The sequence below is a fragment of the Lithobates pipiens genome, unplaced genomic scaffold, assembly GCF_037356315.1.
Source record: "Lithobates pipiens isolate NorthernLeopardFrog02 unplaced genomic scaffold, aLitPip1_a1.2 Scaffold_3, whole genome shotgun sequence".
NCBI lineage: Eukaryota > Metazoa > Chordata > Amphibia > Anura > Ranidae > Lithobates > Lithobates pipiens.
Genome location: NW_027507790.1, coordinates 43,549,108 through 43,693,286, shown reverse-complemented (window position 1 = coordinate 43,693,286; position 144,179 = coordinate 43,549,108). Strand labels below are relative to the sequence as shown.

At 44.6% G+C, this 144,179-nt stretch overlaps 2 protein-coding genes across 2 annotated transcripts; both read left to right on the top strand.

The window, feature by feature from the left end:
- Window positions 1-36,113: 36,113 nt before the first annotated feature.
- Window positions 36,114-105,104, top strand: LOC143940333 (solute carrier family 2, facilitated glucose transporter member 11-like). Its single transcript, XM_077461581.1, has 12 exons — window positions 36,114-36,209; window positions 40,896-40,994; window positions 42,491-42,651; window positions 42,731-42,855; window positions 43,546-43,675; window positions 43,844-43,992; window positions 48,150-48,337; window positions 84,715-84,825; window positions 87,284-87,385; window positions 91,910-91,985; window positions 94,707-94,834; window positions 103,014-105,104. Exons 1-12 carry the CDS (start codon window positions 36,186-36,188, stop codon window positions 103,209-103,211), a joined length of 1,491 nt encoding a protein of 496 aa, XP_077317707.1. The 5' UTR covers window positions 36,114-36,185; the 3' UTR covers window positions 103,212-105,104.
- An 18,401-nt stretch (window positions 105,105-123,505) lies between these two features.
- LOC143940332 (macrophage migration inhibitory factor-like) lies at window positions 123,506-140,043 on the top strand. The gene is made up of 3 exons (XM_077461580.1): window positions 123,506-123,690; window positions 135,641-135,813; window positions 139,868-140,043. The coding sequence occupies exons 1-3, from the start codon at window positions 123,583-123,585 to the stop codon at window positions 139,932-139,934; spliced, it is 348 nt and encodes a 115-aa protein (XP_077317706.1). The 5' UTR covers window positions 123,506-123,582; the 3' UTR covers window positions 139,935-140,043.
- Window positions 140,044-144,179: the final 4,136 nt, after the last annotated feature.

Here is a 144,179-nt window from a genome sequence, read left to right as displayed (position 1 = left end):
AATTTCTGCTTGCGGCGATTGCTTCGTCGAATCTTCATGTCGAATCTTTTCTCTCTATGTCGAATAATCTTGGACTAATAGAGTTAAGTTAGGCACATTCAACCTTTTTTGCTATTGTCTCTATAATGTCGAATCTTTTCTCTCTATGTCAAATCTTTTCTCTCAATATAGAATCTTTTCTCTCTTTGTAGAATAATCTTGAACTAATAGAGCTAAGGTTAGGCACATTCGACCACAGCTTCGATGGACACAGATCGCTATTGTCAGTGCCATGTCAAATCTCCTATCTATATTGAACTGTTCCAACAAAAACGAAAATAAAGCATTTATTTACGTCGGATCTTTCAGTTTTCGGATTCTGCATGTTCGTTATCGTTTGATAACGAAAATACCCAAAATTTGGATGAAAATGCATTCAGACAAAAACAAATGCACATGTCTATTACTTTGTCCATCCAAAAACATAGGAGATGTATGTGACAAAAAATCTGACATCCTTATATGTGTGTTCAGCTTTGCAGCGTCCTATGTCATCTCTTTATCTCTAGCCTGCTCATTGGGCAATTCATCACTGTCTATCCAATTAGCAGGGGGATGATCCAGGAAGAGGTAGAGCTGAAGAAAGAAATAGCAGAGAGATCTTCCCAACTGTAGAGTGTGACAGAAGCATGTGAATCGGAGACAGCGGTATAGAATCAGATGGCAGGTAAACAAATATGTATTTTAAGTTTGCTTGGCGTTTAACTTTAATACATAATTAATGCCGGCAAAGCACAATCTTTAAATAAGCCATAAAACAAGATTCTTCTTTGCTGGAAATAATAAGCATGTTCATTTTTTATAATGGCAGTTACAGGAAGTGATACGCCAAACAAAAAACATAGTTTGTTATTTTCAACAGAAACAGAACATAAGTATTTATTAATGTTGAAATTTGCAGCAGTACTGCATGTTTTCAGCAGAGCTAATGTTTTTATACCATGTTCCCAGCGGCTACATTAACCACTTCAGCCTCGGACCAATAAATACCTTAAGGACCAGAGGTCTTTTTCCAATTTTGCACTGCGCTGCTTTAACTGGTAATTGCGCGGTCATGCAATATTGCACCCAAACGAAATTTGCGTCCTTTTCTTCCCACAAATAGAGCTTTCTTTTGATGGTATTTGATTGCCTCTGCGATTTTTATTTTTTGCGATATAAATGGAAAAAGAGCGAAAATTTTGAAAAAAAATGATATTTTCTTCTTTTTGTTATAAGAAAAATCGAATAAACTAAATTTTAGTCATACATTGAGGGCAAAATTTATTCAGGCACATGTCTTTAGTAAAAAAAATGTCAATAAGCGTATATTTTTTGGTTTGCGCAAAAGTTATAGCGTCTACAAACTAGAGTACATTTTCTGGAATTTACACAGCTTTTAATTTATGACTGCCTATCTCATTTCTTGAGGTGCTAAAATGGCAGGGCAGTACAAACCCCCCCCAAATGACCCCATTTTGGAAAGTAGACACCCCAAGGAAACTGCTGATGGGTATGTTGAGCCCATTGAATATTTATTTTTTTTGTCCTAAGGGATTGAATAATGACAAAAAAAAAAAAAAAAAGTACAAAAAGTTGTCACTAAATGATATATTGCTCACACATGCCATGGTTATATGTGGAATTGCACCCCAAAATATATTCCGCTACTTCTCCCGAGTACGGGGATACCACATGTGTGGGACTTTTTGGGAGTCTAGTCGCGCACGGCATCCCGAAAACCAATCACCACCTTCAGGATTTCTAAGGGTGCAAATTTTTGATTTCACCCCTCACTACCTATCACAGTTTCGAAGGCCATAAAAAGCCAAAATAGCACAAAACCCCCCAAAATGACCCCATTTTGGAAAGTAGACACCCCAAGCTATTTACTGAGAGGCATGTTGAGTCCATGGAATATTTTATATTTTGCCACAAGTTGCGGGAATATTACAAACTTTTTTTTTTTGCACAAAGTTGTCACTAAATGATATATTGCTCACACATGCTATGGGCATATGTGAAATGACACCCCAAAATACATTCTGCTGCTTCTCCTGAGTACAGGGATACCACATGTGTGGGACTTTTTGGGAGCCTAGCCGCGTACGGGACCCCGAAATCCAAGCACCGCCTTCAGGATTTCTAAGGGCATAATTTTTTTATTTTACTCCTCACTACCTATCACTACCTATCACAGTTTTGACGGCCATAAAATGCCAAGATGGCACAAAACCCCCCCAAATGACCCCATTTTGGAAAGTAGACACCCCAAGGAAACTGCTGATGGGTATGTTGAGCCCATTGAATATTTATTTTTTTTGTCCTAAGGGATTGAATAATGACTAAAAAAAATAAAAAATAAAAAATGTACAAAAAGTTGTCACTAAATGATATATTGCTCACACATGCCATGGTTATATGTGGAATTGCACCCCAAAATATATTCCGCTACTTCTCCCGAGTACGGGGATACCACATGTGTGGGACTTTTTGGGAGTCTAGTCGCGCACGGCATCCCGAAAACCAATCACCACCTTCAGGATTTCTAAGGGTGCAAATTTTTGATTTCACCCCTCACTACCTATCACAGTTTCGAAGGCCATAAAAAGCCAAAATAGCACAAAACCCCCCAAAATGACCCCATTTTGGAAAGTAGACACCCCAAGCTATTTACTGAGAGGCATGTTGAGTCCATGGAATATTTTATATTTTGCCACAAGTTGCGGGAATATTACAAACTTTTTTTTTTTTGCACAAAGTTGTCACTAAATGATATATTGCTCACACATGCTATGGGCATATGTGAAATGACACCCCAAAATACATTCTGCTGCTTCTCCTGAGTACAGGGATACCACATGTGTGGGACTTTTTGGGAGCCTAGCCGCGTACGGGACCCCGAAATCCAAGCACCGCCTTCAGGATTTCTAAGGGCATAATTTTTTTATTTTACTCCTCACTACCTATCACTACCTATCACAGTTTTGACGGCCATAAAATGCCAAGATGGCACAAAACCCCCCCAAATGACCCCATTTTGGAAAGTAGACACCCCAAGGAAACTGCTGATGGGTATGTTGAGCCCATTGAATATTTATTTTTTTTATCCTAAGGGATTGAATAATGACTAAAAAAAAAAAAAAAAAAAAAATGTACAAAAAGTTGTCACTAAATGATATATTGCTCACACATGCCATGGTTATATGTGGAATTGCACCCCAAAATATATTCCGCTACTTCTCCCGAGTACGGGGATACCACATGTGTGGGACTTTTTGGGAGTATAGTCGCGCACGGCATCCCGAAAACCAATCACCACCTTCAGGATTTCTAAGGGTGCAAATTTTTGATTTTACCCCTCACTACCTATCACAGTTTCGAAGGCCATAAAAAGCCAAAATAGCACAAAACCCCCCAAAATGACCCCATTTTGGAAAGTAGACACCCCAAGCTATTTACTGAGAGGCATGTTGAGTCCATGGAATATTTTATATTTTGCCACAAGTTGCGGGAATATTACAAACTTTTTTTTTTTTGCACAAAGTTGTCACTAAATGATATATTGCTCACACATGCTATGGGCATATGTGAAATGACACCCCAAAATACATTCTGCTGCTTCTCCTGAGTACAGGGATACCACATGTGTGGGACTTTTTGGGAGCCTAGCCGCGTACGGGACCCCGAAATCCAAGCACCGCCTTCAGGATTTCTAAGGGCATAATTTTTTTATTTTACTCCTCACTACCTATCACTACCTATCACAGTTTTGACGGCCATAAAATGCCAAGATGGCACAAAACCCCCCCAAATGACCCCATTTTGGAAAGTAGACACCCCAAGGAAACTGCTGATGGGTATGTTGAGCCCATTGAATATTTATTTTTTTTGTCCTAAGGGATTGAATAATGACTAAAAAAAAAAAAAAAAAAAAAATGTACAAAAAGTTGTCACTAAATGATATATTGCTCACACATGCCATGGTTATATGTGGAATTGCACCCCAAAATATATTCAGCTACTTCTCCCGAGTATGGGGATACCACATGTGTGGGACTTTTTGGGAGTCTAGTCGCGTACGGCACCCCGAAAACCAATCACCACCTTCAGGATTTCTAAGGGTGCAAAGGCCATAAAATGCCAAAATAGCACAAAACCCCCCCAAATTACCCCATTTTGGAAAGTAGACACCCCAAGCTATTTACTGAGAGTCATGTTGTCTGAACGAAAAAAAAGAGATTGATCGGTGGGTATGCCCACCATTAGATACCTCCCTTCATCCACCCACTTCTAATGATGGACATACATGCACCATTTATATATGCCGAAGCATGGGGGCATCCTCCCGCAAAAAAGTTATGCCGCGTACATACGTTCAAACTTTTCCATGGGCAAGCCCCCTGTCGGAATTTTGACCGTATGTATGCGGCATTAGGAGCAAAATCACTCCTCCACCCCTTATGCCCCCATGCTTCGGCATATATGCTCTTTTTTAACTGTGGTGGTGAAATCACCGCCTACAGCACTGGAGTCACGGCTTTATGTATCGTGGGAGCAAACGCTGTTGCTGTCAAGATAAATAAATCCGCGCTGCAGCTGAATGGCGTACCTGCTAAGCAAATTATGGTTAACGTTAAAACAAAGTAACATCCCAGTAAAACCTTACCATACCATACCTGCAAAGCAATTGCCAAAAAAAACAGTAAAAAATAAAACATTTTTTAACACAACCTGTGCCTAAAATATATATATGCCGAAGCATGGGGGCATCCTCCCGCAAAAAAGTTATGCCGCGTACATACGTTCAAACTTTTCCATGGGCAAGCCCCCTGTCGGAATTTTGACCGTATGTACGCGGCATTAGGAGCAAAATCACTCCTCCACCCCTTATGCCCCCATGCTTCGGCATATATGCTCTTTTTTAACTGTGGTGGTGAAATCACCGCCTACAGCACTGGAGTCACGGCTTTATGTATCGTGGGAGCAAACGCTGTTGCTGTCAAGATAAATAAATCCGCGCTGCAGCTGAATGGCGTACCTGCTAAGCAAATTATGGTTAACGTTAAAACAAAGTAACATCCCAGTAAAACCTTACCATACCATACCTGCAAAGCAATTGCCAAAAAAAACAGTAAAAAATAAAACATTTTTTAACACAACCTGTGCCTAAAATATATATATGCCGAAGCATGGGGGCATCCTCCCGCAAAAAAGTTATGCTGCGTACATACGTTCAAACTTTTCCACGGGCAAGCCCTCCGTCGGAATTTTGACCGTATGTACGCGGCATTAGGAGCAAAATCGCTCCTCCACCCCTTATGCCCCCATGCTTCGGCATATATGCTCTTTTTTAACTGTGGTGGTGAAATCACCTCCTACAGCACTGGAGTCGCGGCTTTATGTATCGTGGGAGCAAACGCTGTTGCTGTCAAGATAAATAAATCCACGCTGCAGCTGAATGGCGTACCTGAAAACATGAAAAATGGTTAACAATAACACAGTAAACAGTAAAGTATAAAAAATTTGAGAGAAGAGAGAGAGAGAGAGAGAGAACAATAAAACGACAACTATTTTTGGTTTTTATATTTTATATTTTTTTTGGTTTTTTTATTTTACTTTTTTTTTTTTTTTTTTATACACTTTTTTTTGAACTGTAAACTGTAACTGTAACGGTTCGGGTCTCTCAAAATGCGATGGCATCTTGGGAGACCCTGTGTAAGTGTGCCTAGCCTGTGAAATGCTGTACCCTACGCTAATACTTCACTAGTGAATGGTAGCGTTCAAAACACTCACCCTGACAAAGACCAGGATTGCCAGGACAGCGTGGACAATAAGAACGGGTGTCACGCCTATATCCGCGCTTGCTACAGACACAACATCTTTTTTGGGGGGCTCGTTGGGTAGGGGTACTCGGGAGGACATAAGAATAATGCCTCTCATACAGCCGGCTTACTGCATTTGGTTGGGAATGGTGAGGTACAGAACCGTCTGGAAACAGAAGCTCTGTGACAACCTCTCTTTGGAAGAAAAGAAAGGTTAATGTTCCGCCTGAAGCTTTGTATAGCACAAAAGCATTCAGCAAAGCCAATTGAAATAAGTAAGCAGACACTTTTTTGTACCAGCGTCTGGTCTTACGGGAAGTTAGATACGGCGCTAACATCTGGTCATTGAGGTCCACCCCTCCCATATTTTTGTTATATTCGTGGACACAGAGGGGTTTCTCCACAATACCAGTTGCCGTAGAAATTTGGACCGTCGTGTCTGCATGAAGGGAGGTAAGAACGAAAACATTCTTATTATGCCTCCACTTCATAGCGAGCAAATTATTACACCGATAGCAGGCTCTCTCCCCCAGCCTAAGACGGGAATCTACAAGCCGCTGGGGAAAGCCCCGGCGATTAGGTCGCACGGTGCCACATGCTCCAATCTGATTATCAAATAAATGACTAAACAGTGGCACGCTGGTGTAATAGTTGTCCACGTACAAGTGGTACCCCTTTCCGAATAAGGGTGACACCAATTTCCACACTATCTTGCCAGCGCTTCCTATGTAATCAGGGCAGTTCTCCGGCTCTACGTAACTATCTTTACCCTCATAAACCATAAAGCTCCATGCATAGCCTGTGGCCCTGTCACAGCACTTATAGAGCTTGACCCCGTATCTGGTACGCTTGTTGGGAATGTACTGTTTGAATGACAAGCGACCAGTAAACTTAACCAGGGACTCATCAACGCAGACAACTTTTTGGGGAGTAAACAAGTCTGCAAAACGTTGGTTGAAGTGGTTTATGAGGGGCCGAATTTTGTAGAGCCGATCGTATTCAGGGTCTCCACGTGGACGACAAAGTTCATTGTCACTGAAGTGCAAGAACCGCAAGATCTGCTCGTATCGTGCCCTGGGCATGGAGTTAGAGAACACGGGCATGTGGTCAGCCGGATGCGTGGACCAATAAGCCCGCATCCGCATAAATTTATGTGTGCCCATGTTGAGGGAAAGGCCCAGAAACGACTTAAATTCGGAAACCGTAACTGGTTTCCAATCTCTGGCAAGAGACGGCAACTGGGGATTAGCGGCGATGCGTTGACCAGCATATAAATTGGTTTGGTCCACAATAGATCTATAGAGATCTTCCGTGAGATACAGAGAATAAAAATCGAGTGGCGTAAAATCATCTGTATCCACCTGAATACCGGGTTGGGCAGTGAATGGGGGAAGTACGGGTTCTGCAGAAGTGGTGGGCACCCAATTGGGATAGGCGAATTCTGCAGGAAGGGCACTATGGGTACGACGGGCCTGTCTTTGTCTTCTTCTTCTTGGTGGCAGCGGGACACTACTTGTGCTTGCCACCTCGCCAGCTTGAACTGCACTTATGGGACTCGCCACGTCACCACGTGATACTGCAGTGCTGGATGTACGTCCAGGGTGTACTAGGCCGCTGGTGCTTGCCAGTTCACCAAAAGGATGAGCGGCGCTAGTACTGGCTCTATACTCCATACGAGGGACTTGCGGTTCCTGCACCTCAACAACATCAGAAAATCGGGGTCGGGTACGCCTGACAATAGCAGGGACCTCTTCTTCATCGTCAGAGCTATCTGACATGGAGGCGCTGTCCTCTACAGGTTCGTATTCTGAGCCTGATTCTGACAGATCAGTGTCTTCCTCTTCACTATCTGTCATGCTCAGAAACGTGTAGGCCTCTTCACTAGTGTACCTTCGCTTTGCCATTTTGGGCTCTAAATTTAGGGGTACAGTAGTGAGACTCACAGGTAAAAAAGCACCTAGCCTGTCAGCGACTGTATAAAACGCTACCAAAAAAAACTGTTAGCGATCGCAGGGATCAGGCCTGACTCTGCGAACGCTGCAGTTATGTGTGTTGTGTTTTGTAAGTGACAGTGATCGATCGATACTGCACTTGGGTGGGCTGGGCTGGGCTGGGCTGGGCAGAGGGGCAAAACGCAGGTGCTAGCAGGTATCTGGGCTGATCCTGCTAACAATGCGTTTTTTTAGAACCCTAAATTGCTGGGCACGCTAGTATAGATCTGATCAGATCAGATATTGATCTGTTCGGATACTATACCACTAAGGGAGGTGTATGCTTTGCGCGTGGGTGTTAGCGGTGCTGGCACTAACCTAGCACTGCCTGGGGCAACGCAGACCCTTTCTGACCCTAAAACCAAATTTATATCACCCGCCGGGTGATCAGGGGGTTAAACCTTTATTAGGTAATAAATGGCGGGTGCCCTGATGCTATAAAAAGCGAACTACCAAACCAGCGTCACCCGTAACACTTATACGGTGATCACTGGTGAAAGGGTTAACTAAGGACAATCAGGGGTTAAAACCTTTATTAGGTATTTATATGGGGGTACCTGAAGCTTTATAAAAAGCTGACGGGGAACCTAAATAACTAAATAACTAACTGGCTAACCAGCGTCACCAGTGACACTTATGCAGCGATCGCTGGTGAAAGGGTTAACTCTAGGGGCAATCAAAGGGTTAAAACCTTTATTAGGTTATATATCGGGGTACCTAACGGTATAAAAACCTGGCGTTGAACCTAAAAAAAAACTAGCTTCCTAGCGGGACCAGTGACACTATTGCAGCGATCAGAAAAACGATCGCTTAGTGACACTGGTAAAAGAGGGTGAAAGGGTTAACTGGGAGGGCAATCAAGGGGTTAAACCTTTATTAGGGGGGGGTAGGGGGCTACCCTGGACCTAAAGGGGCCTAACACTAGCTGCCCTGACACTTTTTACAGTCACAACTGACACTAAATGTAGTGATCAATAAATAAATGAACACTGCATTAGTGACACTGTGACTGGGGGGGGGCGGGGGGCCGATCGGGGGGGTGATCGGGGGGTGACTGGGGTGAAATGTGTGCCTGTGTGTACCTATGTGTCAGTGGACTGTTGGTGCACTTACTTGCGTCTTCACTCCTCGCTGTCCGGTTCAAAAAGACCGCCACGAGGAGTGTGACATCACTTCCTCCTCCTGTGTTTACATTTTCACAGGGGAGGAAGTTCGTCACTGGCCAGGAGCGATCGAGAGGCGATGGGCGGAAACCAGCGGCCATCCCCTCATCGCCGATCGCTCCGGCACCGAAAGGGACCGCCGTATCTAGCGGGAGGGGGTCCGATCGGACCCCCCACCCGCTAGAAGGCATTCACGTACATTTACGTGATTATGCCTGCCTGTGCCATTGTGTTGACGTACATTGGCAATACGGCGGTCCTGAAGTGGTTAAAGATTTACATCATAGGCACATGCTCTTTTTGGCATGAAAGTAATATTGGAGCTGAGCTTATGACTGTTGCAGTTAATTATGTTTAGTAAGGGTTATGTCTAGAGTGAATGCAATTATTACATATTGTACATTGTAAAACACTAACACTGAAATGAAATTATACCAGCACTGAATTTAATTCATATTATTTTTCTGTAAGATCAGGGCTTTTTTTCTCAGAGAATAGGTGCAGGAACCCATCCTTCCCAATCAATTCCCCGCCCCCACCTCCCCACCCCTGCCCCCAACCTGGCCCCCAACCCCACCCCCTCCCGCCATTCTTTGGAGAAGAGAAGTAAAGTGATGCAAAATAATGGGTGTGGTCAAGGCTCAGAACTGAGTTTCGCACACAATGCAAGGTTCAGGAAAGTGTAACACACAGATTACTGGACTCAGAAGTACATAACATACAGGAGTGCGTATTGTGCAGTGCCGAGGAGTGTGTATAACACAGTGTGCAGAAAAAAATCAGCAGCTGCCTCCCCAGCTCACCCTCTCCTCCCTGTGCACAGCTCAACCTCTCCCCCCTGTCCACAGCTTACCTTCTCTCCCTCTCGCTTTCAGCTCACCTCCCCCCCTCCACAGATCAACCTCTTTCCCCCATCCACAGCTCACCTTCCCTCCCCATCAACAGCTCACCTTCCCTCTCCATCCACAGTTCACCCTATCCCCCCACCCACAGCTCTCACTTTTCACAATCTACTAACCCCCACCCATCTTTTGCCTCTGCAGAACCCCCCAAATCTTCTCCACAGCTGTCTCTTTACACAGCCACCCCCCCCCCCCCATGCTTCCCCCTTTTCCCTCCACAGCTCTCTCACCTCTTAACAGTTGCAATAGAACAGTGCAGTTCGATCCGTTCTATTGGGTGGAGATTTTTTTTTTATCTCAGCCTACTCTGCAGTCTCATCCCAAACAGGTCATTCTTTAGGGGGCATGTATCTCTTCAGTGCTCCTGTCAATTGTTTGGACCAAAATCCAATAGGTATTGCTCTCAGTCCTTTCTTTTCATTTGGCTGCCACAGGCTCCAAGATATGGTACCATCCTGCTCCACCTACATCCAGCAGAAATGGTACTTCTTGTCTCACAGGTCCTAATCCCTGATGCTGCAAAATGGCTTCTTTAGCAGCAAAGAATGCGGTCTGCTGCTCTGAACCCCATAAGAACTCAGTCTTTTTCCTGGTGACATTGTATATAGGCCTCAGAATCAGTCCAAGATGTGGGATGAATGATCTCCAGGATCCCACAACTCCAATGAACTTCTGTGCCTCCTTTTTGGTAGTAGGGGGCGACAGTGACTCGATAGTTTTCACAACTTTCTCTGGAATTTTCCTCTGCGGCCCAGTCTACATCATTCCCAAGAATTTCAGTTCTGTGGCGGGTCCTTGAACTTTGTCTCTGTTGATAACCCACCCTCTGTTCTCCTTATGCTGTATTAACAGGTGCAGTGTTTCAGTTACATCTTCTTTTGTCCCAGAGATCATGATGTCATCAACGTTGTGAAACACAGCAACTTTCAAATTCAGGGTACTTAAATCCATGACAAATCATTGGATAATGATGATAGCCTTGCGGAAAGGACAGTCAAAGTGTACTGGCGGCTGTCCCACACAAAGGAAAACTGGTCCTGACACTTTGGGTCTATCAAAATCTAAAAGAAAGCATTAGCTAGGTCTTTCACAGCATTATATTCTCCTGCCTCTTTAGCAGTTTCCTCAACAATTGAGATCATAACAGGTACTGCTGACTTCAACGGAGGTGCCACTTTGTCTAGACCTCTGTAATCCAGTTCCTTCAGGTTTCTTTATTGGGAACACCGGAGACAAGAAACGACTTACAGCATGTCTAAGGATCCCTACTCTCAACAGTTTTTGAATTGTCTCCCCAATTTCTTTGAGGCCTCATTGAAGTCTGTACTGCTTGAAACAGACTGGCTTCTCTAGGAATGTAGACAGGGGTCCATTTTGCATGACCTCTGACCACAGCCTTAAGCTCCCTAACCAGATCAGTTTTGGGAATTGGTTTGGGGCTAACAGGAGGGGTCTGTTCTGTTTTCTCTAAATCTAGGCTGATGTTATCTTCAGTAGGAGTGGTGTTCCTAACCCGGACAGTTTTCCCCACTAAATTTTACCTCTTCAGCATTTGTGCAGTAGAAATCCCATCTATAGGTACTCCTGCCTTTAATAGGTCCACCCACATTTCTTTCCTCCACCTCTTCATCTCACAAACGTAGGAGCCAACTCAATAGGGGTTCCCAGGACCCCTGTTTGTATTGTTTTGCCAGCTCATGGAGTTTAGTTCGTGCAAACTCCTGTACTTGTTCAAATTCAACATATCTGGTGTTGCAATAATGCACCTCCCCATCTGCCATATCCTTTCTATCATGTTGCATTTTCCTATGCTTAGTAATGAGAGGTACACTTATTCTTTCCCATTGGATGATCATTATCAGAAAATCTAATTCTATCTCCTCATCCTCACTATCATGTAAGGAGAGCACATCCTCACAATCCCAGTTTTGGGATGTGACAATGGCACCTACCCTGGTTTTATGGCCCTTCCTTTTCCTTAAGACATTCATTGATTTGGTCATGAGGGCTGCACAAGGCTCTTGCAAATCATCAGCCTACAAAGGAAAAAATTTGTGTAGCGCTTCAATATTAATAAGTGTAATCAACATAGATTATAGAATAATTAATGTGTAATCAACATAGATTATAGAATAATTAAATACAGAAATTCATATAATTAATAATTTGAGAAAAGAGTCCATAGGATGGGCACCAATTTCACAATGGAGCTGGTATAGAAATGACTGGACCGTCATAAAGCAAAAACAGGTCACTGGGCAGATATATTCATGCAGGCCAGCTTGTCTGTAAACGTCAAAAGAAGGTAGATAAATACTTCTTACCAGCTCTGTTGGACTCACAAAGTCATATGACAGTTGAGTCTGAAAAGGCTTGAGGTCTCACTCTGGGACCAGAGAGTATATGGAAGGAGGTCCGTTAGACTGGTGGAGGAACTTCAAACAGCTGTGTACTCAATGGCGTGTTTCACAAATGGAACATCGAGGTAGTTTGGAATCCAGCTCAGACACGGTCCATTACACCAATACTCCAATCACCCCAAGTGGGGAGGGAAATGTTTGGGGGTTTAAACCACACAGAAGGGAAAAAAGAAAAAAGAGCTCCACATGGTGCGGGTCAAATGATATAAAATGCGGATTTATTGAAGTCAAAAAGTTATTAATGACTTAGTGATCACAAAAATAAAGTAAAATAAAGTTAAAAGCAATGTAGGGTGCCAACAGCTAGCCCAACGCGTTTCGACATAAAAGTCTTCGACAGGGGCATGTTGGAGCCCACCACATTGCTGACAAATATATAAGGGGTCAGAGACAGTTCCGCCTACAAAGGGGCGGAGACTCCTGTCACGGACCGCCTTTCACAAATACAATGAACAATTAGATCAGGTCAAGATAAATATGTTCAAACGCAATAATCAAGTACACATATCATCTAATATAACCCTTCTGTTCACGTAAGTAGTTAATTTAGATTTAGTGATGGTGAAGGATAGATCAAATAACCTATATACCAAGTAAATCAGTTGCATATGTTGATCTAAGCCTCTTCCAAAGGTGTCTGATATAACCACAGGGCATGTGCAGAAATACATCTAACACTAATATGAAGTTATTAGCCATACAACATTACCTCAATATAGATTATGTTATACCATCGTCTGGGAGGACTGATTCACATTTGTATTGTATCACAGATGTAACTGAGGGAATCAAGGAAGGGGTATCTCATGGTGATCGGTCGTTATATAAGTTAGATGTTTCTTGCTTGTTTGTTGGCGGTGTGCAGACGAGAATTGTATATTCGTAACTATGGTAACTGGTATTGCGTATTATTTCATAGGCCAGAGATTCCGATCAGGTGACCGGAAAGCGTCATGGCGTGCAGTGTGGCGGAGAAACCTCCACCAATCACTCGATGTACATATCACATGACAGGATGTGGGAGTGATTGTGGAGGGCGGCCGTCCGCAAAATAGGGGCGTATACTTGTAAACGTCAGCTGGTCCATCGCCATGTAGGCATGTGAGAGCGGGGAGGGGCGTCCAAAATTGGCGCCATTTCCCCTAGTGTACGTCACACGCCGCGGGGCATGGCGAGCGGCGCCGGAACGAATCTCGGCGTTCAAATGTGTGACGACATTACGCATGCGTCATGGCTTGTGACGCAACTACGTCACTTTATGCGCCGTGATGTGCAAAGAGTCCCAAACATCCGGGACAAGTGAAAAAATATTTATACAAAGGGCGCAGTTACGTCAGGCCGAACCAAATGACAGGTCACGGCGTAACCATAGCGACCAAAAAAGCGTCCTGCATTTTAAAAGGCAAAGTATAATAGAGTTTAAAGAAAAACAAAAGGGGACTCAAACTTCTTACCAAGATTAGCATGGAGCACTAATGATGGATAAATATAAAAGGTTTAAAAAATATTATGGGTCAGATATTATGCGTTTGAAATACGCACCACTTAGTAAGACAGACCCTGGGGCATCTCAGTCCCTAGGTTAGACTTGGAATGTAATAAGTGTAGTATGTACACAGATCATACAAAATAAACAGTTAAGAGAACCAGATGTGAATATATGTTTCACAGAGGATGTATACCCCAAATCGCATAAGGTTAAAAAGATGCAATATAATCCCACGTGATTATGATAAAGAGTGGGGAAAAGATGGGGAACATGTGGAAAGAAAAGTGAATCGAAATGTAAAGAAATACAATTATATCTATAAGATGGAGTGACGTGCAAGAAGGACACAGACCAAAGATTATGGAATGTGTAACATGGAGGTAAAATGTTACATGAATTAATATATAAACATACTAAAAATCCATGGAAGAGGTGGGCAGATAAATCATAAAAAATAAGCAAAAATATGTAGTGCAATATGAAAACTGTGACTGAATTAAGCCTGGTTAATGAAACTATTGATGTCCCAATCTGTGTTCATGCCAAAGGGGGAGTAGCACCTCAATTCATAAATCCAAAATGTCTCGAGGCGCGACACCCCCCTCAGGCATGAATCTCCCCTCCAGTTCGGGACAAATTTATCAATAATTTGAAAGCGTGTACCCGTAGGGTCTCTATTGTGTTTCTCGAGATAGTGTCTCGGGACCGTGTGTTTATCACAGCCTTTTTTAATTTTGCTGAGGTGTTCGTTGACTCTGATGGAAAAGTTACGAATGGTACGGCCAACATATTGTTGATTGCAAGGACATGTGATCAAGTAGACAATATACCTGGTAGTGCAAGTGGTAAAGTGTTTCATAAGGTACCTGCGTGAAGTGGCTGTGGATGTAAAAGAATCACTTTTCCTTTTACCCAACGTGTTGTGTATGCAGACGTTGCATTTTTTACAGGGAAAGTATCCTTTACTCTGTGGGAAAAATTGTATCGATTTAGGAATATCTATTACGTTGGGGGAGATGTCATTTTGTATTGATCGAGCTCCTCTGTAAATAGTTCCAGCTTTCTCTGGAATTATTCCCCCTAGGACTTTGTCACTACTTAATACCTTCCAGTGCCTATTAATGATTCTCTTTATATCATTATGTTGTGTAGAGAAAGTTGTAAAAAACGACCATTTAAATTTGTCGTTTGTTCCTGTTTTGACTTTCTTTTGTATAAGGGAGGCCCTATCGGTGTGTAAAGCTGCTTTGATATCAGCATCAAGGGCGCATGGATCATAGCCCTTATCCAGGAACCTCTTGCGGATGGTATAAGATTGTGAAATAAAGTCACTAGTATTCGTGCAGTTACGCCTAAGCCTGAGAAATTGGCCACGTGGAATGGAACTAAGCCATTGGCGGTGGTGGCAACTATCAACAGGAATATATCCATTCCGATCCGTTGGTTTGAAAAAAGTTCTCAAGGCCAGGCGTTTCTGCACTACTGTAACCTCTAAATCAAGAAAGTGAATGCTAGTTGTACTGGCCTCAAAGGTCAGCTGTATGCCACGATCATTTCTGTTGAGGGTTGCCATGAAGGTATTAAGAGATGACCTACTGCCTTTCCACAGGAGGAGGATGTCGTCTATATACCTCGCCCAAAGCACCAATTCTGGCCTATCAAGGGCATAGACGACATCCTCCTCCCACTGGGCCATGAACAAGTTGGCCAGGCTGGGTGCGTACTTAGCCCCCATTGCAACCCCTCTGGTCTGGGTATAAAAATTGCCCTGGAACCAGAAATAATTGTGGGACATGGCGAATTCCAATATTTGCATAAGAAAATTCCTATGTATCACAGGGAGTGTAGAATCTCTGGAAAGGAATAGTTCAACAGCTCCTAAGCCTAAGTTCTGTGGAATGCTAGTATACAACGCAGAAACATCTGCTGTGACTAGAATGAGATCATCGTGATACTGTACACTCTCAAGTAGTCGAATTGTATCACCTGTGTCCTGTAAATAGGATGGTATATTCCTTACTAAGGGCTGGAGGTAAGAATCTATATATTTGCCTATTCGCGAGGTAATGGAATCTATACCGCTAACAATTGGGCGGCCTGGTGGGTTCACTGAATCCTTATGTATCTTAGGGAGTTGATACACAGTCGGAATCCGTGGAGCCAGTGGGATCATAAATTCTCTCTCTTTCTTATTTAAAATGCTCAGAGAGAAACCTTCATCTATGATCTGTGTAAGTTCTTTTTTATATTTAAGGGTAGGATCCCCTGGTAGGGGGCTGTAAGTAGTAACGTCACTCAATAGTCTGTTCATTTCATCAATGTAACGTGTTTTGTCTAATACCACTAAGCCACCCCCCTTATCAGCAGGGCGAATGATAAGGTTTTTCTTTTCACATAAAGATTTGAGGCCCTGTGCTATGGAGGGGTCTTGATGTACCCTTTTAATAGGTAACTTATCCAAATCATTTAAAACGAGATTTTTAAAAACATTAATAGATGGGGGTAGAATACCTGGGTTGAACAAAGAGGGATTGCTCAATCCAGAATGTCTGACTGTTGTAGAGTCAGGAATCTTGTTGGTTATACTAGGAGAGGACAAAAAATGTCTCTGAATGTGTAACTTGCGAATGAACTTCTGCACGTCAATGAATGTATTAAATTTGTTGAGTTTTCTTGGTGGGACAAATTTAAGGCCCTTATCTAAAATACGTTTTTCACTCACTGATAATGTTGCTGTACTAAGGTTAAAAATGCCCGCGCCTACTGTGTCCGTTTTCTTTTTGTGCTGGATGCGCCTCCCCCCTCTGGTGCCTCGTTTGGTTTTAGGTTTGCCCCACGAATGGGGGTATCCCTGTGAAAATCCTGATGGTAAGGAGGCCCTGGTGGATAATTACGATTATATGGAGGTCTGGAGGGGGGTTCATCATTATATGTCATGTAGGGAGGAGGGTCACGTTGAAAATCATAATGGTCCTCGTCCCTAAGGGGTAGATAGCGATTATAGGTGCGAATCGGAGTGCTATGTGGATAGTCATCCCTCCTATGACTATATTTGTCATCTCGCCGAGTTCCGTTATGTTCACGGGGAGTGTGTTGATAGCCCCCATTAGTATCACCATGGTGTCTATCTTGACCGTGACTCTACAGCAACATTATCAGTGAGTGAAAAACGTATTTTAGATAAGGGCCTTAAATTTGTCCCACCAAGAAAACTCAACAAATTTAATACATTCATTGACGTGCAGAAGTTCATTCGCAAGTTACACATTCAGAGACATTTTTTGTCCTCTCCTAGTATAACCAACAAGATTCCTGACTCTACAACAGTCAGACATTCTGGATTGAGCAATCCCTCTTTGTTCAACCCAGGTATTCTACCCCCATCTATTAATGTTTTTAAAAATCTCGTTTTAAATGATTTGGATAAGTTACCTATTAAAAGGGTACATCAAGACCCCTCCATAGCACAGGGCCTCAAATCTTTATGTGAAAAGAAAAACCTTATCATTCGCCCTGCTGATAAGGGGGGTGGCTTAGTGGTATTAGACAAAACACGTTACATTGATGAAATGAACAGACTATTGAGTGACGTTACTACTTACAGCCCCCTACCAGGGGATCCTACCCTTAAATATAAAAAAGAACTTACACAGATCATAGATGAAGGTTTCTCTCTGAGCATTTTAAATAAGAAAGAGAGAGAATTTATGATCCCACTGGCTCCACGGATTCCGACTGTGTATCAACTCCCTAAGATACATAAGGATTCAGTGAACCCACCAGGCCGCCCAATTGTTAGCGGTATAGATTCCATTACCTCGCGAATAGGCAAATATATAGATTCTTACCTCCAGCCCTTAGTAAGGAATATACCATCCTATTTACAGGACACAGGTGATACAATTCGACTACTTGAGAGTGTACAGTATCACGATGATCTCATTCTAGTCACAGCAGATGTTTCTGCGTTGTATACTAGCATTCCACAGAACTTAGGCTTAGGAGCTGTTGAACTATTCCTTTCCAGAGATTCTACACTCCCTGTGATACATAGGAATTTTCTTATGCAAATATTGGAATTCGCCATGTCCCACAATTATTTCTGGTTCCAGGGCAATTTTTATACCCAGACCAGAGGGGTTGCAATGGGGGCTAAGTACGCACCCAGCCTGGCCAACTTGTTCATGGCCCAGTGGGAGGAGGATGTCGTCTATGCCCTTGATAGGCCAGAATTGGTGCTTTGGGCGAGGTATATAGACGACATCCTCCTCCTGTGGAAAGGCAGTAGGTCATCTCTTAATACCTTCATGGCAACCCTCAACAGAAATGATCGTGGCATACAGCTGACCTTTGAGGCCAGTACAACTAGCATTCACTTTCTTGATTTAGAGGTTACAGTAGTGCAGAAACGCCTGGCCTTGAGAACTTTTTTCAAACCAACGGATCGGAATGGATATATTCCTGTTGATAGTTGCCACCACCGCCAATGGCTTAGTTCCATTCCACGTGGCCAATTTCTCAGGCTTAGGCGTAACTGCACGAATACTAGTGACTTTATTTCACAATCTTATACCATCCGCAAGAGGTTCCTGGATAAGGGCTATGATCCATGCGCCCTTGATGCTGATATCAAAGCAGCTTTACACACCGATAGGGCCTCCCTTATACAAAAGAAAGTCAAAACAGGAACAAACGACAAATTTAAATGGTCGTTTTTTACAACTTTCTCTACACAACATAATGATATAAAGAGAATCATTAATAGGCACTGGAAGGTATTAAGTAGTGACAAAGTCCTAGGGGGAATAATTCCAGAGAAAGCTGGAACTATTTACAGAGGAGCTCGATCAATACAAAATGACATCTCCCCCAACGTAATAGATATTCCTAAATCGATACAATTTTTCCCACAGAGTAAAGGATACTTTCCCTGTAAAAAATGCAACGTCTGCATACACAACACGTTGGGTAAAAGGAAAAGTGATTCTTTTACATCCACAGCCACTTCACGCAGGTACCTTATGAAACACTTTACCACTTGCACTACCAGGTATATTGTCTACTTGATCACATGTCCTTGCAATCAACAATATGTTGGCCGTACCATTCGTAACTTTTCCATCAGAGTCAACGAACACCTCAGCAAAATTAAAAAAGGCTGTGATAAACACACGGTCCCGAGACACTATCTCGAGAAACACAATAGAGACCCTACGGGTACACGCTTTCAAATTATTGATAAATTTGTCCCGAACTGGAGGGGAGATTCATGCCTGAGGGGGGTGTCGCGCCTCGAGACATTTTGGATTTATGAATTGAGGTGCTACTCCCCCTTTGGCATGAACACAGATTGGGACATCAATAGTTTCATTAACCAGGCTTAATTCAGTCACAGTTTTCATATTGCACTACATATTTTTGCTTATTTTTTATGATTTATCTGCCCACCTCTTCCATGGATTTTTAGTATGTTTATATATTAATTCATGTAACATTTTACCTCCATGTTACACATTCCATAATCTTTGGTCTGTGTCCTTCTTGCACGTCACTCCATCTTATAGATATAATTGTATTTCTTTACATTTCGATTCACTTTTCTTTCCACATGTTCCCCATCTTTTCCCCACTCTTTATCATAATCACGTGGGATTATATTGCATCTTTTTAACCTTATGCGATTTGGGGTATACATCCTCTGTGAAACATATATTCACATCTGGTTCTCTTAACTGTTTATTTTGTATGATCTGTGTACATACTACACTTATTACATTCCAAGTCTAACCTAGGGACTGAGATGCCCCAGGGTCTGTCTTACTAAGTGGTGCGTATTTCAAACGCATAATATCTGACCCATAATATTTTTTAAACCTTTTATATTTATCCATCATTAGTGCTCCATGCTAATCTTGGTAAGAAGTTTGAGTCCCCTTTTGTTTTTCTTTAAACTCTATTATACTTTGCCTTTTAAAATGCAGGACGCTTTTTTGGTCGCTATGGTTACGCCGTGACCTGTCATTTGGTTCGGCCTGACGTAACTGCGCCCTTTGTATAAATATTTTTTCGCTTGTCCCGGATGTTTGGGACTCTTTGCACATCACGGCGCATAAAGTGACGTAGTTGCGTCACAAGCCATGACGCATGCGTAATGTCGTCACACATTTGAACGCCGAGATTCGTTCCGGCGCCGCTCGCCATGCCCCGCGGCGTGTGACGTACACTAGGGGAAATGGCGCCAATTTTGGATGCCCCTCCCCGCTCTCACATGCCTACATGGCGATGGACCAGCTGACGTTTACAAGTATACGCCCCTATTTTGCGGACGGCCGCCCTCCACAATCACTCCCACATCCTGTCATGTGATATGTACATCGAGTGATTGGTGGAGGTTTCTCCGCCACACTGCACGCCATGACGCTTTCCGGTCACCTGATCGGAATCTCTGGCCTATGAAATAATACGCAATACCAGTTACCATAGTTACGAATATACAATTCTCGTCTGCACACCGCCAACAAACAAGCAAGAAACATCTAACTTATATAACGACCGATCACCATGAGATACCCCTTCCTTGATTCCCTCAGTTACATCTGTGATACAATACAAATGTGAATCAGTCCTCCCAGACGATGGTATAACATAATCTATATTGAGGTAATGTTGTATGGCTAATAACTTCATATTAGTGTTAGATGTATTTCTGCACATGCCCTGTGGTTATATCAGACACCTTTGGAAGAGGCTTAGATCAACATATGCAACTGATTTACTTGGTATATAGGTTATTTGATCTATCCTTCACCATCACTAAATCTAAATTAACTACTTACGTGAACAGAAGGGTTATATTAGATGATATGTGTACTTGATTATTGCGTTTGAACATATTTATCTTGACCTGATCTAATTGTTCATTGTATTTGTGAAAGGCGGTCCGTGACAGGAGTCTCCGCCCCTTTGTAGGCGGAACTGTCTCTGACCCCTTATATATTTGTCAGCAATGTGGTGGGCTCCAACATGCCCCTGTCGAAGACTTTTATGTCGAAACGCGTTGGGCTAGCTGTTGGCACCCTACATTGCTTTTAACTTTATTTTACTTTATTTTTGTGATCACTAAGTCATTAATAACTTTTTGACTTCAATAAATCCGCATTTTATATCATTTGACCCGCACCATGTGGAGCTCTTTTTTCTTTTTTCCCTTCTGTGTGGTTTAAACCCCCAAACATTTCCCTCCCCACTTGGGGTGATTGGAGTATTGGTGTAATGGACCGTGTCTGAGCTGGATTCCAAACTACCTCGATGTTCCATTTGTGAAACACGCCATTGAGTACACAGCTGTTTGAAGTTCCTCCACCAGTCTAACGGACCTCCTTCCATATACTCTCTGGTCCCAGAGTGAGACCTCAAGCCTTTTCAGACTCAACTGTCATATGACTTTGTGAGTCCAACAGAGCTGGTAAGAAGTATTTATCTACCTTCTTTTGACGTTTACAGACAAGCTGGCCTGCATGAATATATCTGCCCAGTGACCTGTTTTTGCTTTATGACGGTCCAGTCATTTCTATACCAGCTCCATTGTGAAATTGGTGCCCATCCTATGGACTCTTTTCTCAAATTATTAATTATATGAATTTCTGTATTTAATTATTCTATAATCTATGTTGATTACACATTAATTATTCTATAATCTATGTTGATTACACTTATTAATATTGAAGCGCTACACAAATTTTTTCCTTTGTATGCTGAACTTTGTTTGTTTTTAGTGTTAGCTGCTATTTTTGGCTATTGAGGCCGTTTTGTTATAGGTTTAACTTTAGCGCAGTGTTTTCCCTTTTACTTTATATATCATCAGCCTGACTAGCAGCTGAACAAACAAAATCTGAAGCAACGGCTAGCTGGTATTTAATACCTTAATTTCTGCCTCTGCATTCTCCCGTCTCAGTATAGTGCACATGAAGAAAGTACCAACCCATTGTGGACACTGTCCTCTTCTCTGCTTTACTTAAATCCAACCCCTTAAGACTAAAATCTACAAAATGATCTGAGATTTTATCACCCAAAGATTTATTCAAGGGAGAAGCATACTTTGCAAATTCTTTAGCAAGCAAGAGGCTCCCACTCATTGTTTCTGGCCCAGATAGGTAAGCTGCACACTCCCCTCTGGACACCAGCACCCTCTGCAGCCTTGCCTTTCCTAAACAGCTTACGCAGCATTTTTACCTAGCACAAGCTACACAACACACCACAGAAAACAGGTCTGCTTCAGTTGCTTTAGCGCAATTGTTTCAGATGAGCCCCCAATTGTTTTGCTTGTGTCTATTTAGCAAGGTTACTTTGCAGTATAAGCAAGGAAATGCATACCTCTGGAGTGTGTAAATGTGTTTAACCACTTCAGCCCCGGACCAATTTTCAGCCTAAGGACCATAGGTCTTTTTACAATTTCGCACTGCACTGCTTTAACTGGTAATTGCGCGGTCATGCAATGTTGTACCCAAACGAAATTTGCGTCCTTTTCTTCCCACAAATAGAGCTTTCTTTTGATGGTATTTGATTGCCTCTGCGATTTTTATTTTTTGCGATATAAATGGAAAAAGACTGAAAATTTTGAGGAAAAAAAGATATTTTCGACTTTTTGTTATAAGAAATATCGAATAAACTCAATTTTAGTCATACATTTAGGCCAAAATTTATTCAGCCACATGTCTTTAGTAAAAAAAAATGTCAATAAGCGTATATTTCTTGGTTTGCACAAACTAGAGTACATTTTCTGGAATTTACACAGCTTTTAATTTACGACTGCCTATCTCATTTCTTGAGGTGCTAAAATGGCAGGGCAGTACAAACCCCCCCCCCCCCCCCAAATGACCCAATTTTGGAAAGTAGACACCCCAAGGAAATTGCTGAGGGGCATGTTCAGCCCATTGAATATTTTTTTTTGTCCCAAGTGATTGAATAATGACACAAAAAAATAAATAAAAAGTTTACAAAAAGTTGTCACTAAATGATATATTGCTCACACATGCCATAGTTATATGTGGAATTGCACCCCAAAATATATTCTGCTGCTTCTCCTGAGTACGGGGATATCACATATGTGGGACTTTTTGGGAGTCTAGCCGCGTACGGCACCCCGAAAACAAATCACTGCCTTCAGGATTTCTAAGGGTGCAAATTTTTGATTTCACTCCTCACTACCTATCACAGTTTCGAAGGCCATAAAATGCCAAAATAGCACAAAACCCTCCCCCCCAAATGACCCCATTTTGGAAAGTAGACACCCCAAGCTATTTACTGAGAGGCATGTTGAGTCCATGAAATATTTTATATTTTGCCACAAGTTGCAGGAATATTACAATTTTTTATTTTTTTTGCACAAAGTTGTCACTAACTGATATATTGCTCACACATGCTATGGGCATAAGTCAAATTACACCCCAAAATAAATTCTGCTGCTTCTCCCGAATACGGGGATACCACATGTGGGGGACTTTTTGGGAGCCTAACCACGTACGGGACCCCGAAAACCAAGCACTGCCTTCCGGATTTAAATATAAAACGCTACCAAAAAAAAATGTTAGCGATCGCAGGGATCCGGCCTGACTCTGCGATCACTGCAGTTATGTGTTTAGTGTTTTGTAAGTGACAGTGATCGATCGATACTGCACTTGGGTGGGCTAGGCTGAGGGGCAAAACGCAGGTGCTAGCAGGTATCTGGGCTGATCCTGCTAACAATGCATTTTTTTGGAACCCTAAACTGCTGGGGACGCTAGTATAGATCTGATCAGATCAGATATTGATCTGTTCAGATTCTATACCACTACGGGAGGTTTATGCTTTTCGCGTGGGTGTTAGCGGTACTGGCACTAACCTAGCGCTGCCTGGGGCGACGCAGACCCTGACCCTAAAACCTAATTGATATCACCCGCCGGGTGATCAGGGGGTTAAACCTTTATTGGGTAATAAATGGTGGGTGCCCTGATGCTATAAAACGCAAACTAACCAGAGTCACCCGTAACACTTATACGGTGATCACTGGTGAAAGGGTTAACTAGGGGCAATCAGGGGGTTCAAATTTTTATTAGGTAGTATATGGGGGTCCCTGCCGCTATATAAAAACCTGACGGGGAACCTAAATAACTAACTGGCTAACCAGCGTCACCAGTGACACTTATACAGTGATCGCTGGTGAAAGGGTTAACTAGGGGCAATCAGGGGGTTAAAACCATTATTGGGTAGTATATGGGGGTACCTAGCGCTATAAAAACCTGGCGGTGAGCCTAAAAAAAGAACTAGATACCTAGCGACACTAGTGACACTAATGCAGCGATCAGAAAAATGATCGCTTAGTGACAATGGCAAAAGGGGGTGAAAGGGTTAACTAGGGGCAATCAGGGGGTTAAAACCATTATTGGGTAGTATATCGGGGTACCTAGCGCTATAAAAACCTGGCGGTGAACCTAAAAAAATAACTAGCTACCTAGCGACACTAGCTACACTAATGCAGCGATCAGAAAAATGATCGCTTAGGGACACTGGCAAAAGGGGGTGAAAGGGTTAACTCTAGGGGCCATCAGGGGGTTAAAACCATTATTGGGTAGTATATCGGGGTACCTAGCGATATAAAAACCTGGCAGTGAACCTAAAAAAATTGGGGGGGGGGGTTTGTGTGCCTATGTGTGCCTACGTGTTAGTGTAGTGTTGGTGCACACTTACTTTCACTTCTCCTCGTAGTCCGGTCAAAAAGACTGCCCCGAGGAGAATGACATCACTTCCTCCCTGCCTGTGTTTACTATACACAGTGGGAGGAAGCTTCTCATTCGCCAGGAGCGATCGAGAGGGGATGGCCAGAAACCAACGGCCATCCCCTCATCCCGGATCGCTCCTGAAGCGAAACGGACCGCCGCATCCAGCGGGAGGGGGTCCGATCGGACCCCCCACCCGCTGGAAGGCAAGCACGTACATGTACGTGCTTGTGCCTGTACATGCCATTGTGATGACGTACATTGGCATGCGGCGGTCCTTAAGTGGTTAACTAAACAAACAAAAATGCTGTAATACAAAACTATTACACTATTAGGAATACAAATCAAGACTGACAGCTATCTATAGCAAGATGCCTAGCAAATAAGCAGAAACTATGGTCTGTAACAGTAGAAATACGCTTAAAAGTTACTTAACTCCGGTTAGTGTGGTCATGCTCTCCGATGACAAGGAAGACTCAGTTGGTAGTTATTGGAGAAGCAGGTGAAAGCATCTTTTTCTTTAATGGCTGGTTACAAATGAGAGTCTTTTAGTGTTAATGCATTATGGAAACCTGTCCAGCTTATGCCTGACAACCCCTTTTATGTGTCAGGTTGTTTACCATGGTTATCAAACAACATAAAAACATACCTGCTTACTGTAGCTGTAGAGACAATAGACTGCTGAAACTGTCAACAGTAGGGATGGGTGAACGGTTCAGCCCGAGCATAAGTTGGGGCCGGACTTTCATTGTTCGGTCATTCGGCGAATAGCCAAACAAATGGGTTGTTCGACCATTCCCCCCCCCCCCCCCCCGAACCGACCACAATGCAATACAGCACTGAACAGTGCATTGCAAGCCCTAATTGGCTAAAGCAGTGAAAGCTTCAGCCACTCAGGGCACAGAGCACTGTCGGAGTAATGATTGGACACTGTCATCATGACTTTATTCAATCATGGCTCATTCCCACGCCACAGTATAAAAGTATTCTTTCAATGGCAGCCATTTTCAGTGTGATTTCTGTGTGGAGAGAGATAGAACAGGGCTCTGTTTGGTGCTATTAGTTAGTTAGTGTGCTATACTGTGGTATTTTGCTTCAATTGTCAATGTAAAATATAAGTTTAGTGTCAGTCTAGGGATAGTGTGAGTGTAGTAAGGAGGACCATCATTCAGCTTTGCATAGTGTGTAGCTATGTAGTGCAGTGAGACCGTGTCATTCATACATACATTAGTGTAGCGTAGGGACAGCTTATATAGTTTCAATCTAGAGTAGTGAGACCGTATCAGTATTCTTTACATTAGTGTATAGCTAGAGTAGGGATAGTTTAGATAGCATCAGTGTAGTGACGGTTGAACACCATCTATTTGATAGTGTTACTGCCAGTTTAACGCCATTTACTTCTGTGTGCGTTAATGCCAGTTTAACGTCATATCGTTTTGTGTGTTACTGCCAGTGTAATGACACATAGTTGTCACATAGTGGTAACATAGTTCTGTGTAACAAAAAAGAGAGAAGTTCTCCCAAGTTCTCCCAAGAAGGTCACGTCTAGGACACAGCGGTTGATCCAAAATAAAGTTTTTATTAAATTGAAACCCACAGAAGTTAATGAAAGGAGACTTATAATTTACCTCACAGGTAGTTTAAAAATAGGACAACGTTGTCATATATTAAAAAGAAGGGGAATCGCAAATGTGCATACCATATACACACACACATTTACAATGCCCCCATTGAAACAATCACTTTAGTCAAACATTTATTGAACTCACCAACCCATTCAATATCATCCATTTTTATATGGGTCTTTTGATTCACAACAAATGTTTTTGTCCACAACCAAGCTGCTCTATGACTGCACCAATATTTTACCTTGATCTTTGGAAACTGAGTTTTACACTACTACATACAGTGAGTCCAAAATTACAGGTGCTAATGTGTGACTAAAGTGATTGTTTCAATGTGAGTATTGTGAATGTGTGTGTGTGTATGGTATGCGCAGCTGCAATTCCTCTTGTTTTTAATATATGACAACGTTGTCTTATTTTTAAACTACCTGTGAAGTAAATTATAAGTCTCCTTTCACTAACTTGTGTGGTTTTCAATTTCATAAAAACTTTTTTTTGGATCAACCACTGTGTTCTAGAAGTGGCCCTCTTGGGAGAACTTTATTCTCTCTTTTTTGTTATATGCGTCTTATGCTCTATACAAACGGTCGGATTTTCCGACGGAAAATGTGCAATCGGATCATGTTGTTGGAAAATCCGATCGTGTGTGGGCTCCATTGGACTTTTTCCATCGGAATTTCTGACACACAAAGTTTAAGAGCAGGATCTAAAATTTTCCAACAATAAAATCCGATCTTTGAAATTCCGATCGAATGTAGACAATTCCGACGGACAAAGTGCCACGCATGCTCAGAATAAATTAAGAGACCACAGCTATTGACTACTGGCCCATTTATAGTCATGACGTACGTGTTGTACGTCACCTCGTTAGGAACGATTGGGTTTTCAACCAACTTTGTCCGACCATGTGTATGCAAGACAGGTATGGCACAAAATCTGTCGGAAAAAAATCTGATGGATTTTGTTGTCGGAATGTCCGACCGTGTGTCTAGGGTCTGTGGCATTAGGGTCGCTAGGACTGCCTCTTTTTGGTTATACCATTTAGATGAAAGATTGAAAAAACTAAAAACATATTTCTTTCTAATTTTTGATTATTATCCTTATTAACAGTTGATCCAGGCAATCAATTTATATCATATAGTTATGTGTGCATTACTGCCAGTTTAATTCCATATCGTTTTGTGTGCGTTACTGCCAGTTTAATGCCATATAGTTCTGTGTGCGTTACTTCCAGATTAACGCCATATAGTTCTGTGTGCATTACTGCCAGTATAACACCATTTACTTCTGTGTGCATTACTGCCAGTTTAACTCCATATCGTTTTGTGTGGGTTACTGCCAGTTTAACGCCATTTACTTCTGTGTGCGTTACTGCCAGTTTAACGCCATATCGTTTTGCGTGCATTACTGGCAGTTTAATGCCATATAGTTGTGTGTGTTACTGCCAGTTTAACACCATATAGTTCTGTGTGCATTACTGTCAGTTTAACGCCATATTGTTCTGTGTGCGTTACTGCCAGTTTAACGACATTTACTTCTGTATGCATTACTGCCAATTTAACGCCATATCGTTTTGTGTGCGTTACTGCCAGTTTAACACCATATAGTTTTGTATGCATTACTGCCAATTTAACGCCATATAGTTTTGTGTGCATTACTGCCAGTTTAACGCCATATAGTTCCATGTGCATTACTTCCAGTTTAACGACATATAGTTATCTGTGCATTACTGCCAGTATAACGCCATTTACTTCTGTATGCGTTACTGCCAGTTTTTAACACCATATTGTTTTGTGTGCGTCACTGCCAGTTTAACAAAATATAGTTTTGTGCGTTACTGCCAGTTTAACGCCATTTACTTCTGTGTGCGTTACTGCCAGTTTAACACCATATCGTTTTGCATGCGTTACTGCCAGTTTAAGGCCATATAGTTCTATGTGCATTACTGGCAGTTTAACGACATTTACTTCTGTGTGCGTTACTACCAGTTAAACGCTATTTACTTCTGTGCGTGTTACTGCCAGTTTAATGCCATATAGTTCTGTGTGCTTTACTACTAGTTTAACGCCATATAATTCTGTGTGCGTTACTACCAGTTTTTACGCCATATAGTTTTCCATGCGTTACTGACAGTTTAACGCCATATAGTTCTGTGTGCATTACTGCCACAGTTTAAAGCCATTTACTTCTGTGTGTGTTACTGACAGTTTAATGCCATATCGTTTTGTATGCGTTACTGCCAGTTTAATGCCATATCGTTTTGTGTGCGTAACTGTCAGTTTAACGCCATATAGTTTTGTGTGTTACTGCCAGTTTAACGCCATTTACTTCTGTGTGCGTCACTGCCAGTTTAATGCCATATTGTTTTGTGTGCGTTACTGCCAGTTTAACGGCATATAGTTTTGTGCGTTACTGCCAGTTTAACGCCATTTACTTCTGTGTGCATTATTGCCAGTTTAACACCATATTGTTTTGTGTGCGTTACCGCCAGTCTAACACCATATAGTTTTGTGTGCGTTACTGCCAGTTTAACACCATATAGTTTTGTGTTTGTTACTGCCAGTTTAACTCCATACCGTTTTGCATGCATTGCCACCAGTTTGACATCATATAGTTCTGTGTGTGTTACTGCCAGTTTAACACCATATAGTTTTGTGTGCGTTACTGCCAGTTTAACACCATATAGTTCTGTGTGCATTACTGCCAGTTTAACGCCATATAATTTTGTGTGCATTACCGCCAGTTTAACACCATATAGTTCTTTGTGCGTTACTGCCAGTTTAACGCAATATAGTTCTATGTGCATTAATGCCACAGTTTAACGCTATTTACTTCTGTGTGCGTTACTGCCAGTTTAATGCCATATAGTTTTGTGTGCGTTACTGCCAGTTTAACGCCATATAATTTTGTGTGCATTACTGCCAGTTTAACACCATATAGTTCTGTGTGCGTTACTGCCAGTTTAACGTCATATAGTTCTGTGTGCATTACTGCCACAGTTTAACGCTATTTACTTCTGTGTGCGTTACTGCCAGTTTAATGCCATATAGTTTTGTGTGTGTTACTGCCAGTTTAACGCCATAAAGTTCTGTGCATCACTGTATGTTTGGCACATTATATTGCAGTAGATTATAGTGTATCCATGCAGTGTGTCTGTGTAGTGTGAGTACTCAAATTAAAGTGCACCAAACATCTCTTTACATTGATTAAAGTGCATCTACGTACAGATTTCAACTTCTTCTTTATATTTGCTTATAAGCACTGCCCCCTCCCTCCCAATAATGTCTGGGAGGACAACAAGGAGAGGCAGACGTTCCCTTGGCACTGTAAGGGGGCCAGCAACAAATGTGTCCACAGGCAAAGGTGGATGTGGTTGTCACTCCTCAGGAAGGGCATAATTTCTTCTGTTTAGTGAGTTTGCCCGTGCTATCCAGTCACAGCATGCAGAGGACGTGGTAGATTGGCTTACTAAACCTTCCTCATCCTCCCCATCCTCTGTCACACAAGCAGAGACAAGTGTGCAGTCCCCTGCAGTTGCCAGAGTGGATAAACCTGCCTCCTTGTCCACATCTATTCCTGCCATAGCCCCAACATCAGCCATTGAGGAGTCAGCTGAGTTATTTGACCACAGCGTCAGCTACTTGTTCCTTGATGATACCCAGCCATTACTGGATTCAGATGTTGGTTCTGAGGTTGAGGATGACAGGAAGATGAGTCTAAAGAGAGGGAGGAACACTGGTGGACAAATTGGCATTCGTGTTCCCCAAGCCACAGTGTATTGCCAAGTTGTCTCCAGTGGTAATGATGAAGATGGAGGAGATGGAGATGATTATTAGATCACTGATGCGACTTGGGTACCAGATAGAGCAGAGGAGGAAACTGAAGGTGAGGCGGCACAACCCCAAGGAGGCTGACATCAAGAAAGAGTAGAGAGTAGCAACAATATTCCATCACATTCTGCAGCTGTTATCTCCCAGCCTACTCTCCAAAGTTCAGCTGTCTGGGCCTTTTTCAGCACATCTGCAGCAGATCGCACTGCTGCTATCTGAAAACTGTGTCTCAGGCACATCAAACGTGGCAAAAACACCAACCATTTGGGTACCACATGCTTAACAAGGCATTTAACGTCCAACCACTCAGCCCATTGGCAAGAGCACCTAAAAGCCACACAAAAGGGAAAAGGGGCACAAATCTGTCCCTCCAATTCCTCCTCCTCCTCACCAACTTCATTACCTGATGGTATAGCACAGGGTGTCCCAGGTCCTAGCAGCACATCTGCCAGCAGTACACCACCAGCTGTAGACTGTAGGCAGCAAATTTCTCTGCCCCATCTGCTGCAGCAGGAAAAAAAATACAGTACCTGCCACCCACATGCCCAGCATCTGAATGCAAGCTTGTCAAACTTCTACCTTTCAGCCTGGTGGATTCTGCCCCCTTCCGTGAATTCACAATGTGCTGTACCACATGGTAGGTTCCCAGTCGCTACTACTTCTCACGTAAGGCTGTTCCATCTTTCTACAATCACGGGGAAGGGAATGTTCTGGCATCATTGGGCAAGGCAGTCAGCCATAAAATCCACTGCACTACTGACACATGGTTCAGCATGCATGGGAAGGGATGATATATTTAGTTCATAGCACACTAAGCAATGTTGCTTGTAACTCGAAAGGATGCAGGACAGAGCTTGGTATTGCAGCTTGTTGTGCCCCCATACAGCTGGTGGTGATGGTGCCAGACCTGTGATCTCTACCCCTGTCTCCTTCTCTGCTACCTCCATGCCCTCCTCTGCAGAATTGTCCTATGAACATCAGGCATCCTCTAAACGTCCAAAGGGCTATTCCCAGATTCAGGCTAAAAGGTGCCATGCAGTGCTTCAGCTGGTGTGTTTAGGGGACAGGAACCACACCGGAGCAGAGATTCTTGCAGCTCTGCAGGGACAGGCCAAGAGGTGGTTCACACCACGCCAGCTGGAGCCAGGAATGCTGGTGTCCGATAATGGCTCAAACCTCTTGTCTGCCCTAGACGGGGAAAGTTGACACGTACCATGCCTGGCACATGTCCTCAATTTGGTGGTGCAGCATTTCCAAGTACATGCCCAGGGTTGTAAGATGTACTAAAGCAGGCCAGAAGAGTCTGAAGCCACTTCAGGTGGTCATACACAGTCAGTACTCGGTTGGCTGAAATTCAGAGGGAATTCCACCTGCCCATAAACCGCCTGATTTGTGACATGCCCACCAGGTGGAACTCAACATTAGGAATGCTGCAGCGGCTATACATGCAGCAGAGGGCCATCAATGAGTACTTGTGCCAGTACGGCACAACGACAGGCTCAGGCCGCCTCAGCTTTTTTTCCCCGTGCCAATGACTGATCATTAAGGATGCATGCACTGTATTGTCACCATTTGAGGAGGCCACAAGGATGGTGAACAATGACAGTGCATGCATCAGTGACACAGTCCCTGTTGTGTTCCTGCTGGAGCAGACTCTGCGTGGCATTATGGACAGGGCACTGGAGGCAGAGCAGAAGGAGAAAGAGGAGGACTTCCTTTCAGTTTAAGGCCCACTTTATCCAGACACCATCATTCCTATTTCACAGAACACACAGGAGGAGAGAGGAGGAGAGGATTCTGGCACTTTCAAAGGGCTTTGAAGAAGAGGAAGACATGCATCAATCTATAAGCGATGGCTTTCAAACCCCAGGACCCTTGGGAGTAGTACGTGCCTGGGAAGAGGAAGTTCCAGATGCTGTCATCCTGAGTGATCCCGAGGGGTCTGCTTCTCAAGCCTCTGCAAATTTGATGCGCATGGGCAACCTCATGCTTCAAAGCCTGCGAAAGGACTCAAGATTACGTGGCATAAAGGAGGATGATTACTGGTTGGCAATCCAGTGCCGATGTAGCTGATTAAGTCTTTTTGGGATGTGGAATCTCTGCAGGACTTTTAGGCTACCTAGCTATGAGGGTATTCAATCATTTCATCTGGAAGAATGTTTTTGGTATATGTTTCATGGGCACAATTAACACCCAAAGATCAATATTTCAGCATCTGTTTGACAGGTGCATATCATTGCAATTTTTTACAGCAAGGCCAATTCTTGTTTTCATCAAAAGTACCTCTATAGGGTTACGGTGGGAGGGTGCCCCCAACACCCAAAGAGTAATTTTTCTGCACCTGTTTGACAGGTGCATATCATTGCAATTTTTTACAGCAAGGCCAATTCTTGCTTTCATCAAAATTACCTCTATAGGGTTACGGTGGGAAGGCGCCCCCTACACCCAAAGAGTAATTTTTACACACCCATTACTTCTATCCAAAGTCAAAGCGACACCAGAATGTATCCAAAAAATGGCTAATCTTGTTCCCAATGCACTACATTGTGGCCTCATCATACACACTGGCTCCCCAGCTGAGCAAAATAAAGGAAGCTTGCAGGGAAAATGTCATTTTTTTGGCTTTATAAATGCAATTATTGCTGCAGCAGATTCTAGACATGGTACAGATATGCCACTTTACAGGTGGACTAAGGGGACCTCCCAGCCACTATATTGGAAGGAATTTTTCATTTTTATGCTTTCACTTTAAAAATCAAAAAATCACTGCTCAAAAAACTTTTTTTTTATCGATGCCTGTCCCCCTAGGGCAGGACTCGGACCCCTATAACCACTGTATGCCCAATTACTTGCGTATAAGCCTTCATAATGGGCACAGATTTTTGACGTTCGGTTCCCATTGACTTTAATGAGGTTTGTTAATTGGGTCTGAACCTTCGCAGTATTTGAAAGTTCTGGTGCGAACTGAACAGGTGTCCGTTCGGCCTATCCCTAGTCAACAGTTCCCATTGTTTGAGGACAGCCTATGTACGTGCTACCAAAACATTTGTTTGAGAAGCATCCTCAAACAAACTCAAACAAAACCTGATCTCTGTTCCTGTGAAAACTAGTCTGACGGAGAAAATAATTAAGTTTATATATATATATATATATATATATATATATATATATATATATATATATATATATATATATATATATATGCAGTATCTCACAAAAGTGAACACACTCCTCCCATTTTTTTGTAAATATTTTATTATATCTTTTCATGTGACAACACTTAAGAAATTACACTTTGCTATAATGTAAAGTAGTGTACAGCTTGTATAACAGTGTAAATTTGCTGTCCCCTCAAAATAACTCAATACACAGCCAATGTCTAAACCACTGGCAATAAAAGTGAGTAAATGTCCAAATTTAGCCCAGTTAGCCATTTCCCCTCCCTACAGCACACGCTGAGGAGGACTTTCTGAATGTTTCACTTAGCTTGATGCTACACTGATCTGATAGACAGCACGTGGGACAGAAGCTGCCTCTGGAAGCCCCCATTAAAAATAATTCTGACAGTTGCGACATCTGGATATTGTTTCTGTGTTAAGTGGCAGCCTGGAGAGGAGAGGGCTGCCAAAGGTGGTGGAACGCCGTTCTGTCACGTTCCGCCTGAAAAAAATCCCTGTGTAAGATAAATAATATTTATACACTTAAAGAATATGTAAACCCAACATGTCATATTTCAGATATGTGCCTGTTGTACCATGTACTGTGTATGAAAAACTGTCCTGTTCTCTTTGTATTGCTTCCTTTGTGTGGTATCTCTGGTGTTCCTGCCAGTCCCTCTCCTATTAAAAACTGACAACATTAGGCATGAGAGCACAGGGAAGGAAGGTCCTCTTTAAAACTGAAGTCAAAGTATCATCCTTATTGCATAGTTACCTTAGCCCAGTTTGTATCAGTGTAAATACGGATATCTCATGCCTGATGGACCTCTGTGGAAGATGACGTTCACTCCAGTAGTTGCCACTACTACAGTGATCGTTGCAATCTCCCCTGTGCCAAGAGGCTTCCCTTCTGCTTAGAGACCACAGGAGGTCTCTACCTCTGCACTGCTGTTTTGTGAATGGCAGCACTGCTAAACAAGCATCTCCCGTGGTCACTAAGCAGAAGGGAAACCTTTCTTGGGCTTCTCAGCTCCATCTAGTGGCCATAACCTGGTATTTCACCGCTGACTATAATAAAGGAACATTCCTTCAGAGGAGAAAGTAGCCTTATGCCCCGTACACACGAGCGGACTTTTCAACATCCAAAGTCCGAGGGACTGATTCCGTCAGACTATTCGATCGTGTGTGGGCTGCAACGGACTTTTGATTCACCAAAGTCTGACGGACTTTAGAATATGGAACATGCTTCAAATTTTTCCGACGGAACTCCGCCGTATCCGGTCCCTTCGAAAAATTCGCTCGTGTGTATGCTATTCCGACGGACTAAAACCGACGCTAGGGCAGCTATTGGCCACTGGCTATGAACTTCCTTATTCGAGTCCAGTCGTACGTCATCACGTTCGAATCCGTCGGAATTTAGTGTGATTGTGTGTGGCCAAGTCCGCTCAGCCGAAAAGTCCGTCAGAACTCTGTCGGAACTCCGGCAGAACTCCGGCAGAACTCCTTCGGAAGTCTGTCGGACATAAGTCCTCTCGTGTATACGGGGCTTTAGGCCTCTTTCACATGGACAATCCGTTCAGGTCAGCCTGTCAGTTTTTTAGGCAGACCTGAACGGATGCTCCATAGACCTCTATGGAGCTGCGGATGTCAGCGGTGACATGTCCGCTGACATCCGACCCCCTCCCATCCGAAAAAGTGTGACGGAGGAGGAAAAACCTACTTTTCCATCCATCTGCAGATCGGATCGGGTGACGACGGACTCTACGGTCCATCTTCATCCGATCCCCCATAGGGGAGAGCGGCACTCTGACAGGTCCGTCTCTGCATGTGCATGTGCAGAGACGGACCTGTCATCTGCCTGCTCAGTGGGGATCGACAGAGCGATCCCCTGCGGAAAAGAGTGGGCTCCGTACACGTACACATCCGTGTGAAGGAGCCCTTAAGGGTTAGTTTACACTTGTTTAAAAACGTGGCTTCAGATACGCTTTTTTAAAGCTCTCTGAACGCCAGTCAAAGCTCCTGTCGCTAAATAAAATTTTTAGCTTACAGTCCTGTTTACACCTTGCTTTTGCCTGGTGCTTTGATGAGGCTTTGGTGGAGCTTCAATGGGGCTTCGGTGAGGCTGCCTGGGGCTTCAATGAGGCTACAGTGGGGCTTCAGTGGGGCTTCAAGCGAGCTTTGCCATAGACCTTTAAGGAGGCTTTGAAGACGCTTTGAAGAACCACTAAAACTACATGGGGTATCATTTTTGAAGTGAAGCCAAAGCAAAACAAAGCAAAAGCAAGTTGTAAACAGGAGGACTGTAAGCTAACTATTTTATTTAGTAGCAGGAGCTTTGACTAGCATTCAGAGAACTAACAAAGCCTTTACACAAAGTGTAAACTAGCCGTTAATGTGTGTTGAAGCCGAAGCAAGTGTAAATGAGCCCTAAGAACATTTATTTTTGCCCAGTTCACACAGAACAAATGTACATGCAGATTCACTGGATGAAAGGCTATGCCATTTTATGTTATATTTGAGATATTTTAGTGATAACAGTGCCAGAATAATGCCACTACCATTGCATAAAAGGATAGCCTGCATGCTATTGGTAGCTGCAGACCCAAGATAAGTGCCAGGGTCTTGCATCGCCCTAGTGCTGGATGCAGGATTCTCCAGTAGGCCAGTTCAACCCTAATGTTTATTTATAATTATAGTTTGTCTTTAACAGAAAAGCATCTATGACACATGTAACATAATTTAGATATGGGATGCATGTGCTCATGTGTGCCTTTGACCCAGTATCTGCAAATGTTATACATATCGTAAATCAGTAGCACATTAGGTAAGATCAAAAGTGTGTGAAAAGTACCATAGGAGATCTCTGAAATGTCTAATCCGCAGGTTCTTTATAACTTAGGAATAACACTGTGTGTAAAAATTTAACCTCATTCCACCTCAATACCAGTTTCCTTGGTCCGAGATTTCCAGGACTCAGGAGGAAGCCAAGGCAGCAAGTCTATTCTCTGAAATGTCATCTTGGGTTAAGAACCTGGTGAGTATCCAACTCTTATATCTCTAGCTGAGGAGCAGCGAGGCTACTCACAGCACAATACATTTTGACTGCTATCTGTATATTGCTTGTTCATTACATTTTATATTATATGAAGTTAGAACTGGTTAAATGTAAAATATTTATTTAATGATTTGGTTTCTTAAACTTTGCCCTAATGGATGAAACATGTATTCTTGGATTACTTTTGGGTACAAAGGTTAATTTATCTTAGAAATGTTTTTTAGTAAAATCATCAGATAAATATCAAATAAACATTGTGTGGAGGGACAAACTTTAGGCTGAGTTCACACCTATGCGAATTGGATGCGGCTTGCACCGCATTCCAATTCGCAGAACATTTTAAAATCTATTACTTTCAATCAGTCTGGTTCACACATGTACATTGCATTCGCACTCCGCATTGCCCAAAATAAGTGTGCGTTTTCAAGGCAGTGTGGTGCGAATTGCAGGCACATATTCTTCTATGGGAACGCATTTGATTTGCAGATGTGTTCTGTTGTGAAAAGGCATTTTCTCCCCCTCTTCACTACACCTCCCCCTCTCTCTGCTCAGCTGATCCACAGCTACAACAGAGAGGAAGCGCTGAGCAGCTGCTTTTTCTCTTCGCACATAGAGCGGAGCTGGAATTCGCACCGGACTGGTGTAAGTCCAGCCTTAGGAGTATTAGTGATTCATGCCTGAGTTTAATAACTTGCCTACTGGGCACTTTCACTCCTTTCCTGCCCAGGCCAATTTTCAGCTTTCAGCGCTGTCACACTTTGAATGACAAAGGCACACTCATGCAACACTGCACCCAAAGATATTTTTATATTTTTTTTGAGACAGATAGAAATTTCTTTTGGTGGTATGTAATCGCCACTGGATTTTTTATTTTTTTTTGCTAAACAAGCGAAAAAATACCAAAAATTTTGTTTGGGTTTTACTCCTTCACTGATGTTCGCTGATGAGGCTGCACTGATGGGCCCTCATAGGCAGCACTGATGAGTCAGCACTGATGAAGCAGCACTGATGGGCACTGATGAGGAGGCACTGATATGAGGCACTGATGGGCCCTGACAGGCATCACTGCTGAGCATGGACAGGCATCACTAATGGGCATTGAAAGGCATCACTGATGGGCACTGATAGGCATCATTGATGGGCACTGAAAGGCAGCAATGATGGGCACTGGTGGGACTGCACTGATGATCAGGGCACTCATTACCATGGTAGATGTCTCCTGTGTGGATTCTCAGCGTGAGGAGAAGACTGCCGATAAGGGGCTAATCCTGTTTACATTGTGATCAGCTGTGATTGGACACAGCTGATCACATTGTAAAGGGCCACTGCGATTGGCCCTTTACCCCAACCTGTCATACAAATTCAATTTTTTGCATTGCACGTGAAATGTAGACCATACATCCCATATGAGCAGGAGACACAGGCTTTTAATTATTTACGTGTTTTAGGTAATGATAGAAATGCAAGCAAGGAAATTATCAAGACGTGTGTTACAAATTAAAAAATAAAAGTGCATGTCACAATGCAATTTTTAAAACGCAAGAAACTGCAAGCATTTTTAAATCACAAACTGTGAATCTAACTAGTGAGATTAACTAATTTCAGGGGGAAAAAAGCTGTATAGGGGTTGATCTACTAAAGACAAATAGACTGTGCACTCTGCAAGTGCAGTTGGCCCAGAGCTTAGTAAATGAGGTGAAGCTTCACTTTGCAAAAAATACCCAATCACATGCAAGCAAAAATATTTTTTTTTTGCTTGCACATAATTGGATGATGGAAGTCAGCAGAGCTTCCCCTCGTTTACTAAGCTGTGGAGTAACTGCACCCATGGACTGCAGATGCAAAGTATATTGTAAATGTGTCTGTGCTCAATTATCCATATTGGTCTTAGTGCATCAGGGGTTGAAACTTGCTTAAATTGGCTATTAAACCCAAAAAAGAAATACCGTATATACTCGAGTATAGGCCGACCCGAATATAAGCCGAGGCCCCCAATTTACCCCCAAAAAAACTGGCAAACTTATTGACTCGTGTATAAGCCGAGGGTGAGACATGCCTGTCCATCCCTGTGTGTGTGTCCGTCCATCCCTGTGTGTCCGTCCATCCCTGTGTGTCCGTCCATCCCTGTGTGTCCGTCCATCCATCCCTGTGTGTGTGTGTGTCCATCCATCCATCCATCCATCCCTGTGTGTGTGTGTCTCCATCCATCCATCCATCCATCCATCCCTGTGTGTGTGTGTCTCCATCCATCCATCCATCCATCCATCCATCCCTGTGTGTGTGTGTCTCCATCCATCCATCCATCCATCCCTGTGTGTGTGTGTCTCCATCCCTGTGTGTGTGTGTATCCATCCATCCCTGTGTGTGTGTGTGTCTCCATCCATCCATCCATCCGTGTGTGTGTGTCTCCATCCGTGTGTGTGTGTGTGTGTGTGTGTGTGTGTGTGTGTGTGTGTGTGTGTGTGTGTGTGTGTGTCCAGCCTACCTGTGTCCCGAGCCTTTGTCCCGAGCCTCCGTCCCGTGTCGTGCCTTGCCTTCGTCCCGTCCCGTCCCGTCCCGTCCTGTCCCGTGCCGTGCCTTGCCTTGCCTCCGTCCCGTGCCCTCTTCGTCGGCGGCCATTGTAAAATTCAAAAGCCGCGCCTCCTCCTTCGCCTGTGATAGGCGGAACACTGAATTTCCCAGCAGCCTGTGTTCCGCCTATCACGGACGTCGTATCATCCTCGTCCGTAGTACGAGGATGAGAAGATGCCCGTGATAGGCGGAACACAGGCTGCTGGGAAATTCAGTGTTCCGCCTATCACAGGCGAAGGCGGAGCCGGAGGCGCGGCTTTTGAATCATAGAATGGCCGCTGTCTGTCTGCTCGACACGCTGATCGAGCGGGCAGACAGCGATGACTCGAGTATAAGCCGAGGGGGGCACTTTCAGCCTCAAAAAAGAGGCTGAAAATCTCGGCTTATACTCGAGTATATACGGTAGTATTAAAATTACAGCTTACAGATCCTTAGACTGCATTTGCTTTTTTTGTTTTGTTTTGCTTTTCCTTTATTGTCATCTGGTAATACTGCCAGTAATTTTTCAACTTACTATACCAGACCAAGCTGTCCACCAAATTGGAAGTTAGAGGGTTTGGACAAACCATTTAACACTGACCAGAGTGCTTACAATGATCAGCTTTTATTCATTTATGTAAAATCTTTATCCTAAAAGGATTGTTTTTTTTTACTGTAACTGCTTATAAAGTATTAGCTGAAGTTCCCCTTCAGATTGGTTTTGTTTTATATTTAGGTAAATAGATTAAACCACCAGAGAAAGCCATAAATTGGTGCCAACATCCCTAGAAGTTGGAGAATATACAAATAAGTACCCCCCGGTACAATGGGACTTTAAGGGCAACTCATATATTGAACCAAAATTTTAAAAAATAGAGCTTTATTAGATACATAGATGAAAAGTCAGTGCATACATCACTTTTTAAGAAAAAATAAACATAACAGAGCACAATAAGGTAATGACTTATATGAGAATCAATGCTGCTATGACAATATCTTCTCATTATGCCCAAGGCGTTTCAGGAAAAAACTTAAATCCCTTCTTCAGGGTAATTTGCATAGAGAAGACCACAATATTAAAACACTCAGCAAAACAGTCAGCACAGAGGTCATCACATGTAAAAACACCAGACATTATGCCTGCACCAGAGTAGGGATATCCCCCACATATGTATCCCCCGTGAGGGGACACCGAGGCCTCAGATGAGTGACCTCAAACCACAATGAGGAGCAGTGGCGTCGCTAGGGGATAGCTTTTGGGGTCTCTGCAGGGGTCCCCAAGGGGAGGGGAGGCTTTCTGGGGACCTTGATGTAAGTGGGGGGCTCTCTGGGGACCCTGATGCAAGGTGGAGGCTCTCTGCGGACCCTGATTTTAAGGGGGAGGCTCTTTGGGGACCCTAATGTAAGGGAGGCTCTCTGGGAACCCTGATGTAAGTGGAGGCTCTCTGGGGACCCTGATGCAAGGGGGAGGCTCTCTGGGGACTCTGATGTAAGGAAGAGGCTCTCTGGGGACCCTGATGTAAGGGGGGGGCACTCTGGGGACCCTGATATAAGGGGGGACTCTCTGGGGATATATACACACACATATGTATATTACTGTATATACATGGGTATGCCTGCCCAAGCATATGACTTTTTTTACTGCTATGAGCTCTAGCCCCAGATCTTTTGTAGACCCAGCAACTCCCCTGGCGAGGAGCATTTCAGCATGGAAGGAGAAAGCCGTAGACACTGAGGAATGAGGCAATTATCAACAAGGGGGTCTTAACCGTGGAGGAGACAAGCACCTCGGCCATCTACAGACACAGGGCAGTAGCGTCCTAGTGCAGGCATAATCTCTGTGCTGACTGATTTGCTGAGTGTTTTAATCTTGTGGTCTTCTCTATGCAAATGCCCCTGAAGAACGGATTCAAGTTTTGTCCTGAAACACATCAGAAATAACGAGAAGATATTGTCATGGCAAAATTTAGTCTTATATCAGTCATTACCTTATTGTGCTCTATTATGTCTCTTTTTAAGTTTATATTTACTATAAGACAAACTTTTCAGCTGATCTGTTACAGCTTGCGTGATGCAGACAGTTCAGTAATACAGTATTAAACATTTGTCTCTCAGCTCCAGTATCGTGGGCTTCTTATGCTCATATGTGTATTGGGAATTGGAGGAACATTTCAATATGGATTTCATATATCTGTGTTAAACTCTCCCTCTCAGGTGAGCATTAAACTGATTTTTGTCTATATTTTAATTCAGCATCACTTTGGCATAGATAAAACCATCTTGCAAATGTAGCAACTGTCTCACAGACTGTAATAATTAATTATTGTATTACCGGTAAGTATTTTTTCTCATTCAAAAGTTTTTATTTTATGTTAAAATAAATTACATGTACAGAATATAAGACAAATTATTTGATACCAGAAATAAAAAGTAGACATATTGAAGTACGGATGATACAAAGCAAAGAAGAATTTCAAGATATTTAGAAGTATTTTTTAACTTGGTATTAGTCTCTTGCAATCCCTATTACAGCAGCATTTTAATCTGCAGACCTTGACTGGAGGAGGGACTGAGCACTGCGGAGGACCAAGTTGATTGACACTTACTGGAAGTGTCAGTTTCCCTATAGACTTCAGAGGAGGAATTCTTGTGAACCACAGGAAAGGTAAGTATTTACTCTCTTCTTTTACAGGTATGTCTGTTTGGGATGAATTGATTTAACGGCTGGGTCATTAACTGCATAAATCAATGATCTCATTACAGTTACACTGTGGATCACATTACACAAATTAAATGCATCTGATTAGGTAATGAAATTAGACGTTTTCGTTTCAATGGGAGACACGTTGGGGCAACAACCACCTTTCAAATATCACTTCTGCAGGCCATAGTTTTAAAATGAAAGAAATATCCTCTAGGCATTATTGCAGACCCAAATACTAAGCACATCACACATCTAGAATTCCTTTTGGTGCATTCCGAATTCAAGAACTTCTCTGATTTATTAAAAGTCATATGATTCATTCTACAAAAGAGCCAGATATGTAGTCGTTAATGTTCCTCAACAGTTTATAGAACTCTGAACCAGCCAGTTTTGTAAAGGCCAAGTTCATCTTTAAGAACGTAAAAATAAAGGCACATGTTTTTGCAGGTATAAACTGGTGCAAAGTAACATGTTACATGTTACACCCTAAATATAAATACATGCCTAACATGTTACTAAAGGTGAATTTGGATAATCCCATTCTTTCTAACTGTGCCCGATCACACTTGTTTGCTCAGTGGTTCTACGCCCTATGCTCAAAAAAGTATGTGCGCTTTTCTTTGAGCTTATCCAGTCAATTTTGGACGTATATAATTCAATGGGAGCGTTTGTAAAACACACATTTTGGGGCGTTTTCACGTTTGCTTGAAGAACTTCTCTAGAACTGTTCTCCTTCCATTGCCTAGCCCAGGAAAAAAAACAGCTGATACATATGCAAAAACACTTGCAAAATGCCTGTAATATGTCTGAAAAACACCTGAAAATGCTTTAGAAATGCTGAAACATTCCTAGCAATGTGCGTTGTTAAGGTTTACACTATGGAAGGAAGTAGACTAAAAAAAAAAATAATAATTATTTTATTCTTAATGGTAGGCTTACAGTGGCTCTACACAGCCATTTCAGATCCTAGATAATAGGTAGTGATTGCCTAAAACCTGTCTTCCAGTTTGTAAAGACATTTATCAATGACACATGGATACATCGATACCAGCTACCAATAGCTGAGAGTGGTCTTAGATTATTATGGTCCTTCATTGTGTCAAGCTACTGCATTGGCGGGTTGCTTGGATCTCTGGCATCAGGATATTTAGCTTCCAGATTTGGCAAGTAGGTGCTTTTAAAATTCATTGCTGTTATTACCAGTATGAAAACAGTGCTGATAATTACCAATGTTTCCTCATTACAGAAAGAGATGTCTGCTATGCAGTGACTTGATTCCTATTGTTGGTGCTCTCCTGCTTGGTCTCAGTTCCACTGCCAGGTCTTTTGAGATGATTCTGCTTGCTCGCTTTTTGTATGGTATTAATGCAGGTATGGATAGTCTGCTTAAGTGCTGTTTTGTAAAATGGTCACAGCATAAAACTTAAAGGAGTTCTATGGTCACAGCACACACTTTAGATTTTTTACATCAGCATTGTAATAGTAAGACAAACAATAGTTATGCTTGATAATTAAGTGTAAGCTTATCTGAAAAGTCAGCAGGCCATGTTTCCACAACATTGTGGATTTCCTGCCTGCTTTACAAGCAGTGATCCCAGTACTGACCCAGTACTGAGCCCCTTTGTAATTGCTGCACTACATGCAGTCTGAGATTCCTAATGCAAAGGTCTCACCCTCACAAAAATACAGAAAAATGTTAGTTGATTTAAATTACACATGTGCCAAAATAAATATATATGATGTTGGACTTCTTTTGAAACATAACAATTGCCAGGGTCTCCAGAATGAGTGTTCACTCTCTTCCTGTTCTGATCACCACCCATAATTTTGAATTTTCACTTTCACTCTTGTAATGATGGTAAACAGTACATATTGAGAGGGTGATGCTCCCTAACAGGGACACAGACAATAAAAAACCTGACAATTGTTCTAATCCCTCTCTTCTCTATCCAAAATGAAAAAAAAAAAATCTTAGTTATACTTTAACTCTTTCTCAGATACGGATTTCTCTTTAAATCTTTTAATCATGTGTACTCTGTAAAATACGTATTTGCTCTTCAGGACTCGGACTGAACATCCACGCTCAGTATGCAGGTGAAATAGCAGATAAAAAGATGCGTGGCTTTACTAACACCAGTATCTCCATATTTGTGACAACTGGGAAACTGACTGGCCAAATTCTTGGGCTAAGGTGAGTGGGCCTGTATTCTAATTCTATACATTATATGGCTTAGAAATATTTAATTATTGCTGTTATACTGATGTGACACCTGTCATTCAATTTACTTTATTATATGAGGGTATTTCAGGTTATACAATATATCATTTTTATAGTTTTGTTATCTTTGCTTACCTTTAGGGAGGTCCTAGGATTTGAATCAATATGGCCTCTTCTCTTGGCTGTCAGTGGGTTCTGGGCACTGACCCAACTGTTTACCTTGCCATTCTTTCCTGAGTCTCCACCATACCTTCTGATGGAAAAGCAAGACAGGGATGGTTGTATGCAAGGTATGGATGAAGAAGATTTTATGTCCTAGTTGGATAATTATTGATAAGGGTTTGCTATGAAATACTCCCTGGTTATTGTGGCTTTTGAATTTGTTTTGCTGGAGACCAACAAACTGATGTACCTACAGCAGATGTTCTTCTGCCAGCTATTGTTGGGGCCCTTTAAAGGCATCAGTGCTCCTATTGACAGTCCCTGTTAACTTGCATGCGGTATAGGTACAGTATAGGTACGTTTCAGCCTTGGCACAAGTGCAAGGGTTGGTGTTGTTCAGGTAAGGTAAAGAGTGTATATTGCGGTATAGAGTTGGTATTAGACATGTGCAGAACGGAAAAATTTGTTTTGCTTTAGGTTGATTTGTTATGTTACTAATTTCCTTTAGTTGATTGGTTTTGGAATTTGTTTAACTTATTTTAGTTTCATTTTGTTTATTACTTTTTTAACTAATTATACATTTTCAGAACGATTCAAATTCAGACCAGTCTTCCCCACAACCCTTGCCCAGTGATTAATATAGGAGTGGGACGGGATCTGGGGCCCGCTTGTTAAAGGGTGCTTCCACATTCTGAGTCACACCCACAACCATCAGGCCAGGGTTGTGGAGAAGAGGCCCTTGTCCTCATCAACATGGGGACAGGGTGCTTTGGGGGGTTCCCCATAAAATCCATGCCAGACCTGAAGGGCCTGGTATGGACTGGGGGGGGACCCCGTGTTGTTTTTTTTCTGCATTTTTCATTGCCGGAATTCTTCTTTACATTTGAGTCATTGGTTGTTAAGGAGCTCCCCTGTCCAAAAACAGCCCCCCCATGTTGAGGGCATGTGGCCTAGTATGGTTCAGGAGAGGGGGGCTGACTCTTCCCCTCCCTTCCCTGACCTACAAGGCTGCTTGGATAAGGGTCTGGTATGGATTTATGGGGGGGACCCCATGCTGTTTTCTTTTCTGCATTATTTATTGCCGGCATTTTTTTGTTTATATTCATCTGTCAGCGGGGAAACTTGCTAAACTAAATTCTTTCCTTAAGACCCCATTTACTGTACACGGAGGTACTTTACAGGTGTTTTTGCGGTAAAAATAGCGCCTGTAAAGCACCTGTAAACTGCTTATTCTGAAGCCCCAGTGGGAAAACCAGAATTCTTTCACACTGGGGCACTGCATTTGCAGGACAGTAAAAAAAGTCCTGCAACCAGCATCTTCGGGGGCGGTGTGTCGCTTTCAAATCGATTTGAAAGCAGCACTAAGTGGGAGCTTTTAACCACTTTTTAACCCCTTTTGGGGGGTTAAAAGCGCCCCACTAACAGCAGTAAAGCACTGCTAAAACTAGCGGAGCGTTGCCACTACCGCCCACACAACGAGTGTAAAAGGGGTCTAAATCTTTCTACACTGAACATTAAAGCAAATAGTTTCCAAACAAGAATACATTTTTAAATACTTTTATAAACATTTTTTTAATTTGAAAAAAAAACCTAAAGCTATCCTACATTGATATTGCAGAAGATCTAGACGGTTTACCTTTTTCAAAGCAATTTGATTTTTTTTAAATCATATAGAGCGTTATTGAAAAATAAAAGCATATAAATAAAAAGTTTACAGCAATTCCAAGACAGTCTCTTATGTTTCTTATACTCAGAAAACAGCTCATACAATATATAACAAACACAGTTGTATAAATCTAGCTTCCCTCTATCACAAAAGGACAGTACAGTTTGGTCATAGGTAAACAACAGAATCAAACTCCTCGTGTTACCAGATTTTCTGACAAGTGTAAAGTAACGTTCTCCTGTCAGGGGGTTATAACTCAACCAATAGGTAGCCTGTCCATCACCAATTCTAATGGACCCTGGACCTGGGGTATCCAGCCATGGACCCCTGTTCTGGTAGATGTACTTCTCCAGTCTAAGAGCTTCACTCATACATTGTACCCATTCCTTATGAGATGAAGAATCAGTATACTTTCAATACCTAATCACAACCCTACGGACTTGAATGAGAGCTCTAGCCAAAGCTTTTCTAATAGGGACAGATAGTTGGAAATTAATGTAAGATGCCTAGAAGGCAAGGTTTGTGGTCAAGCGGGATGGATATCTGAAATACAGTGCTTATCGTATTTAGTACTTCCACCCAGTAATTGTGTCGTTTTGGGGCCCTGCCAGATTAGATGGACCAAGTCCCCATGGTCCCTGGAACATTTACTACAAGTGGGGGTGTCTAAGATGCCCATTTTGTGGAACCTAACTGGAGTAAGATGCGCCATCAGGAGTATGTATAATTGCATGAGCCTTTGTGTCACATTAAGAAAACATCGGTGTACTACCTGAAGCACTTCCTCCCACTGATCCGCTACAAATGGGAAAAGATCTCTCTCCCACCTTTTGCTTGCTTTCAAGGGAAAGGATATAACACATTAATTTAGCAGCATTGTATAGCACCTTGAAATAAAGCCTTTTAATGGAAACTGTTTCAGCCATCATGTTAAACACAGGCATTGGGGATTGACTATAGCAGATGAAGCCTGTGACCCATTGTAGCTGTTTAGTCTTAGTTCAGATTTTCTGAATAAGGGCGTATGTGGACAAAAAAGCTATTAGCCCCTGTACACACAGTCGGAGACTTCGACAACCAAATCCGTCGGATTTTGTCCGTCGGATCTTGTCCGAAACTGTTGCATACACACGGTCAGACTTATGCCCCGTACACACGAGCGGACTTAAGTCCGACAGACTTCCAAAGGAGTTCCGTCGGAGTTCTGCTGGAATTCCGACGGAGTTCTGACAGACTTTTCGGCCGAACGGACTTGGCCACACACAATCACACTAAACTCCAACGGATTCGAACGTGATGACGTACGACCCGACTCGAATAAGGAAGTTCATAGCCAGTAGCCAATAGCTGCCCTAGCGTCGGTTTTAGTCCGTCGGAGTAGCATACACACGAGTGGAGTTTTCGAAGGGGACCGGGTCCGGCGGAGTTCCTTCGGGAAAATTTGAAGCATGTTCCATATTCTAAAGTCCGTCAGACTTTGGTGAATCAAAAGTCCGTTGCAGCCCACACACGATCGGATAGTCTGACGGACTCGGTCCTTCGGACTTTGGATGTTGAAAAGTCCGCTCGTGTGTACGCGGCATAAGTTGTCGAAAAATCCAATCATTCAGAATGTGATGACGTAATTTTCGTTACGATGGGACTACGTTCAGGCTAGTAGCCAATAGCTTTGATGTAGGAATTTGATCTGAGCATGCGTGGCACTTGGTCCGATCAAAATTCTCTACACATGATCGGAGTATGTCCGATCGAACCAGTTGGTCAGGAAATATTTCCAACATGTTGGAAAATTGGGTCCGACGGATATTCCGATGGAATCAGTCCGATGCATACCACACACAGTCGGATTATCCGACAACACGGTCCGATAGGACACATTCCGACTGATTCTCCGACCGTATGTACAAGGGCTTAGACTTGGGCAATTTGAAATTTAATGGAGCTTTTTCCCATGTTACATAAAGGCTATATTGCAGAGGCTATACAAAACACAATAAATATAAACTTCTATAACTTGTTTCTCAACCTTTTTCCAGTCAGGGCACCCTCTAAAACTATGCAAAGTCTAGAGGTTCCCCATTCTAAAATGTAAAAAACGAAATTAATAGTTTTACATAAAGCAGCAACATCCACCCACGTAGAACACCCAACGTTAGAGGCAACTTATTCTTCCAAAGCAAATACACCTTTGCAAACTGGTACTGACTGGTATTTTAGCATTTCTCTTCTCTCATTCAGCTAATGTGACCCCAGTGCCGACAGAGAGGTGCAAGTTGTGCAGGTGCCCAATGTCCTCCTTATTAAATAATGACATCATTGTTAGGACACCGGCAGCTGAAAAGTTGCAATGGAGCACAAATGGCTTTGTATAACTAAAAGGAAGGCTTGATCTACTGCTGGTTGGTATACAAGTTTGGGGCGATTTTAGGGTATTTTACTAAGGCACCCTTTTAAGAAACCTGAAGACACCCAGTTGCAAAAAGCTGACTTGGAGAATAAGCCAAGCAATAAAAAGAATCACACTTCCATAGGTAGAATTATACTGGAAAAATAAGAACATTTATGCTTTATAAATTATAAAAATATATACATATTCATATAGATCCCTTGTATCCTTAGCCCTGAAGCAACTCTGGGGAGACAGAGACCACCAGAAGGAGATTGAAGATATGTTAAAGGAGCAAGCAGCTCGCAGAAGTGGGCAGAGCCTGGGTGTCCTGGAACTTCTTAAAGATCGCTCTGTGCGTTGGCAGCTATATATTCTCCTTGCCTTGACGATAACTCTGCAGCTCTGCGGGATCAATGCGGTAAGTCTCTAGTTGCTACATATTATAGACTAGCATCCCATTCAGCTCAGCCTATCTGCATGATATGATATGATATATATATATATATATATATATATATATATATATATATATATATATATATATATATGTAGTATCTCACAAAAGTGAGTACACCCCTCACATTTTTATAAATATTTGTAAAGTAGTGTACCTCACAAAATAACTCAACACACAGCCATTAATGTCTAAACTGCTGGCAACAAATGTGAGTATAACCCTAAGCGAAGATGTTCGAATTGGGCCCATAGTATCAATATTTTGTGTGGCCATCATTATTTTCTAGAACTGCCTTAACCCTCTTGGGCATGGAGTTCACAGAGCTTCACAGGTTGCCACTGGAGTCCTCTTCCACTCCTCTACAATGACGTCACAGAGCTGGTGGATGTTAGAGACCTTGTGCTCCAATACCTTCCGTTTGATACTCAATAGGTCCGGAGACATGCTTGGCCAGTCCATCACCTTTACCTTCAGCTTCTTTAGCAAGGCAGTGGTATTTATTGTAGCGTATTTTTTGCTGGACATTTATTGGTACACATCAACACATTTTGTAGTTGGTTATTATTTCACCTTACAATATCTTCTTGTCATAAATATTTTATTTTGTACAATAAAATATACAATATATGATACAGATATATTATATAATGTATAATGACAAATACAATGTTGTTCAGGGTTAAGAAATTTGTTAAGAGTACAAACAATAAAAAGACAGTTATATATATCACCAGATGTATCAACCTGTAATGCAGCATACACATGACCGGACTTTCCGGCAGACTAGGTCCGATGGTCTTCCCAACAGACTTTCGGCTGAGTTCCGACAGACTTTCAGAACGAACAGACTTGGCCACGCATGAACGGACTGAGTCCATTCGTAAGTCCGTTCGTTTTGAACGTGATGACGTAAATGGGACTAAACAAGGAAGTTCAATAGCCAGTAGCCAATAGCATCCCTTGCGTCATATTTGGTCCGTTGGACCAGCACACAGTCGAATGGTTTTCCCATTTTTGGTCCGTCAGAATTTAGTCTGTCGGATAGATTTGAAACATGTTCTATTTCTAGGTCCGTCGGACTAGCCCACACACGATCAGATTGTCCAAGGGACTAATCCCTTCGGACCCAGTCTGCCGGAAAGTCTGGTCATGTGTACGCGGCATTAAAATGTGGTCATTAAAATTTTTTACATTTCCTGACAAACTAGAGTTGGTGGGGTGTCTATAGGTTCCACAGCTATAATTTGTAATTTAAGGAGCTTCAAAAACATAAGAGAGATATAGAGACAGAATAGAAAGGAGAAGAGTGAAGAGTAAGGAGGGGTCCATCAGGGTGATCTAAGAGTCTCAATCAGGCATAGTATGATCAATGTAATTTCAAATCATCTACCACTGTATTAGGACTGAGTCATTAAAAGATGGCGGTAGGTAATGTTTAATCCAAGGCTGCCATATTTTTTATTTTTTTTAATTGTTAATTTATAACAGGGACAGGGCCCGCATGGGCCTGCATGTTACAGGGTAATACATTGGACAAATGAACATCACATTTAAAGTGCAGGATCTATCCTAATATATCATATCCAACAAAACAGCATGTCTAACAACAAGATACAACACAAGCGTTATACCATGTCTGTGAGGCTTCTCTTTTGTTCCTGATAATTACCCGGACATGGTAACCGCTGAGCCTCTCCCACAAGGAAGGGTGCTTGTGTGCTAGTTTTATAGTGATGTGTGATATCGGGGCCATGCGCCCGGTCCCTTCATTTTCTCTTTTATTAAAGATGGCCCCCAAGCGTGGAGGTAGAGAAAGCAGGAGAAAGTACAAAGATTGTAATTAGAGAGAGAGGGGGACAGAAGACGTGGATAGGGGGCAGGGAGAAAGAGGTAGGGGCTGGGTCCCCCGAACATGGGATGTTGGAGGGGTTTTCCTGGATTTGCGTTTATGGTAATCTATGTTTGCATCGGTATAGAACTGGAGGAGACATACAGAGTGGGTCTCCTTCACACATCAACGATGGGTTCTCTCAGTGCTTGACCCTCGGCCGAGTATATGAAAGTGATCCACAGCTGCCAAGTTTTGCAAAATGTTTCTTGTCTATGTTGTGCTGTGAGGATGAGGTCCTCCATATGTCTTATTTCTTCTACCCTTGTAATCCATGAGGCTATTGTTGGTGGAAGTGTGGATTTCCAATGAACGGGATGCAGGCTTTGGCTGCATCTAGCAGATGTCTAATCACAGACTTTTTGTAAACTTTCTCTGGGATGTTATTCGCATGGAGAAGGAAGAACGCTTGGTCATCTAGTATGATAGGTTCCGTGAATTTCTGTGCTACTTCCCGTATTACTTGCCAGAAGTGGTTCAAGCTGGGGCAGGAACAGAATATGTTCCCTTATCTGGTCAACATCACCAACAAAGATCAGACGTCGCTGGGAAGAATTTGTGGAGCAGTGTCAGGGTCCTGTACCATCTCGACGGGAGCTTGTAGTTGGTCTCCTGGATTTTGGCACATATGGAGGACTTGTGTGTAAATCTAAGTATACATTGTCATTTGGCCGTGTCGAAGTGACAATTTAGTTTCAGTTCCCATTTAAGTAGACCTGGGGGTATGAAATCTGCTTGTGGGATATTTAAGAGATTGTAGGCTAGGGAGAGCGTGTGCGTTATGGTTCCTGAGGCATTACAGAGTTCCTCCATTGTTGTGAGGAGTTGATCATTGGCGGTTGTATATTGGTGTGCTTAGGTCCGGCGGGTTCAGCGGGTTTGTCAGCTTTTCTCCTCACATAGAGCGGAGCTCTTATGCTGTGTACACATGATCGGAATACCCGCCAGCAAAAGATTGAGAGCAGGTTCTCTATTTTTCGGTCGGAAAAAGTTCCAATCGTAAATTCCGGTTGTCTGTAGCAATTCCAACTTGCAAAATTCCTATGCATGCTCAGAAAAAATTTGACGCACGCTCGGAAGCATTGAACTTCATTTTCTCGGCTCGTTGAAGTGTTGTACGTCACCGCGTTCTTGACGGTTGAAAGTTCAGAAAACTTTTGTGTGACCGTGTGTATGCAAGCCAAGCTTGAGCGGAATTCCGTCAGAAAAACCATCCAAGATTTTTCCAACGGAAATTCTGCTCATGTGTATGGGGCATTACAGTGCTTGACAGTTCTGTCAGAGTCCGCGCATGCGCCCCACCCTTCTCACCTTACAATATTTTGGATGTATAGCGCTGTGTGTGTGTGTATGTATATATATATATATGCATATTTAAGGTGAACACTGGGTTGGTGTTAAGACGCAGCAAATTAGTTATTTTAATTAGTTTCTTGAAGCAGGTGTATTTGGTTTATATTGCACTCCTCTGTTCCAATTGGCTGGAAATGAAGAGTATATATTTGTATAGACACTGCGTAAGAATTGACTTGACCTCCAAAAGTTTGATTTGCAGTCCAGAGTTTTCACTGTTGCATCTAGGGATTGTTGGAAATCTGTGACATGAGAAGGGGAACAAAGAGCTTATAAAAGCTTCAATGCACCAATCCTCTTAGATGGGATAGACAGAGAAATGTCAATCTAACATAACTCTTGAGATATATACAGTATCTCACAAAAGTGAGTACACCCCTCACATTTTTGTAAATATTTTATTATATCTTTTCATGTGACAACACTGAACAAATTACACTTTGCTTCAATATAAAGTAGTACAGCTTGTTGTCGGGAAAGGTTCCCTCCGCTGGTAATAACGATAATTTGGCCTGCGGTACTGAGATCCAACAGCAGGTGTCTCCTGGCAGTTTGGAGCTGTCAGAAGAGCTTTTCCCTGCTGGAATTGTCATCTTTGGGCCGCAGTACTGGTGTCTACCAGCGGAGGGATCCTGGCAGTGTGGCGCAGCTATTACCTTCTGCAATCAGGCATCGCATGACTTTGATAGCAGCTATAGTATAAATACCCGGCAAGTGCACACACACCTTGCCCTGGTATTGTCCTTTTTCCTTGACCTGCAGCCTGTTCATCTGTTAGCCTGAACCTGAACCCTGATTCCTGTATCCTGAACCTGTTTGTATCTGTTCCTGTATCCCTGGATCCTTGCCCTGCAGCCTGATTCCTTCCATCTTGTTTCCCTGTCTGTTTACTCCTGGCCCCCCATCTGCTGATCTCCTGTTTATGACGCTGGTCTGGCTTGACTACGATTCTGGTACTCCCTTTTGCTATATATGCTGGTTGGTTTATTATCACTGTTTGGTTGTTCAGTTTGTTCACTCTGTATTGGTGGTGTGTTCACATTTATATGCATTTACTTTAATAATAAATTTACTTACTTTCAACTATTTATGTCTGGTTCACTCTGTCGCAGTCACACAGTTCTGGGCACATCTGGTTTATGACACTTGTATAACAGTGTAACTTTGCTGTCCCCTCAAAATAACGTAACACACAGCCATTAATGTCTAAACCACTGGCAAGAAAAATTGAGTACACCCCTAAGTGAAAATGTCCAAATTGGGCCCAAAGTGTCAATATTTTGTATGTTCACCACTATTTTCCCGCACTGCCTTAACCCACTTGGGCATGGCATTCACCAGAGCTTCACAGGTTGCCACTGGAGTCATCTTCCACTCCTCCATGACGACATCACGGAGCTGGTGGATGTTAGAGACGTTGCGCTCCTCCACCTTCCATTTGAAGATGCCCCACAGATGCTCAATAGGGTTTAGGTCTGGAGAAATGCTTGGCCAGTCAAACACCTTTACCATCAGCTTCTTTAGTAAGACGGTGGTTGTCTTGGAGGTGTGTTTGGGGTCGTTATCATGTTGGAATATTGCCCTGTGGCCCAGTCTCTGAAGGGAGGGGATCATGCTCTGCTTCAGTATGTCACAGTACATGTTGCCATTAACGGTTCCCTCAATTAACCCAGTCCCGGCAGCACTCATGCAGCCCCAGACCATGACAGTCCCACCACCATGCTTGACTGTAGGCAAGACAACCTTGTCTTTGTACTTCTCACCTGGTTGCCACCACACACGCTTTACACCATCTGAATCAATTAAGTTTATCTTGGTCTCATCATACCACAGGACGTGGTTCCAGTAATCCATGTCCTTAGTCTGCTTGTCTTCAGCAAACTATTGTGGGCTTTCTTGTGCATCATCTTTAGAAGAGGCTTCCTTCTGGGATGAGAGCCATGCAGACCAATTTGATGCAGCGTGCGGCGTATGGTCTGTGCACTGACAGGCTGGCCCCCCACCCCTTCAACCTCTGCAGCAATGCTGGCAGCACTCATATGTCTATTTCCCAAAGACAACCTCTGGATACGACGCTGAGCATGTGCACTCAACTTCTTTGGTCAACTATGGCGAGGCCTGTTCTGAGTGGAACCTGTCCTGTTAAACTGCTGTATGGTCTTGGCCACCGTGCTGCAGCTCAGTTTTAGGGTCTTGGTAATCTTCTTATAGTCTAGGCCAGGGATCTGCAATTAGCGGACCTCCAGCTGTTGCAAAACTACAAGTCCCATCATGCCTCTGCCTTTGGGTGTCATGCTTGTGGCTGTCAGAGTCTTGCTATGCCTCATGGGATTTGTAGTTCTGCAACAGCTGGAGGTCCGCTAATTGCATATCCCTGGTCTAGGCCATCTTTATGTAGAGTGACAATTTTTTTTCAGATCCTCAGAGAGTTCTTTGTCATGAGGTGGCATGTTGAACTTCCAGTGACCAGTGTGATAGAATGAGAGCGAGAATACCAAATTTAACACATCTGCTCCCCATTCACACCTGAGACATTGTAACTAGACATGCGCGATTAGTTTCGTACGAATCGAAAATTCGTCTGAATTTACGTAAATTTGTACATTCAGGAGGATCCAAAATACAAATTGCTTAGCTTCCAAACTTTGTACAAAATGTTGTTTACGAATTTCAGATCCAAATTCTTAACGAACATTCGTAATCAGGACCGTTTTTTAAGGCAGGGCAAAAGGGGCAGCTGCCCTGGGCCCCATCATTGTAGTGGGGCCCAAAGCAGCTGCCTCATACTTGCCAACTATCCCAGTTTAAAGTCCCTTATCCATTGAAGTTTTAGTTCTGTGCTGTGTCCCGATATCTCAGTGTAAACTTCTGTTGCTGCTGCCAAGCTCTGCCCTATTGCCATGTTCAGATGACTCATCTGCAGACCCTGTGTTTACATGTAAATAACCTGAATTGATATGTAAATAGTGGTGGCAATAATATGTAAATAGTCCCGGACTGCTGCATTGTTATGGAAATAGAGGCAGCATTCATAAGAATATCATGTCCCTCTGAGGTCCTGTCGACCATCACTTCTGCTGAATGCTGCCCACTGGGGAGGTAAAGGAACATGCTTTAAAGTCCTGCCTACAACTGTGGTCATTAAGCCTAACATCAACCTGTTCTGCAAAAGCAAGCAAATCGGAGGTGTAACCCGTCTTAAAGTGGTTGTATGGTCAATTTTTTAACTTTTACCTACAGGAAAGCCTATAATAAGGCTTACCTGTAGGTAAAAAAAATATCTCCTAAACCTGTACGGTTTAGGAGATATTCCCCTCGGTATGCGCCGCTGACTGCAGCGGCGCATGCGCACAAGGGGGTTCGCTCCGTGAAAATCCGGCAGCGCTCGTGCGGCCGGACTGAAATCTCCCGCGCGCATGCGCGGGAGTGACGATATCGCGGCTCCGGCCACTCACAGCGCCGGAGCCGCGATACCCGGAAGAGACGCAGAGGGAGCATGTCGGCTCCCTCGGCGTGGATCGGGCCAGATGTCGGGGCCTCGTTCTAAGGTAAGTATTTCATAATGAGCTAGTATGCGGTGCATACTAGCTCATTATGCCTTTTGCTTTGCAGGTTTAAAAAAAAAAAAAAATTGTGGGTTTACTACCGCTTTAAAAATAAAACAGCACCCTGAATTCTGGTGCACGTGAATACGCAGGCAGGCAGTGAGGAGATGATGTTAGACCTTTAGCAAACAATCAGGGATTGCGTAGTAATAATAAGTAATAATGTGCAGTAACTTCCGCAGTAATACCAATTAGTGAGTGGTATATATGTTCAGTAACCTCTAGAAATCAATAAGTGAGCAGTATTGATGTACAGTAATCTCTAGCAACCAATCAACAAGCAGTAGTCATGTGATGTAACCTCAAGAAAATAACAGTGAGCTTTAATGTGTGTTGTAACCTCTAGCAGTCAGTCAGTGAGAGATAATGATGCACTGTAACCTCTGGCAACCAATAGCAATCGCTGCCTGATCTGACTCAATAAACTGGTTTTGAGTCTAGATACTATTTATTGTATATCTCAAAGCATGTGGAGAGTGAAATTGCATGAAAGAGGGGGCCCAAGAAAATGTTTGCCCAGGGTCCAATCAATATTAAAGATGACCCTGTTCATAATAGTTACGAAAGGTTAACAAACCTAAAAGTCAGCACAGCACAGGGATGGTGGGAGCCCCTCATAATGATAAATTCATCATAAGGAACATTCGTAATTGTTATGAGAAGTTAACGAACCAAATGAAAATTTGTATTTCGTATGAGATTTCAGACACGAATTATGAAATACGAATTAATCCTAATACGAAACGGAACAAAACTAAACAAATTTATTGAAGGCGCACATGTCTACATGTAACCCTAAGGAGTCACATGACACCAGCGAGGGTAAATGGCAGATTGGGCCCAATTTGGACATTTTCACTTAGGGGTATACTAACTTTTGTTGCCAGTGGTTTAGACATTAATGGCTGTGTGTTGTGTTATTTTGAGGAGACAGCTAATTTACACTGTTATACAAGCTGTACACTCGCTACTTTAGATTGTAGCAACGTTTTTTCAGTGTTGTCACGTGAAAAGATATAATAAAATATTTACAAAAATGTAAGGGGTGTACTCACTTTTGTGAGATACTGTGTGTATATATAAGAGGGCCAGTATGGTGGCCCGTAATTATGGGAGGAGCCCGGAGGGTATTTAATCAGACCACCCACAACGGTCTGTGTCGGTTCCAGTGCAAGGTACTGCACATCAAGGGGCCGACTCTTCTCAGTTCCCTCACGGTTGACTATCTGTGCGTCCAATCGCAGGTGCACTTCGGCTTCTTCATTCGTGGTCTTCGTCGGCGGTTCCCGCTCATGGTCGCAGATAAGTAGTATCCGAATCTTTTCATATCATGTGCAAACTTGAGGCTTATCATGCTTACTATCCTGCACCCCTTTCGCAAAACCTACCTCTGAGTTGTTGACACTCATGTCCCGACATCTTTAGGCACAGGCATAGTACATTCGTAAATTCCTTCTACCAAACATACGATTCATTCATAGATCCAAGCCTCCGAGTCGCTGTCGGTCGTTCTCCAATATCACTCGCCATAGGCTTCACTGGTTATAAAATTCACTGTTCTCATCCTTTTTTGAGATAAACAGGTATTGTTTGTATGGGTTTCTGTGGCTGATTGAGGTGTAATTAAACCCACCTGATGTCTTTCCTGCACTAGACTAGCCTGGGGGGATGGGTGGTTGATAGGTGTTTGGTTTCACAGTAAGGAATGGCATACACTCTACAACCAATTCGTATCAGATACTCCTTACTGCCAATTTATATCAGATTCATCTCATACATTTTTTAAGCTGATTCGTGTCAAATGCATTGCACAGGCTGACTCTGCCAACTCACTGCATGTCCACGTAGTTGTACCTTCGAGATCGGTCGTATATCTTCATTGATTGTCCCACGCTCGGACCGCTACACACTTGCTGTCGCCGGTAGGACTTTGTTGTTACCGCTCCTCTAAACTCTAGTAGTTACGTTATCATGTTCGTTTATCATGTTCGTTTTGCAAAAGTCACAGTTACGCCACCGAAAGTCTTTCTATGTCATCTTTCATGTATTTCATGCTTTCTACCCAACGCAGGTTTACTCGAGCCGTTCACTTCACGGCGATGCGGTCAAATCCGACATTCAAGCCCCTTACTCACCTCGCATTTACAGCCGATTCGAATCTAGTCGCAACTTCGCTTCTATGTTTTGGATCCTCGGCAATCACAAGCCCCTTCAACCGCCATCACCATTTAGTTGATTCGAACCCAGCCATATCATCGGCAATATGGTCAGATCTGTCATACGAGCCCCATAGTCACCTTACATCTATGGCCGATTCGAATCTAGTCGCAACTTCGCTTCTATGTTTCGGATCCTCGGCAATCACAAGCCCCTTCAAGCCGCCATCACCATTTAGTCGATTCAAACCCAGCCATATCATCGACAATACGGGCAGATCTGTTATACGAGCCCTGTAGTCACCTCACATCTACGGCCGATTCGAATCTAGTCGCAACTTCGCTTCTATGTTTCGGATCATTGGCAATCACCAGCCCCTTCAACCACCATCACAATTCAATCAATCCAAACCCAGCCATATCCTCAGCAATACGGTCGGTCCTACACGCACGGTCATTCCTACATAATCACATTTCCTCTATAACCTTTTCTTTCGCCTTTCAACAAAGCTCCTTGCAATCGCTGCAAGCATCAATGCAATGGCTCAATACGGCCACTCATCTCCAGTAGAAACACGGCTGCTCTCCTCATTCCTACACACTTATAATTAAATTTATAGATTCAAATACAGCTGCTTTCTTGCAATCGCTGCAAGCATCTCTGCAATGGCTTAATACAGCCACTCATCTCCAGTAGCAACACAGCTGCTCACCTCATTCATCCATTCATTCATTCTCACCTCATAATTCAAATAAGGCCGCTTCCTTGCAATCGCTGCAAGCATTTCAGCAAGTGGCTCAAACTGCCACTCATCGTCTCCAGTAGCAACACGGCTGCTCATCATTTTCTCTGTCGCTTTCCCCTTTTTAGGCCAGTTAGAACACCAGTTAGTCCACCCTGCACCAGGTTTGGACAGTATCTCCCAAAAAAACCCCCCAAAAAAAACCCATTGTCGAGGGCTTGCATCTTCACCAGGGGGCCAGCTTTGCCTCAAACATCTCTTTGCAATCCCCCTTGTCAAAACGAAATTCTCATGTCACCTTACTACAGGCTCCCGGTCAACTCAGTTCTCGACCCCAACCAGTCGACTTCACAACTAGGGCATAAAGTCAGGTGTTTAGTTCAAGGGGATTCCCCCTTTCTATTAAACACTCTTTCACTACATATTTTTACTTCACATACAGAATTTGACCTGCTCCTGAGGCGTTAGCAACTGTCAAATACTTCTGTGCACTTCACTCTGTTTTCGAAGCACAAGCCTTCAATACGCAGACAAGGTCGCCTAATCTACTTGCTGGCAGTGCAAGCATTAGTAGACCGAACCCACGTCAATTAACTATAGATCGCAACCTTCCTACTTAGTATACCAGACTTCAGCTACCTACCCCAGTCCGCCCTGGGGCGCTCTGGTTCATTAGTCTGTGCCGAGCACAGACTGACACCCGAGCTATCGGTTACCTAGCCAGTCACCTCCTGGCTCACCTCGGTTGTCACGCATTCTTTTGAGTTTTCTAAAGTCACACTCAACAGCGCTCAAGCGCAAACCAACTGTCGCTATGGCTGTCATTCCTTGTCCTATTCTTCTTGTTTCCTTCCGCCTTTCATCTTATCTACCCTAACACAACTATCCCCTTCCTACTTTTGCAACTTACCTCAAACATACGCACCCCCCCCCCCCTTGCTTTTAGTTGATGCCATGTCGCAGGCAGACAGTGAGGACTTTGCCTCAGCCCTGCCATCACCCTTTACGGGCTCAGCAAGCGGCGGTTTACAGTCTCACAAGAGCTTGGACCAATAAAAAAAAAACTCATAGCAGAACGGTGCCGCAGGAGTAAATCCTACCCTGCCGCAGCCAGGAAACCAAGCCTTTAGGCTACTGTTTCCACCGCCAGTGGCAGCCCTTCCAGGCACCACTTTAGTCTATCTTCTTTGCGACTACTCAGCTGCACTCCTGGGTAACCACACTGTCAACAGCAGTCACCGAAGTCCAAGCAGAGTGACAGCCCTGGAGGTACGCCCAGCCGTGCCCCTACCAGCTCCAGTCACCACCGTCATTCCCGTACCTTCACTTACAGATACACCCAACTTCTGCACCATTATCTTCCCTGCACACCTTGTCCTAGCAGGGCATCTAGGAGGACATCTTGGATGACAATGATGTTAACTAGCATCCCTCCTCATAGCAGTACACAACTTGGCCTAGAACAAGTCATATTAACGGGGAGATGTCTCCGTCATCCTGAAGGCCAGAGACCCTTTACTTAATGGCACTGTCATAGAGTTTGTGCTGGCCTTGGGGACAGTCAGAGACATGCTAGGCAGAGCAACCCCAACAGGAGGGTAGAATTGGACCCGTATCTGCATATAGCAGGTCACAAGTACGCAGGGTGCTCATCCTTTGACTATCACCGCTCATTTTCAGCCAAGGCAGCAGCCAAACTCAAGGTGATCCTTTACCTCCCACCTTTTAGTGTTTCTCTCCCAGGTACAAGACCCTGACTAAATCCTTAAATTAAGATGTTCCAGCTATAGCAGATCTGCCCATGGGAGTCGAATTTCTCACAAATTGGAATGGCATGCCAATCTTTATTCCCTCAGCATCTCTCTCTTCATCTCAGGTAGTCATGGTCACCAGAGCCTCCACAGGTCCTCGCCTCAATTTTTGGCCAACTTGGGTTCATAGGGCCATGGCCATCAGAAATCCTCTTGATTCCTGGGTTCAGTTAGTCCTCCTCTTTGTTCGACCTCTACCCCATTGTCGCAGCAGCTTAAGTCTGGTGCAACAACTGGGCAGGACAAACAGTGACGTTCGCTACAGACAACCAAGCCACAGCCAGTATTATGAATAAAGGAGGTCCTAGTAGCCGGCCATCGTGGCCTTCCTGCGCAGGCTGGTGCCACTATCCCCACAGCACCAACCAATCACCAGTCCTATGCGTCCACATCCCAGACAAACGCAATAATCTGGCCGACGCACTACCCGTTAACTTTGCTTCGTTATTTTTGCAGGAACCTGGAACCGACCCGACCATGTCTCTTATCCCACACTGGTCGTAGCTAACCTCGGATTTAAACAACACTTTCACGACGCTACCTGTCTTATTAATCTTTCATTATCTCACAACACCCTGAAGGCCTACCGTGCAGCCTAGAGGTTCTACTGCATGTCAGGTTACTAGCCTCAAACCCCAGAGCAATACCAAGAGTTCTCCATCACATCCTGGTCTTCATATCATGCCACCACACACAGTTGGCATTGTCACACAATACCTTAGACCCTACTCAGCTGACATCCAGTATTTCATCCCCTTATGAGATCCTAACAAACCGTCTTGTTTGCCGCCCATACGGTCAAGACCATGTTGTGTGGTATTCACAGGCAATGACCCCAAATCAGTATCAAACGGCTACCCGTCACCAGCGCCATATTCCGAGACGTGTCTTTCATCCTGTCACATTCCCCTTTGGTTAAATTCAGCCTGATCGCTCAAGCAGCCATCTACCTGGCTTTCTACAGCTTCTTACGCCCCAGTGAATACTGTCACCATCCCAGTTGTAAAGTGTTACGTAGACGCCACCTCACACGCCATCAGACTTACTTCATCTTGCTCCTCAGGGTGTCCAAAACACAATAGTCCGGTCCAGGGGTTGACATCAAACCTTTCCAAACTTTCAAAGCCTGGTGCCCTGTGTCCATCCTAGATCAATTTTTGGCCCATATGTTTAATCCCTTGCAGGACAGCCCATTACTACCGTTCCCGATTAGTACCCCAGGCAGCAACCAGTTTATTAGTCACATCAGGTTCCCTTTGAGCAAATTAGGCCAGGACCCTGGCCATTTTCTTGGACATTCTTTCGCATTGGAGCAGCATCAGCAGCCTGACGAAACGGGGTCCCAGTCCACGTGATCAAAGATGGGCAGGCGGGAATCCACCTGCTTTACTCGATACATCTCCAATCCACAAGTGGAAATGTCATGAGCCTTCAGCAACTTTGCCCCGTAGTGTCTTGTTGTACATAAATTAATAATTACCTCCCTAAACCAAGTCTTTTGCGGCCTTCTCTTGGCATATCGCCCAGCAGACCAGGGCTCACCGCCCAGCTCACCAGGGCTTACCTTACAGCAGACCAAGGGCACAATTCAGGTCTATTTTATGTTGTTAGTCTTGTGACGTGTTTATGTGTTCTTTCATATCTCTTAGAGCGGAGGGCTCCGACCATAAATAAGAGGGCCAGTATGGTGGCCCGTAATTATGGGAGGAGCCCGGAGGGTATTTAATCAGACCACCCACAACGGTCTGTGTAGGTTCCAGTGCAAGGTACCCACCCACCCATTTCCCTTCTCAGAGTACTTCTCTTAAAACACATTTCTCTACACAAACATCCATTTACTTTCTTAAGATATGCGGCCTTCTCTTGGCATATCGCCCAGCAGACCAGGGTTCACCGCCCAGCTCACCAGGGCTTACCTTACAGCAGACCAAGGGCACAATTCAGGTCTATTTTATGTTGTTAGTCTTGTGACATGTTTATGTGTTCTTTCATATCTCTTAGAGCGGAGGGCTCGGACCATAAATATATATATATATATATATATATATATATATATATATATATATATATATTAGTTAGGTCCATATATATTTGGATACAGGCACAATGTTTTTTTTCAGGCATTTACCAAAACATATTCAAGCTATAGTTATTTAATGGATATGGTCTGAATGTGTCAGGGCTGGGCTCAGCCCTTCCTTCTCTGAGATGGCCACTCAGATCTTGGCTAATTGCCAGCTCCTTTCTCTCCACAGTGACTCAGCTGTTGACGATCTGTTCGTCAGTCCTTGCTACTTAAAGCCGTCCAGCTCACTTCACCTCTGCCTTCGCCTTTGGTCACATCTCAGAGACTATCGCCTGCGTTCTTGTTGAAGACTTGCTTGGCTGATGTCCCTTCTGGCTCCTGATCCTGCTTACTGTACTACTACATTGATCTCTGGCTCTCTGACATTGGCATTGGCTGACTACCCGATATGTTTATGGAACTCTGGCTATGTATTGACTACCCTTACTCTGTTTACCTTTTTATTATTATTAAACAAGCTCCTGGGTCGCACGGCTCACCTGAAATCTTCCACTATGGCTGCTCATGTACAACCTGTCTTGCAGGCCGTCCCTACTGCTGCTCCAGTCTCTGTGGAGGCACCCACCTAGAGTATTACCTCTATGAGAGGCATGTCTGGTTCTGCTCCGCTTCTGCAGTGATTTGGGGGGCGAGCCAGTTCAATGCAGAGGGTTTCTCAACCAGGTTGAGATATACTTTTGAATGCTGGCCCAGGCGTTTCCCATGGACAGAAGCAAAGTAGGTTTTGTGATATGTTTGCTTTCTGAGAGAGCCTTGGCCTGGGCTAACCCTCTATGGGAGACACAAAAACCCGTGGTCCTGAGTTACCCAGAATTTGTGGCTTCCTTCAAAAGGGTATTTGACGTTCCTGCACGCTCCGCTTCGGCTGCCAAGAGCCTCATGTCCATCAGAGTACAAGAACTGTTGCCAATTACGTCATTGATTTACGTATTCTCACGGTGAATAAAGTTCGTTTTATTAATATTAGAGACACAAGTTACAATTCAGAAAACCGCAAAAAGAAAAAAGGAAAACAAATTAAAACAGTTGGTGTACAAACACATACCAAAGAAAAAGGAAATTAGAATCCAGTACTACCCACATGGAATGCAATATATGTTACACAACAACCTTCCCCAACAGACCCTGCGAGGGCAGTGGACGATAGCCACCATTCCCGCCTCAAATCCCACAGAAGGGGGGGGGGGGGTGCATGTAGAAATAGGGAAGACCGAGGGAAAAAGAAAAGGGCGGAGGAGAAAGGAGCAGCAGCGCGGGGGGGGGGAGGACAAAAGGAAGAAAAAGAAAGGAAAAAGAGGGAGGAAAAGGAGGAGAGGGGGGGGGAGGGCAGTGGGGGAAGAGAAGGCCCGACCCACAGACCCATCAGTGAGAGTTCCCGTATCTATATCTCCGCCCTTTCTCCACCCGTCCAGGGCAGCCATATGCCGTCAAATTTCTTAGGGCACTTTCTACTAATATATGTCATTTTGTACAACGGGAGGGCTTTATTAATGATGTCCTCCCACAGGGTCAGCGTGGGGGGGGAAGCGGAGGTCCAGCGAAGGAGAATGGCCTTCTTGGCATAATAAAGCAGAAAGGCAATCAGGAGCTTGGAATAGCGTGGCCTCTGATCATCGTCCTGAATGCCAAGAAGAGCCAGCTCCGGAGATCGAGGCAGAGGGAAGCCCAAGCGGCCATCAATGGTGTCAAACACATCAGTCCAAAAAGCGGCCACCACCGGGCAGCTCCAGAACATGTGGAAGAACGTTCCCTCTACTGCTCCACATCTGGTACAGGCCGGGTCCCTCTGTCGATACAGTCTGTGCAACCGCTGTGGAGTGTAATAAACCCTATGTAAAAACTTGGTCTGTATTACCTTATCTCTAGAAGAAATCACCAGGCCAAGACTATCCTGGAAACAGTCACCCCAATCCTCCCTCTCCAGGGAAGGAATGTCTCTCTGCCAGGCCCTCCACAATTTCTCCATCTTGGGAGATTCCACACTGAGGAGCAAGGTGTACAGGGACGAGAGAGGCTTGGAGAGCTGGTCCAGAGACAGTAGTTCCTCCACAGGATCCATAGAAAGGGTCGCAGCTGGTGGCAGCTGCGCCCTAGCTGCATGTCTCAGTTGGTGGTAACGGAAATACATCCACCCAGGCAAATCATAGTTAGTGGCAAGTTCCCCAAACGTCTTCAGGGTACCCCCCGTGATAATATCGCCCAGCGTCCGTACACCGTGTCTCACCCATACCCTCGGGTCAGGGACCGTCCGAAAGTGCGGGAGGACAGGGTTCTCCCATATTGGCTGCCGGGGGGACCAGACTCCCGGCTTAATGAACCTTTTCCTGGCCAACCCCCACACCCTGAGCGTCGTTCTAGTTGAGAGCGGAAGCCCCCGACGTGCCCCAGGACCTTTGTATACTAAATCGGCCAGATCCTCCAAAGAACCCACCCCAGCCGCTTCAACGCAGCTCGCAGCGTTCGTCCTAGAACGGGCAAACCACCAACGGACCGACACAAGGACCGCCGCCCAATAATAGACCCTGAAGTCGGGCAAGGCCAGTCCCCCACACCGCACAGGTAGACACAAAGTGGACCTTGCGATCCTGGGGTTAGATCCCCCCCAAATAAAGGAGCCCACACATCCATCTAGATCCGCAAAAAAGGCCCTCGGGAGCAAAACAGGGGAGTTCCTAAAAAAGTAGAGGAACCTAGGGAGGAAGACCATCTTTAACAGGTTAATGCGACCCAGTAGATTCAGGGGAAGCTTCCCCCAGGAGGCACATCTAGCCTTCAGCTGGAGGAGAGCCGGTTTCAAATTCAGTTCAAAATACTGTGTCGGATCCCTACCCACCACTATCCCTAGGTACTTGAATTCGGTGACCCACTGGAGGGGAGTGTCCGCCGCCGCCGCCCTCGACCCCGGGTCCAAAGGAAACAGGACGGATTTGGTCCAGTTTATCCTGACCCCAGAGAAACGTCCAAAGACATTGAAAATTTCCAATGCCGCTCGTAAGGAGGAGTCCGCATCTCTCAAATAGAGGAGAGCATCATCGGCGTAGAGTGACACCTTCTCCTCAAGAGGGCCGATTTTAAGCCCTACCACCCCCGGGGAGGCCCTCAGGGCCACCGCCAGAGGTTCCAATGCCAGCGCAAATAGCGACGGAGAGAGGGGACAGCCCTGCCGGGTGCCCCTCTCTAACCGAAACGCCTCCGACAGCCTACCATTAACCCGCAACCGCGCCCTCGGGCCGTTATAGAGCAACTGCAGCCAACTCAGGAAATGGGGACCAAACCCATATCTACGAAGTACCTCCCACAAATATCCCCATTCCACTGAGTCAAATGCCTTTTCGGCATCCAGGGAGGCAACAACCCTGGTCCCAGCGTTGACATGAGGGATAGTTAGATTAAGGAAAAGGCGTCTCAGATTGATGTCAGTACCCTTACCGGGCATAAACCCCGTCTGGTCCTCATGAACGAGGCTCTCCAGAACCTGTGCCAGCCGATTCGCCAGGACCTTTGCCAACAATTTGGCATCGACATTTATCAAAGAGATCGGGCGGTAAGACGCACAATCCTCGGGGTCCTTACCCGGCTTGGGCACCAACACCACGATCGCCTCTGACATGGATTCGGGGAGCGACCCCCTCTCCAGGGACTGGGCGAATAAAGAAACCATTTTAGGGGCCACCAACTCCTGGTAAGTAGCATAGAATTCAACAGGGATACCATCCGCCCCAGGGGACTTCCCAACCTGCATTTGAGCCATAGCCATCTGAACCTCTTCTAGCGTTATGGTCTTTTCTAAATGGGCCACCGCCTCACGGGACAAAGTGGGGAGTTCCACCTCATCCAGAAAGGCCCGGAGAGCCGGGTCCTCATAATCCACCCTAGTGGAGTACAGGGCACTATAATATTGCACAAACCGGTTCAGGATACCCTCCGGGTCCGTGATGAGGGTCCCACCCTCACCCCTGACCCCACCAACATGCGCACTAGTACAGTGTCCCCGAGCCAACCACGAGAGCAGCCTCCCATTTTTATCCCCATATTCAAAAATCCTTTGAGCAGTGCCCAGCATAGACTTCTTAGTCAATTCTATCCTATGGAGCTCAACCGCCCGAAGTGCCATTTGCCATTCCCGATACCTGATGGGGGTAGGGTCCGCCACATGAGAACTCTCCTTTTCCCTCAACACCCCCTCCAATTCCTCCAGCAGCTGCACAGACCGCTTGCGACACCTGACAATTCTAGAGGCATATTCCCCCCTCAACCAACACTTGAACGCATCCCAGACCACCCGGGGCTCCGTAGAGTCCGCATTCTCCAACCAGTAATGACAGAGGGCCTCTGGCATATCCTCCTGAACCCCCACATCCGCTATCCAATACCCCGACAGCCTCCACAGTCCCCTCCGCCGAGGGAGCCCAAGAGAGACCCCAAGGAGGAGGGGAGCATGGTCAGACACCCCCCTGGGCAGAATCCGCGCACTCACCACCCGACTCAACATAGCATGCGAAACATACCCCAGATCTATGCGAGAGAAGGTACGAAACGTGGCAGAATGACAAGTATACTCCCTGTCCGAAGGGTGAAAATGGCGCCAGACATCCACCAGCCCAAAAGTGTCAGCCCATCTCGTCAAACCCGGAGTCTCACGAGAGGGCCGCTGGAGTCTGTCCAGCTCCGGGGACGGGGCCATATTATAATCTCCTACCAACAGGACGTTTTCCACTCCATACTTTATAACCATGTTCATAATGGCAAACAGAAGGTCAGTATCTGCAGGGGGAGGCAGATAAATACCCACCAGAACATACTCCACATTCGCAATAGTAACATGCATAACTAGAAACCTGCCCCCCGGATCCGTTTTCAATTCATGGAGCTGGAACGCAAGGGATCTGTGAACAAGCACACTCACCCCCCTGGAGTAACTCGAGTAGGTGGCATGGTAATGTTGGCCAACCCACGCTCTCCTGAGACCAAGCACTCGGGAGCCCATCAAATGCGTCTCCTGAAGGATACAAACATGTGGTGAGTATCTTTGTAAAAAGGTAAACACCAACGAGCGCTTGACCGCGGAGTTCAGACCCCTCACGTTCCAGGACAGAACCGAGAACTCAGCCATAACTGAAAACCATAGTAAATAAATGCCCGGATTTAGTCACATGGCCCCCACCCCAAGGAAAAAACCATCCCGCCCCCGAGGGTGCCCCAGTACCGGAGTACATGTAGGCGGCTAAGCCCTCCTGAACAAGAACGGTGAACCCTGAGACCATAAGCCACCCCTCATAGTAGAATTGTACATGTGTCAACATACCGTGAAAAAAAACAACAAACACAACACCCAAACTTAAACTAAACAAAAACTGATCAGCAACGGCCGATCGCCCCCGCCCCCCACCCCGCAAAACCCCAACAGTGGAGTCCCGCATAGATCCCCAAACTTAACTGCAAAAGACCCTTAGGGCTTCGTGAGCAACTTACTCAGGTAGGCGTGCACCAGACCGCCAGGAGGACGCAGCCCCCCCCTCACCTGATACACACAGAGGGGGAGACCACTAGTCCTACCTGTCACCAGCGCTATAACCTCCCCGTAAGAGTTGCTAGAGCACAAAAAACATATATCAAAAAGTTCACCCAGCCATTTCCCACAGCATAGTCCTGAGCAGAGGAGTCCCACAGTCCTGTAGGATGGACCAAGCATGACAGGCACACTCCAACAGTCCATCGGATCCCAGCCGGACTGAGGCGAGGGCGGGGGACACCACAACCGTACCCCCCCCTCAATTCAGGGAGCATGGAGAAAAAAGTAAAAAACATAAAACGAAAAAAGTGGGAAACCACAAAGGAGGAAGAAAGTTCAGAGTACAAAGCCACCGCAGCAGGCACATCAGCCAGGAGTAAATCTTCAGGATAGTCAGCCAGGTAGTGTCTCCAGCCAAGATGCAGCATCCCTGGGATTAGTGAAGAATCGGACAGTCTCACCATCTACCACCCGCAGTTTCGCCGGGAAGAGGATGCTATACTTGATCCCTTTAGCCCTCATGGAAGCCTTGACCGCATCGAAGGATCTGCGCTGCTTCTGAGTCTCCATGGTGTAATCGGGAAAAAACAGTAGCTTAGAATTCTGGTACTTGACCTCCTTCAGCAGCCTCGCCGCTCTAAGCACCTCATCCCGGTCCCTGAAGTTCAACAAGCGCAGAATCAGGGTGCGCGGGGGGCTCCCCGCCGGTCCCCTCTGCGGAGGGACCCGGTGAGCTCTTTCCACCGTGAAGTAGGGGGACAACTGCGCCTCCGGGAACAGGGATCGGATAAGTTCTTCCACAAACACTGTAGGGTTCTGTCCCTCCACCCCCTCCGCCAGGCCGACGATTCGCAAATTATTCCGCCTACTGCGGTTCTCGGCGTCCTCTGCACGAAATTCCAGGGTCCTCACCTTAGCCTGCAAGGTCCGGAGCGCCACCGAGTGTTCCGCCAGCACATCCTCCGCCTGACCCACTCGTTGCTCCGCCACTCCCAGCCTCGAGCGGATCTTATCTAGGTCCTGCCTGATCAGGCCGACTTCCGTCTGGACCACCTCCATCTTCCCCGTCAGCGCCGTCTGGCAGGCCGCTATGGCGGCCATCACTTCAGGTATGCCCGGGAGGGAAGAAGCATCAGCCTCCGCCGGCGCGGTCTGCGTCGCCATGTTGGAATGGGCACGTGGTCCTCCCGCTCCACTGGAGTCCAGAGCGTCTAACGGCAAAGCCCCTGGGGGAAACCGATTCCTCCTACCGCCCTTGTGTCCCGCAGATGAACGGGACGGCATAGGGTGAGCCAGACAACCTGCCAACAGGCAATAGCACGGGTAAAAGGATGCAGAAGGATCAGTCTCTAGCAGAGCTCAGGGAAGCACGTCTGCTCACGCCGACATCTTGGCCACGCCCCCCCTGATTTACGTATTCTAGCAGCAGAGGTTGCTTGGAACAATGAGGCCCTCGTGGCTGCCTTCTCTCATGGTCTCTGGGATAACATCAAGGATGAGATAGCAGCCCGAGATAAACCCACTGAGCTGGAGAGGTTGATCACATTTGCCATCCTCATTGACTCCAGACTCAAAGACTCTCTTTTAAGGAGCGCTGGCGCAAGCCTCCTGTACATTTGTCTCCAAGCTTTGCAGTCCCACCCTTGCCTCCCTCACCTCCCATGCCTCCTGGTACCGAGTCAGTCTGTGAAGATGAACCCATGCACTTGGGCTTCACACGTCTCTCTGTGGATGAGAGAGCCCTTAGGAGGAGGGAGAGATTGTGCCTTTTTATTGTGGCCAGGCTGGTCACTTTTTGAAGTCTTGTCCTACCTGTTCCAGGAAACACCGGAACCTTGAGGTCCTGTCACGGACAGACCTTAGGTGGCGTTGTTTCGTCTCCAGTTTCCCAGAAAGATAAGCCTCTGGTTTCGGTTACCTTGTCTTGGGCTGAGTCATCCGTCGAGATACAGGCTCTAATCGACTCTGGGGCTGCAGGCCTGTTCATTGATGCTGCCTTTGTATCGAAGCACTCGATTCCGCTGCAGTTGCGTGAAACTCCACTTGCCATTGAGGCTCTTGATGGGAGATCTCTACAGCCCGCCCATGTGACTCCTGAAACAGTTCTGTTGTCCATGTCCGTAGGGGCCCTTCACCATTAGATAATCCAATTCCAAGTTTCTACTGGTTATTGGTTATCCTTGGTTACAGAGGCACAAGCCTTTTTTGATTAGCTCCGTGCTGAGGTTCTGTCCTGGTCGCCACAGTGCAGCGAGAGATGCTTCCAGAAGGTAGCTAAGGTCCTGTGCACCTCTTTACTCTCCTCACTGCTGGAGGAGTACCGCAATTTTAGCAATGTCTTTGACAAAGGTAAAGCCGGTAGTTTGCCTCCACACCAGTCAAGTGATTGCTCAATTGACCTTCAACCTGGTGCCATACCCCCTCGTGGCTGGGTTTACACTTTGTCGGTCTTGGAGGATAAGGCCATGGAGGATTATGTTACAGACGCACTTTCCCGAGGTTTCGTCTGCAAATCCTTGTCTTCTGCTGGTGCTGGTTTCTTTTTTGTGAATAAGAAGAGTGGTGAGCTTAGACCTTGTATCGATTATAGGGGTCTCAATCGTTTCACGATTAAGAATGCCTATCCCATTCCGTTGATTACGGAGTTATTTGACCGCCTCAAGGGAGCAATGGTTTTTACAAAGCTTGATTTGAGAGGGGCATACAATCTTGTCAGGATTAAGGAGGGCGACGTGTGAAAAACTGCGTTTAACACCAGATCAGGTCATTATGAGCATCTCGTAATGCCTTTTGGCCTTTGTAACGCTTCGTCAGTTTTCCAGGAGTTCATTAACGATGTCCTCCAAGATTTGTTGCAGTTATGTGTGGTAGTTTATCTCGATGATATCCTCATATTTTCCAAGTGCCTGGAGAGCCACCACACAGATGTCTGTCGTGTGCTTCAGAGACTAAGAAAGAACAATCTCTATTGTAAATATTGTGAACAGGTTAAATTCCTGGGCTATGTCATTTCCACTGCTGGCTTTTCAACGGACCCAGAGAAACTTTCAGCAGTCCTACAGTGGTCTTGTCCCGTGGGTTTACGTCCTCTGCAGCATTTTCTTGGCTTTGCCAATTATTATCAGATGTTTATTCGTAACATCTCATCTCTGGTCAAGCCCCTTACTGATATAACCAGGAAAGAAGGCAACCCACATAGTTGGTCTGAGGAGTCCATTAAGGCCTTTGAGAGTCTCAAGGCTGCCTTTGTTTCTGCTCCTGTGTTGGCACACCCTGATCCTACGTTGCCTTTTATTCTAGAAGTTGATGCTTCTGAGAATGGAGTTGGCGCCCCTTCTGTCTCAACATCCTAACTCTGAGTGCGCTATGCATCCGTGTGGCTACTTTTCCAAGAAATTGTCACCGGCAGAGTGCAGTTACAAGATTGGTGACAGAGAGCTGTTGACGATCATTTTAGCCCTGACGAATGGAGACATTTCCTTGAAGGTACCGCTGTGCTGGTTCTCATTCTTACTGACCATAAGAATCTCACATTCTTGTCTGAGGCTAAGAGCGTCTCTCCCAGAAGGGCGTGATGGGCTCTTTTCTTGTCGAGTTTTAATTACATTGTCTCATTCATATCCGGTACTAAGAATGTAAGGGCTGACGCCTTGTCATGACAATTTTATCCACTTCCAAGATGGACTCGGTTCTGGTTCCTGTGATTCCTCCTGATCGTATTCTGGATACAGTTTGCGCCAGTCTTACTTCTCCTTTGGGTGACAAAATTCCTGCTGCTCAGGTCGATACTCCTCCTGAGAAACCTTGTGACTGATTCTTTCTTCCCGAGAGTCTCCATACTGCTGTGTTCCAGACTTACCATTCTTCCAAGGCTGCTGGCCACCCTGGGAAGAATCAACTCTTTTGGGCCATTTCCTAACAGTTCTGGTGGCCTAGTTTATGTGCTTCGTATCTGCCTGTTCCGTGTGTGCTCAGAGTAAGACTCCACGACACCTTCCAGTGGGTCTCCTACAACCCATACCCAATGGAGAGAGGCCCCGGACCCATCTGTCTATGGATTTCATTGTGGAGTTACCCAACTACCAGGTCAACGCAGTAACCCTTTTGGTGGTTGACCGGTTCTTGAAAATGTTGCATTTTATTCCACTCAAGAAGTTGCCTACTTCTAAGGAACTGGCTTCTATTTTTGCTAAGGAGATCTTCCACTTACATGGGCTACTCAAGGTAATTGTCTCAGACAGGGGTAGTCAGTTTGTGTCCCGGTTCTGGCGAGCCTTTTGTGCACAGTTGGGTATTCAACTTGCTTTCTCCTCTACGTATCACCCTGTAAGAAACCATGAAACAGACTGAGACAGAAATCAAATTACACTTGTTCATTAATAAAAATAAAAGGTAAATAGAAAAAAGTGTAGTCAAGCATAGCATGAGTCCAGTAGCCAGATCGGGTAGTCAGCCAGTCCAAAGTTCATTAACCAGATCGGATAATCAGCCAGGCCAGAATTCAGGGATCCAAGGAGAGCAACCGCAAGCAGGATAAGAAGCCAGGAGGGATGTCAGCAAGCCAGTCTTGAAACAAACAGCAGGAGATGGTTCCTTGTGATGTGACCAACGCGAAGGCAAAGGAAAAAGTGAGCTGAAAGGCTTTAAATAGGCAGGTCAGACAAGCATCATCGGGAACAGCTGGTAACTGTGGAAAGAGAAGAGAACTGGCAATTAGCCGACAGCTGAGCGGCCAGCCCAGAGGAGGAAGGGCTAAGCCAGCCCTGACAGCCTGTCAGGGACAGGTAGAAGTTTGAGTAGACCCCCATGCTCTGCTTCTTGCAATTTTACTTTGGTTACAGACAGGACAAGAGTTGACATAACTTTAACAGAATCCTTCCAGATCCGGCCACCAAAGGTACATCATACCAGATCAATAGTCTAAGCCCTTGTACACACGGTTGGACATTCCGACGGAAAATGTCAGATCGGACCGTGTTGTCGGATAATCCGACCGTGTGTGGGCTCCATCGGACTGTTTCCGTCGGAATATACGGCCGACAAAGTTTTAGAGCTGGGCTATAACATTTTCCAACAACTTGATCCGATCAGACTTTGTCCGATCGTTTGTAGAGAATTCCGATCGGACAAAGTGCCACGCAAGCTCAGATCAAATTCCTAGACCAAAGCTATTGGCTACTAGCCTGAACGTAGTCCCGTCATAACTAAATAACGTCATCACATTACGAACGATCGGATTTTCCCGACAACTTTGTCCGACCGTGTGTATGCAACACCAGTTTCGGACAAAATCCGTCGGACAAAATCCAACAGATTTTGTTGACGGAATGTCCGACCACGTGTATAAGGGCTTAGAGATAACGAAGTGGCCTGCCAGTAGATGATCATGAAAAGTCTTTAGTACCTTTACCTGTACACCTTCGGGGACATAGATTTGGTTCCCCCACCATAGCAACCCCTCCTTATAGTCCAGAATAATTCCTGAGGGGCTAGTATCATCTGTGGAAGCTTGCTTAATTTGTGAAAGCAGATCAGATTGTAATAACAAAAAGTTACCTGCAGGCAGGATAGTATCCGGAGCTGAGGGTTCATTTGAATCATCATACATACGTGATAACACATCTGGCTTGACGTTCTTGAAAACAACAGTGCCCAAAGGGCTTGTCGTGGTTTTAAGCGTTTGGTGGGCTGTAGATACTCCAGATTTTTATGATCTGTATATATTAGGATGGGGTGGGCCGCACCTTCTAATAAGTATCTACACTCCTCTAGAGCTGCCTTGATGGCAAGCAATTCTCAGTCACCTACATCATAGTTGCTCTCCGCTTGTGGGAGAAGAAAGTCACAGGTGGCATCAAGTCCTTCAGACACTGGCATTGTGAAACAACCGCTCCAATTGCAATTTCTGAGACATCTACTTCAAGGCTATAGAGCAATGCCAGGTCAGGATGGCTGAGAATAGGAACTAAGGTAAAAGGTTTCTATAAAGTGTCAAAAACGTCCTGGGCTATAGGGCTCCAGCAGAAAAGCAATTTCTGTTTAGTCAGGTGAGTGATGGGTGCGATTGCAGAAAAACCCTTAATAAATCTGTGGTAGAAGTTGGCAAACTCTACATTACGATGCGCTCCCTTTTTGTCTGAAGGTGCAGGCCAGTCCAATATGGCAGAAACCTTTTGGGGATCCATCTTGACCCCTGCCAGAAAGATCACCAGTCCCAAAAATGTAATACTCTGACATTCAAACTCACACTTCTCCAGTTTAGAATAAAGTCCATGTTGGAGGAGTCGGGAAAGAACACTCTTTACATGTTCTCAATGCAGTTTAAGGGACAAATTAGGATGTCTTTCAGATAAACTATTACAAAAATGTCCAGGAAGTCTCTGAAAACATCTTTGATATGTTGGAAGGTGGCCAGGGCATTGTAGAGACTAGGGATGAGCTTCGTGTTCGAGTCGAACATACGTTCGACTCAAACATCGGCTGTTCGCCATTTGGCGAATTCCGAACGTTATGGGCCGTTCGCGACAAATTCGTGTGGCGCTCACGGTCCACAATGCACTGCGCCATCGCAGTGCATCGCTGGCTCATGATTGGCCAAGCATGCACTGTGACCCCCCATGCTTGGCCAATAACAGCGCCGGCAGCGAGGAGAGCCATGATTGGCCACAGGCAGGATGCCTGTGGCCAATCATAGCTCAGGCTGTGTAGTACACGCCCCACACTATATAAGGCCACCAGCGCGGCGGCCTTGTGTAGTGTGTTGGCGTCTGTAGGAGTTAGTGGGTGTTTTGTGTACCTTCAACACAGTCTACACCGATCGTTATTGGCCGATTTTGTGTTCTTGCTCTTCTGTAGTGGTTGTTGTCTGCGTGCCCTGACCGCAGTATACACCGCTATATCCACCTATATAGCTAGCTATATTTCTCTTTTTTAATAGAGCTTGCAGTCAGTTGTAGGAGATTGTGCGTGCTGTCTGCGTGCCCTGAACCCAGTATACACCGCTATATCCACCTATATAGCTAGCTATCTTGCTCTTTTTAAATAGAGTTTGCAGTCAGTTGTAGGAGATTGTGCGTGCTGTCTGTGTGCCCTGAACCCAATATACACCGCTATATCCACCTATATAGCTAGCTATCTGGCTCTTTTTAAATAGAGCTTGCAGTCAGTTGTAGGAGATTGTGCGTGCTGTCTGCGTGCCCTGAACCCAGTATACACCGCTATATCCACCTATATAGCTAACTATCTTGCTCTTTTTAAATAGAGCTTGCAGTCAGTTGTAGGAGATTGTGCGTTCTGTCTGCGTGCCCTGAACCCAGTATACACCGCTCTATCCACCTATATAGCTAGCTATCTTGCTCTTTTTAAATAGAGCTTGCAGTCAGTTGTAGGAGATTGTGCGTGCTGTCTGAGTGCCCTGAACCCAGTATACACCACTATATCCACCTATACAGCTAGCTATCTTGCTCTTTTTAAATTGTGCGTGCTGTCTGAGTGCCCTGAACCAGTATACACCGCTATATCCACCTATATAGCTAGCTATCTTGCTCTTTTTAAATAGAGCTTGCAGTCAGTTGTAGGAGATTGTGCGTGCTGTCTGCGTGCCCTGAACCCAGTATACACCACTCTATCCACCTATATAGCTAGCTATCTTGCTCTTTTTAAATAGAGCTTGCAGTCAGTTGTAGGAGATTGTGCGTGCTGTCTGAGTGCCCTGAACCCAGTATACACCACTATATCCACCTATACAGCTAGCTATCTTGCTCTTTTTAAATTGTGCGTGCTGTCTGAGTGCCCTGAACCAGTATACACCGCTATATCCACCTATATAGCTAGCTATCTTGCTCTTTTTAAATAGAGCTTGCAGTCAGTTGTAGGAGATTGTGCGTGCTGTCTGCGTGCCCTGAACCCAGTATACACCGCTATATCCACCTATATAGCTAGCTATCTTGCTCTTTTTAAATAGAGCTTGCAGTCAGTTGTAGGAGATTGTGCGTGCTGTCTGCATGCCCTGACCACAGTATACACCATTATATCCACCTACATAGCTCTTCTCTAATTGAGCCACCTGCCATCTGCAGGAGTTAGTGGATGTTGTGTGTGCCTCCAGCACAATATACACTACCCAATTGCTGGTTTTCCCATCTCCCTTCAGGCCATTACCATGTCTGGAAGGCCAGCAAGGAGAGGCAGACAGGCGCGAGCCGATAAAAGAGGGCAAGCAGGCTCTGTGTCTAGAGACAACAGTGCTGGTCGTGGACACGGTGCATCGTCATCATCAGCACGTGGCCATGGGACACGCTTGTCCTTCTTTTTGGCAGCTGGACATGTTGAGCCGCAACATGCCAACGATTTGGTAGAGTGGATGTAGAAAAGATGTAGCTGGATAGCCGCACTCCGAATTATTCAACTTTATTTCAAAAATGTAATTAAAATCATAGCATCTAGGCTGGTAAACAGACTAACTGCACAGCCGCTGACATGTTTCACACCGAACACGGTGCTTAGTCATGAGCTATGACTAAGCACCGTGTTCGGTGTGAAACATGTCAGCGGCTGTGCAGTTAGTCTGTTTACCAGCCTAGATGCTATGATTTTAATTACATTTTTAAAATAAAGTTGAATAATTCGGAGTGCGGCTATCCAGCTACATCTTTTCTACTTCAGTTCCTGTTGCAAACAGAGCCAGCACCCTGTGGGATTGTGGAGACAGCTGTTTTGGGAGAAGTCATTACCTTAGAGCGGTAATTCTTTGTATTGGTAGAGTGGATGACCAAGCCCTCTTCATCCTCCTCATCCTCTCTCACCCAGTCTCAGGGTAGTAGCAAAGCAGCTGCCAACGCATTGTCTTCCCTCCTCTCAATGTCATCATCAGTGACTCCTTCCCTAGACCCACCACGTCCTCCTGAGGAGTCTCCTGAACTCTTTGAGCACAGTGTTGGGTATATGCTCCAGGAGGATGCCCAGTGTTTTGTAGGCTCTGATGATGATACTCAGCTAGAGGAAAACAGTAGCGTGAATGCAGAGAGAGGGGATGCTCAAGAAGGACAGCAATCTGGCAGTCATGTTCCACAAGCTGCAGCATACTGCCAGGTTTGCTCCAGCGATGAAGAGGGAGGGGATGATGAGGGCACTGACTCATGGGTGCCTGGGAGGAGGAGGAGGAGGCACATGTCCAACGAGGCAGGATGCCCTCCAGGGGCCAGCTTAGGGGCAGCACACCGACTGAATCACACCGCAGAGCTCCGCCTGTGCAGGGCGCTGCCTCTGCGCGTTATTCTAAAAGTTCTTTGGTGTGGGCCTTTTTTGAGACGAGTGCATCAGATCGCACCGCTGCTATTTGCAACATATGTCTCAAGCATATCTCGCGTGGCAAAAACATCAGCCGCTTGGGAACCACATGCTTGACCAGACATATGTTGACCTGCCATGCAGCTCGTTGGCAAGCGTACCTCAATGACCCACACCAAAGAACAAAGCGGACCTCTCCTTGCTCCTCATCAGCTGTGATCTCCAACCCCACTAGACCTTCAGTCCTCTCTGAAACCTGCTCTTAGAGGAATGAAGGTGTAGAATTAGGTGTGTCACAGCCAAGTGCTTCCGGGCACTCTGCTAGCAGTACACCCACGTCCGATTATAGCAGGCAAATGTCCCTGCCCCAGCTGCTGGACCGGCGAAAGAAGTTCACTCCCAGTCATCCACATGCCCAGCGGTTGAATGCTAGCTTGGCTAAATTGCTAGCACTTCAACTGCTGCCTTTTCAGTTGGTAGACTCAGCCCCCTTCCGTGAGTTTTACAATGTGCGGTTCCTCAGTGGCAGGTCCCCAAACGCCACTTTTTCTCACGGAAAGGCGATTCCGGCTCTCTACTGGCATATGGAAGGCAATGTCCTTGCCTTGCTGGACAGGGCGGTCAGCGGTAAGGTGCATATTACCGCTGACTCGTGGTCCAGCAGGCATGGACAGGGACATTACCTGTCTTTCACGGCCCATTGGGTCACTCTTCTAGGAGCTGGGAAGGATGCAGGACAAGGTGCAGTAGTGTTGGAGGTTGTTCCGCCACCACGCCTCCAAAATGCTACTATTGGTTGTGACACACCTCTCTCCTCCACCCCCTCCTCTTCTTCTTCCTCCATGGCCTCTTCCAGTGCTCTGTCCTCAGAACCAGCGGTGCTCCGTAGGTGTTCCAGGGGCTACGCAAGTACGCAGGCAAAACGATGCCATGCCGTGCTTGCACTGGTTTGTTTGGGGGACAGGAGCCACACTGGGGCGGATGTTTGTCAGCTCTGCAGGGGCAGGCCGAGAGGTGGTTGACGCCACGCCAGCTTAAGCCAGGAATGGTGGTTTGCGGCAATGGCACCAACCTCCTCTCCGCCCTCTGACAGGGACAACTGACCCATGTGCCCTGTGTGGCTCACGTCCTTAACCTGGTGGTGCAGCGGTTCTTGGGCAGGTACTCTGGCTTACAGGATGTCCTGAAGCAGGCCAGGAAAGTCTGTGTGCATTTACGCCGATCATTTAATGCCTGTGCTCGACTGGCTGAGCTCCAAAAGGAGTTGAACCTGCCCAACAACCGCCTTATGTGACATGCCCACCAGGTGGAACTCAACGTTGGCCATGCTGCAGCGGCTGCACATGCAGAAGAGGGCCATCAATGAGTACCTGTGCGACTACGGCACCAGGACAGGGTCAGGGGAGCTCGGTTTTTTCTCACCATGCCAGTGGGGCATGATCAGGGATGCATGCACTGTCCTGTCACTGTTTGAGGAGGCCACAAGGATGGTGAGCAGTGACAGTGCATGCATCAGTGACACTGTACCTCTTGTCCACCTCTTGGAGCATACGCTGCGTGGAATAATGGACAGGGCACTTGAGGCAGAACAGAGGCAGGAAGAGGAGGACTTCCTTGCCTCTCAAGGCCCCCTTTATCCAGACAGTGTTCCTGCTGTGCCACCCATCACACAGGAAGAGGATGAGGAGGAGGAGGATGATTGTGTCAGCATGGAGGTGGAGGCTGGCACTCAGCATCAGCAGCAGTCTTGTAGGGATGATTTACAGTCCCAAGAAACCCGTGGACTTGTACGTGGCTGGGAGGAGGTAGCTGCGGATCATGTTGCCCTTAGTGACCCAGAGGACTCCGGACCGAATGCCTCAGCTAACCTACACTGCATGGCCTCCCTGATCCTGCAAAGCCTGCGGAAGGATCCTCGTATTCTTCGGATCAAGGGGAGGGACCATTACTGGCTGGCCACTCTCCTTGATCCACGGTACAAGGGTAAGGTTGCCGACCTTATCTTGCCGTCGCAGAGGATGAGACATCTCCGGGAGGCCTTGCAGAAAGGTCTGTGCAATGTGTTCCCAGAAACTGTGAGGTTACAAACTCCTGGTCCTGGACAACGTGTTGCTGAGGCATCGGTCAGAAGGAGCGGTGGAGAAGGTGGCCGTCTGACCGATGCTTTCAGACAATTTTTTAGTCTGCAGCCCCAAGGTATGATCGGTTCCAGCAACCATCGCCAGCGTCTGATTTACATGGTGCAGGAATACCTAGGGGCAAGGTCAGACTTGGACACCTTTCCCACCAAAAATCCTCTGGCTTACTGGGTCTTGAGGATGGATCACTGGCCAGAGCTTGCACAGTATGCAATTGAGCTACTGGCCTGTCCTGCATCCAGCGTTCTTTCGGAACGCACCTTCAGTGCTGCTGGTGGCTTTGTTACCGATCACAGGGTGCGCCTGTCCACCGACTCAGTTGATCAACTGACCTTCATCAAGATAAATCAGTCTTGGATCACCCACAGCTACCAAGCACCTGAAGCTGATGTAACCGAATAATTTTTTTTGAAATATGACATCCCTTCAAGACTGCCTATGCGGATGCTGAGTGACTGTCCTGTTATGTTGATTGTCTATCTTCTTTCTCCTCCGCTGATATGTTGGAAGAACATTTTTGGTTCTGGGTGATGCCACCAGCCCAATTTTTCTGCCCCTGTTTAATAGGGGCATTTAATTACAATTTTTGATGCAATGCTTTGCAGCAGGGCTCATTCCTGCACTATAACTAGAGTATATGGGAGAGGTTGCAGTGTCATGGCACCAGCACCAGTGCCAGCAGCCCAATTTTTCAGCCCCTGTTTAACAGGGGCATGTAATTACAATTCTTGATATAATATTTCAGAGGAAGGCCCGTTCCTGTGCCCACCCAGAGTAACTGTGAGGACTTATAGTGTTGTGGCACCAGCACCACAACCACCAAAGGTCAATTTTTCTACCACTGTTCAACAATGGCATGTAATTACAATTCTTGATATAATCGTTCACAGCAGGGAGCTCCAGCGCCCACCAAGAGTCACTTTGAGGGATTACAATGTTGTGGCAAAACAAACACCTTGTTCCGCCATTTCTGCACAGCATATAGGGCAGACCCCTACTTTCAAACATCCAACTTACAAACATCTCCTACTTGCAAACGGAAGCAGACAACAGCAAGTGAGATGAAAAAAGACGGACGGCAAAACAAATTATACAGGGGTGATAACCCTTCCCTATGTTTTCCAAAAAGCTTAAAAATAGATTTTTTGACTGGAGCTACACTTTAAAAATGTACCAGTTGAAAATTACAAACAGATTCAACTTAACACAACAAACCTACACAGTCCCTGTCTTGTTTGCACCGCCTGTATACTGCTGTTCTGAGTATATAGGGCCTGGGGCCACACGCATTTCCTTTTTTTAATATGGGTACTGGGTTCCCCTTAATATGCGTACAAGACCCAAAGGGGCTGGTAATGGGCAGGGAGGGCTACCCATGCCATTTTTCTCAGTGATTTTCAACCATATTGCAGGAACCAGATATAACATTAAAACCGCAAGCAGTTTTAAATGATGTTATTTCCGTTTAATGTCATTTTGTGCAGGGACTGTTCTAAACATGGGAAACACGTGGCACTTCACAGGCATACTACAGACACCCCCCAGGCACGATATTTAAAGGAATATTTCACTTATTTTTTCACTTTAATCGTCATTAAAATCAGTGCTCCCGCCAAAACGGCCATTTTTAAAAATATTTTAGGCATTGACCCAGGTCCCCAAACCCTTTTTAGGACAGTATCTTGCATATTAGCCATTAAAATTAGCACTTTTAATTTCGAACGTTCGAGTCCCATAGACTTCAATGGGGTTCTAACGTTCGTACGAATTTGGGGAAGTTCTGGTGCGAACAGAACCGGGGGGTGTTCGGCTCATCCCTAGTAGAGACCAAAGGACATGACCAGGTTTGGCCAACAGTGCGAAAAGCTGTTTTCCACTCATCCCCTTTGTGGATGCGGACCAAGTTGTAGGCTCCTCGTAAATCCAGCTTAGTAAAGATGGTTGCAGCTCCTAATCTAACCTAATGGAATAGTTTGGGCATGAGAGGAAGGGGATATTGGTTTTTAACCGTGATTTTATTTAATTCCCGATAGTCGACACATGATCGCAGTGAGTGGTCCTTCTTTGTAACAAAGAATATTCCTGCCCCTGCTGGAGAGGTAGATGGATGGATGAACCCTTTCCTGAGATGTACAAAGGGAATCTCAGCCCCAGGAAGCAGCTCAATTGAATAGTTATATGACTAATGAGAGGGAAGGGTATCAGCCCCCCATTTGCTGAACACATCCTGTTACTCCGCATAAACCTCAGGAACTGGCTGACTTGTTTCTTGATCAGAGTCCATACATAATAGTGTGGGGGCAGGTTATTAGGAGAGTTGGGGAAATGGTGTTCTTGGCAATAAAGAGATTGAAACTTGACTTCTCCGGTGCCCCAATTGATCTGGGGGTTATGGGCTTGGAGCCAGGGCAGGCCCAAGATGATGGGAAACAGTGGAGAGGATATGCCATCAAGGCTTATTAATTCCTTATGCTTGTTAGGAGTTATTACAGGAATTGGAGGTGTCTACTGAGTCAATAGTCCTGATTTGATATAGGAGCCATCAGCCAAGAATACAAACAGTCCTTGTGACTTTAGTTGCAGAGGCATAAGTTCCTGGGCAGCGAAAGTCAAGTCAATAAAGCAACTACAGGCACCAGAGTCAATGATGGCGTTGACTGAAACCGTTCCTCTCAGAAGCTGCAAGGAAAGTGAGAGTCAAATGAGTTGCTTGGGTAAACAGAGATGGCAGATGAGCAGAAGGTATAACTGGACGCTTACACCGTTTTGCAGGACAGGACCGTATGTAATGGCCAGCTTCTCCACAATAGAGACAGGGGATAAAGCAGGACGCATTAGCCCGATATGCATAGGTTCAGGACCACTGGGTGCGGTGTTGGTTGGACTTGAGCTGGTTGGAGCAGGGTTGGCAGGTGGCAAGTAAGCAGAAACTGGGCCTCTGGGCATCATCCACGCAGGACGGCCTTGCTGGGATGATCTTTCTGTCCTGCATTCACAGAGTCAATGGTTGATCTGGATGGCCAGAGTGATAAGGTCTTCCAAAAGGTGTTGGGTACTCCAACCCGGGCCAGTTCATCCTTGAGACCTTTGGAGAGACCAAGACAGAATCAATGTCGCAGAGCCACATCGTTCAACTGTGTGTCTGCACTCTAGTGTCTAAAGTCTGTGACATAGTCCTCAGCCACTCTACGGCCTTGCTGGAGCACATGGAGAGCAGCCTCTGCTGTGACAGTTCGCTGTGGGTCATCATATAATTGTGCCATTGCATTGAAGAAAGAAGACATGGCATGGACCTGTACATTATTATCCTCCAACAGCTAGTGGGCCCAGGTCTGGGGTTCCCCTTGACTAGTTTCCACCCGCCCACCAACAAATGATGGCAGGGCAGTGTGGCTCTCATTCTGGGATGCCGTCATATGATGGCATCCCAGAATGCCCGCTCTGTGTTGCTGGGACACGGCGCAATGCCGATTTCTGTCTGTGGCTCTTTAACCTAGTGATCGGCTGTGTCCAATCACAGCCGGTCACATGTAAACTTTGAGGAGCCGGTATTCGGCACGCCTCGCCTCACACTGACAGAGTGTGTGGTGAGGAGAGCTGATCAGCGGCATCTGCACACAGGGGGACATCTACACATATAATCAGGGCACTGATTTAGCCTTTAGCCTATGCCCGCCAAGACGGGCACCTGCTAATGCACATCTGTGCATTCCATGTCCCTGACACACGGGAAGAAAAAAGAGTGGAGAAGGCTTGGAACAGCTCTTGGTCCAAAGCACACAACATTGTCTTCAAAACATGGTGTGTGGCAGTGTGATGGTATGCGAATGCATGGCTTACAGTGGCACTGGGTCATTGATGTTTATTGATGATGTGATAGAAGCAGAGGCAGCCAGATGAATTCTGCAGTGTTTAGAGATATACTGTTAGCCCACATTCAGCCAAATGCAGCAAAGTTGATTGGACAAAGCTTCACAGTACAGATGGACAATGATCCAAAACACTGCAAAAACTTTTGATGGCAAAGAAGTGGAATATTCTGCAATGGCCAAGTCAATCACCTAATCTCAACCAAATTGAGTATGCATTTCACTTGCTGAAGGCAAAACTAAAGGCAGAAAGACCCACAAACAAAGAACAACTGAAGACAACTGCAGTTAGAGTCTGGCAAAGCACCAGAAAGGAGGAAAACCAGTCTTTGGTAATGTCCATGGGTTCCAGACTTCAGGGGGTCATTGGCAGTAAAGGATTTGCAACAAAATATTAAAAATTAACATTTTATTTATGAATATATTCATATGTCCAATTGCATTTGAGCCCTTGAAAATGGGGGGACTCTGTCTAAAAATGGTTGCAGTTCCTAGAAATTTGTATATGATATTTATGTTAAACCACTTGAATTAAAGATGGAAGTCTGCACTTCAAATTCATTTGGATTGTTTTGTTGTAATTTTATTCTGGTGGCATACAGAGCCAAAAGTATGAAAATTGTGCCTGTGTCCAAATATATATGGACCTAACTGTATATTATAACAACCACTAGATAGCATACTCAGATATATATAGTGTAATTGGATGGCAAAATATACATACTAATATTTTATATATACTAAAATAGGTGAAAGAGTAACTGCTATTTTAATAATGGTAACAGAATCTAACATCTGTTAGTCTGGGTTCACATATGAGCATGCAACGCCTCACAGCAGGAGTCCAGTGTGTCCTCGTTCACCGTTTCAGGTCCGATTTCAGCCTGAATTTTTGGCTGAATTCAGACTTGAAACGGACCAAATGATGCACAGCATTCCTGTGCAAATTGCACCAGAGCCACTGCGGAGATATGTGAACCAATTCCATAGAGTGCCGGTCACAATCTCCTGCTATTGTGAATTGGATGTGGGACACTAGTGGGAACCCAACCTTAGCCCTGGTGTGATTTGACAAGTGATGTGACATGTCAAATCGCATGTCAAATCCATGGCAATTACTGGCAAAGGCACCGTCCTAATCAGTGCGGTGCGGCACTTGCAGAGCTGCACCGATATCAAAAAGTAGTTTCTGTACTACTTTTTGCGATTTCCATTGACATCTGTGCAGAAGCCTGCACCGATGTCTCTGAAATTGCAGCCAAAATCAGGGCTGACATGTGGGAGTGAAATTGAAACTCGTGCAGCTTCATTCCAACAGCTCAGTGTGAACCTGGGCTTAAATTAATTACACATGCATTAAATGTGCACTGATTTTTTTATTTGGATTAAATCTGAATTTTTGATCATTATTTAAGAATATTTTCTTTCTATGATGCAATTTATGGGTTTGCTGTTTGGCCATCTATCAATTTAATCTGAATCTCAAGTTAGTACAGCTGCATTGAAAACAATACAAAATATTGAACAAGTTAGATTTTTCTTTAAAAAAAGTTTTAAAAAAAAGTTATTGGATGCTGGTCCTGCCTACAGTCTTTATCAGAAACAATTGTAATACCTAAACAATTGGATTATAAACTGATTTCTCTGAAATATGTGAGGGTACCTTGGGTCATTTGGCTGATGGGGAACAAATGATGTGCAAATTCACTAATCATCTCACTTGGTCAGAGTCTGGTGAACCTCTATATTCCGGTTAATGGGATATGTCAGCAACCATTTTGAATAAATATACTGTACAGTGGTCTGTGAGAGATAACTTGTTAAATATATAAAGTACAATTCATACATGAGACATAACAGTATATAATTATGTCTGGGTTTTTTTTTAGATTTATTTCTATGCTGTTGAAGTGTTCAAAGCTGCTGGCTTTCATGATGTGCAGATTCCCTACCTGACAGTTGGTGTAGGAATATGTGAGTCTACATCAGTGATTATGTGTGTAAGTGATATCAGCTCCCTTTTTACTGCATTTTACTGCATTTCAATGAAGAAATTTGATGTTTCACCAAAAACCAACAAGGTAGAGCCTGATAGGGAAATCAAGTGCAGGTTCTTCCAGCAACCAGCACTGGACTGGACAGTGCCGGATTTAGCCCTTTGGTTTGGGGACCCCTTAAATGTAAAAATGAAATTATATGACAAATAAAAAAGTGAATTGAAATGGGTGATAAACTGCATTTGTTCTTAATCTTAAACTCCAGCTGGCCATAGATGAATCAAATCCCGGTCAGTTTAGCATGGACTCATTGTGGCTGAATAACCAATGAATTTGAGAATGTTCACCTAATACTAAAAGAGAATAATTTTTACTTCAATTATCCAATCAGTTATAATGCAAATTTCTGTTCCCTTTGAATATTCAATCATGTGCAGGTAAAATAAGTAAACTGCCATTTTCTTTTTACATACTTGATAATTGAAGTGAATCTTCACAAAATCTATTGGCTTTTAACAGATTAACCTCATTATGATAAGAACGACATTGTAGAACTTCAATAACAAGCTGTCAGTGGCACTTTAATTTTTTCTGTGCAATTCTACACCTACTGTATATCCCTGCATGGTTGCAAGGAAAACCTACTGTATACTGGAGGTGGATCATCAGGGCTAAAGCTGACCAGCACTGATTTAGGATTCCCTGATCCTTTGTGGACTTTTACATTTTTCACACAGTAATTTGTAGAAATACATATTGTATGTTTTACTGACTTCCAATGCAGCATACACACAACCGCACTTTCCTGCAGAAAAGGTCCGACGGTCTTCCCGATGGACTTTCGGCGGAGTTGCGAAGTACTTCCAAACGAAAGGACTTGCCCACACATGAACGGACTAAAGTCTGTTCGTTTTGAACGTGATGACGTAAGACGGAACTAAGTAAGACGAATGGTTTTCCTGATATGAATTGAGTCCGTCAGACAGATTTGAAACATGTTCTATTTCTAGGTCCATCTGAATTTTTCAAAGAAAAACTATCGGACTATCCCACACACGATCGGACTATCTGATGGAATGATTCCATCGGACCTATTCTGCCGCAAAGTCCAGTCGTGTGTACATGGCATTAAAGGTCACAGACCTGTATGCACAACCCAAGATGACGGGCACAAGTGAGGAGCACACCTGACTATACACTGAGAATGTACAGATCACAGATACAGTCTGGTCACAGGCCATGGTCAGTAACAGATTAGCAGTGAAATACCAAATCGTATGCAAAATCAAAGCCAGTAACAGGCAGAGATTAGCAACAGGCAGGCAGTGAAGTATGAGTCAACAATCAGAATCTTGGTTAGGAATCCAACAAAGGTAACAAGGATGATCAGTAAATATCGACAGACAAGAAAAATTCAAGGGCTGGTTAAATGGAGGCCAGGTCAGAAGGTCAGGCATATATTCAGTATCACAGATTGCAGGTCACAGAGTTCTAGCTAAAAGATTGTTGGCTTTAAAAAGTCCATTTGGTGCCAATGTTAGTGATGGATATATATGCACATACTGTAGGACCCAAACTAATGCTCATGCACGTGGGCAGGGACACTCTTCCGGCTAGGCTTCTATGCTCTATTAAGCCTACAAATAAATCTTAATAGATTATTTTCCTACAGATGCTCAGGTCAGGTCTATATTTAAGAGTCAAGGGCTGAGACACTGATGGAGGAACAGGCTGCAAAAACCTTTGTTTACTAACTACGAAGTTCAGTCCAAGTAGGAAGGCACATAGCAATAAGCTATAATATATATATATATAGTACAGAAACCAGAACTTTAGAGAAATTAGTCTGAGCCAAACTACAGCTTCAGATAATTACATTTAAGAAAAAAAGCTCATCAGGAGCAGGGCGCTACATGTAATATATATATATATATATATATATATATATATATATATAAAACAGTATAGATAGGCTGCCATATCAAATTTATATAACGGCTTTTTCAATAGCCTTGGATCATTAACTCTGAGAAGCAGGGATCCTTTATATTGTGTGCCATCAAATTGTTCCCATTCCGGGGTTCAAACAAAACATAATTACCCTCACTCCTCCTGGTAGTACAGCTAACGAGGTGTATAGTGTATGTTATGTATAAAAATATAGAACATCAGGAACTGCATCCAGTATTTTAAACAGTTCAAGAAAACCGGTACAGCACAACTGGCACTTATACATATGAAAACAATGAGGAACGATTCTACTCATACATTTTAAATTCTGAGAATGCAGAAGAAGCATACAGTATATACTGAGGCTGTCCTCACAAACACACACACACACACATACTAAATTATATTTATTTCTACCAATGCAGATATACTGTAGAACATTTAACAACAGGATGTTAAGCATAACTTTTAAAGCATTTACATTCAATGGACACTTATTCTTCTGGTATAGAGTCTGGTGGTTGATCGCTTTGGCAGAAGAGTTCTCCTGCTGGCTGGCTATATATCAATGGTCTTAGCATTGGGGCTTCTAACTCTGACAATCTCGCTGCAGGTAAATATGCTTATTGCTATACGAATATAATTTGATAACTGACAGTTTTGATTTCTGCACCACTTATTAGGCTTAAATGAACAGTGGTTAGACTTGCCAGATAAGGATTTGAGAGATGAAAGGAGGGGTGTTAATGCACACTGTGAAAAAGTGGCAAGGAAAGAGATAAAAATGGTGCAGCGCGCTTTGTTGTACAATTTGCAGTCTCCCATTCAAGAGACACAGAGGAAAACATATCAGACATTAAACATGCAGGACTATCATTACTGTTTAAAAAAAAATAAAAAATACATGTTTTGTAATGCACCATTGTAGTGGGAAAAAATCCAATAGAAAATAATATTTTTTATTTTTTTTATGTGGTTTACCTAAACTATATTTGGATAAGCCTATTTGCTACATAATATGGACTATAATGCAGATACAAAGCAAATCACTTTTAAGTCTTCATTGCCCTTAGTATCAGTGAGCTGAAACCTTCTATCAAGGCCATACACCAATAGATTTTGAAACAAATGTTCATACAAATATTCAATGTAAATTCTCACCTGTACATTCAGTGACTAATGTCATTCCAAAGTACATTCAGTTTTGAAGTGAATGGACTTTGCCGAACGAAAACCACATTAAGGCTGGGTTCACACTGCTGCGGGGGGAGATCCAGATGTGATTCGCACCCGCACTGCAGTGCAAATCACATCCGATCTCCGTAGCGATGCGAGTTCAGCCATACAGATAGTATGGCTGAATTCGCATCGCTCCCGCAGCAAACTCGCACGGGGCCCTTTTTTTGGTCCGCAACAGAATCGGATCGCATGGGGGTTCCTGTGCGAGTCGGCAGATCGCACTACGATATGCGGACGGATCTGGGGGTGTCATTAACATATCATTGACACTCCCAGCCGTCCGCATAGGGCCGTGTGAACTGCCGGCGGGAGGTGTGCGATGCGGGAAAACACCGCGGATTCACGGCGTTCCCGCATCGCTGTGGTGTGAACCCGGCCTAACTGTTAGTGAATGTAGTTTCATTTCAGAAAAACAACCCTGCCACGGGGTACACTGTAGTGCACCTGTGTGAATGAGGCCTTAATATTCTCACAAATAATTTTCTGAGTTGACTGTTTAACGACCAGCTGCCCAAGCCAATTCTGACACTTATCACATACATGTAAAAATCAGCTTTTTTTTTCATGCTAGAAAATTACCCCCACACAACATTTTTTAAGTCACACAATATTTGCAAAATACATTGCCCCACGCATATATGCTGCCTAGTGCATGATCTGGCACTTCTAGGTCTGAGGCACACGTGTGCCACCAGTGACTCACTCCCGTTGTGATTGGACGCAGCAAGAGCCAATCAGCAGGTTCAGCAGACACAATATGCTCTGGGACCCGCCGATCAGTTGGAAAACAGGCAAAATGATGGTCTGCCTATGAAAACAAGGCAGACCACCATTCTGTGAGAGGGGAATGTACTGATCCTGTGTTTCTGCTAAGCAGGAACATGGATGTTGCCCTTCCCCCAGTCAAAGCATCTCTCCCAGAGTTAGTAAGCACTCCCTAGGAACACATGTAACCCTTTGATCGCCCTGGTGTTAACCCCTTTCCTGCCAGTGTCTTTAGTACAGTGACAGTTCATATTTTTGGATGCTGATCACTGTACTTGTGTCAATGCTCCCCAAAAAGTGTCAGGTGTCCGATTTGTCCGCCGCAATATTGCAGTTCTGTTATAAGTTTCTGATAGCCGCCGATATTAGTAAAAAATACTCCATAGTTTTTAGACACTATAACTTTTGTGAAAACCAATCAATATAGACTTACTGGGTTTTTCTTTTACCAAAAATATGTAGCAGAATTCATAATGGCCTAAATCAGGGGTAGGAAACCTCGGCCCTCCAGCTGTGGTGAAACTACAAATCCCATCATGCTTCTGCCTTTAGGAGTCATGCCTATGATTGTCAGGGTCTTGTAATGTCTCATGGGACTTGTAGTTTCAAAACAGCTGGAGGGCCGATGTTGTCTACCCCTGGCCTAAATTGATGAAGAAATATTGTTATTTTTCAAAATTGTAGGTCTTTTTTTGTTTATAGTGCAAAAAATAAAAACCGCAGAGGTGATCAAATATAACCAAAAGAAAACTCTATTTATGGGGGAAAAAAGACAAACATTTTATTTGGGTACATCGCCGCATGACTGCGCAATTGTCAGTTAAAGTAACGCTGTGCCGTATCGCAAAAAATGGCCTGGTCATGAAGGGGGTAAACATTTCCGGAGCTGAAGGGGTTAATGAATATTAATGCACAAAACACAATATAACACCCAATTGTTTGGTAAAATATATAAGATGATATTACACAGAGTAAATAGATTCTTAACATGTCACACTCTAAAATGGCATAGCAATGGCGACAACTTATAGTACTTAAAAATCTCTATACAATAGATGATGCTTTAAAAACCTTTACAGGTTACCAGTTTAAAGTTACAGAGGAGGTCTGGTGCTAGAATTATTGCTCTTGCTATGATGTTCACAGACAATACCTCACATGGGTTGTACGATTACCATTCGTATATAAACCTAAAGTATTCTCTTTAATTTTCTTTATTATTATTTATTTTATAAAAAAAAAAAAATTACACTGTTATAGCTGCACGATTAATCCTTAAAAAATCATGATTGCGATTCAACCCCCTCATGATCTTAATACTGTACAGCATTTCCCCAATTCATGTTAAACAAATACAGAGCTGTTCTCTTCTGAGAGCTGTAAATGTATTTAAAAAAAATCTCAAATGTTTATTTATAACAGCGATAATTAGAAACAATGCATCTCTGTTCTTTTAGATCAAAGGAATGAACTTCTGTCTGTAAATTAGGTCAGTTTAACCACTTAAAGACTTAGACTAAACCTTTTTTGACACTTGTCACTTACAGGTTAAAATCTGTATTTTTTGCTAGAAAATTACATAGAACCCCCAAACATTATATATACTGCATATTTTTTAAGCAGAAACCCTAGAGAATAAAATAGAGATCATTGCAACATTTTATGTCACACTGTATTTGCGCAGTCTTTCAAAAGCATTTTTTTTTTTTTTAAATAATAAATTAAAGTGGTTGTTAAGCCACTCTAACCTGTATACACCATCAGCACTGCCTCCTATTGCAGTATCCCCTTCTGTGTGTGATTTATAAAAATAAATGCTGCAAATACCTCATTTCACAGCCGAGATTGCGATCACGTGACCAGCAAGCTTTCACCTTTCCTCCTCTGACAGATGCAGCGGGAGGGGTAGAGAGTCCCCTGCTGACGTCAGTCGTGAGGGGAAGAGGAGGAGAGGAGGAGAGATCCGGCCGGCCATGTGATCACTGATCTTGGCTGTGAAAGGAGATATTTGCTGCATTTATATTTATAAATCATACACAGAGGGGGACACTGCAATAGGAGGCAGTGCTTATGGTGTATACAGGTTAGTGTTATGCAAGCAAGAGGGGGAGGGGCGGCACTTTCACGAGCAGACAGGCAGAGTGTGTAGGGGGAGGAGGACACAGGAGCAGAGAGGAGACAGATAGAAGGGCTGCAGATGATGGAGGCACGTAGACTGACCACGGTGTCAGGGCTCAGCAGCCATGATACACTGTGGTCAGTTTACATAGTGGAAGGCAGAAACTGGGAGGATCAGCCAGGCATTTTAGGTGTTGCAGGGGGCCAAATAACACAGGACATGCACTGTGTCATATAACATGCTTTAAAGGAGCGGATCCTTTTTTGGGGGTTAACAAACAAAAACAAAAAAATACAGTAAAGTTAGCCCAATTTTTTTGTACAATCTCGGCGTAAGATGTTACGCCGAGAATCGTGAACTTTATTCTAAGCAAAAAAATTGTGATTCTCATTTTATACAGAATCGTGCAGCTCTACTGTCTGTATTTTTATTTTTTATCAACTATTGCTCTCACAGGGGCTCTAATGGTAGTGGTTTCATAATTATCAAGCAGTTGCTGCAGAATCAGGGCTCTAATGAGGAAAGTTGCAGGGTCTGCATCCCTTTAGACGTTATTTTCTATTGGGAGTATACAACCCCCCCCCCCCCCCATACCAAATATGGGGCACTGTTTACTTCCACTGAAGCCAGCAAAAAAATTATATTCCTGCTGGCCACAGCCTGGTCCCCCCTAAAGTCTGAAGGGCAGTAAACTGGCCCTTTGTTTAGAAAGTTTGGAGACTCCTGATCTAGGCTCTTGTTTTCTACCAGTCTCCTATGTTCCCCAAACCGTGTGTATAAGGCCTCTTACTGTGCAGCCAAAATATTTTAGGTCACTCAGGCAGGTTATATAGGAAAGCACATATCCACTAAAACAATTAAGAATTTGTTCAATTTTATATTCCTTTCTAATTCTATTATTATCAGTAAAAGATTGTTGACCATGTTAAATGTTATCCCAATCATTGCCCCGAGGACATGGATTGCTAAGCAGTGTTAATTTATTTATAACTATTATTATATGTTGTACTTTAGACTATGTACACTTGGATGCCTTACTGCAGCGTGATCCTGATCTTCTTATATACTTTATCATTTGGCGCAGGGCCAGGTAAGAGACCTCAAATTGGCAACTTAAACACACACGCTATTCAAAAATCAAAGTTTTGCATTTAAACGCTTTCAGGTACACTGGGGGTTATTTACTAAAGGGAAATCCACTTTGCACTGAAAGTGCACTTGGAAGTAAAATTGCTGTAGATCCGAGGGGGACACGCAAGGAAAACAAAAAACAGCATTTTAGCTTGCACATGATTGGATGATAAAATCAGCAGAGCTTCCACTCATTTCAGATCTACCCCTTAGATTTAGAGTGACTGCACTTGAAAGTGCACTTTCAGTGCAAAGTAGATTTTCGTTTAGTAAATAACCCCTATTGTCTATGCACCTGGTTCGAGCTGGTTAATTTTGGCATTCATGTTGCATTACAATATAACAAAAATAGTGCAATCAATTACAATCAACAATCAATTAAGGTGCTGATAATTTCAGTTCCTATTTGTACTCAAAATCTCTTGTCACGACTTGGGGCGACTCACAACATGACTTTAAGTCGCCCCAGACCAGGCGACTTTGGCCGTGGCCAATCAGAGAATGAGCTCTCAAGGGGGAAATCCACGCCAAATAAAAAAAAAAAAACGGCACGGGTTCCCCCTCCGGGAGCATACCAGGCCCTTAGGTCTTGTATGGATTTTAAGGGGACCCCCCACGCTGAAAAAAACAGCATGTGGGTCCCCCCCCAAGGTCCATACCAGACCCTTGTCCGAGCACGAAGCCTGACTGGTCAGGAAGGGGGTGGGGACGAGCGAGCGCCCCCCCCCCCCCCTCCTGGACTGTACCAGGCCACGTGCCCTCAACATGGGGGGGTTGGTGCTTTGGGGAAGGGGGGCGCCCTGTGGCCCCCCACCCCAAAGCACCTTGTCCCCATGTTGATGAGGACAAGAGCCTCTTCCCGAAAATCCTGGTCGTTGGTTGTTGGGGTCTGCGGGCGTGGGCCCCCAGATCCCGGCCCCCCACCCTATGTGAATGAGTAAGGGGTACGTTGTACCCCTACCCATTCACCTGGGGAAAAAGTGTCAATAAAAAAAACACAAAACATGTTTTAAAAGTAATTTATTAATCAGCTCTGGGGGTCTTCTTCTGACGTCGGGATCTTCTGACGACTTCTCCACTCTGTTCAGCCTCTTTTCCCTTGTGAGGCCTCTTCTCCCGCTCTCCGGCGTCTTCTCCTGGGCTCCTCCGATGACTTCTTGGAGCTCTTTTACTAGTGGAGGAGCCCGGTCTCCTCTGTTCTTTCTTCTTTCATCCCTCTTCTCTCTTCTTTCTTCTTCCGATGTTGACACGGCGCTGTCTTCCACTGTACTGGCTTGTGCGACGTGCGCAGCGACTTATATAGGTATAGGGCGTGGTCACCAGGTGATGTTACGCGGTGACCCCGCCCCTTTATGATGTCATGTCCCGGGCATGCTGGGACTGTGACGTCATAAAGAGGCAGGGTCACCGCGTGACATCACCCGGTGACCACGCCCTATACCTATATAAGTCGCCGCGCACGTCGCACAAGCCAGTACAGCGGAAGACAGCGCCGTGTCAACATCGGAAGAAGAAAGAAGAGAGAAGAGGGAAGAAGGACAGAGGACGGGCTCCTCCACTAGTAAAAGAGCCCCAAGAAGACAGCGGAGGAGCCCGGAAGAAGACGCCGGAGAGCGGGAGAAGAAGCCGGACACCGGGAGAAGAGGCCGAACAGAGCGGAGAAGTCGTCAGAAGACCCCAGACATCGGAAGAAGACCCCCGGAGCTGATTAATAAATTACTTTTAAAACTTGTTTTGTGTTTTTTATTGACACTTTTTCCCCAGGTGAATGGGTAGGGGTACAATGTACCCCTTACTCATTCACATAGGGTGGGGGCCGGGATCTGGAGGCCCCCTTATTAAAGGGGGCTCCCGGATTCCGATAAGCCCCCCCACCCGCAGACCCCAACAACCAATGGCCAGGGTTGTCGGGAAGAGGCTCCTGTCATCAACAACATGGGGACAAGGTGCTTTGGGGTGGGAGGGCCGCAGGGCGCCCCCTTCCCCAAAGCACCAACCCCCCATGTTGAGGGCACATGGCCTGGTATGGTCCGGGGGGGGGGGGGGGCTCGCTCGTCCCCACCCCCTTCCTGACCGGCCAGGCTTCGTGCTCAGAAAAGGGTCTGGTATGGACCTTGGGGGGGACCCCCACAATGTTTTTTCAGCGTAGGGGGGGTTCCCCTTAAAATCCATACCAGACCTAAGGGCCTGGTATGCTCCCAGAGGGGGAACCCACGCCGGATTTTTTAATAGATTTGGCATGGAGTTCCCTCTCGAGAGCTGATTATTATGTGAGAGTCGCCTCAATATAAAATGGAGATCCGACTTGGAGGCGACTTCCTTTGAAATCAATGGGTACCAGTCACCTAGAAGTCGGATAGAAGTAGTACAGGAAACTTTTCTGAAGTCGGAGCGACTTCAGTAGTGTGCATTAAGACGGCTCTCATTCACTTACATTGATTTTTACATGTAGCGCGACTTGAGGCGACTAGGGGCGACCTGAAGTCAGATCCTGCGTTGCCCCTGTGTGAACGGGCTCTTAAAGAACCATTTAACAATTCAAGTTTATGAGTTAAACAAAGCACTCCCTATATCCTCTCATATGCAAAAGTCTGCTGCATTTTTGAAAATCTACTGTCATTTAGTCTTTAAGTGAAAGAATTTGATCTTTAGTTACTCACTGAATTGAATCTTCTATCAGGTGCAACCACCATGACTATCAATGTGGAAATATTTTCTCAGGAAGCTCGAGCAGCAGCACTTGTCATTGTGGGGGCGATAAACTGGATAGGCCTGGCTATCATCGGCATGGTCTTCCCCTTTGTAGTGGTAAGAAACTGTATTGTATAAATGACTATTAAAAGTGATTAAAATTCATAAGTGCATAAGTGATGGGGGGGGGGGAGGGTTATTTACCAAAGGCAAATCCACTGTGCACTTGGAAATGCACTTGGAAATGCAGTCGCTGTAGATCTGAGGGAAAGATCTGAAATGAGGGGAAGCTCTGCTGATGTCTATCATCCAACCATTTGCAGGCAAATATTTTCCTTGCATGTCCCCCTCAGATCTACAGCGACTATACTTCCAAGTTCACTTGCAGTGCACTTGTACTGAACAGTGAATTTTGCCTTTAGTAACCAAACCCCATGTCCCGTGAAATGTGTCCTTACATGTATATATGTATATACTGTATATACTGTAAAATTAGCTGTCTCAATAATATATTTTACTATGCTAAATTACACTATATGGACAAAAGAGAGATACGCCTATATGCCCTAAATGCAAACGACATAGGGGGACTTCATTCACATCATATGGCATAGTCCAAAACGTTCTAGATATAAGCCCTTGTACACACGGTCGGACATTCCGATGGAAGATGTCCGATCGGACCGCGTTGTTGGATAATCCAACCGTGTGTGGGCTTCATCCTACTTTTTCATACTTCATCATACTTTTTCCGTCTGAATGTCCGACCAACAAAGTTTGAGAGCTGGATATAAAAAAAAATCCGACAACATGATCCGAGTGGACTTTGTCCAATCGTTTGTAGAGAATTCCGATCAGACAATGTGCTCAGATCAAATTCCTAGACCAAAGCTATTGGCTACTAGCCTGAACGTAGTCCCGTCGTAACTAAATAACGTCATCACATTACAAACGATCGGATTTTTCAACAACGGATTCCGTTGTCGGAATGTCCAACCGTGTGTACAAGGGCTTAGACAGAAGTTCTCCAAACAATCTCCTTAGCGGCCAAAACTACTGTGCCTCTAGATCAGGGATCCTCAAACTACGGCCCTCCAGCTGTTGCAAAACTACACATCCCATGAGGCATTGTGCAGCTCTGACATTCACAGACATGACTAGGCATGATGGGAATTGTAGTTCCTGAACAACTGGAGGGCCGTAGTTTGAAGACCCATGCTCTAGATCCTCTGATAAGTCTGTTGGGAGTGTTGGATGCTGAACTGTATCAAACAGGGGTTTATATTGTGGTCTTTTGACTTTTGTATCTTGTTAGGAAACTCATAGCCAGATATTGGATGTTCTCTAACTCTCCGAGTAACCAATAGATAGAATATGTTAATTCTTTGCTTATGAGAGAACAACTTACTTATCGCCACTGCAATGCACTTCGTAAATTCAGGGTGGTATGGCAGGGCTGGTTATAAATACCAGGTTTAGCCGCACCGCAATTGGTTATGGCTAGGCTCCTTCAAATGGATTTTCTTAGGGTATATTTCTAAATGTTTTTTATTTTGTGCTGACTGTAAGATCTACTGCATTACAACCTTTAGCTGTATTTTACCATAAGCACAGAATTAATATTGTTCTAGTACTAGTATTGGTATGATAGTACGTGACTTCTTGTGCAGAACTGTTTTTCCATTCTGTTCTGTGTCATTTGTACTTATTGTGTATTACAGTTTCCTGACAGGCTCCACAGCAGCATATGTGTGAGTTAGCCCCGCCTCCATAACTACCCTATAGGACACTTCTACCATAAATCTTTGCTCTGGACTACCAGCCATGTTCCCTTTTTCTAGTGTTTAGGGGTTTGTCTATTCCCTTGCTGGTATGTAACCTTTGCTTTCCCACCTGCAATGTCTGCCTAGTAGCAATGGATCCTTCACTGCCTCCTAGTGGCCAGCCCCCCTCGCAGCAGATATGGATGTGGGACATTTGTTTGTTTCCGTTTTATGCATGCTGGGAGGGAAGAGAGTGGGGTACAGGGCAGTAGCGGTAATATATGCCTTTCTCTTTCTTTCTTCTCTCCACAGCCCTTCTAGGTCTGATACACAATGCAGTTCCTGCAGAAGGAGCGGGTCTTCCAAATCGCACCACCAGCACTCCTCTTCTGCTTCCAGGCACCACGGGTTTTTCTCTAAATCCAGACACTGCAGTAGAGATTATCCCCACCTTCCCTAAACTCACACCAACAAGGGGATGGTGAAGTCATGTTGGGGTTGTGGGACCCTGGTCCCTGCCAGCAAGTCTCTTTGTGACTGCTGTTTTTCCAAAGCAGCTAATGAGAGGGAGTGTCAGGGAGGACGTCTGCAATCTACAGTTGCCGCCCCCCGGGAGGGAGTGTCAGGGAAGAAGTCCGCAATCTACAGTTGCTGCCCCTGGGCGCATACCTGTGCGCAGGTTCCCACCAAGAATGCCCAGATTGGCCACTGGGGCTTCTGTGAACGCGAATGCGTGATCGTGCATTGGCACGCACGTTAGCGCACGCATGCACACCTGCATGCACCTGTCAGTAGAACTGGCGCCAGTTAGGGTATTTAAACTGAGCTTCAAGAAGTGACAAGCTGCTGCTTGGTCTACAGCGTTACCTGAACCCTGATTCCTGTGTGTGACTTCTGATACCAAACTGGCTTGCTTCTGACTACCTCTGCCTGCCCCTTGCCCTGATCTCTGGCTTCCCACGGACTGATCCCTGTCTCCTGTTACCTACACCTGTTTCCAAACTTGCTTGTGACCCGATTACACCTCTGCCTGCTGTTTATGCCTGATTTGCCCATTTGTTGTCAAAGCCTGCCTGTGATTGACTACACTCCTGTCTGCTGTCTCTGCCTGACCTGCCTGTCTGTTGTCTACCTGGCCTGTCTGACCCTGCTCCCTGCCTCCAGCCTGCCGCCAGCCTGCTTCCAGCTCTGGTTTCCGGTGATGCATCTCGGCTTGTCCTCTGCCAGTCTGCCAGCCATCTGCCGACTCCTCAGCCTTGTGACCTGCTGTGTTCCAGCTTCCTGTTCCTGAGATCCCAGCCTCTACTGGTACAGACTTCTTGACTAATCAAGGCACCCTTACCCTGCCGTGCTCTTAAGCCTGCTGTTTACTATCAGCAGTTCTCGAACCAAAGTTGTACGAGGGCCTTCCTCCGTACGTCAGGCTCACCCACCAGGTACGTGACAAGGAGGGTGCAGAGCAACACCTTGAATCTTTAGTCAAACTAGTTGTGAGAGAATCCATGCAGGAGAGAGAATATAATAAACCCTGTGAACCCCCACCAGAGTCTCTGGGTTCTCCTTCAGGAGAAGGGCAGGTCCACTAGACGTGGGAGTCTTCACAGCCTAGCCATCTGTCAGTTCCTAACTCGGATAGCGAGTCGGAAGCAGATGATCCAGGGATGGGCTTCGAATATGCCATGGTTCCCTCTTTGGTGAGAGCTGTTAAGGATGCTCTAAAGTGGGAAGATCCTATTACCTCTCCTCCTAAGCAGAGGAAATTTTTCAAACAGTTCAATAAGGATCATCAATTTTTTCCCTTCCTCACGGATGAATGGGGTAAAACAGACAGAAAGTTCTATGCAGTCTAAAATGCAAAAAATGTATCCCTTCAAGGAAGAAGAAATTAAACACCCTGAGTCTGCCCTATTGGTGGACGCAGCACTTCTTCTGGAAGATACAGTCTCCTTCAAGGATCCCTTGGAGAGACGGATTGATTCCGATCTGAAGCGGATTTACATAACATCAGGCATGGCCTGTAAACCAGTTCTGGCCTTAGCCACGCTCTCTGAAGCCTTATAATCATGGTCGGACAGCATGGACGAGTCCCTCAGAGGCATTTCCAGTGAAATGGCCAAGAACTCACCTATTCAAGAGATCAGGCTGGCATCCGTCTTTCTGGGGGAGGCCTCTATTGATGTCATCTGCCTGGTGTCCCGGGTTAGGTTGGCAGCGGTTACAGCCCGTTGTGCCTTATGGCTCCATCCCTGGTTGGCAGATCCGGTTTCTAAGCAAGCTTGGTGCCGAATACCCTTTAATGGCACATCAATTTTTGGCAACAAGCTTGTCAGCGGCATAACCTGGGCCACAGGTGGTAAGTCGGGATTCCTCCCTCAGGATAGGCATTTACAGGACCAGAGATGTTCTTTTCCAAGAACACAGAACACTGAACATGCAAGGGAGGTGCGCAGTTACAGGCCTGGAGTTTTCAAGGTCTTGGAAGAAAAGGCAAACCTCTTTTAAGAAGCCCACAAAGGGTGGGTCCTCTGGCAACAGGGACTCCACAAAATCTTTTTGAGATTGGTCCCACTTAGGCATGTCAGGTGGGGGCACATCTGCTCCGCTTTCAGCATGTCTGGGCATCAAAACAGTCTCTGCAGGTCACACCTGGGTCTTCAAAAGCACCACCAGTCTCAGATTTATGCCTACAACTCTTCCAGGTTCAGAATAAAAAAAAGCAGATCCTGTTAGCTTACATAACCTCTTTATTGGAACAAGGTGCAGCCATTCCCGTTCCAAAAGGTGAACGAGGCAAATATTCTCCTCTGTTCATGGTACAGAAAAAGAACGGCACATGGAGACCAGTCATAAACCTGACACATCTCACCCGCTTAATTCGAAAAGAGAAATTCAAGATTGAGCCTTTACTAACAATCTAACAGTCGGTTCATCCAGGAGACTGGTTGGTGTCAATCGATCTGAAAGACACTTTCACGTTCCAGTGGCAGTGTCCTTCCAACAGTTTCTTCACTTTGCAGTAGACAATCAACACTTACAGGTTACCTGCCTTCCCTCCTTCCCTTCTATCTAACAACATTTCCTTGTGTTTTCTCCAAGGTTCTGTTGGCCATGGTGGCTCTGCTCCAGGTCAAAGGGGTTTGTCTTCATCATTATCTAGACAATCTGCTTCTACTAGCTCAGGACAAGAGTTAACTTCTAGAGCACATGAGTCTGGTCATCTCCACTCTTCAAGAGTTTGGTTGGCTCCTGAATCTGGAGAAGAGTCATCTGGAACCCACACAGTCCCTCGCGTTTCTCAGTGCTCTCTTCAACACGGCGGAGGGCACTATCTCTCTGCCCAAGGAGAGGATTGTGGTAATCCAAGACAGAATCCGCTTAGCTCTCGCTTCGTCTCAACTTTACGCTCTCCAGTGTCTGAAAGTGATTGGCACCATGGCAACAGCCTTTCCCATGGTGAAGTGGGCGCAATGGCATACATGGCCCTTCCAGAAAGGCTTCCTACAACAATGGAATTCCAACAGCAAGAGTCAGCGCATTCACCTTACTCCAGTTATTAAGGGGTCTCTCCGTTGGTGGCTCCAGGGGAAAAATCTTTGAAAATGTCATTCATTAGTTCCCATCATGTGGGTCACGGTAACTTCAGATGCCAGCAACCAAGGCTGTGGTGCTCATTTCCCATCTGAGGTAGCACAAGGCAGATGGATTCCTCCTACTACAGGGATTGTGTCCAACATCCTGGAACTTTGAGCTGCCTTTCTGGCTCTTCTAGCATTCCATCACCCAACAAAAAACTTCAGTAATGCTTATGTTGGATAATACAACCTCGTGGCCTATATAAGGAAACAAGGTGGAACCTGCAGCTGATCCCTGTTATGGGAAGTGGAGCAAATCATGAACTGGGCTCAGAGGAACTTGTCCAACATCTCAGCTGTTTACATTCCTGGGATCAAGAATGTACAAGTGGACTTTCTCTCTCGTGTTTAAATGAACGAGTGGTCTCTTTACAGAGAGGTGTTCGAGTGGCTTCTGACCCTGGTAGTGTCTCCGGAAGTGGATCTCTTTGCATCCCCATGCAATTACAGGTTGGCCAAATACTACTCGAGGTTCCATAATCCTCAGGCTTATGGGATTGATGCTCACGGACCAGTGGAGGTTCAGCGTGGCTTACGCCTTTGCTCCAGTACCGGTGATACTACAGATTCTCCGCAGACTCAGAACAGAGAAAGTGAAAGTCATAGCAGTAATTCCATTCTAGCCCAACAGGCCATGGTTTCCTCTCCTATCACTCCTCAGTTATCGAGACTCAATTCTCCTGCCTCTCAGACCGGATCTACTGTCCCAAGGCACAACTCTGCATCCCTGTCCTTCTCATCTGCACCTCAGGGTTTGGTTCTTGAGGGGGGAAGGCTCGAGGCCTTAGGTTGGTCCAGGATATTCTTAGCGTTCTACAATCAAGTCTAGGCCTGTCTCTAGCATTAAGCTTACTTCTGGTTCAAGCATCTGCCATCTCGACATTCACAGGAGTTTCATGGGCTAATCATTCTCTTGTTCGCCAGTTCTTCAAGACAAACCTTTATCAGTGAAGGATCTTACACTCAAAGCCGCCTTCCTGATGGCGCTTACTTCAGCTAAAAGAGTATCTGAAATCAGAAACCTAGGTTGAGAGGAGCCTTTTCTAACTTTTTTCCAGACAGAGCTGTATTAACTCCTATGTTGGGGTCAAACCCTAAAGTAACTTCAGTTTTTCACGAAAATCAAGAAATAGTGATTCCCACCTTCAGGTCAACAGAAAGTCGAGACGTCCATCCTCTTGATGTGGGGCACACTCTGAGACAATATCTGGAAATCATGGCATCCTTTAGACAAACTAATTCTCTTTTCATCCCTCTGCATGGGAAAAATAAAGGAATGCTTTGGTTAGATCTATTGCGACTTGGATCGTACAGACCATTCAAAGCGATTATGTTGCAAAGGGCTTGGCTCCTCCAGAGGCAGTGACTGCACACTCAACTCGGAGTATTTCGACCTCTTGGGCAGCTTCTCGACATGTTGCTCCTGATGTAATCTGCAGAGAAGCTTCCTGGTCATCTATCAACACATTTGTATCTCACTACTATGTTGAACCAGCTGCTTTGTTAACCATTAAATTTGGTTTGCAAGTACTGTCGGTTGACGGTGTTAAATACATTTATTTTCTTTGCTCAAGCATCTGCCCACCTGGGTGTGTATAGCAGGAGTCCCTCCCAATGCTTGGAGTAGGCTCGTTACAGAACATGGCTGGTAGTCCAGAGCAAAGATTTATGGGAGAAGTGTCCTATAGGGTAGTTATGGAGGCGGGGCTAACCCACACGTATGCTGCCATGGAGCCTATCAGAAAAAGAAAATTACAGTAAGTATTTGATAGGAAATTTTCAGTTTTCCTGACACACCCGGTGGGCAGATGCTTGAGCAAAGAAAATAAATGTATTTAACACCGTCAGCCTACAGTAATTGAAAACCAAAATTAACGGATGACAAAACAGCTGGTTAAACACAGTAGTGAGATACAAATGTGTTGATAGATGACTAGGAAGGTGCTCTACAGATTACATCAGGAGCGACATGTCGAGAAGCTGCCCAAGAGGTCGATGTATGTATATTATGTGACATCTCAATTTTCTTTATTATTTGTTTGTATTTTTTGAGATCTTATGCTGTTAATTCTGCTCTTTGCTAGCAATAATAAGAGTTTGGATTTAAAAAAAAAAAAAAAAAGATAAGGTTTTTGCCTTATATTATTAGTAGGTAAGGTAAAATATTCCAGACAAACTTTTTTTGGATGACTCTACAAATGATGTCTAAAATTACCAGTTGTCATATTCCAACCATATACTTGACTGAAAATAATATATCAGCTCTTCCATTAATGATTTCAAGATCAAATAAAAAAAAGTGTATAAATACAGTGGACTTTATGAAAATGAGTGACAATTTAATGGGAGCTGATTTAGAGAAGAGCTACTGAAAACAATATTTCACATTAAATCTGTCAAAACAGCAAATTGAATCTTTAGAAAGCCTACTGAACTGCTGTCTTAATGATTTCTATTATATCATTATGGGAATAGATTTTTCTTCAAGATATTTATACAGCAAACTAGTGGTAATGCCAATTTATATCTGTGAGTATGCCAAGATTACTAGCAGGTAAGGGACACGTGCTAGTGATGCCCATGAGAAGTGCGCACTAGAGGACCAGTGCCGGTGGGTGGTGGTACACAGTAGTGCCAGGACAAAAAGGATCCTATCAGTTTACATAAGAAAAAGATCAACAAATCATTTTTGTACTCATTCAAAGATTTTTTTTAGCCTGAAAATGAAAATGAATGCAGCCACCACACCCAAGGACTGGTAAGCTGTAACATGTTACATTTTTGCTTCGGTCTAGATAGGCTTGAGTATAATGCATTTGTCACCTGTATATTATGGGTGTGGATTGTGCAGGACTACCTGTACATAGCAATCATTTATTTGCCTTTTCATTCTTCTTCCAGGCTACAATGGAGCAGTATTGTTTCCTTACGTTCCTTGTCATCATAGTCATCTGTGGGGTGTTTCTATACTTTTACCTACCAGAAACAAAAGGAAAATCATCCCTTGAGATAAAAGAGGACTTCAACAAATACAACTACAGAAACCAGCCTAGAATAGAACGCAACCCTGAGATTTTTGTGATATCTACCAGACTCTAGCTTCACAAAGCTTCAAACATCTGTACTACAAACTGTTTTTGGTGAAGACTTTTTGATCCTTATGGAGAGATGCCAAGCAGTACTTGAAGTTTCTGTTGTTCACACAATTGTGTAATAAGTACCACAGTCATTCTGTTTTATATACTGAGTGTGTATGGATCTAGAATTTTATTTGTGTTTCTGCTTATTTGCATTGCTATTGGAAAGGAGATATATTCCAGACGGATACCAATATTTATTAATTAATGGCGTGAGCTTTTTTTAATCCTTTGATCGTCAGGAAGCATAGGACACATCCTTGAGAATCAAAGGATTAAAAAGCTATTGCCAACACACATCTATAACTTTAGTACTGTTTTCTTAAATATATATTTGTGAATGTTATTCACTTAAACACCACTTAACATCTTATCAAGGATCTGCTATTAAAGGTCCAGCCCTACATGAGTCTTTATGGTATAAGCTATAACAGCATAACCACATCACATTCTTATTTAGTTAAAAAAAAAAAAAAAAAATAGTAAATAGTAGTAATAATAATAATAGTAGTAAAAAGTAAATCACTTCTTGCTGTCAATTTAAAAAATAACAAAAAAGATCATATATAGTCACAGACTACAAAGAACACTTTGAGTGTTCCATGCTATGAAAGACTGCAGAGTGCTCTGCTTGACTTGCAATAAAATAAAAAGATCAGCAAGAAGATGTTATTTGGCTGACTCTATATACATACAGTATATTATTGAAGCAAAATTAAACTCCACATTTTTTTTTTAATTATTAAATGGGTCCCCTGGAGCCTCATGCCATAACGTGCTATTATACACAGCACATTGGAACACTATGACAGACTTACCTGTCAGGATGCCCTCCAGCTCTGTGCTATCAGCACTCTGTGGTCACACACGCTGCCATCTTCTCCAGATCTTCCTTCTGGATTCGGTCTGTTCGCATGGAAGCCACATTATCATTGCAAAAGGAGATACCGTAAATGTATGCTGAGTTGCGCATGCATGGCTCAGTGCACATTAATGCTAACACTGAGGGAGAAGTATTTATGACCAATAAGGTCTCTTCTGTCATACAGTATAAACCCTACTTGTCAGCATTTTTTTTTTTTATTCCAATTTAAGCGATAGGAGGATCTAAAGGGTTAGTCCACCTTTACAGAAAAAATGTAAAAGGTGAACTAACACAGTTTACCTCCCCCACCCTGTTTCATGCTGTACTCATCTCCAGGGTTGCAGAGCTGTCAGCACCCCCACAGCCTCTCTAGTGGTTTGGGGATTTCAAATGCACACTCTTCTCCCTTTTCTCTGTTGGTGCTTCCAGTACAAACCAGATGGATTCTGATTGGCCAGTGCCATCAATGTGATGGCACTGACCAATTAGAACCCATCTAGACTGTCCGGGAAGCACTGTCAAATTTATTTTGTTTATTTATTTTGCCATCTGCATCCCATTGGGGAGATTTTCCTTCACTTTTTGTCCTATAGCCACAGCAGAAAGTATTAGGATATCCTTCCAAAGTAAGGAAATTCCTGTTTATCATCGGGTCACTAGAACTAGTGTCCCTATTGGAAGATCTCCCTCTATTACTGTTCTGAGGACAACCCAAAATGGAAGATTTTCTTTCACACTCAGAGATACTAGTAAACAGGACAAATAGAGAGGGTCTATTTTCCCAGTGGGTGCACAGACAACAATAAAAACCTTACAGGAGTTCTAATCCCTCTCTACTCTATACAAAACATAAAAAATAAAAAACCCATTGGTTATACTATAATTGTGTGTTTTTATATGACTTTTATCCAGACCAAATAAGCATTAGGTGTTGGAAATTTAAAGTTTAACATGTAAAATGTAAATTTAAATACATAGTTTACACTTTTCCATTTGTTCTATTTATTTGTTTATGCGTGAAAAATATTTCCCCATCCCCTCCCATAATTTGATTCTCCAGAGTTTCTTTTGATGGAGTTAAATTTTCATGGCAATCAACAGACTAGTCTAAGCTAAATCCTGTATAATAATAATGGATTTAGCCTTCCAGGTGAACGGTGCGCATATATGGGCCTCATGGAAGTGGGTCTTCTTCCAATCTGTGATAGCCTCAGATTGGCTATCACTGAGATCAGTCACTGTACAGCCCACCCCTGTGTTGTTTTCTCCTCTTGAATGGAGAAAAAGATACATTGTATCTTTTTCTCCTTGCTATAGGAGAAAAGTGGTGACAAAGTGTGTGTATAAAAAATAATAATAATAAAATAAATATATAATCTAGGTCAGTGTCAGGGTTCGAGTTAGGGTCAAAGGTCAGAGGTAGTCTTTTTTTTTTTGGTAGGAATAAAAAAAAAAAAAAAATTGGTGTCAGTGTGTTTTAGGTAGGATAAAAAAGCAAAAATGCACACTATTGTTTCTGAGCCCTACTACCGGTACAAACAAAAAAATATACACATATGTGGTATCACAGATCATCTGGAGCAGGAGTATTTATGTTGGGTTGTGCTTTGGTGGTAGGTTATGGTAATAGCAATAAATATACAGGTATATATCCTTTTTTTTACCATTTTGTGTCAATTTTCCTTTGATAATATAGCAAATAACAATCACAAAAATCACGGGACATCCATCACCATTTACCGCCAAATAAAAGCCCATTATGTCCTGAAAAACACATGACCCACCAGAGTCAGGACTTTTCCTAGTCCTGGGTGAGCTGTCATTAGCCCAGGGGTATCAGTTTCAAGAGATTACTGAACCCACCCCTAAAATCTTGGCAATCAATCCAGACGCACATGCAGAGAAGCATTACGGCTCCTTACAGAATAAGAAGTGATGTCCTTTCCTCATTCTGAGAAGAGCTGCTGGAGCTCTGTTCTGTAAGAACAAGTCTTTGTAGCAGGTCACCAAGATCTGAGGTCGGCTACAGTGGTATATACAGTTAACCACTTAATGACTGGCCACTGTAGATATACCGTGGCAGGGCAGCCGCTCTGCGCCAGATCATGCGCCTTGTACAGTGCCTTGCGAAAGTATTCAGCCCCCTTGAACTTTTCAACCTTTTGCCACATTTCAGGCTTCAAACATAAAGATATAAAATTTTTATTTTTTGTGAAGAATCACCAACAAGTGGGACACAATTGTGAAGTGGAACGAAATCTATTGGATTTTTGAAACTTTTTTAACTAATAAAAAAATGAAAAGTGGGGCGTGCAAAATTATTCGGCCCCCTTTGTAGAGCCACCTTTTGCTGCGATTACAGCTGCAAGTCGCTTGGGGTATGTCTCTATCAGTTTTGCACATCGAGAGACTGAAATTCTTGCCCATTCTTCCTTGCAAAACAGCTCGAGCTCAGTGAGGTTGGATGGAGAGCGTTTGTGAACAGCAGTTTTCAGCTCTTTCCACAGATTCTCGATTGGATTCAGGTCTGGACTTTGACTTGGCCATTCTAACACCTGGATACGTTTATTTGTGAACCATTCCTTTGTAGATTTTGCTGTATGTTCGGGATCCTTGTCTTGTTGGAAGATAAATCTCCGTCCCAGTTTCAGGTCTTTTGCAGACTCCAACAGGTTTTCATCCAGAATGGTCCTGTATTTGGCTGCATCCATCTTCCCCTCAATTTTAACCATCTTCCCTGTCCCTGCTGAAGAAAAGCAGGCCCAAACCATGATGCTGCCACCACCATGTTTGACAGTGGGGATGGTGTGTTGAGGGTGATGAGCTGTGTTGCTTTTACGCCAAACATATCGTTTTGCATTGTGGGCAAAAAGTTCGATTTTGGTTTCATCTGACCAGAGCACCTTCTTCCACATGTTTGGTGTGTCTCTCAGGTGGCTTGTGGAAAACTTTAGACAAGACTTTTTATGGATATCTTTGAGAAATGGCTTTCTTCTTGCCACTTTTCCATAAAGGCCAGATTTGTGCAGTGTACGACTGATTGTTGTCCTATGGACAGACTCTCCCACCTCAGCTGTAGTTCTCTGCAGTTCATCCAGAGTGATCATGGGCCTCTTGGCTGCATCTCTGATCAGTCTTCTCCTTGTCTGAGCTGAAAGTTTAGAGGGACGGCCAGGTCTTGGTAGATTTGCAGTGGTCTGATACTCCTTCCATTTCAAAATGATCGCTTGCACAGTGCTCCTTGGGATGTTTAAAGCTTGGGAAATCTTTTTGTATCCAAATCCGGGCTTTAAACTTCTGCACAACAGTATTACGGACCTGCCTGGTGTGTTCCTTGGTCTTCATGATGCTCTCTGCGCTTTCAACAGAACCCTGAGACTATCACAGAGCAGGTGCATTCATACAGAGACTTGATTACACACAGGTAGATTCTATTTATCACCATCAGTCATTTAGGACAACATTGGATCATTCAGAGATCCTCGCTGAACTTCTGGAGTGAGTTTGCTGCACTGAAAGTAAAGGGGCCGAATAATTTTGCACGCACCACTTTTCAGTTTTTTATTTGCTAAAAAAGTTTAAATTATCCAATAGATTTCGTTCCACTTCACAATTGTGTCCCACTTGTTGGTGATTCTTCACAAAAAATTTTAATTTTATATCTTTATGTTTGAAGCCTGAAATGTGGCAAAAGGTTGAAAAGTTCAAGGGGGCCGAATACTTTCGCAAGGCACTGTACATGATCTGACACTTCCAGGTCTGGGATTATTATACACAGCGGAGCCCTGCGGCAGGCACCGCAGACGCGATGACCGTCGGCACCTGCTGAATACACAGGACACAGGTAGAACGACAATCTGCCTATGTAAACAAGTCGTTCTGTTAGAAGGGAAGGCATTGATCCTGTTTTCTGCAAAGCAGGAACATGGATCTTTGCCTTCCCCTAATCAGAACACCTCCCCCACAGTGAGTAAGCACAACCAAGGCACACAGTTAACCCTTTGATCATCCCTGATGTTAACCTCTTCCCAGCCAGTGTCATTAGTACAAAGACAAAGCATATTTTTTAGCACTGTATTAGTATCACTGGTCCCCAAAAGTGTCCGCTGCAATATCGCAGTCCCACTATAAATTGCTGATCACCACCATCACTAGTAAAAATAAATAAATAAAAATATCCCATAGTTTGTACATAGTTACATTGTAGGCGAGGTTGAAAAAAGACACAAGTCCATCAAGTCCAACCTATGTGTGTGATTTTTATGTTAGTATTGCATTGTATATTCCTGTATGTTGTGGTCGTTCAGGTGCTAATAGTTTTTTGAAACTATCGATGACCCCCAGTGAAACCACTGCCTGTGGAAGGGAATTCCACATCCTAACCCCTCTTACAGTAAAGAACCCTTTACACAGTTTATACTGAAAAGTTGTATCCCTATTGTAGGGTCACCAGTACGGTATTTGTACATTGAAATCATATCCCCTCTCAAGTGTCTCTTCTCCAGAGAGAGAATAAGTTCAGTGCTCATAAACTTTTCTCATAACTAAGGTCCTACAGACCCTTTATTAGTTTGGTTGCCCTTCTCTGGACTCTCTCCAGTTCTAGAACATCCTTCCTGAGGACTGGTGCCCAGAACTGGACAGCATACTCCAGGTGAGGCCGGACCAGAGTCTTGTAGAGTGGGAGAATTATCATTTTATCTCTGAAGTTATTCCCCTTTTTAATGCATGCCAATATTCTGTTTGCTTTGCTTGCAGCTGCTGGGCATTGCATGCCATTGCTGAGTCTATCATCTACTAGGACCCCCAGGTCCTTTTGCTTCCTTGATTCCCCCAGAGGTTCTCCCCCCCCAGGGAGTAGATTGCATTCATATTTTTGCCACCCAAATGCATTCGTTTACATTTTTACACATTAAACCTCATTTATCATGAAGTTGCCCACCCCAATTGTAGATGCTATAACTTTTGCGCAAACCAATTAATATATGCCTATTGGGATTTTTTTACCAAAAATATGTAGCAAAATATATACTGGCCTAAATTGTTGAAGAAATTAAATGTTTTAAAACATTTTATTGGGTATGATTTATAGCAGAAAGTAAAAAATATTGTTTTGTTTTTTTCAAAATTGTCGGCCTTCTTTTGTTTATAGCGTAAAAAATAAAAAACGCAGAGGTGATCAAATGCCAACAAAAGAAAGCTCTATTTGTGGGGAAAAAAAGGCCAAAATGTTATTTCGGTACAGTGCTGCATGACCGCGCAATTGTCAGTTAAAGTAATGCAGTGCCATATCACAAAAGATGGTCTGGTCACGAAGGGGAGGTAAACCTTCCAGAGGTCAAGTGGTTAAAAAGAACACTGGAACACATCTTTTAGGTCCAGTTTATCTATTAGAAAAGAAGCATCCTCTGGATTTAAAAAAAATCACTCTCTTGCAGAATACATGTGCATCAATTGAAGCTCAACTCTAGGAACAAAATATTTTCAATAAACATATTCTGACTCCCACTGTTGCAATAGTGACTTATGCCTTGTTGAGACCTCTATGCCTGGCCTGTATAAGCAGATATAATCACCGCGGACAGTCTTTATCAGATAGCTGAACTCACCAAAACACCTTTTTCTCATCAGCGAAGATCTTCATTGAAAGCAGCAGGTATAGTAGACAACAAGAAGTGGCAGATTATTAAAAGATGGTATTTTCAGGTCAAAACGTGGTAATGTGTTCTCGGAAGCAAGCTAATTGCATGTGCTCTTTAGACAACTGGCCATCTTTATCCCCACAAGCACACCTCCCTACATTTTGAGATGGGAATGAGGGACACCTACTAGCAAATGTATAAAGGCATAGGACACACCCCCTGCCACACCTACTTAAAGGAGAATTAACCCAAAAAAGTTAATTAAATCCAAAAGGGCTTTTTTTTTTACCACTACTATTCCTTTATATTGGCTTTTAAAATTTACAAATGCAGCAATTTAGAAATTGGATGAAAGGTTTAGCCCAGGGAAACACTTTTTGAAAGATAAAATGTGCATTTTATATACAACTACATAGATCAGACCAAAATGAGGGACAAATGAGGAGGAATGAGGGACAGAGCGACATTGCTCCAAATCAGGGACAGTCCCTCCCAGGCCTGTACTGGCCATCGGGACTACCGGGAGATTCCCGGTGGGCCGATTGGCTCAGTGGGCCACTGGGCCGGTTGTCAGACAGTGTGTCTGACTCACTACACTACTGTCTGCCGCGGCTGGACTCTCCATTTCTGTAGTAGTTTGTGTTACGCCGGCCGCGGCCGCAGCTCCGCTCCAGCACCTGGGCCGCCACACAAGTACCACCCCCTCGTGATGCTGCCACTCACTCCCCTTAACATTGCTGGCAGCCTCCATGTCCCAGCGCCGTGACGTCACTCACGGCCGGAGGGCGGAGGCGTAGCAGCTGCTTCCCAGGCTTAGCTGCCTGGCCTGGGACTGCGTTCAAGAGGAGAAAGCGCCGCCGAGGAGGGACCAGAACATTGCTTGGAGCAAGTCCAGGACTCCAGACAGCAGCACAGACAGGGTCAGGGACAAAGAAAAGTCCATCACCTCACCAGTGTCATTCAAGTAACAAGTAAGGACTAAATAAGCTAATCGAATGCTATACTGGATGCAGGCTGCTATTGTCAGTGTCTGTGATATCTGTAATATGCAGCATGGTGGGGGGAGGGGTAAATGTACTGCCACTGTCCACGGTAATTGATTAATAATTTAATGTCACTGTCCATGGTAATTGATTAATAATTTAATGTCACTGTCCACGGTAATTAATTCATAATTTATTGTCACTGGTCACGGTAATTGATGAATAATTTAATGCCACTGTCCACGGTAATTGATGAATAATTTTAATGCCACTGGTCACGGTAATTGATGAATAATTTTAATGCCACTGGTCACGGTAATTGATGAATAATATAACCACCTCGCGCCCGCCCTATAGCCGAATGACGGCCGTAGAGCAGGCGCTTTCGTCCGGATGGCCGTCCCTGGACGTCCTGTTGTTTACTTCCGCAATGCTCGCCGCTGCGGGCACGCATAGCGGAAGTTCTGTGTTCGCCGTGTCCCCCGGGGACAGGCAAACACAGATCGCTGTAAACGGCCAATCACAGCGGCGGTTTACAGCGCGATCGGCGTGTCCAATGGGAGATGATCTCATATGTAAACATATGATATCATCTCTCAGCGCCGCTCTCCCTCCTCACACAGACAGAGTGTGAGAGGGGAGAGATGAACGGCTGCAGCGGCCGTCAGTGTAAAAAAAAAAAAAGTTAAAAAAAGTGCCATCCTCCCCCAGTGCAATCCTGCCCCAGTGCTATCCTGCCCCAGTGCTATCCTGCCCCAGTGCTATCCTGCCCCAGTGCCATCCTGCCCCAGTGCCATCCACCCCAGTGCCATCCTGCCCCAGTGCCATCCGCCCCAGTGCCATCCTGCCCCAGTGCCATCCGCCCCAGTGCCATCCGCCCCAGTGCCATCCACCCCAGTGCTACCTGCCCCCAGTGCCACTGGTTACCACTTGACCACTTATTTTTTTTGCGCAATTGTGTATAGTTTATATACTGTTTTTGTGTGTGTTTTAAAGTGGGCCGGTCTGGATGAAGTCCAGGGCCACATTTTTGTCCCAGTCCAGCCCTGGTCCCTCCAAATCAGGGACAGTTGGGAGCTATGCCACAAGTCAGTGTGAAGGAACAGAAAATGTATCACAAGAATAGGAGGGGACAAAGATAAGTGTAGCTTCCTGCTCCTGAGGAGCAGACGCTATTGTTCTTTTTCCAATTTAATTGTCTGAAGCTGTAGTTTGGCTCAGACTAATTTCTCTAAAGTTCTGGTTTCTGTACCAGTTCAGCTGGGTTGCATTGATTCCCACCTGACCGTAGGTGTCGCTGTCACCATCAGTGGGCGTGGAACAGCAGCAGGCTGGATGCATTGAATGCCGCCTCTTGCTCGGAAATGGTTCAGTGGGTGTGGTTGTTCCTGCTGTGCATTCTGGGATAGGGTATTTAAGGTACCGAAGCCATTTTTAAGTTAAGTTAAGGATGATCTTAGTGTTGCTTCCATAATTTTAATACAATACTTGTGATGCGATAGTAAGTAGGCCTTATGCCTGCCTAGTGTCAGTTGCTAAACTCCTCCTCCGTGGGACAATGGATCCCAGCGAGGCCTGTATACAAGTCTGACTAGGGACGTGGCTTAGCGATGGCAGCGTGAGGAAGCCAAGTCAGGAGCTCTGCACGGGACCGAGCCGAGAACCTCCGCCATACACCTGCAGACGAGCCGCTCTTTCATGCCAGGGGACCGCAAACACCCGCTGGCCACCGAGGATCGGAGGGGACCCGAAATTACCCAGTATTTCCTGCGGCAGGACCCGATCTCCTCGCCGGCCGCGCGGTCCAAGATGACGCCGCCGCGAGCTCCCCGGACCAGCGCCGCAGGAGCAAGTAAGAAGGGCACATTGGCGGGGGCAGTGGTGTCGGAGGAGGACTTCCCCCCACTTGTTTCTAGGGCGCATTCGCCCATACAGTCCCCGGTCGTCCCGGTCATGGACACACAGCCACAGGCGGATTGTGCAGGGGATCCGAGCGGCCTCCTGGAGGGATCCATCAGGGAGTTGGTCTCCGGCCTGCCTACTAAGCAGGATTTGAATGCCATGGCAGCCTCTATAGTCACTGCTCTCACAAGGGAGCTGCATGACCTAAAACAGCAGGTTGACACTGTGGAAGAGAGGGTGACCACTATTGAAACCTCTAATGCCTCCACCGAGGCTCGCCTCCTCTCTCTGGAAACGGAGCACAGGGCCTTCCGTCGCCATCTTGTGGATGTGCAGTTACGCCTGGACGACGGTGAGAACAGGAGCAGGCGAAACAATCTGCGCCTCCGCGGTATCCCCGAGGCCACCGCGGGCTCGGACCTCCGCGCCACTGTCACGGCCATACTGAATCAGGTTCTTGACAAACCACCTACTGCTGCATTGGAGTTGGACAGGGTTCACCGTGTACCGGGCCCCAGGACCCTCTCCGCGGTACCGCGGCCCTCTGCCTCCTTGGACTTTCCGCGCGACGTCTTATGCAGGGTGCATTTTTTCACCATAAAGGAGGAGATTCTGCGCCTGGCGTGGGAGAAGGGCCCTGTTGATTTCGATGGCGCTTCCATACGGATCTTCCCTGATGTATCCAGGCAAACCCGTGTCATGCGGGGCATGATGAGGCCATTGCTAGATCTGGTACGGGATGCCGAAGCCACATACCGCTGGGGTCACCCTTTCCATTTGATCGTCCGGAAGCAAGGTGCGGAATTTCATCTCCACTCACCTGACCAGTTGCCTGATTTGTTTGGTTTCATCGATAAAGCGGCCATCACCGTACCAAATTGGTTTGACTATCTACTCACTCAGGAGTCCCCTGGCCCACCTGAACCCAGACGGCAGCGGGCTCGTCGGTCCCGTTCCCGTGCACCGCATCGCGAGGACACCAGGCCGCATCCGACCGCCTCTGAGACTTGATCGTGCTACCCCACTTTCGGACTGGTAAGACTGTTCCTTCCCCCCCCCCCCCCTATGGCCCACCTGCAGCGCCTTGGCCATGTCCAGAGATCCCACCAACTCAGACTCTTTTGCTTGTCCTATTTGCCGTCCTCCCCATCCCACGGAGTACTTTGTTGGGGGTACCTTGGTGTTTTTTGTTTTTCATTTCTCGAGTATATGTCATGCATTTTGTTTCACCTAGACTGGTGCCGGTTCCCCTGGTTGGGCCACCCGTCCTCTCTTAGCCTACACGTCTCCCTGATAGGAGATTGGCGCTTTGCCTTGTGGGCGGTGATCGGACGGGTCTCTCACTGGGGGTGCTGCCCCTGGTTTTATGCCTCCTGATCTGGGGATTTGTTTGTTTATGTGGTGGGGTGGGCTCTTGTCTGACTCTCGGGTTTATTCGCTGGGCCCTGCTCCCCTTCCCCCCCCCTGCGGGACTTGAGGCATTGGCCTCCCTGCGGTGGGGGGTGGTGGGGCCGGTCGGGCGGGTGGACCCTTGGTGGGATAGTTGAATGTGTTCTAGCTGCGGGTTTGGTTCTATCACTGCATTCATGACCCTTTGGCTATTTCTTTATATAATGACTGTTAGGTTCTCTTGCAGGGATTGCCTTCTGGCACTGGCGTCTGGTGGGTGGGGCGGGGGGGCTCTGGGTTTGTCTTCCTGACAGACATGGGTATTATGGGAGGGGCCTGGTCCACTCGTACATAGTACGGGCGTCAGATACCTATCAACCTGGTTCCTCCATTTTGCATTGTATATTCTGTTTTTTGTATTTTGTGTTCTGTAAAGTTGGATATAATGATGGCTCCAATGTCTTTTTGTTCTTTTACTTCACATGGTTCTCGTTGCTCTCATCCTGTGCATCTCCTAACACATTGTCTCATCTGTTTATATCTATCTGTTCTACCGCTGTCCTGCTCTCAGCTACATTTATTACATTGTCCACTTAGGGCAGCTCCCCGTCTTGGTACTGCTAGTGCCTAGCGGGGGACTATTAAGCTATTGCATTTGGAAGTCAGTTCTTCCCACCCTTCCTTTTCCCTTTTACCCCTCCCCCTTGTCTCTCCCCCTCCCCCTTCCCCCTCCCCCCTCCACTTTCAACCCTTCCCCCCCACAGGTGGTGGAGCCTTCCGGTGAGGTCTCTGGCAAAGAATTGCTATTCTCTCTGCTCCACGCAGCACGGTTGCTGCCCCCTAAGACGATATTATGGGTCTCCTGAAGGTCACCTCCCTTAATGCGTGTGGCCTTAACGTCCCGGAAAAGCGTTCACAACTCCTGGCTACCCTGCGTAAGAGCAGGACCCATGTGGCTTTTCTGCAAGAAACGCACTTTCATGGTGAGCGTTTCCCTAAATTGACGAACGGAGCCTTCCCAACGGCATACCACAGTGTATCACCTATCTCCAAGTCCAAGGGGGTCAGCATCATCCTGGCCAGGTCGCTTCCATGGGTTTTTGAGGCGCAGCGGGTGGACCCCCAGGGTCGTTTCCTCCTCCTTAAGGGGCGGGTGTTCGATGTGCGGGTCACCTTCGCCAATGTTTATTTCCCCAATGTCGACCATCCGCAGTTTCTGCGGACGCTGCTGCCTCAGCTGTTAGATTTTTCGGAGGGTATGCTTATTTTTGGGGGTGATCTTAATTTTGCTATGGATCCCCTCTTGGATGCCTCCCGTGGAGCCTCCCATCTCTCGTACGCTCGTCTTAAGCGGATGAAAGCGGACCTCCACACCCTGCGCTTGGTGGACCCTTGGCGCTTACTGCACCCCCAGGTACGAGACTATTCCTATTTCTCCCAAGTCCATCACTCTTACACGAGATTGGACTACCTGCTGCTGTCCCATAAGGATCTGTCTAGAGTAGTTTCGACTGCCATTGATGTCATATCCTTCTCGGACCATGCGCCGATCCATCTGACGCTTCAGCTGGGCCCGGTGACTCAGTCCCCCCCATCGTGGAGGCTGAATGAGGCTCTGTTGCAATCGGAAGATATCCGCGCAGAGGTTCTAGCCTCGTTGCGGGAATACTTTGCTATTAACATGGCCTCGGTTGCCAACCCACTGATGGTGTGGGAGGCCCACAAGACGGTGATCAGGGGCACCCTGATTCGGATAGGGGCCCGACTGAAGCGGGAGAGGACGCGTCGTGCGGACGAGCTGCTCGCTCAGATCCGCTCCCTTGAATGCGCTCACAAAGCCAGTCTTGCACGGTCCACTCATCAGGCACTTCTTAAAGCGCGTGAGGAGCTCCGTTCGCTCATGTTCCACAAAACAAAGCAAAAACTGGCGTGGGCCCACCGCTCGATGTATGAATTCAGCAATAAACCCGGTTCGATGCTGGCTAGGGCGTTGCGAGGCCCCCGCACCAACACTTATATTCCACACATTCTGACCTCTACGGGTCGTAAGGCAAACACATCGTCTGACATAGCATCAGAGTTCCGTTCCTTTTTCGAATGCCTCTATAACTTAGGTAGGCCGCACTCGGATGCCTCCGGCCCCGCTGGTGGATTCACCCCACGGTCCTATATAGCCATGTCCGGCATGCCTTCTCTCTCACCTGAGGTCTTGGAGGAACTGGAGAAACCCATAACGACTGTGGAATTGGGGGTAGCCCTGGCGAGCTCGAAACCCAAAAAGGCCCCTGGCCCCGACGGTCTCACCCCAACTTACTACAAGTCTGACTAGGTGCAAAGTTTAGTAAACTGTGGGCCGCAACCCACTCACCAACTTGATCAAAATCTTGGTATGGTAACTTTGGTCCGGTGTTTGCAGCTTACTTCTATGTCGTTCCGTTCCGATAGGTGGACCTGGTCTTCCGATGCTCAAACGAGTGTCTCTGGATCTTCCCAATCCGATCACTGTGTCTCTGGCACTTCAGGTCACTCACACAACCGAGCAGGGTTGCGCTTCGCAAGGGCAACAGGCTGCTTCCTCCGGGAGGTCTACTCACATGTCCGCACAGGCAGGCCATGCGTTCCCAAGAGAGCTAAGATGGTCGCTCGGGCTCCTTTTATGTCCTACCCAGCATGCAGTGCAAGAAAGCGTGTCCATGGGTAGGTCACCCGGCATCCTGGGCAAAAAGGTCTACTCTCCAATGTAAATAACAGTCACTTCCTGTACCAAGTTCAATGCTTTGATAAAGCAAAAATAATTTAAGTCCACTATCAGTGTTTGGCCGCTAGATGGCGCCAAACACTAAGCCATAGAAACGTCCATAGACTTTCTTTTACAAAGATTTTTATTGTAAAGTAACAAGTTTATGAGCCAATACAATAGGCTTACATTAAGGTTTCAGTACAGGTAATGCACAGTGGAGTATAATTCAAGCAGATTAGCATCTAACCATGTACACATTCCCTGGATCCGAACAGACCCTGGGTTTCACATAACTGTAACACAAACATGGCCTGCAATATGCAAGAAGCCTATAGTAATCATATCTAGAAAAGTGGAGAGATGAAAAAAGAGGGAAGGGAAAAGGAGAAATGTAAAGGGTCAAGAGTAGATCGGAAGGGATATATGGTGTGGAAAGCCAAAGAGGATTAGCGGGGTCAGGAGAGAAGAGGGGGAAAGGAAGAGGAGGACGGGTCCACGGGGTGTGCCCTGCCGAGCTCCTACAGTGACAACAAAGTGACATTGAATCTGGGAGAGTGGTGGTACTCAATCCAGGGTTGCCAGACTCTAAAAGATTTGGTATGAGTGTCAGAGAGAACAGAAGATAATTTTTCATTGACCATAACGTCGTTCAATCGGTTTTTGACTGCCTCAAAGCTAAGGGCCGGACGTCCATAGACTTTCATTGTAAATGCTAACATAATTTAGTAGGCAAGGATGCCAGTGCTACACTATTCGCAGATGTGCCAATTGTAAAGTGCAAATTTTAATGATAAAAAGTAAATAATAAAGTGACAATATATGTACTGCTAATGCCAGTGATAGAAATAAAGTGACAATGTTATGTACTGAATAGAGTGTGACCACTATGTCTGAGTATCTCTATTGGAGATCTTAAACAGCCAATGTGATACCAAAGTGCAAATGCTAAATCAAATGTACTGATACATAAATTAAATATATTGCAAATATTTCAAATATTGATTCACTTCAAACAATCCAATAAAATATCCTGTGCTAAAAAACACAATTGGTACAAATATCATAGACAATAATGCAGTCCAAATGGATTTGATATAGTATCCAGTGCTCCAAAACGAAATCCAGAGTGACTTGTGACAGTACTTCACAGATGGAAATTTTTAGTGACTTTCAGTGATTCCACACCCCTGCCTCCCCCCCCCCCCCCCCCCATTGTGTGTCTGCGCTCACCTCAAAGATTTTGACCGCACACCTACGTTTGGTCAAAATATGCAGTAGAACCTACACTGGTTTAAGGGTTAGTGGACTCTGTGGAACGTCAATCCCTTCACTGTGGTTGTCCTCTGCGAGTATATGCAAAGAAAGGCTCAATAGCGTGATAACGTTTTAAACTTCAGTTTATTAAAATAGTATACATATCGTACTCACATCTTAGAGGTGCTACCAGTGCACCACTCTATACATAGCATGGGAAAAGTGAACGATCCACATCTCAGCTGGCTTCTCCTCCGTCCTAGCCCCTCTCCAACGCATATTCGACACAGGGCTTGTCACATGCCTTCATCAGAGAGATTCTATTGGATGGCTGAAATAACTAGAATATATAGTGGCCAGGTGGCCATTTTCCTGTAGTTCAATATGTGCCAATACGGGCCATTTTGTTGTGGGCCTATAATTCACCTATACTTCCTCTCCACCAGCAATTACGCTGTACTGAATAGTGTTGTAATATAAATAGACATTAGTATATAGTATACACTGCCCCACATTAGGAATTGTTTAAATCATCTTGGTCTTATGGGTGACCTATGTGTTTTTTCAGGTTTATATATAGGGGGTGTTTTATACTAGGGGAGGGATAAGGTCTGCAGACTGTTTGATTTATGTGTCCCCTTCCTTTTGTGAGGGATTTCTCCATTCACACCACTTATGCAGTTTGTTTTTAGTTGTTGGGCGGGGTTAGACCATAAGGAAGAACCCCCCTTGTTTTCTTGGGGACCTCTCCCCTTGGCCTAACATATAGGGGGATATAGGGATTGGTGTTTTTTTCTATGTACATTGCTTTTTTAGGCAAAATAAATAATTGTAGTTTAACTCATGCAGGTGTGTGGATATCTATTTGTTTATTTTTTTGTGTTGATGCAGTCCAATTTTTGATTGATATCGATTTGGTGAGTGCTACTATTTTAAATAGGTGGGATTCCCATCTTTGCTCCCTTTATGTATAAATAAGACATCTCCTTATACATGAGGGTTGTCTGTTTGGATTCTTAGTGGGTTGGTAGTTTGCACATTTCTTTTTATTAATTAAGCATCCTATCTTCTTATATGTTGCATTTTGAAGGCAAGCCAGGTAAGCGCCTCTATTTGGGGACTCTACATAAGATAGGCTGCTCTCTACCGGAGCGGTGTTTCCCTTGTGTGGATTTATGCAGACTTCTCAAGTCTCCCACATTTGACTGCAGGCTCCCGGACACCCGCGAGTTCCGGGTGATCTCCTGGCTGGGACTGTCACTCAGCCACAGACAAAGTAACCTGAGTGGCCAAATGGAGTACAGCCGTGGCCGCCACTCAAGCTGCTCCATCTTATGTCTGTGGCCAGGGGAGGGGGTGGGACAGAGCCGGGAGATCTGGAGACACACCCCATGCTAATGCCACATGCTGCTCTGAGACCTCTTATGGCATGCTCCTCCCCGCCGGCCCTTCCTTCCCTCTCGTCCACTCCAGGTGCATCTGGGGTGGACAGGAAGGAAGGAGGGGCTGGCGGGAAGGAACATGCCACGAGAGGTAAAATAACCGCCGCTTTGCAGGGACCAGATCTGTCATCACCTCAGACAGACTAGAAGAGAGGAGGGGCCGGTGGGGAGGAGCATGCCATGAGAGGTAATGACAACCGCTTCCCACACTACTCTGCAAGCAATGTAACAGCAGCTGCTTGGATCTTGCTGTGATGTGTGCCCCATGCCCTGCTGTGTGAATAGTGCCCTGCTGTGTGCCCCATGCCCTGCTGTGTGAATAGTGCCCTGCTGTGTGCCCCATTATGTGCCCCATGCCCTGCTGTGTGTATAGTGCCCTGCTGTGTGCCCCATGCCCTGCTGATTGCCCTGCTGTGTGCCCCATGCCCTGCTGTGTGCCCTGCTGTGTGTCTGGTGTCCTGTTTTGTGCGCCATGCCCCGCTCTATGCCCTGCTGTGTGTCCCATGTCTTGCTGTGTGCCCTGTGTCTTGATGTATGCCCCATGATGTTCCCTATGCCCAGATGTGTGCCCCCTACCCTGCTGTGTGCCCTATGTCTGCTGTGTGCCCTGTTGTGTTCCCCATGATGTGCCCTACTGTATTCCCCATGTCCTTATGTGTGCCCAGTGCCCCGTGCCCTGCTGTGTGCCCCATGTATGGTTGCCACCTCATCCCTTTAAACTCAAACACATATGAATTACACAGGTTCTGTGGCTGATTAAGGTGCTAATTAAACTCACTCGGTGCTTTATCTGCATTTAATTAGCCTCAGAACATGTGTAATTCATATGTGTTCGGTTTTAAAGGGATGAGGTGGCAACTCTAGCCCCATGTGCTAATGTGTGCCCCATGATGTGTCCTGTGCCCTCCTGTATGCGTCATGCCCTGCTGTGTGCCCCATGCCTTGATCTGTGCCCTGTTGTTTGCCACATGATGTGTGCCCTACTGTGTGCCCCATGCCTTGCTGTGTGCTCCATGTATGTTCTGATGTGTGCCCAGTGCCCCTGTGTGCCCTGCTGTGTGCCCCATGTCCTGATGTGTGCCCCATGATGTGCCTCTCTGTATACCCAGTCTATAGGTTTGGCACCGGGGTGAAGCATCACCTCCCGGAAATGAGTTTGCCACCTCCATGAAATTCGTTTTTGCAGGTTGGGACGTATGATTTATGTTGATTTATTTTACACTCATCTAGTAAATTTTCTAAAAAATCTTCTAATTCCATTTGGCTAAGGTAACCAAATTTTTTAAATGAAATCCGGAGACTAGGAATGGCGGCAATTAGCAACTCTGCCCGTTGCCGCCCACCTCACAGCCTGTCAAGTCTTACTCTCCGCTACCACTGGGTGGGGAGCGGAGGAAGATCACTCCGCCAGGGAAGGCAAGGAGATGGGCAGGTGGCTGGCCAGGACTTGAGCCAAGGCAGAACAACATGTGAGCAGGAGCGAAACAGGCATGCACCCGAAACTGAAGAAATAGTCTCTCCACTCCAACCAGCACATGATCATCAGAAAGGGGCACAGATAATGAAAAAAATACACCCCCACCCCCTAAGCTAGTAGAAGCGGCAGAGCGGGGGGGGTGTAATTCAGATTTTTTAATGATTGCCCCAGCCCCTGTTCAAATCCAATCTGGGGACAACACCGGGGACAAACTTGGTTCAGGGACAATGTCCTCAATCAGGGGACTGTCCCCGGAAACCGGGGATGTCTGGTCACCCTACATTTGGCACTCTCTTTTTTATTTGGCCTGGGAGGATTAAAGCAGGCCTTGCATTCTCATAAAAAGTGGCAACTCATAGCATATTTCCTCACAGTTTCCTGTTTTCTCTGGAATGTTCTCATGGTTGCAGCCACTCTTTTATTGCCGAGAAATTTAAACAAGAAATGAAAAGAGAAGATGGACACGGCTGTTACCTGTGTATTGGAGTGTAATCACTGTCTGCTGTACTTGACCTTGGCCACCAGGGGGTGTGGTAGGCGTGGACGTTCCGTTACGTCAGAATATGCAACAGAAGTGACGTTTCTTCACCGCCATCTTGCTACACTCCACAACTGTCCACAGTAAGGATAGCAAGAAGGGTGTGTAGTGTCATATTTTGCTCCCCATCGTATAATGCTCCGGAAGTGACGTTGCAGCCAGAAATTTCGCACTGCGCATGTCCGATGCGTTCCAAACACTTGCGCCATGCGTTCCAAAGGATTTGCAACAATGCAGACCAGTGAAACCGTCAGATGTCACGGAAGTGAGGGGAGGTAATCCCCTCCTAGTGTTGCCACCTCATCCCTTTAAAACCGAACACATATTAATTGCACAGTTTCTGTGGCTGATAAGGTGATAATTAAACTCACTTGGTGCCTTATCTGCATGAAATTAGCCTCAGAACCTGTGTAATTCATATGTGTTCGGGTTTAAAGGGTTACCCGCTCTCTCTGCGCCGCTCTCTGCTCTGTCTAAAGTTAACATCACGATTACCTCCCCTCACTTCCGTGACACATATTTGCCAACTGTCCCGAATTTCCTGGGACATTCCCGGGATTAGGACATTTGTCCCAAATTAATTTTGTCCCGGGAAATGTCCTGGGAAATTCGGTTTGTCCCGGGAAATTGAATTTCCTGTTTTTTTTGCCGCCGGCCGCTAGAGGTCGGCGGCTGGCGGAGACAATGTATGTCGGGGGCCAGTCTGTGAATGTGGGGGGCCAGTCTGTGGATGTGGGGGGCCAGTCTGTGGATGTCGGGGGCCAGTTGTATGTTGGGGGCCAGTCTGTGGATGTTGGGGGCCAGTCTGGAGATGTGGGGGCCGGTCTGTGGAGTATGTGGGGGCAGGTCTGTGGAGTATGTGGGGGCAGGTCTGTGGAGTATGTGGGGGCAGGTCTGTGCAGGATGTGGGGGGGGCTCCGCTGATGGACACAGATGTGAGGAAGGTATGTGAGGAAGGTACCTCTGATGGACACAGATGTGAGGAAGGTACCTCTGATGGGGCACCTGATGTAAGAACAGACTCCGCTTAGGACACCTGGTGGCATCTGGTGGCAGGCAACTTGGCTAGTGACGCGCGCATGGCTACCACTGATTTTGCATTATGGTGAGTTGAATGATTTCATTTCATATTACAATGTAGTAATAGAAATAATGCGCTTCAATCATCTTGACACCATAACAATCCTGGCGCCGGGATGATTGAAGCGCCAACACAAAGTATTTGGAGTATCTTTATCTGCTGATTGTCAAACTCTGGAAAACACATATTGCTATTGTGGTGTAGGATCGGGGGGCTGCTGTCCCTCCTTTCCCTCTCCATCCCCCCCTCCTTTCCCTCTCCATCCCCCCCTCCTTTCCCTCTCCATCCCGCATTCATCTCAGACTCTAACCACACCCCTTTGAGCCATGCCCACTATTTTATGTAAACCGCGGCCATATTTCGCCGCGACCTGCGCCGCATTTTTACCTTTTCCTATAAACGCATGCCCGCCCCCTAATTATACTATGATTCCGCCTACTGCCCAAAAAAGTGTCCCGGATTTTTTTTTTACAATGTTGGCAACTATGTGGACATTATCTGACGGTTTCACTGAACTGCATCGTCGCAAATCCTCTGCACAAGTGGACATATTGTTACACCCACCGGAGTTTTGCATTTTACACTTATTTATATCAGTAAAGTGAATTTATATAGTGAAATGCAGTACTTAGAACTCAATCTGACTGTTTATATGTTGGATTATTAAAGCAGCGGCAAGCGTGCTCTTCTCACAGGTTTGCTAATCTGACAGAAATTGGCTGCTTTTAAAATGCAACATCTAAACACTCAGACGGAGTTCTAAGCATTGTATTTTACTATATAATCTCACTTTACTGTTATAAATAAATGTCAAATGTAAAACTCCGGTGGGTGTAACAATATGTCCGCTTTCCCCCTTCTCACTCTATCCTTACTGTGGACGGGTACAGGGTGTGGCAAGATGGCGGCGACGAAACGTCACTTCCGTTACACATTCTGACTGGTCGCCTTATCTGACCCAATCTATCCCACGTGTTCTCTTCTCTCTGCACCCTGTCACATCGTCTGTACGGAGACATCATGCCCACCTTCGAGCTCTTCACTAACGTGCCCAAGGATGCCATTCCTGAGGACCTGCTGTGTAGTCTGACCGAGCAGCTGGCCAAGGCCACGGGCAAGCCAGCAGAGGTGAGGCGTGATGAATGAAGCTGCCCGGTACCCTGGTATGGAGGGAGGGATGAGGCCCATCAGTGTATGGGGCAGTAGATGGCAGCTGGGTGAACGTGGGCACTGATTACCGTATAACCTCAACCCATCTGATGGGCCTCTATGGTGGTCATACATGTTCAATAAATGACGATGGATTTTGTTTCAGATCTCTGATGGGGACAATCGCTCTATATTCAACAATCTATTATTATATATTCAATTGATGTGCCACACACGGGGAAGTGGGTTCGGATTGATAGTCCAGATCATATCTCTGTTTCCAACATGTAATCTCATAATCTTATTGATCGAAATACAACTGTACTCATAAATCAATGCAAAAATAAATCATTTCCTGTTCTGGCCAATCAATACAGTTTGATCATATCCAACTGATTCTAAATTTTGATTCCATTTTTTTTGAGAATTCAATTGTTTTGGATTATCTAATTAAGAGCCTATTTTTCAGACTTGGCGTTTACAAGTTGATCATCTTCTTCTTCCAAACACCCACCTCCCCCCCCCCCCCCCCTCCTTTTTTTTTTTTTTTTTTTTTTTTTTTAATAGAAAATTATTTTTTCTAGTAAAAGACTTTTTTCAGACACACTAGAGAATAAAATGGTGGTCGTTGCAATACTTTCTGTCACACCACGCAATTTTTCTTGGAAAAAATACACATTTATTTATTTTTATAAAAAAAAAAAAAAAAAAGTCAATAGTAAAGTTTGCCCCGCTGCGCGAATATGGTTTGACAGAAAGTATTGCAACGACCGCCTTTTTATTCTCTAGAATGTTAGAAAAAAATGTATAATTTTTGGGGGTTCTAAGTAATTTTCTAGCAAAAAAAATAATAATTTTTAACTTGTAAACAACAAATCTCAGAAAGTGGTTAAAAATCTCCATTGGCGATTGCTTAAATTTTTTATATATAATATATATATATATATATATATATATATATATAATATACATTTTTTTTTTTTTTTTCTTACAGGATACGAGTTTTGAGTTACAGAGGAGGAGGTCTAGGGCTAGAATTATTGCTCTCGCTCTAAAGATTGCGGCGATACCTCGCGTATAGTTTGAACACCGTTTTCATATGCGGGCGCAACTTGCGTTCGCTTCTGCGTATGAGATCGGCGGGACGGTGCGCTTTAAATTTTTTTTCTTTTTCTTATTTTGCTTTTTTTTTTTTTACAGTACATTGTTCTTAAAAAAAATAATAATAAATAAATGAAAAAAAAAGTGTATTGCCACCATAAGGCCCCTTTCACACTGATGGACCGATCAGGATGGTCTGTCTGTTTTTCAGGTGGACCTGATCAGACCACCCATTAGGCAGATGTCAGCGGACATGTATCCTGACATCTGCCTAGCATTAATCGATCCAACAAAATCTGCTGAAACCAGACGGATAGCGATACGTTTGCCATCGATCCAGTAGATTGGATGGAAATGGTCCGGCATTCTATCTCTCCACCCCATAGAGGTGAGCAGGCTCTGTCCTTGTCCGCTCTGCATAGCGGAGTAGACGGGACCTGTCGTACGTCTGCTAAGCGGAGATCCCCCCACTGAACAGGCAGATTCTGTTTGGATGGATCCTCCCCATGTGAAATGGGTCTAAGGCTCATTGTACATGTTATACAATAAGTGTAAGATTTATTAAAATATTGAGGGCCTGCCTAGTCTATCCAGTTATTCTGTATTTAATCAGGCCCACACCATGCACTTGTTGGTGGATCTAAAGGAGATTGTGCAATCAGACTGTAATGTGCGTGTGGTGAGCTGATAGTGTATGGACAATCGGTGATGATGGCCATCAGGTAAGGCGATCATGTGCTACCTCCTATTCTCTGCTGAATACAGCTGGCTATAGCTGGATCAAAATGTGTCTGGTTCCTGCTGAACCAGATTAATTTCAATCTATGGCTTTTCCTTTTCGAGAAGAGTTATGCAGCCAATTCAGTGTATTGCCGAGTTGTCCTGCTGTCAGACTATAATAGCACAGAAAGGAGGAGGATTCCTTCATCCACCTCACATGTGTAGATTGAGGAATCCATTTTTTATGGCTGACTTAATAAGATAAAAAAATAATCCATGGCCAGCTTAAAGTGGATGTAAACCCGATTAATGAAATTTTAGCTGGGCACATCTTTAGTGTTTTCTTATCTCTCTTCAAAACACTATGTCCCGTAGCTGTCTCCTGCTCGGTTCTTCTGTTATCAGCATGAGTTCTCCCCCACATATGATAAAAGCAGCCAGAGTTTTGTGTTGGGGAGGATGCTATAAATTGGCAGAGAGCTGAACTAATCAAAGGACAGATCTGAAAGTCTCTACCTATATGGAGGGGGAGTGCCTTTCCTCCAGTCAACTGTCTTGGCTGTATATCTAGACTTCACTCCTACTGCTGCTGAATAGGTTCAGCAGAAGATTTCAGCCAATGATTTGTCCAATCACAGACAGAGTTCTATATTTACAAAAATGCAGAACTCTGTGTGCATAGGAACAACGATCTGGATACCGATCTACCTACAAGAGGCCAAACTCCCCTCTCTTACGCAAGCTGAACAGGAACAATTATCCCAACCTCTATATGCGGAAGAGGTTAAGGCTGCCATAGTAGACACACAACCGGGGAAGGCCCCCGGGTTATGGCTTCACGCTCCTTTATTACAAAGCATTTCAGAACCAACTAGCTCCCTAGTTTACCAAGGCCTTCAACGCTACACTTAAAGGGCATAACATACTTCCAGATAAGCTGCGAGCATCAATATCTGTCATCCCAAAGCTGGGAAAGGACCCACTGCTATGTTGCAGCTATAGACCCATTTCTCTTCTAAACCGTGACATCAAGCTTTTCACAAAAATTTTAGCCTCCAGGCTCAGCGGTCTAATGCAATGCCTCATTTCGCTTGAGCAAGTGGGTTTCATACAGACATGAGAAGCAAAAGACAACACTATCAGGACATTAACCACTTAAGGACCAGGCCTTTTTTTTTCAGATTTGGCGTTTACATGTTTAAAACAGTTTTTTTTTTGCTAGAAAATTACTTAGAACCCCCAAACATTATATTTATTTTTTTTTCTAACGCCCTAGAGAATAAAATGGTCATTGCAATACTTTTTTTCACACCGTATTTGCGCAGCGATCTTACAAGCACACTTTTTTTGGAAAAAATTTACTTTTTTGAATAAAAAAGTAAGACATCAGTAAAATTAGCCCAATTTTTTTTATATTGTGAAAGATAATGTTACGCCGAGTAAACTGATACCCAACATGTCATGCTTCAAAATTGCGCCCGTTTGTGGAATGGCGTCAAACTTTTACCCTGAAAAATCTCCATAAGCAACATTTTAAAAAAATTTACAGGTTGCATGTTTTGCGTTACAGAGGAAGTCTAGGGCTAGAATTATTGCTCTCGCTCTACCGATCGCGCCGATACCTGACGTGTGGTTTGCCCACCGTTTTCATATGCGGGCGCTACTCACGTATGCGCTCGCTTCTGTGCGTGAGCTCGTCGGGACGGAGGGGGGTTACATTTTTTATTTTATTTTTTTCTTATTTTACTTGATTTTATTTATTTTTACACTTAAAAAAAATAATTTTTAATGGATCACTTTTATTCCTATTACAAGGAATGTAAACATCCCTTGTAATAGAAAAAATGCATGAAAGGTCCTCTTTAAATATGAGATCTGGGGTCAAAAAATCCTCAGATCTCATATTTGGACTTAAATGCAATAAAAAAAAAAAAAAAAGTCATTTTAAAAAATGACATTGAAAAAAATATATCTTTTTAAGAGGTATGGGCAGAAGTGACGTTTTGACGTTGCTTCCGCCCTCCTATGGTATAGAGACGAGTGGGGGCCATCTTAGCCTCACTCGTCTCCATACCTGGCCATCAACAGGACCCGATCACCTCTACCGATACCGACGGCTCTGGTAAGCGGCGGAAGGTGCGGGAGGGCGGCGGAAGGGACGGTGGCACCTCTCCCGCTGCCGACAACAGTGATCTCGTGGCGAACCCGCCACGGAGACCACCGTTATCATACACAGGACCGCCTCCTGTAAAGAGGGATACCTCGGTTGTGGCAGCAGCTGCTGCGGTTACCAAGATATCCCTCTTCAAAAAAAGGACGTATATTTATATGAGGCGGTCCTTAAGTGGTTAAACGTAATAGAGAAGGCAAAGAGAACCAACACCCCCTTTTTTTACTCTTATCCACCGACGCCGAAAAGGAGTTTGACAGGGTGGACTGGGTGTTCCTACAGGAGGTGCTCTATTTTTTCGGAATGAAGAATTCTATCAGAGACTGGATCTCTGCCCTCTATACCAACCTCACAGCCACAGTCCAAGTGAACGGGACAGATTCTGATAGGTTTGCAATATCCAATGGCACCAGGCAGGGATTCCCACTTTCCCCCTTACTGTTCGTCCTATCCCTAGAGCCACTTCTCACCCTATAAAAGATAACCCAAACATTAGCTGCGTTCATTCCGATCGCTATCAACATAAAGTAGCAGCATATGCCGATGATCTTTTATTTTTATTTTTTTTATCACCAAACCTATAACTTCTCTGCCCTCATTGCTACAAGATCTGAAATGATATGACACTCTTTCCAACTTTTAAAGTTAACCTCCAAAAATCAGAAGCGCTGAACATCTCCGTACCAGACCGTACCTTGTCAAGCATACGTCCCTTTTTCCCATTTAAATGGGCCTCCTGTTCTATCCAATATTTGGGTACCAGAATCCCTGCAAACCCAAAGAATATTTTCCCCCTAAATTTTCAACCCTTCCTATCGATGCTCACTTCAGATCTCAAGAAATGGGACCCTCTTGCCCTCTCTTGGTTTGGCCACTGTAGCGGTTTGAAGATGAATGTAATGCTAAGACTCTTATCTGCTAGAAGCCCTACTGCCCCAGCCCTACGCAACCAGTCCTCCAACTCATTCACAAATTCAGACATTTCCCTAACCAGCAACCTGTTGCGGTGCTCCTAAACCTCACTCCCATGTCCAGAAAGTGCTACAACTAATCTCTACTTAAACATTTCCATAATGCTGCTAGAGCTTGTATATCGAGCCAATGGAAGCGGCAAGTGGCCCAATGGTTCGCAAGGGTTAATGATGTTGAACGGATGGAAGACCTAACTGCCACAATCCAGGATAAATCAAGGGAACATAAGACCGGGTGGTTTCACTGGACCCTCTATCGCCTTCCAGAGGAATACCTCTGCTATTCATAGTCCGGAGTTAGGGATTGCCTGAAGTTCCAGCTAAAAGCCTTGGCCTATAGATGGCTTAATGAGCAGCGGTTGGCCCTTGTGCCCTAGGTGGGACCCTGCCCCCCTTACACAAACCGCTCCCGCTGCCCTCATCTACCTCTTCCATGATGAACACTACTTTTTCTTCCTTCTGCTTAATTTCTCTTTCTCTCTCCCTTTTCCTCTCTCCTTCTGCCTCCCACCCCCAAAATCAAAAATTTGTATGTTTTGACCCTAGTTGGACACTCCGCATTCTTCTTCCCCTACGTTTTTGATACCGGAACTCTCCAAAGTTGAGAGAACCCCTATCGTACTACAAGGGATTGTTATTTGTCAAAGCATAGCCTTAGCCTTTTACTTCCTCGGTATCTGGGAACCCAGCACTACATGTTTTCTTCAGTGTAACAACCTTTGGAGTAATTCTAGTAAAGATATGTTCCTATATATCCTAATCTGTTAGTACCGAATATTCTGTGAAGTTACTGCATTATTGTATGTTGCATACTACTAAATAAATAATTAAAAAATAAATAAAAATAGCTTTGCATTTTTGTTTATACTTTAAGCAGTATTGTGAGTTGGTGCGATTCGCAGGATGGAAAACCAGCTCTTGTGCAGACATGCTGGGTTCCTGGGATGTATTTCAAGGCTTCATTATGAATGGAGAGTAATTCGTATAAGCTGTAGATGTTCGGTGCCCATTTTGTGTGATTTGTATATAGCATATGCAGAGAAGAGCCATGGATGTGGGACACTGATGGGACTAGTTGCCTGGGGGTGATGGACAGGAGATGTAATGTAGACCGTAGCAGAGGGATTTCTAGACTTTGGAGCTGGTAGGATTACTGGAAATATTGATGTCAGCATATTCACACTGCCCTTGTCACATTAGATCGCTGAAAATGTGATGCTAAAATAAATCTGCACCTCCCTACTTCATTCAGTTGTAATATCAGCAAGTTAATTGTCAGTGTGAGTCTGTGCCACCAGGGAAACTCTTAGAGGAACTAAGAGCCCCCCCCCCCCCCCCCCCATATATTTAAAAGATAAGTATGGGTTCGTTTTTTTTTGTTTGTTTTTTTTCCCCAAATAATCATACTTGGGTGGATGCAGCATGGGTCTTCCAGCGTCTCTGCACACTGACCCTCTACAATTTCTTATCATTAAAGAGGAGGTTCATATATGAACACTTGCTTCACAGCCGTTTACCTACTGTGCTTTTCTAGTTGGCCCAGCGGCAGAGGAATGAGGAGGGGGCAGAACTTCCAAGAGACAGCACCGTCTGCGGAAGTGGGTACCCGTAGCCGCCCCCCCTAAACAATCATATCTCATACAATGGCAGGGGAGGGGTTAATACTAGGGGGCGATCAAGGGGTTAAATGTGTTCCCTCAGTGTGTTCTAACTATAGGGGGGATGGGCTTACTGAAACATGACAGAGATCACCGGGAACAGTAGATCCCTATCGTGTCACTAGGCAGAATGGGGAAATGCCTTGTTTACATAGGCAGTTCCCCGGTCTGCCTTACTCGCTGAGATCGGTGACCATCGAGTCAGCGGGCACGAGCCTACTATCCTGCTTTTACGGACTGACATACAGGTATGTCACTTTGCGCAGGAGAGCCATTCTGCTGACTTATATGGGTGTGAGCTGATCGGCAAGTGGTTAACCTACTGAATTTAAAAGCCACACTGTCCATGGTTTAAAAAAAATATAAATATAAAAATAAAAAACTTTTTTTTTTAATTTGTATGATCAGTACTCTGTTTCCCCAGCAATGGCACCTGAAAATACTCTGATGTAATATTTAAAATGTGTGCTCTACGAAGGGGCATATCTGCTCTCTGATGTCTTTAACCACTTGCCGACTGCTGTCGGCAGAATGGCGCGGCTGGGTAAAGTAATGTACCCTACGTGGGACCCATGTACTTAATCGCCGCGGGGATACCCACGATCGTGTCACGGAGCTCAGGAACGGGAAAATGCTGATGTAGACAGCATCTCCCCGTTCTGCCTAATGACGGGACACTGATCGCTGCTCCCTGTGATCGGGAGCAGCGATCAGTGTCACACAAGCCCATCCCCCAGACAATTAGAAACTCTCCCCTAGGACACACTTAACCCCTGCCCGCCCCTAATGGTTAACCCATTCGCTGCCAGTGACATTTTTACAGTAAGCAATGCAAATTTAAAGCATTAATCGCTGTATTAATGCCAATGGTCCCAAAAATGTGTCAAAATTGTCCGATGTGTCCACCATAATGTCGCAGTCACAATAAAAATCGCTGATCGCCGCCAGTACTAGTAAAAAAAAAAAATTAATAAAAATGCCATAAAACAAATCCCTATTGCGGAAACCAATCACACGCTTATTGCGATTTTCCCCCATCCCCCCCCCCCCCCCCCCCAAAAAAAAATATGTAAAAGAATATGTATCGGCGTAAACTGAGGGGAAAAAAATTGGGTTTTTTTATAGCGAAAAGTAAAAAAAAAGTGTGTGGTTTTGTTTTGTTTTCAAAATTGTCGCTATTTTTTTGTATATAGCGCAAAAAATAAAAACCGCAGGGGTGATCAAATACCGCCAAAAGAAATCTCTATTTGTGGGGAAAAAAAGGACACCAATTTTGTCTGGGAACCACGTTGCACGACCGCGCAACTGTCAGTTAAAACGACGCAGTGCCGAATCGCAAAAAGTGCTCTGGTCAGGAAGGGGTAACTCCTTCCGGGGCTGAAGTGGTTAATACCCGGCAACCCAAAACCTATATCACTACCCTCTGCACTACACTAATATCCTGGACCTTGCACATGCTGTGACACAGGGTGACATGATATGTCACAGTACTCTATTGTACCATTATATAACTCAACCCAGCTTTCTTTAGTCTCCTCAGACAAAAAAAAACTGTGAAAGAGCAATCATGACCTCCTCCATCTATAACCACTGTGGTATGCTTCCCAACCTTCTTCCTTCTATAGTCTATAATTATAATTTTTTATTTTATTTTTTATCCCCCTGGTATCTGCAACAAAAGATACCAGAAGAAGATATTAGACTCTACCTTGTGGTCCTGATAGTATATTGATTACAGCAGACGTTGGCTCTCTTTATACTGTCATAGGACATCAGGATGCTGTTTCCTCAGAGTTCCTGTATCTCACGCACACTGCACTATTTTCTCCATTAGCTCATCCCCCACAGCTATTACCCTGTTGTATAACTTGACCCTCCCTCTTGGATTGTAAGCTCTAGCAGGGCCCTCTGAGTCCCCCCTGTATTGAATTGTATTGTAATGTCTGCCCTAATGTTGTAAAGCGCTGCGTAAACTGTCGGCGCTATATAAATCCTGTATAATAATAATAATAGAGCCTGTTATTAACTTTTTGCAGTTTTATTGCTATATGTCATAGTACTGCTTTCTATGATTTACTGTTCATAGTTTTCATTTTTGACAAATTGCCCAGTACAAGTGAGCCACACCTGTGCATTGCCCACAATCCCCACCTTCGGGTCTTCAGTGCCCATTGTGCCTCTGGTTTTATTGAACAATGTAGTGCCTTTTTCATGGCCTGTTTGGCTATGGATTTCTATTTTGTTCTTGCTTTTCTCCACTAGAGGGCCTCGCCCTCTCACTTATCAGTTACATACTCTAATTTTGTGTTGGTTAGACTGCAGACCGCAATTGCTGAGTTTTATTCTTCACCTGGCCTTATACTCCAGCTTTGTGGCCTGCGATCTGGCAGCTATCAACTATCAGTCTAATTACTGGTTCTATATTATTTTACTGTTCCTTCTCTTTTCTCTTCTTCCTTTCTTTCTAACCACACTCTGGCTTCCGTGGATCTCTTGGACACGAGTTCCTTGACCCAGTACGCCTCTTTGTTCCTCCTCCCATACACAATGGCTCCTCCGGTTTCATTGAAAATATGTTATCTTAAATACTTCTATTACAGGAAACTCCCTTCTGCTCAGACAAAATTCCTCAATTAAGTGGCAAACATTACCCCACGTGGCTCCAAAGTACCAACCCCTCTGCCAAATCAAAGGGTGTCTCCATAGCTTTGCATAATTCGCTTTAGGCCAGAGGTGTTGGAATCTCTCAGACCCTCTGTGACATTACATTTTCCTGAAACTGAAATAAATGCAAACTTTTTTTTTTTGTTGTTACTAATTTTTACCCCCCTAACCAGGCTGCGTGTGGTTTTTTTTTCCCCCCCTCCTGTGTCCCTCTTTGAATCCTTTGGTACCACAAACATAATCTTTGGGGGGGGGGAGACCTCAAGACACCATTGATCCCAAGACTTGACACTTCTTTGAGTAAGTCCTCCAAGTCACGCTCTCCTCACCAAATTTTTGTGGGTGCTATAACCCTCTGGCAGAGATTGCACCTATTTCTCACCCGCTCACTCATCTTATAGTCGTATTGACTACCTCTTGATATCCCAATCCCTCCCCCTCTATTGGTCTGAGACTTTGGTCAGACCATGCCCCAGTACACTTGACCCTAGGCCACATACCTTTTGGGAGCAAGGGTACTCCTGGCGTCTTAATGGTAATCATCCTGTATGCACTGAAGACACCTGGTAGAGAGCGAGACCATGTAGGCAAGGAAAGGTGGGGGGGGCTTTGGGGCAGGGGTGGGTCTGCCCCCTCCCCACCCCAAAGCATCTTGTCCCCATAACCCTGGGTGTTTGTTGTGGAGTTCTGTGGACAGGGGGCTTATTGGAATCTGGAAGCCCCCTTTAACATGGGGCCCCATATGTATGAGTAGGGGTACATTGTAGCCCTACTCATTCATCAAAAAGAAAACGTTTTTGACAAGTCTTTTATTACATTCGCATGGGGGGGGGGATACCAGATTATGATAAGCCTCCTGCCTGCAGACCCCCACAACCACTGGCCAGGGTTGTGGGGAAGAGGCCCTTGTGCCCATCAACATGAGGACAAGGTGCTTTGGGGTGGGGCAGGACTCGCTCATCCACCACCCCCCTTTGCCATATGCTCTAGTAAGGGTCTGGCATGGGTTTTGGGGGGGGGACCCCACGCATTTTGGCTTGGGGGTTTCTCTCAAAACCCATACGAGACCTATTGAATGCAATAGTTATTTTTGTGTAGCTGTGTGCACTATTCCATAGTCAACAAAGCACCTAGGTTCAGATCGGTGAAAACAAAAAATAATTTACAAACATGCTGTGTTTTTCACCCCTGTGCAAGGTGACTTTTGCCAAAACTGGTGCATAAGAAAAAATACAGACTTTTTTATTTATTTATTTTTTTAACTGTCCCAGAGTTCAGCACCCTGTCAATGTTTCACATTTGTAGGCTTTATACTCTAATGATAAACAATCTCGGTGAGAAACAAGTACATACATAACTGGTGCTCAGAAAATCGAAACTAGCTCTTCTATTCTATCCATATACTGTAGGTTGAAAATAAGTAATCAGAATGACTTAGGCCTCTTTCACACTAACGTCCCGTTCAGGCCCGCCTGTCAGTTTTTCAGGCGGACCTGAACGGGTGCTCCATAGAGCTCTATGGAGCGTCGGATGTCAGCGGTGACATGTCCGCTGACATCCGACCCGCTCCGATCCGAAAAAGTGTAACGGAGGAAAAAGCTATTTTTCCATCCGTCATCGGATCGGGTGACGACGGGCACTGCGGTCCGTCGTCATCCGATCTCCCATAGGGGAGAGCGGCGCTGTGACAGATCCGTCCCTGCGCAGTGTGCAGAGACGGAGCTGTCATCTCCCTGCTCAGCGGGGATCGGCGGAGTGATCCCCGCTGAGCAAACGGACATCCACGGGGCGGATCAGAACTGATCCGCCCCGTGTGAAAGGACCCTTAATCTTATAGCTATAGTTTTTTTTTTTTTTTTTTTTATGTCTATTATTGGATGAATTATGACTTTTAACCATAGAACAGGACAAGGGACTGGGTTGGTGTGTGACCTGCCTATATACTTAGTACGGGGCTCGACAAATTGCATTCTGGTGCCTGGGCTGCCACCTGAATGCTTTCACACACCCTGCACGCACCTCCACTATAAATCCTGGGGTCCGTTAGCCCATCTGCGGGCCCGGGGCCGGCATTGCGGGTGCCGCCGGGTAGAGGGGAGGGAGCAGAGCGGTCGCACGTCTACTCGCATCCCCTTGTTGCTGACCCAGAACTGACATGATGTCACTTCCAGTTCGTCACTTCCATTGACGGTGTCCCCGGCCATCAAGGCTGGGAAAGAATGTAATTAAGGCCCCCCCCCATATATACGCACACGCAAATGTAAACGCAGGTGTCGGGGCTCCTACGCCCGAAAACTTAGTTTGTGCACGTCGGAATGAGAGCAATAATTCTAGCAACAGACCTCCTTCATAACATTACACTGATGACCTATAGAGGGCTTTTAAAAGTGTCACCTATGGAAAATATAGGGTACTGAAGTCTGTTGCCATTTCACAGGCTCATGCAAATTTTAAAGTTTGACATATTGGCTATCTATTTACTCGGTGCATGATTGCATTCGTAATTAATATTGCATGAGAGAACCTTTTTAAACTGAACTTTTTCCATACTTGTGGTAAATCGCAGTTTGGGTGGAAGCGGAGATACTGCTTCAATTTGTCTATAAGGCTTTTTATTTTATTTTATATATTTTTTTCTTTTACAGTACATTGCTGTGCATATTCAGCCAGATCAAATGATGAGCTTTGGTGGCTCCACGGAGCCTTGTGCTCTTTGTTCCCTGAAAAGTATTGGCAAGATTGGAGGTCCGCAGAACAAGACTTACACCAAGTTACTGAGTGGTGTACTAAGCAGCCGTCTGCATATCTCCCCTGACAGGTAAGTTATCTGGTCACCATATGCAGTACTACTTGCAGTGAGCTCATCCTAAAGAGACCCTTTAACCAACCTAATGATTTGCAGATCAAGTATTAAAAGTGCTTTGTTTTTGTTTTGTTTTTTCCATTTTTTTTTATTTACTAGCCGTGTGCATTTTGGCGTGCCCAGAAATTGACACTATGTAAAGTGGCCCAGCCCTCTTTTATTCTGAGTGTAGTTACATACTCTCTGTGCTGGCCCAGCTCCTTCAACCCCCCCCCCCCCCCCACCCCATTACAAAATCTGAGATGGAATACTTACCACAGCTCTTTTTAACCACTTCAGCCCCGGACAGTTTTACCCCCTAATGAACAGGCCATTTTTTGCAATACAACACTGCAATACTTTAACCGTTTGCCGACCAGCAGCCGCCGTTATTCGGCTCTCCCACGAAAATCGTGGTAGCTGTACGGTGGCTTGCGCCGCTACTGGAGTGTGCCTGTGGGTCAGGCAGGCTCTATGTCCGGCAATCGCCTAGTACAAAGGCAGAATGGGGATCTGCTTTTTGTAAACAAGGCGGATCCCCATTCTGACAGGTGACATAACAGATATACTGTTCCCAGTCATCGGCAACAGTGATCTGTCATGTCCCTGCCAGCCCCCCCCCCCCCCAAAGTTAGAACACACCTAGGGAACACATTTAACCCCTTGATTGCCCCCTAGCGTTGACCCCTTCCCTGTCGGTGTCATTTTTACATCGATCAATGCATTTTTATAGCAAATGTCAAAAAGTTTCATTTTGGGTCAAATTTGTCTGTCCCGCTAAAAATCGCAGATCACTGCCATTAATAGTAAAAACAATACAAAAAATAAAGTCCCTAAATCTATCCCATAGTTTGTAGACTCTAAGTTTTGAGCAAACTAATCGATATATGCCTATTGCAACCAAGAATATATATCGGCCTAAACTGATGAATACATTTTTTAGTTTTTTTTTTTTTTTTAGTTTTTATCATTTTTTTTTTTTTTTTTTTTTTTTTTTTTGGATAAGTATTATAGCAAAATGTACAAAATTAAATATATATATATATTTATTATATTTTTATGTATGTGATCAAATACCACCAAAAAAAAGCTCTCTGTGGGAAAAAATTACGTTCATTTTGTTTGGGTACAGCGTTGCACACAATTGTCAGTTAAAGCGACACAGTGCCGTATTGCAAAAAAATGCCTGGTCATTAAGGGGGTAAATCCTTCCTGGGCTGGAGTGGTTAACTGATAATTGCACTGATGATTGACACTGTACTCAAATAAAAAAAAAAATTTTCCCCACAAATAGAGCTTTCTTTTGGTGGTATTTGATCACCTCTGCGGTTTTTATTTTTTGAGCTATAAACAAAACGGCCATTTGAGGAAAAAACACATCTATGTAGCAGAATACATATTGGCCTAAATCGATAAAGAAATTAGTTTTTTCACATTTTCAATTGGATGTGTTTTAAAGCAAAAAACACATCCAATTGAAAATGTGAAAAAAATAATTTATCGATTTAGGCCAATATGTATTCTGCTACATATTTTTTGGTAAAAAAAATCCCAATAAAGCGTATATTGATTGGTTTGCGCAAAAGTTATCGCATCTACAAACTGGGATTTTTTTTTTTTTTTTTTTTTTTTTTTAACTAGTAGTGGCGTAGTTTAGCGATTTTTAGCAGGACTGTGACATTGCAGCGGACAAATCAGACACCTGACACTTTTTTTGGAACCAGTGACATTACAATGATCTACTGTATTAATGAGACTGGCAGGGAAGGGGTTAACATCAGGGGCGATCAAAGGATTTAATGTGTGCCTAGCTGGTGCTTGCCAACTGTGTGGGGGTTGCCCTGACTGGGGGAACACAGATCCCAAGATCTCTGTCTTCTTCTCCCCTTTCAGAGCGGTGATTGACCTTGTTTACATCTCTCGGGAACGATCACGGGTGACCGGCAGACATCGGGTCCGCCATACCCACTGATTGGCTCCCCCTCTGTCCAATCAGCGCGATCACGCCTCCGGCAGCACGTGCCCCCCCCAGTGTCTATTGCACTAAATGACAGACAGGTACTGGATTTTTCACAATAGAGCTGACTTGCCACAGTACAAGTACGTTAGGCAGTCGGCAAGTGGTTAACCTTGTGATGGTCAGGTGACAGTGGTCAGATTTTCAGATTTACATTCTGCATGTTGACACAGTGGCAGCGAAAGTGTTAATGATATGACCCAATATGATATGACCCAAGATTATCCACCTCCTTGCTGCCATATAGACAATTGACGGGCGCAAGGTGTCTCTCTCGTCATATGACGTTGTCCCCCTCTCGCCGTGCAGCTCAGTAATCAGCAGCACGCTGTGTCCCTGGGACACTGCATCGCCTATCTTGGTAAAGAGCCGATTACGCGGCTCTTTACCCATGTGATCATCTGTGTCGAAGCACATTTCTGTCTAAAAAATAAATAAAAATTTAAAAAAATGATTAAAATGTAATTTGGGTACAGTGTTGCATGACCACGCAATTGTCATTCAAAAGGTGACAGTGCTGAAAGCTGAAAATTGGCCTGGGCAGGAAGGGGGTTAAAGTGCCATGTATTGAAGTGATTAATGAAGAATATCCCTAACGCACCAGCATTTGGGAACAAAGTCTCCCCTAAGAAATGGGTCACCTCATGTTCTATTGAACCCTCATTTCCCTCCTAGGTGCCACTTTGGGGTAATTGTTTTCTGCTCTCTCCTTTTGTAATGTGTACCTACTGTGTATTCTCTCATATTACTAGGCGCTGTATATTAAAAGAGCTAAACTTATCCTGTGGATCACAGAAGTGCAGTTCGTTCTATACTCTTGTGACCTGTTTTCAACCGACAGCAGGCTGAAGTCCAGGCTTTGAAAAATATCCCAACCATATTGTCGAGAGCCACCCAGAAGCCTGGATTGGCACCTGACTCGACCTCTCGGCAATCCGAGCCCAGCACAATTGTTGGAGGGGAGAGCAGAGAGCCACTGACAGACAGTCCTGGCTCTGCTCAGAGTGGAGGGGGAGAACTGAGTGATCAGCTGTGTTTGGTGGCTCAGCTCTCTGTAGAGGCAGTGGGGGACAGATACAGGATTGGATTGATGCTGCATCCACCTAGGTGAGTATTGTTTGTTTCTGAAGCCATACTTCTTTTAAAGGCATACTAGTTGAGTCAATGTCAGGTACTGTGTAGCTATTCACTTATGTTCATACATATAAAACCATTGGTATCCTTGTCTGTTAGCATTATAATACAATGAGCCAAATTGCTGTGTGCTCTGGATACACAGACAAGCCCTGACTTGTTTAAAATCCATGATAGTGGCATAACTTTTGTCACCTAGAGTGAACTGTAGTTGCTGATAGTCTTTGGAGCTGGTGTTTAAAAAGGGAGGAGGATTTTTGGTTGGTAGGTTGCATTTATTTATTTTTTTGTTGACAGTGAGAAGTATTTTGTTCTCTCGCTCGCTCTCTTACTCAATTTTATTCAAATAGAGCTAAGATCAGATAGTGGCTTTTATTTCTGCAGCGTCATTGGTTTATCCCTGTTACTCCCCCTTTATACAACTGAAAAATAGTTGTCAGTTTTTGCAGGTTCTGCCACGTCCAGCCCACCTGCCTTTTTGCCTCACATTAAACAAAGTGGCTGCCTCTGGCACAGGACACACAGCGCCGTGACAAAGAGGTGAATGTGGCTGAAATATGTCCCCAGCACACAGCACACCATGCAGGGCATTTTCAATAGGCATGTCATCGGATGGAAGCCTGGCTTAAGCCACATTCTGTTGACACCAACTTGCTATTACAGACAATTTCCATCTCGTGGTGACCCCCCCCCCTCCCCCCAGCCATCAGCAACTTCCATGAAAGACTTTTCCAACAGATAACCAGCAATGCAGATATTACTGCAGTTTACAGTCAAAAGTTCTTAAATTGCATATAAATTGACTTTGTTGCAGATGATTTATTTATTTAATTTTTTTGATCGTGTATTTAATATTCTTATGTAATTTTTTTTCCTTAGGGTTTACATTAACTATTATGATTTAAATCCTGCTAATGTGGGCTGGAACAATTCTACCTTTGCTTAATTCTCTGTCAGTGTCTCTGGCCGGATAAACCAAGAACAGCCACAGCAGAATGACAAGACTTCTCTTCTGTAATACATTCCCTGTTAAATAAACTGCTTTATGAAATAAAGTGATTTGTTCTGTATCTGTAATATTCCTGAAAATATATTTGTTTCTAAATGTAACCTAAAAGTGCGTCCAGAGATGTCATTTATAAATAATACTTTCAAAAAGTTTTGCCCGATGATCAGCATAATATCAAGGTAACTGGCATTTTCAGAAGACAGTATTTGGGGAAATGTACAATTAATTTTTTATTTTTTAACTTTTGCTCCTTTTTGGCAATTTTTACATGGGCATACTATCTGTGACTGATTGCGATTTCTTGTGCGGCCTGCTGACATCTGTTAAACTTCATTTAACAGATGTCGATGCAAGTAGCACTGAAATTGCAAAGAAATAGCTCAGGAACCTTTTTCAAAATTGCTGTGACTTGAACAGTTTTATTGACGCAAATGGAGTGAGACTTGTCATGCAACTTTGAACTGTCAAGTTGCATGACAAGTCGCATTAGTGTGAACTAGGGCTTAATATATATGTTAATGAAACATTTTCAAATATTTAATCAAATCTTGCATAACGATATTTTGTGGTGATTCAGTCTTGTATTTCTTCCAGAACCTGCTGAGCAGTCTGATGTAGTAATCTTGTTCTTGCAGGCTCTGTAGTTCAAGCCAAATTTACACAACTGAATGACTCATCTCTTTTCAGCGGGCTCATGCTGAAGTTTGCCAGGCAGCGTTCTATGGCTGTGTTGTCTCCTTAAATATCCCATGCTACTTTGAATCTGTTATTTATTAATAAAAGAAAGTGTGCATGTTTATATTTATATTATGGGTGTCACAGTGGTGTAGTGGTTAGCACTCTCACCTAGCAGTAAAAAGGGTTGCTGGTTCCTGACCACAACACTACCTGCTTGGAGTTTGCATGTTCTCCCTGTGCCAGTGTGGGTTTCCTCCGGGTGCTCCGGTTTCCTACACACACTGCAAAGAGATGCTGGTAGGTTAATTGGCTTCTGTCTAATTTGGCCCTAGTATATGAATGCGAGTTAGGGACCTTAAATTGTAAGCTCATTGAGGGTAGGGACTGATGTGAAGGTTTATGTAAAGTGCTGCGTAAATTGATGGCGCTATATAAGTACCTTTTTAATAATAAAAGATTATCTATTTTACAATAGACCCATTTTACTATGGACTTCTGTTTGCTTTGTGCTAACAATTATAGGATCCATATTGCTCAAAGGATCCCCTGTTTTGCCTGTCTAAAAGGTTTTCTCAAATGGCTTTTGGATCACCCGGGTATATAATCCCGAGAGATCAGCATTTATGTTCTGGTTTATTAGTTATTTTCTTCAGCGGTAAAGTCCATTTTCCACCGCTATCTTTCTGATTTTGGATCATGAACACTGGCCTCTGCTATGAGCAAGAGAAGCCTGCAGTTTGTGGATGTTTATTATGATCCTATATAACAGATGACTTTACACTGTGCCCCTGGCAATGTTGGCAAGGCACACCATTCCTGGGATGCCATTACTTTTTCTGGTGGGTGTCCAGTTGTGTGTAAATAATGGCTTTCGCTGTCGGGAGTCCTAAACCCTTATAAATGGTTCTATAGTCCTTTTCTATACTGATGTCATTGTTCTGGAGGTTTATATTGGCAGCCTGAATTTTATAGTAAAGTGACAAAATAAGTGTTTATGGTTCAGATGAGCATGTCGAAATGAAGCATAGCTGTGTTTGGTATTTTTAATTTGGTTAAAGAACTACTACTATATAATATTTATATTCCTTTCATATATTTAGGTGATTGTATACACACCCTGTATCCATAGGGAACAGCTGGAAATGTTAATTGTGCTTAAATCTGTAAGGTGAACTTACACTGGACCCGCTTCCCATTGCACCTGGTCCCGGTAACCTGGAGTCCGGCGATCTCCCGTTCTAACAAATCGCATAGCCACTTTACCAGTCTGGGGATTTGAAATCCCTGCAGCTTTCTCCTCTTGCCTGCAGTGACAGGATGGGCTACGTGGGTTCTGATTGGTCTGCGCTTCCCATGTGATGATGCCAATCAATTGGAATGCTCCTATACGTAGCTCCTGACGAGATAAGTTTAGGAGATTAAGCCAAGGGGGTTTCTAAGCCCTGGACTGGTGAGGCGGATATACAAGGTCTACTAGCATGCGATCGCCGGACTCCAGCTCAGCTCAGCTGGGAGGGGGGGGGGGGGTGCTGTGGAGGTGGTCCAGTGTAAGTTTACCTTACAGATTTTTCTATTAAGGTAAACTTACCCTTTAAGCAGTGCCCAGATACATTTTTATCTTTCTATTCCTCATGGGGAAGAAAAAGAAACTCATAGTTGTATCTCTGCGATGCTAATATGTGATGTGACTGTCACAACAAGAAGAGCTGAGAAGAGGGCACACAAACTGAGTGTTTTACAACAGATACATTTTATTATATAAAACCAAAAACATTTCTTTCTGATGCATTGATGGATGCAGAAAGTAATTTACTGTTTGATTTATACTGCCATCCACAGGGGTATTCAATAATAATGTAGGCCAACCCAGGATGCCCCTCCTACTCCCAGCATGCTTTAGTTTTTGCTTGTGTCACCATGTTTCCACTTTAAAGTGCTAGTAATGTCCACTTTTTAAACTAATATGGCTTGCCTGTAGGTACAGTGAAAATCTCCTAAACTTGCACTCTTTAGGAGACGTTCACATTGCATGCCGCCTGTGACGTCACCAGAATATCCGCTCTGAAGGGACAGCATACCTGTACTGTCCCCTCAGAGCTCCGTGCTGGAGCTTCCGCACATGGGAGTGACATCCTCACAGCCCTGACTATTCATACAGCCGAAGTCTGCGAACCTGAAAGACCGGGTGAAGATAGAAGCACCTGAGAGCTGTGACAGCACTGTGTTGGCGGGCAAATGTGCAGGTAAGTCTGTCATATTGGCACATTATGGGATAACACTGCAGGGGAGGCTCAAGTCTTATTTTTTTAAGGGTGGGGGGGGATTAACTACCGCTTTAACCACTTTCAGACCGGACCATTTTGCTGGTAAATGACCAGAGGTCTTTTTACACTTTGGCACTGCGCTGCTTTAACTGGTAATTGCGCGGTCATGCAATGTTGTACCCAAACAAAATTTGCGTCCTTTTCTTCCCACAAATAGAGCTTTCTTTTGATGGTATTTGATTGCCTCTGCGATTTTTATTTTTTGCGATATAAACGTAAAAAGACCGCAAATTTTGAAAAAAAATGATATTTTCTACTTTTTGTTATTAGAAAAATCCAATAAACTCAATTTTAGTCATACATTTAGGCCAAAATGTATTCAGCCACATGTCTTTGGTAAAAAAAAAGTCAATAATTGTATATTTATTGGTTTGCGCAAAAGTTGTCACATCTACAAACTAAGGTACGTTTTCTGGAATTTACGCAGCTTTTAGTTTACGACTGCCTATCTCATTTCTTGAGGTGCTAAAATGACAGGGCAGTACAAAACCCCCCCAAATGACCCCATTTTGGAAAGTAGACCCCCTAAGGAAATTGATAAGAGGCATGTTGAGCCCATTGAATATTTTATTTTTTTGCCTCAAGCGATTGAATAATGACAAAAAAAAAATTTTTTTTTTTTTTTTACACAAAGTTGTCACTAAATGATATATTGCTCACACATGCTATGGGCGTATGTGAAATGACACCCCAAAATAAATTCTGCTGCTTCTCCTGAGTACGGGGATACCACATATGTGGGACTTTTTGGGAGCCTAGCCGCGTACAGGGCCCCGAAAACCAAGCACCGCCTTCAGGCTTTCTAAGGGCGTAAATTTTTGATTTCACGCCTCACTACCTATTACAGTTTTGAAGGCCATAAAATGCCAAGATGGCACAAAACCCCCACAAATGACCCCATTTTAGAAAGTAGACACCCCAAGCTATTTGCTGAGAGGCATGTTGAGTCCATGGAATATTTTATATTTTGCCACAAGTTGCGGGAAAATTACAAACTTTTTTTTTTTTTTTTTTTTTTTTCACAAAGTTGTCACTAAATGATATATTGCTCATGCATGCCATGGGCATATGTGAAATGACACCCCAAAATAAATTCTGCTGCTTCTCCTGAGTACGGGGATACCACATATGTGGGACTTTTTGGGAGCCTAGCCGCGTACGGGGCCCCGAAAACCAAGCA

Excerpts from the sequence above, each read along its gene's own strand:
- LOC143940333 (XM_077461581.1), top strand. The coding sequence starts at position 36,186 with ATGTCATCTTGGGTTAAGAACCTG. Across the intron at positions 42,856-43,545 it reads TTTGTATGGTATTAATGCAG|GACTCGGACTGAACATCCAC; the intron begins GTATGGATAGTC and ends TTTGCTCTTCAG. Across the intron at positions 43,993-48,149 it reads CAGGGATGGTTGTATGCAAG|CCCTGAAGCAACTCTGGGGA; the intron begins GTATGGATGAAG and ends TTGTATCCTTAG.
- LOC143940332 (XM_077461580.1), top strand. The coding sequence starts at position 123,583 with ATGCCCACCTTCGAGCTCTTCACTAACGTGCCCAAGGATGCCATTCCT. Across the intron at positions 123,691-135,640 it reads CCACGGGCAAGCCAGCAGAG|TACATTGCTGTGCATATTCA; the intron begins GTGAGGCGTGAT and ends TTTCTTTTACAG. Across the intron at positions 135,814-139,867 it reads CTGCATATCTCCCCTGACAG|GGTTTACATTAACTATTATG; the intron begins GTAAGTTATCTG and ends TTTTTTCCTTAG.